Source organism: Salvelinus namaycush, chromosome 32 (genome assembly GCF_016432855.1).
Source record: "Salvelinus namaycush isolate Seneca chromosome 32, SaNama_1.0, whole genome shotgun sequence".
In the NCBI taxonomy this organism is placed as follows: Eukaryota; Metazoa; Chordata; class Actinopteri; order Salmoniformes; family Salmonidae; genus Salvelinus; species Salvelinus namaycush.
Window position 1 is genome coordinate 10,744,440 of NC_052338.1, and position 142,697 is coordinate 10,887,136.

A 142,697-nucleotide genomic window follows, 5' to 3' on the forward strand; every position below is an offset into this window, starting at 1 on the left:
AAAGTAACATATACTCATTTGAGTGGCAGAGATTTACATGTACTATGTTACATCTAGTCTTTGAGGCCAGGCTGCAACTTTGGAGGCACGATATAAACCTGGTGGTCATATATGGATAGGCTCATAGTAGGGGTGCTGCAGAAACCTGTCTTCATCATAAGGGAGGTTTCTGAGTCAAAGGTGGAAAAGGTGATTAGCTCACTAAAGAACTCTAAAGCCAAAGATGTGTTTGGGATGGACTCTACCTTTCTTAAAAACTACAAAGAGTCACTCATTGGCCCCATTACTAAGGTCACCAACACATCTATTGGTCTCGGGGTGTTTCCAAGGGTATGGAAGTCGGCCATAATAACGGCCATCTTTAAATCAGGCGACCCTGCTGACGTGAGTAACTACAGGCCCATTAGTATACTACCTGTGGTGTCAAAGGTTGTTGAAAAGTGTGTAGCAGAACAACTGATTGCCCACCTCAACAACAGCCCCTTCACATTACATTCCATGCAGTTTGGCTTCAGAGCGAAACACTCCACAGAAACGGCCAACTGCTTTCTTCTGGAAAATGTGAAGTCCAAGATGGACAAAGGGGGCGTTGTTGGGGCTGTGTTTCTGGACCTAAGGAAGGCTTTTGATACTGTTAACCATGAGATTCTCATCACAAAATTGTCCAAGTTCAACTTTTCCCCCGATGCCTTGAGATGGATGAAATCATACCTTGAAGGCAGAACTCAGTGTGTCAGAGTGAGCAATGAGCTGTCGCCCACTCTTAGCTATGATGTGGGCGTGCCCCAAGGGTCAATACTGGGGCCCCTCCTGTTCAGCCTGTACATTAATGATCTGCCTTCTGTCTGTACTGGGTCTGAAGTTCAAATGTATGCAGATGATACAGTGATATATGTGCATGCAAAGAGCAAACAACAAGCTGCACAAGAACTCACTACTGTAATGGTCCAGGTTACAAAGTGGCTCAGTGACTCGTGTTTGCATCTCAATGTGAAAAAAACTGTTTGCATGTTCTTCACAAAGAGGGCAACAGATGCTACTGAGCCAGATGTCTATGTGTCAGGGGAGAAGCTCCAGGTGGTATCTGATTTTAAGTACCTTGGCATCATACTTGATTCCAACCTCTCTTTTAAAAAGCATGTGAAAAAGGTAATTCAAATAACCAAATTCAACCTAGCTAATTTCCGATTTATACGAAATTGTTTGACTACAGAGGTAGCAAAACTGTACTTCAAATCTATGATACTCCCCCACTTAACATACTGCTTGACTAGTTGGGCCCAAGCTTGCTGTACAACAGTAAGACCTATTCAGTCTGTCTACAAACAGGCTCTCAAAGTGCTTGATAGGAAGCCCAATAGCCATCATCACTGTCACATCCTCAGAAAGCATGAGCTCCTGAGTTGGGAAAATCTTGTGCAATACACCGATGCATGTCTTGTATTCAAGATCCTAAATGGCTTGGCTCCCCCTCCACTCAGTATTTTTGTTAAACAGAAAACCCAAACATATGGCAGCAGATCCACAAGGTCTGCCATGAGAGGTGACTGTGTAGTTCCCCTAAGGAAAAGCACCTTTAGTAAATCCGCTTTTTCTGTGAGAGCTTCCCATGTCTGGAATACACTGCCATCAGACACACATAACTGCACCACATATCACACTTTCACAAAATGCTTGAAGACATGGCTAAAGGTCAATCAGATTTGTGAACATGGTCCCTAGCTGTGTGTTGCCGCTTTCCATGTCTGTTGTCTGTATGGTGAGGTGTGGAAACACTTTGTTGCTTTTATGAATTTTGTCTTGCTGCTTTTTGTTCTATGTTGCTCTGTCTGTATGCTACGTCTTGCTTGTCCTATGTTGCTATGTCTTGTTCTATGTTGCTATTGTCTATATTGTAATTGTTTTTAATAACCTGCCCAGGGACTGCGGTTGAAAATTAGCCGGCTGGCTAAAACCGGCACTTTTACTGAAACGTTGATTAATGTGCACTGTCCCTGTAAAAATAAACTCAAACTCAAACCCCTGAAATATCGTAATAAAAAAAAATAATACACTCCTGTTCGAAAGTTTGGAGTCACTTAGAAATGTCCTTGTTTTTGAAAGAACATTTTAAAAATGTGTCTATTAAAATGACATCAAATTGATCAGAAATACAGTGTAGACATTGTTAATGTTGTAAACGACTATTGTAGCTGGAAATACCAGATTTTTTATGTAATATCTACATAGGCAAACAGAGGCCCATTATCAGCAACCATCACTCCTGTGTTCCAATGGCACGTTGTGTTAGCTATTTCAAGTTGATCATTTTAAAAAGGCTAATTGATCATTAGAAAACCCTTTTGCAATTATGTTAGCACAGCTGAAAACTGTTGTTCTGATTAAATAAGCAATAAAACTGTCCTTCTTTAGACTAGTTGAGTATCTGGAGCATCAGCATTTGTGGGTTTGATTACAGGCTCAAAATAGCCAGAAACAAATAACTTTCTTGTGAAACTCGTCAGTCTATTCTTGTTCTGAGAAATGAAGGCTATTCCATGCGAGAAATTGCCAAGAAACTGATGATCTCGTACAACGCTGTGTACTACTCCCTTCACAGAACAGCGCAAATTGGCTCTAACCAGAATAGAAAGAGGAGTGGGAGGCCCCGGTGCACAACTGAGCAAGAGGACAAGTACATTAGAGTGTCTAGTTTGAGAAACAGACGCTTCACAAGTCCTCAACTGGCAGCTTCATTAAATAGTACCAGCAAAACACCAGTCTCAACGTCAACAGTGAAGACTCCGGGATGATGGCATTCTATGCAGAGTTTCTCTGTCCAGTGTCTGTGTTCTTTTGCCCACCTTAATCTTTTCTTTTATTGGCCAGTCTGAGATATGTATTTTTCTTTGTAACTCTGCCTAGAAGGCCAGCATCCCGGAGTCGCTTCTTCATTGTTGACGTTGAGACTGGTGTTTTGCAGGTACTATTTAATGAAGCTGTCAGCTCTGGATAAGAGCGTCTACTAAAATGGAAAATAAATTAATAGACCATTTTAGTTTTCACATACAAATAAGTTGCATTGGCAAAGTATTTTTTTAAACTGAAAAACATACAGTACCAGTCAAAAGTTTGCACACACCTACTCATTCAAGGGTTTTTCTTTATTTTTACTATTTTCTACATTGTAGAATAATAGTGAAGACATCAACACTAAGAAATAACACATATGGAATCATGTAGTAACTAAAAAGTGTTAAACATATCAAAATATATGTCACATTTTAGATTATTCAAAGTAGCCACCCCTTTGCCTTGATGACAGCTTTGCACACTCTTGGCATTCTCTCAACCAGCTTCACCTGGAATGCTTTTCCAACAGTCTTGAAGGAGTTCCCAAATATGTTGGACACTTGTTGGCTGCTTTTCCTTCACTCTGCAGTCCAACTCATCCCAAACCATCTAAATTGGGTTGAGGTTGGGTGATTGTGGAGGCCAGGTCATCTGATGCAGCACTCCATCACTCTCCTTCTTGGTCAAATAGCCCTTACACAGCCTGGAGGTGTTGGGTCATTGTCCTGTTGAAAAACAAATGATAGTCGCACTAGGTGCAAACCAGATGGGATGGCATATTGCTGCAGAATGCTTGTGGTAGCCATCATGGTTAAGTGTGCCTTGAATTCTAAATAAATCACCAACAGTATCACCAGCAAAGCACCCCCACACGATCACACCTCCTCCTCCATGTTTCACGGTGGTAACTACACATGCAGATATCATCCGTTCAACTACTTTGCGTCTCACAAAGACATGGCGGTTGGAACCAAAAATCCGAAAATTGGACAGATTCCCACCAGTCTAATGTCCATTGCTCGTGTTTCTTGACCCAAGCAAGTCTCTTTGTATTATTGGTGTCCTTCAGTATTGGTTTCTTCACAGCCATTTGACCATGAAGGCATGATACACACAGTTTCCTCTGAACAGTTGATATTGAGATGTGTCTGTTCCTCGAACTCTGTGAAGCATTTATTCGGGCTGCAATTTCTGAGGCTGGTAACTCTAATTAACTTATCCTCTGCAGCATAGGTAACTCTGGGTCCTTGATTCCTGTAACAGACCTCATGAGAGCCAGTTTCGTCATGGCACTTGATGGTTTTTGAGACTGCACTTGAAGAAACTTTCAAAGTTATTGAAATTTTCCGGATTGACTGACCTTCATGTCTTAAATTAATGATGGACTGTCATTTTTCTTTGCTTATTTGAGCTGTTCTTGCCATAATATAGACTTGGTATTTTACCAAATAAGGCTATCTTCTGTATACCACCCTGAACTTGTCACAACACAACTGATTGGCTTAAGAAGGAAAGAAATTCCACAAATGAACTTTTAACAAGGCACACCTGTTAATTGAAATGCATTCCAGGTGATTACCTCATGAAGCTGGTTGAGAGAATGCCATGAGTGTGCAAAGCTGTCATCATGGCAAAGGGTGGCTACTTTGAAAAATTCCAGATGAAGCTGGTAGAGAGAATGTCAAGAGTGTTCAAAGCTGTCATCAAGGCAAAGGTTGGCAACTTTGAAGAATCTAAAATGTAAAATATATTTTAATTTGTTTAACACTTTTTTGGTTACTACATGATTCCATATGTTTTATTTCATAGTTGTAATGTCTTTACTATTATTCTACAATGTAGAAAATAGTATAAATAAAGAAAAACCCTTGAATGAGTAGGTGCGTCCAAACTTTTGACTGGTACTGTATATGAAGTATTTTTATATTCCTTAAGTATTATCAGATTAAGTGTTTTGTACATATAATTATCAGACTTAAGTTACAAATGCTGGTAAACATTCAAATACATTAAGTTAAAAAATCATAAAAAGTAGTCCACTGTGCCTGCTGTTCTGACTTGCATCCCTCCCCCCACCCTGAAAAATCACAGCACCCCCAAACTACATCCCACGACTATGGATCGGCTCGTAAAGTTTCACCCTGGTGGTTGAATTCCTTGGAGTGGTGGGAATGTTTAATATCATTGACCGAGATACCCATCTCACCCAATCCGTGCAAAACACGGTCTGAGGAGACCAAGGTGATGACGTTCGAGCGAAATGGGAGCAGCACCGGGCTGGTTCTATATAAATAGAGAAAGTTTCCAAGCAACAACAGAAGCAAGTGCAGCACCTATGAGCAGAAGAGTGAGGACCTGAACTGCAAAATAGAGAGGGAGAGAATATTACCAAAGTCACGGATAGTTGCCAAGAGAACTTTGCTGAAGTACGACTTGTTTCTCATCCTCTCAGTTCAAGCGGAAGATTTTCAGCACCATGGACAGCATCAGGGTCCGCGCAGTCTTCTACCTGGGCGTCTGTCTGTCTGTCTTCAGTGTTGATTGCCAGGAGCAGATGTCACCCGATAACAGACTCTCTTCACAAGAGGAACAATTTCAACTGGGATATGTCACCAGAAATTTGGTGTGTCAAATTTACTCATTTAGTTATTTTTCTGTCCTTTTTGAGGATTTTAGGATAAAACTGTTTGTTTCGACTCAAACCAATCCAGAACTTGTTCAAGCATTTATTTATGTTGTACCATCAACTGATGTGTAACTATTCTGTGATGGAGATTGAGGATAGTCTACTTTTAACTGATGTGTTCAAATTAGCTATGTAAGATATATATTATGTACATTATACATTTGCGCCCATTCTTGCCCAATGTCAAGTAGCCGATTATATCGTTCCGCCTTCAAGCTAATGTCGAGAAATAGATGCCATGCAATATTTATTTGGGTTGATAGTGAAGATGGTTCTAAATATCTTTATTGGTGACTTTTTTCAGGCTGATGCGCTCGAGGGGCTTCTGGAAGGCGGGCAGCAAGACAACATGATAGGTCTATCAGTGGAGAAGAGGGCAAGTCTCATTCCACGGGTAAGTCAAGAATAACCTAAGTTCTTTTACATCTACCTTACATATCTCAGTTCCAAAACGCACCTAACGCAAAACTGAATGAGCGCAAAAGGTTGTACGAGAGTCATATATTTGGAGAGCCAGCAGAGCCTACGGTGCTGTCGGGAGTTGTCTGTTACATTGAAGGTGCTTTCATTTGGGAACAGAAATGTGCAAGTAGGACCTAACGAATTTTGCTAACACTCTCTCTCCTCTCATATTTACAGTGTGATGTTGGAGAGCGGTGCGCTATGAAGCACGGGCCGCGCATCGGAAGGCTTTGTGACTGTCTGCGAGGCACCGCTTGCAACACATTCTTCCTGCGTTGTTACTGACCCGGGCCACAGACCTATCCCCTCAGGCGCACAACATTTCCCGAGACCCAGGCTTGTGATACGCCCATGCACCTATACCGTTACCAATGTAAATGTCAGTCTGCATGTATGACTGTCTTGAATTCCTTTGTCTTCTGTAAGTATAAACAAATGTATTTATTTTCGTTTAATAAAACATCTTCATAAAGCTCCATGTATCCTCTTGCATTGTAGACTAGCCCTTTTTGATGTGTCATTCAATCAAAAGTTCACTTCTTATTTCCTATTGCATTTGTAGCCCTACAGCTGCAATTAAATCAGTTTATTTAGGTTATACTCCAAATGTGTTGCTTATAATGACATTGAAATTCGAAAATGAGATGAAGTTGCACACATCAGAAATGCTATATCTAAAAATGACGTTTTCATTAAAACACGTTGTCTGAATTTTTCTCACATTTTAGTTCATTGATAAAAGAGCAAGGTGATAAACTTTACGTTTGGAAGTAATTTTACATTAATGCAATAGGCCTTAATCTTGCCGAGTGATCCAGTCACTGCTCTTGCTGCAGATGTCCTCGCTCCATAATGACTATGCATACGACTAATTGTGCTGCCGTCATTAAGACTTTCCAACCAAATATGAATCAATCTCTCAAGATTTGAGTTGACCTGGATGGACAAGTGGTGATCTTTAATAACAGACGGATTTGGAGCCTGACTCCGTAAATGGTTAAGGAGGCGGGTGTACATAAAACAAAATCTATCACGCACTTTTCTATCACATCTTAGATCACCCTGTCTGACCTTTTCGCTGAGATCATACGAAGAATGCGTGCGATATTAAGATGAGATATGGCTTTTTTTAAATACAGATTTCAGATATTAAAGGACCAGGGCAGTCAAAAGCGTGATTGACCTGTATTTTATATATATTTCAACACTATAAGGTTGGAATAATACTGTGGCATTTTTAAGATTACGATAATGCCCTTTTAGTCTAAGAGCTGTTTGAAAAGACTACCTGTTTTGGGTTCACCAGGTGGTAAATTAGTGGACAGATCAATAAGAAACAGAATCCTAAATCTCTCCGCCAATGACAGCTAGTTTTCCCCTCCACACTCAGACCACTCCCACACAGTCCTAGCAAAATTCTTGCTCTTTGCTAAGCTATTTTTGTTTCTCTTTGGCCATTTTAATTGAAAACAATCACAGAAACCAGGTTTCCATCCAACCTTTTTATGCGAGTAAAGTACTGTGCCTTCAGAAAGTATTCATACCCTTTGACTTATTCAACATGTTGTTTTACAGCCTTCAAAATTTGATTACATTGATTTATTTCCTCAACCATCTACACACAATACCCCATAATGACAAAATTAAAACATGTTTTTAGACATTGTTGCAAATGTATTGAAAATGAAATACAGAAACATCTAATTTACATCAAGTACCAGTATAAAGTTTGCACACACCTACCCATTCAAGGATTGTTCTTTATTTGTACTATTTTCTACATCGTAGAATAATAGTGAAGACATCAAAACTATGAAATAACACACATGGAATCATGTAGTAACCAAAAAAAGTGCTAAATATATTTTATATTTGAGATTCTTCAAAGAAGCCACCCTTTGTCTTGATGATAGCCCTGTGCTATGACACTCCAAATTGGAGCTCAGGTGCATCCAATTTCCTTTGATCATCCTTGAGATGTCACTACAACTTTATTAGAGTTCTCCTGTGGCCAATTCAATTGTTTGGACATGATTTAGAAAGAAACACACTGGTCGATATAAGGTCCCACAGTTGACAGTGCATGTCAGAGCAGAAACTATACCATAAAGTCCAAGGAACTGTCCATAGAGCTCTGAGATAGAGTTGTGATGAGGCATACTGTATATTTGGGGGAGGCTATAAAAGTGTTGAAAGTTTCCAAGAGCATTTAAAAAATGGAAATACCCAGAATCTGGTCAGGGAGGTGACCAAGAACCCAATGACCACTCTGGCAGAACTTCAGTTCTTAGCTGAGATGGGAGAACCTGCCAGAAGGACAACAGTCTCTACAGCACTTCACCAATCTGGGCTTTATGGGAGAGTGGCCAAATGGAAACCACACATGAGAAAAAGGCACTTGACAGCAGCTTGCAAAAAGGCATGAGAAAGACTTAGAACATAAGGCAAAAGATTCTGTGCTCTGATGAAAAAATATATATTTTTGGCCTGTATGCAAAGCGCTACACCAGGCATAACTCATCACCGGTATAACATCCCTACAATGAAGCATGGTGGTGGCAGCATCATGCTACGGGGATGCTTTTAAGCGGCAGAATGAATGGAGCCAAATACAGGCAAATCCTTGATGAGAACCTGCTTCAGAGTGCAAACGACTTTAGACTGGGGTGAAGATTTACATTTGAACAGGACGATGATCCCAAGCATAGAGCCAAAGCAACACTGGAATGGCTTCAGAACAAGAACGTGGAAATCCTTAAGTGGTCCAGCCAAAGCCACGACTTGAATCCCATCAAATAAATCTGTGGAAAGACTTGAAGATTGCTGTTCACCGCCATCTAACTTAACAGAGCTTGAGAAAATCCCCAATTCCAGATGTGCAAAGCTGATACAGACATACACAAGACAACTCAAAGCTGATACAGACATACCCAAGATGACTCAAAGCTGTAATCACCACCAAAGGTGTCACGCACTGACCATAGATTGCTTTGTATGTGTCTATGTTTTGTTTGGTCAGGGTGTGATGTGGGTGGGCATTCTATGTTGTATGTCTAGGTTGTCTGTTTCTATGTGTTTGGCCTAGTATGGTTCTCAATCAAAGGCAGGTGTCAGTCGTTGTCTCTGATTGGGAGCCTTATTTAGGTAGCCTGTTTTTCTTTGTGTTTTGTCGGTGGTTATTTTCTGTGTCTGTGTTTCACCATACGGAACTGTCTCGGTCGTTTGTCAGTTTATTGTTTTTGTTCATTGTTCTAGTATTCTTATTAAAATGGATACTTACCACGCTGTGTATTGGTCCTCCTCTTCTCATTCCAACGAAAGCCGTTACAAAAGGTGTTTCTACAAAGTATTGACTTAGGGGTGTGAATACTTATGTAAATAAGATATTTCAGTATTTCATTTTCAAGAAATCTGCAAAACTTTCTAAAAACATGTTTTCACTTTGTCTTTATGGAGTATTGTGTGTAGGTTGGTGAGAAAAACATTTTTCATTCAGGCTGAAACACAACAAAATGTGGAATAAGTTAAGGGGTATGACTACTTTCTGAAGGCTTGTCTGATAAACAAATGTATGACAGGTCTGACAGAAAAATCTAATTTGTCTGTAAACTTTCCAATTGTAGACAAAACAAAATATGCTAGACAAGGTAAAATCTTTTTGTGTCTGTAAAATGTATAATGCGAGAAATAGCAGTGGAAACACCTTTATGCGCAAATATTGATATAATAAATCAAAACTAATTTTATTAGTCACATACACATAGTTAGCAGATGTTAATGCAAGTGTAGCGAAATGCTTGTGCTTCTAGTTCCGACATTGCAGTAATATCTAACAAGTAGTCTAACAATTCCCCAACAACTACCTAATACATACAAATCTAAAGGGCTAAAATGAGAATATGTACATGTAAGTATATGGATGAGCAATGGCCGAGCGGCATAGGCAAGGTGCAATAGATGGTATAAAATACAGTATATACTGTACATGTGATATGAGTAATGTAAGATATGTAACCTTTATTAAAGTGGCATTATTTAAAGTGACATTGTATAAAGTGACTAGTGATCAATTTATTAAAGTGGCCAGTGATTGGGTCTCAATGTAGGCAGCAGCCTCTCTGAGTTAGTGATTGGTGTTTAGCAGTCTGATGACCTTGAGATAGAAGCTGTTTTTCAGTCTCTCGGTCCCAGCTTTGATGCACCTGTACTGACCTCCTCTTCTGGATGGTAGTGGTGTGAATAGGCAGTGGCTCGGGTGATTGATGTCCTTGATCTTTTTGGCCTTCCTGTGACATCGGGTGTTGTAGGTGTCATGGGGGGCAGGTAGTTTGCCCCCGGTGATGTGTTGTGCAGACCGCACCACCCATTGGAGAGCCTTGCGATTGAGGGCGGTGCAGTTGCCGTACCAGGCTGTGATACAGCCCGGCAGTATGCTCTCGATTGTGCATCTGTAAAAGTCTGTCAGGGTTTTCAGTGACAAGCCAAATTTCTTCAGCCTCCTGATGTTGAAGAGGCGCTCTTGCACCTTCTTCATCACGCTGTCTGTGTGGGTGGACCATTTCAGTTTCTCTGTGATGTGTACGCCGAGGAACTTAAAACTTTCCACCTTCTCCACTGCTGTCCCTTCGATGTGGATAGATGGGTGCTCCCTCTGCTGTTTCCTGAAGTCCACGATCATCTCCTTTGTTTTGTTGACGTTGAGTGAGGGGTTGTTTTCCTGACACCACACTCCGAGTGCCCTCACCTCCTCCCTGTAGGCTGTCTCGTCGTTGTTGGTAATCAAGCCCACTACTGTTGTGTCGTCTGCAAACTTGATGATTGAGTTGGAGGCGTGCATGGCCACACAGTCGTGGGTGAACAGGGAATACAGGAGGGGGCTGAGCACGCACCCTTGTGGGGCCCCAGTGTTGAGGGTCAGCGAAGTGGAGATGTTGTTTCCTACCTTCACCACCTGGGCGCAGCCCGTCAGAAAGTCCAGGACCCAGTTGCACAGGGCGGGGTTGAGACCCAGGGTCTTCAGCTTGATGATGAGCTTGGAGGGTACTATGGTGTTGAATGCTGAGCTGTAGTCAATGAACAGCATTCTTACATAGGTATTCCTCTTGTCCAGATGGAACAGGGCAGTGTGCATTGTGATGGCGTCTGTGGACCTGTTTGGGCGGTATGCAATCTGAAGTGGGTCTAGGGTGGCCGGTAAGGTGGAGGTGATATTATCCTTGACTAGTCTCTCAAAGCACTTCATGATGACAGATGTGAGTGCAACGGGGCGGTAGTCATTTAGTTCAGTTATCTTTGCCTTCATGGGTACAGGAACAATGGTAGCCATCTTGAAGCATGTGGGGACAACAGACTGAGATAAGGAATGATTGAATATGTCTGTAAACACACCAGCCAGCTGGTCTGAGCATGCGCTGAGGACGCGGCTAGGGAGGCAGTCTGGGCCAGCAGCCTTGTGAGGGTTAACACGTTTAAACGTTTTACTCACGTCAGCCACGGAGAAGGAGGGGGGAGCGCAGTCCTTGTTAGCAGGCCGCGATGGTGGCACTGTATTATCCTCAAAGCGGGCAAAGAAGGTGTTTAGTTTGTCTGGAAGCGTAATGTCGGTGTCTGTTATGTGGCTGGATTTCTTTTTGTAGTCCGTGATTTCCTGTAGACCCTGCCACATACGTCTCGTGTCTGAGCCGTTGAATTGCGACTCCACCTTGTCCCTGTACTGGCATTTTGCTTGTTTTATTAACTTGCGGAGGGAATAACTACCCTGTTTATATTCAGACATATTCCCAGACCTCTTTCCATGGTTAAATGCGGTGAATCGAGCTTTCAGTTTTGCGCGAATGCCGCCATCCATTTACGGTTTCTGGTTAGGGTAGGTTTTAATAGTCACAGTGGGTACAACATCTCCAATTAAATTCTTTATAAAGGCACTCACCGAGTCAGCACATTGGTCGATGTTGTTCTCAGAGGCTGACCGGAACATATTCCAGTCCGTGTGATCAAAACAATCTTGAAGCTGGCTTCCGATTGGTCGGACCAGAGTTGAATGGTTCTCGTCACTGGTACATTCTGTTTGAGTTTCTGCCTATAAGACGGAAGGAGCAAGATGGCATCGTGGTCAGATTTGCAAAAGGGAGGGCGGGGGAGGGCCTTGCATGCATCAGGGAAGTTAGAGTAGCAGTGGTCGAGGGTATTGCGCATGCATGTAGCCCAATCAATATGCTGGTCGAATTTACGTAGCCTTGTTCTCAAATTTGCATTGTTAAAATCTCCAGTTACAATAAATGCAGCCTCAGGATGTATGGTTTCCAGTTTGCATATAGTCCAGTGAAGTTCCTTGATGGCCGTCTTGGTGTCTGCTTGAGGGGGAATGTACCCAGCTGCGACTATAACTGGCGAGAATTCTCTTGGTAGGTAAAATGGCCGGCATTTGATTGTAAGGAATTCTAGATCGGGTGAGCAGAAGGATTTGAGTTCCTGTATGTTGTTATGATTACACAATGAGTCGTTAATCATGAAGCATACACCCCCGCCCTTCCTCTTCCCAGAGAGGTGTTTATCTCTGTCGGCGCGATGCATGGAGAAGCCCGGTGGCTGGACCGATTCCGACAACATATCCCGAGAGCCATGTTTCCGTGAAACAGAGAATGTTAAAATCTCTGATGTCTCTCTGGAAGGCAACCCTTGCTCGAATTTCGTCTACCTTGTTGTCAAGAGACTGGACATTGGCTAGTAGTATACTCGGAGCGGTGGGCGATGTGCACGTCGACGGAGCATGGCCAGGTGGCCGCTTTAACTGCCTCTTCTGTTCTTATATCCAATAGTTCTTCCTGGTTGTATATAATAAGACTTAAGATTTCCTGGGGTAACAATGTTAGAAATAATACATAAAAAAAACCAAATACTGCATAGTTTCCTAATATTCCGAAGTGAGGCGACCATCTCTGTCAGCGCCATCTAACTGTAAATATCTAAGTAAACTTGGAGGAGTCTCTCGATGATATGGTGTGTGGTCCCTCCCACTATGACTCGGAAAAGCATACCGTTTTTTAGGCTACAAATTGAACAAATGATAATGAACTTCACAGTTTGATGAAAGTGCAAGGTGATGAGCTTGATGCTCCTTTCCAATAAATATCGAGGGTCTTATTCTGGTGACATAATGATTGATGCTTGTTTGACAAATTATAAGACCCTCAATATTTAATCTCATTATGTAATAGGTTATACCCGCATTGTATCTGCAAGCTGTTGGCTAGAGCGCACATGTCGAGACCAGAGTGGGCACATTCACTATATAATGCCACATTTTTTGGTGCTAAAACCATCAGTAGAGTTGACAATGCAATGGGAATTTAACTGCAACATATCTTCATGTACACTCTGTCATAAAGCTTTTATCCGCAACAAGTCAATTTGATGGAAACACATGCGGTGGAAAAATGCACATATTGTTTTATGCAGATGTTTTAAACATTCGCAAGAATATTGAATCGGTAGCCAATTGGAGGGAAACCTGGCTAATAAGGTTGTAACCCAGATTTTTTTTGGTATTGAGACAAAAACGGCTGCATTGGACCTTTAAGACAATTATCAGACACGTACATGAAGGCGCTGTAGATTAACTAAAGGAAATTGTGTGATAGGCTAATAGACACTGTTTGCTCCATCTTGCGGATATAGTCTACACGGTGGTTGGTTAATTTGACCTAAACGCCAAGGCCTACAGCTTGTGTCAACCTGTCAAAGTGTAATTTGCAACGGACGTCATGTGATCATTAAACCCGTTTAGAAAAGGAAAGATTACCGTGCATCTAGGAGGAGAGTGTTTGCGCACACTGGGCAGTGTGCTTGTTAAAGAGGCTCGGCTATAGCGTCTGCTATTGACGTCGAGACAAAATATTGTTTGTGGACATCGGAGTCAAACGACCCATTAGTTGACCTGAAATGCGCTCAGCACCTTGGAGAGCTCTCGCGCGTAGTGAATCACTCGGCCGCGTGGTGCGTACAGATCAGAAGCGCCACTGTCTGACAATTTAGTGGAAATCACGCTATGACGAATTTCACGGTGCTGTTTCTGCTGATGTGTTGTGTTCTATGTGTGCACTTTCTGTCTGTCGGAGTAGAGGCAAGATTACCGGACGTTCCGTCGTTGGAAACACGAGACTCACGCAAGCATAAACAGGTGAGTTTGGTTAGATATCCTGGCTATGATTTAAACAGCATAGTCATTTAATATAAGGCTAACTTTATTATATGAATCAATTCAGTCTAGTGAACATAATTGTTTAATGGTACTATGGACTATGATGATTAGGGCTTTGGTCTCGGCCCCAATATAGCCAAGTCATTTTCACTCTTCTATTCTAGTTGGGTGTCCCTGTCCATGATAGGGGACAGCTTCAGAGGGAAATATCTTCCTCCGTTTTGAGAAACAAGTTCAACCGCCTTCCTGGAGTATGTCAACGTCTACGCAGAAGGAGAATCACAGTTCTGGTACATTCTTGGCTAACTAACCTCCTTTTTTATGCTTCCTAGAGCTGCTTTTCTGTTGAGCTGATTTGTCAAAAATGCAGTTGGACAACTTATTTTTAGTAGTTGGCCCTGTTCCTAATTTTAGTATTTTATAAACCATGGGCCCAATCAAAACCCAGTTAGGATTACCAGCTTTGATTGAGTAGGGCCCCAAGTTACTCTAGTTAGCCTTCAGTTTGATTGTGGTACCAGTGCGACATCTAGTGGCTCCTTGGAAACCCCCACCAACTTCACGGTGCCCTTGTTTGGCATCGGTGCAATCTAGCACATACAAATCACCAATGGAATCAATTTTGTCATGTACTTTTCTTTCAGTGCAATTCCAACGTGGGCAAGTACTGTTCGGTCAAAGAAGGAGCTCAACATGGCCACATTTGCCGCTGTCCAAGAGCATCAAAGTGTAAATACTTCTTTCTGAGGAGTCTGTAGAGCTCAATCTAGATTGCCTTTGTCTGTTGTGCTGTTTGTCTCCCGTCAAACTGTTTTGACTACTAAATAAATGCATATTTTCAAGAGAAAAATATAATGAACACTTTCCCAGTACGTCACAAATTGTGTCTTTTGATACAAATACAGTAGTCCAAGTTGACTCTGGGAATCTTCTTTTTCATATTTTATGTTCAACTTGTATCTTACATCCCTGAAAAGTTTGCCTATTTAAGGTAACACTTACCACGCATCATTACACGTCATAACCATGTCATAACAGCCTGTCATAATAGGGTCGTAACACTGTCATAACACTGTTGTGACATATATTGCATTACTTTATGACTGGTTATGACACCAACATAAGTGTCAAATCCCACAAAAAAACCTAACACGGTAGTTACTTTATGGCTGGTTATGACACCTACATAAATTTCAAAACATACCATTACACCATAGCCTACTTGTCAACAGTATGTTTGTTATAACATTTTCTGAAATTTACCATATTAAATAATCATTGTAATTGCGCACACATTGATGTCAGACATGCACCTACCCCAATGCTCTGTTGCTGATGCTGGGATGAATGCAGGAGCAGATATCAGCAGGACAAGACACTTTTTTTGACTGATGATTGACATAAGGGCATGCACGTGAGAGGCCCATCTGGCTTACAGTGGTGTTAAGAATTTAAAAGTATTTTTACTTAAGTACCACCATGTAAGGTGTTTTTGTTTTTGGGGGGGGGGGGGATCTGGAAATTACTAGCTCTACTTTTACTCCACTACATTCCTAAAGAAAATATGTACTTTTTACTGCCATACATTTTACCTGACACCAAAAAGTAGTCATTACATTTTGAATACTCAGGCAGGAGAGACTTATGGTCCAATTCACACACCTATCAATATAACACAGCCTCTGATCTGGCGGACTCACGAAACACAAATACTACATTCGTAAATGGTCCGAGTGTTGAAATGTGCCTATCCGTCCGTAAAGGGAAAAAAAGGGAGGGGGAAAAACTGTGCCGTTCGCTTATGATGAGGAATCTGATGTATAGCATTTACTTTTAGTCAAGTATTTTCTTAGTCCAAGTAAAGTCACACAGGATGGTCAGAATGTTTCATGACAGTGTCATAAAGTTTATTATCTGCAAGTTATTTCAAATGGGGAAAAAACATGACTAAAGAATTCATTACAACAAGAGTTAAGAAACAAACTTTCAAACGAAAGAAATTCTGGGCGGGGTTAAGAAAAACATTTGCATAAATGTGGGTTGACACTTGTGTCATAACCAGCCATGCAATATGTCGCAACAGGCGTAAATGTATACGTCATGACCATATAACAGATTATATCAACTGTTATGACAGTGTCATGTCGCTGGGTGTCAAGTGTTACCCTATTTAATTACAACAAAAACCCAGATTAAGTGTTTTCCGATTCTCCATTTATTCTTGCAGAATTCAACTCTTTGAGAGTTGCTGAGGCTGGAAAACACGTCACATAATTCCTAAAAATACATTATCTACAGTTGAAATGTAAAACCATGATAAAAATCATAAAAATACTGGCAATCACTGAGCTCAGAGCCCAAGTTACTAGGAGCCTACTAGAGGAGTCAAAAAAAGTGAATCTCCATCAGTTTTTAAATGAATGAACACAGAAAGAAATATGTGCAGTGTGTCATTTGTGTGTATTGGATAACACTATACTCTATCAAAAAGTAGTCAAATGTCAGTGTCTGCGTTTAGAACCATGCCTGGAATCTCCAAACACACAATATTTTCACCTTTCACACCTAGTGATTATAGACTTTTGGCAGAACACCAATACTGAACCTTGGAAATATGAATCCCACGGAGGTGAAAAACAGCACTGCAGCATGAAACTCATACAACAGTACACTGCAACACTCATCCCACTATAAGACAGATTCTAGATCCACTTGAGTCACAGACCTAGTTATTAGGCCATGTTTCCAAGTCAGACAGGGCATTTGACACTAGATGAGATTATTGGTTCTCTCAGAGAACAGAAACATGTGCCAGAAACATCTCTGGCATTTGTCAGACAATTTTGTATAATCAACACAGGTTTCAATCCACTTTTTAAACCCCCCCCCCCCCAAACACAAAAAAATGTCAAAGAAATGCATGTGGCTTGAACTAATCCACCAGTTGTCTGCTACTTAGAATGCAGTCAGTTCCCGTTCATTACTTTGTCTAGATCAAAGTACTGCAAGTTTCCTGCGAGCCATTCCCTTTAGGGATATTCATTCCATTGACAAAACGCCAGACACTGTTCATCATTTGTGCTTTGGCGGGTTAAAGTTTCACTGTCAATCTTGAATTTATAAGCTTGTTACTGTCAGGCCTAATTACTTCAACAAACCCCCCCCCGAAAAAGGGAAACCGTTTTCCAGTAAGTCTGGCCCATTGGACATTACGTTCTCCAGACCCCCATGCTGTTGAAATGAAGCGGCTGTGGTAATTCTTAACAGTTTGAAATGTTGAGATGAGCCACCATGGTGAGTTCCACTAGTCTCTTCACTCTGTTGTACTGTGCTAGATGGACTCGATCTGCCTGCGGACTTTCTCAGAGGCAAGCCGGTCCAGCGAACGTTGCCTAGCAGCCACTATGAGTGCGAACAGTATGGTGAGGCCCAACATGGCTCCTTCAAACTTCCAGAAAAGGTGTTCCTCCATCAGGGTAGAGCGGCAGCTACGAGCAGAAGGGAAACAAGCGTATACATGATGGAAAGCTTGACAGAATCGTTTTTATCATATCAAATCTTTATTCAACCTTAAAAATCAGTCTGTGCAGTAGTCTAACATTTGAGTTTGTCTCCTGTAATCTGTTATGAAAAAGCACGTCATAGTGTTTTCTCAAGATCAGTTAACTATTTAGTCTGATTAATGACATCCAATTCACACAAGATGTGGGTACAACCTGTGAAATCAAGAGACAGCTCGGCATCACCAGATCACAATGAACAGTCAATAGAAGCTGACTCACCTCTTGTACTCGTCTTTATTAGACTTGGTGCAGTTGATCCTCTCCACGTATCCCGTCTGAATACATGCTGCCCACGACTTCTAGAGGGAGGACAGGATGGTTAAGGGCGCCTAGTCTACAAACTGTCAAAAATGATGTATCAGACACAGAAAACAATGTTTTCATGACAGTAATGTGTTGGTGGAAATGGTGGAAGGGAATTCAATGGGTGTACACTGGATATACAAGCCCAACAGAAAAGTTGGAGAGAGGGTTTGTGTTTTAGCTTGGAAGTGTCCTAAACCAGGTTACAATACTGTGTTTCTCTTTCACTGGGCTAGCTTAAACCTGCCTACTTTAAATCAGATAAGAGTATCCCAGTATTCTCTATAGCTTACAGTTAAAAGGGCTTGTTGCAGCTTGAAGTCCACTGTCATAAGCAAACACTTGGACTGTGAGGTAGCATAAAACACGACTACATTAATGGCATACATTGAATATACTGCATTCATCTTTAAAGGAAAGATATTCACATCTCCCAATAATAAACTGTATATTAACCAGAGAACTATTGGTGGAAGAAAGGAAACTTAAGGAGAAGTGTGGGGAGGGAGATGGACAAAGAGAGATCTCACCGACTGGAAAGTGTTGCACCGGGAACATTCCACTGCAACCACAAACTCCTCCATTTGCCAACAGGGGGTGGTTACCGGCCTGGCCACTAAAACACAGGCGAAACACAATGCCTTGAATCAGTATCTGAAAAAGACTGGGAATAGTTTTGACAAAAATAATGCTGAATGACATGACCAGTGACACACTTTTGTTTATACCCCTGACACGAGTGAAGTAAACTGGAGCTTCCATCAGCCCCACACACAAACATGTGCTTCTCTGTGAAATGTGTTGCTAACTTGCTATACGAACGATGTATGAGCAGTCACTGACATTTGTGTTTGCAGCACCACATCAATCCTGTACTCAAGTTCTCCAACTCATTCTTATCAAATACTGATAAAAAGTATAGCACCTGTGGTCTTCTCCTCACTCAGCAGAGTTGCACCAAACACTCTGAAAGAGACGGTAATGAGGGTTAAGCTCTGAAGCAATGCCGAGCATAAAGCATTATCAGCAAGTAGGATGCCACCAGTACACTCACCTGAGAGACACCAAAACCCAGAAGAGTGCATGCAAGGCCAGGATTCTGGGCCTCAAACACGACATGGGGATCCTGCAATCGCTCTCCATCCTCCCCATGCAGGTGCGTGTGGTGTGCGCCACAATCACAACCAAGGCCTGAAGCTTGACATAGTGGAATTATTCTCTATGGTCCAAAATGGCTGAAACCTGTTACACAATCAAACCAGTACCATAATAAGAGACTGAAACATTAGGCAATGGGTAATGCCCATGTTCAACAGCCAAACATAAATTTAGCCCATTTATAATTAGCAACCACTAAGATACTGTTTAACAGAGGTCAAAGAAGCTTATCTAGATGCCATTGTTAATCGCATTAACGTTACATATCCAATTGAAGCATGATGGTTTAAGTTCAACTGTGTTTTCCTCCCTAGCCTAGAGCTGGACATCATACGCTGTCTTCCAGTCATTTAAACTACTCCCCCCGACAGATACGCCGTAGGTTGACTGTGGACACCTACCTATGTGGGCAGGGTCTGCTGACTAGCTAAATATCTGTAACCGACTTCATGATGAAAACACTTGTCCAGACATTTCTCTCTGTCCACTCATCAGTGAATGAGACAACGCGGCAAGCCTTCCACCAGTCAACTGGACTTCAACCTTTATCTCATCTTTCCATTAGTAATATTAGGTCATTGCTGCCTAAACATATTAACAAAGCAGACAATGCGGGTCGCTTTTAGGGAGTGTAGTTGCTAACTAGCTAACGAACAGCTGGCAACAGTTCTAAATCAAAGTTATGGAACTTAACTAGCTAACGTTAACTGTTAGCTAGTTAAAGGTAACTTAAGTAATAGGTTAGTTTGATATCGTGCCACTAATCATTTGATAATAGCTACTATAGCAAGTAAAGTAGCACTATTATAACTTGGTTTAGGCACTAACAAGCAAGTTAGCTACATGACATACAAAGCAACATGATTAACAGCCGGCTATTTTGTTCCCAGTAGAGACGCTAGTCTCGTTAGCCTAGCGGGGGTTAAGGTTTACTAGCTAACGTTAACATAGCGAGAAGATGGCTAACGTTAGTAGCATAACTTAGTCACCAGAATCCATTCTGATTAGCATGCTGAAAGAATTGACCATACAAATGTAATGTTAGATATTATTCGTTGAAAAGCAAACCTTAACAGATGTCTCACAAAGACTTAGTGTGATTTTGTTGTTTTCGTTCAGTCCCTGAATAGCCGTTTAGTGGAGAAGTGCACATCCATTTTGAGTCATGTTGGAAGCGCTAATGAATACGTAACGGTACGTCATCAAATGCGTTGCATACTGGTTGCACCAGTGTCATTAGTGACAGCTCCCTCTAGCGCTTGTCTAGAACGCAAACTCTGGCAGACTTGTGACTTGTAAACAATCCTATGTGTTCAGGTTAAATACCGTGTGTCTAGGTCTGCTGATAGTGAAAGAACTGGAAACCAATTTAAATGCCAAATGATGTTGCTCTGAGTCTGGATAACTGAAATGACCAGGGGCCGGTCCGCCCAGGTCCACCATGCCCTATTTTGTCTATATTCTACCTGGCTCTGAGAATAGTGCATTGAACTGCTCACAATATACCGATAACACTGCAGCACTCCACCCCCTCCAATGAAAATCCTTATAATTAAAAAAATCGTAGCTCACTGGTCCCAGGTCCTCCCTATTGCCATATTTTTTTTCTCATATCATGTTGACCTACTACTTTATTTCACTTTTGTTCAAAAGTATATTTTGTGCTTATGTAGAATATGGTTCGTTAGTATCTAACCTGATATTTGTTAATGTCAGATCAAATCTATGCCTACTTAATTTCCAGTTGACTGTAGCCAATGCATGTCCCCAATACCTGATATATAGGTGGGTACAGGAGGGTATTGTGTCCCCAATACTGTTATTACAATATAGATACTGGTAGACCATGGCTGTGTCTATTCATAAACAATGGTAGATACACACTTCTATCATATATTATGATCAACACCATCATCCCGGCAACACTAGACCCACTCCAATTCGCATACCGCCCCAACAGATCCAAAGATGACGCAATCTCAATCGCACTCCACACTACCCTTTCCCAACTGGACAAAAGGAACACCTACAGTGACAAGAAAAAGTATGTTTACCCTTTGGAATTACCTGGATTTCTGCATAAACGGGTCATACAATTTTATCTGATCTACATCTAGGTCACAACAATAGACAAACACAGTCTGCTTAAACTAATAACACAAAAACAATTATACGTTTGGATGTCTTCATTGAACCCACCGTGTAAACATTCACAGTGCAGGGTGGGAAAAGTATGTGAACCCTTGGATTTAATAACTGGTTGACCCTCCTTTGGCAGCAATAACCTCAACCAAACGTTTTCTGTAGTTGCGGATCAGACCTGCACAACAGTCAGGAGACATTTTGCACCATTCCTCTTTACAAAACTGTTTCAGTTCAGCAATATTCTTGAGATGTCTGGTGTGAACTGCTCTCTTGAGGTCATGCCACAGCATCTCAATCGGGTTGAGGTCAGGACTCTGACTGGGCCACTCCAGAAGGCGTATTTTCTTCTTTTGAAGACATTCTGTTGTTGATTTACTTCTGTGTTTTGGGTCGTTGTCCTGTTGCATCACCCAACTTCTGTTGAGCTTCAATTGGCAGACAGATCGCCTTACATTGTCATGCAAAATGTCTTGATAAACTTGGGAATTTTTCAGTCAATGATAGCAAGCTGTCCAGGCAATGAGACAGCAAAGCAGCCCCAAACCATGACGCTCCCGCCACCATACTTTACAGTTGGGATGAGGTTTTGATGTTGGTGTGCTGTGCCTTTTTTTCTCCACACATAGTGTTGTGTGTTCCTTCTAAACAACTCAACTGTAGTTTAATCTGTCCACAGAATATTTTGCCAGTAGCGCTGTGGAACATCCAGGTGCACTTTTGCAAACTTCAGATGTGCAGCAATGTTTTTTTTGGACAGCAGTGGCTTCTTCCGTAGTGTCCTCCCATGAACACCATTCTTGTTTAGTGTTTTACGTATCGTAGACTTGTCAACAGGGATGTTAGCATGTTCCAGAGATTTCTGTAAGTCTTTAGCTGACACTGTAGGATTCTTCTTAACCTCATTGAGCATTCTGCGCTGTGCTCTTGCAGTCATCTTTGCAGGACGGCAACTCCTAGGGAGAGTAGCAACAGTGCTGAACTTTCTCCATTTCTAGACCATTTGTCTTACCATGGACTGATGAACATCAAGGCTTTTAGAGATACTTTTGTAACCCGTTCCAGCTTTATGCAAGTCAACAATTCTTAATCTTAGTTCTTGTGAGATCTCTTTTGTTTGAGGCATGTTTCACATCAGGCAATGCTTCTTGTGAATAGCAAGCTCAAATTTTGTGAGTATTTTTTATAGGGCAAGGCAGTTCTAACCAACATCTCCAATCTCATCTCATTGATTGGACTCCAGGTTAGCTGACTCCAATTAGCTTTTGAGAAGTTATTAGCCTAGGGGTTCACATACTTTTTCCAACCTACACTGTGAAAGTTTAAATGATTTATTCAATATAGATAAGAAAAATGTAATAATTTGTGTGTTATTAGTTTAAGCTGTGGCACACCAGGGGGTTGGGTCAAAACGTTTACACAGATCGGACACAGACAGAGTATGATTAGCTCAGTTTCAAAGATGTTTATTAAAATAGTAGTCCAAAAGAAAAGAATAGGTCTCCCCCAAGAGACCTTCTCAGGATACCGTCTTCTGGGTGCCGGGTCTTGCTGTATCCTGTGGGGATCAACTAACTCACTCACTCTCTCTCTCTCTCTCTCTCTCTCTCTCTCTCTCTCTCTCTCTCTCTCTCTCTCTCTCTCTCTCTCTCTCTCTCTCTCTCTCTCTCTCTCTCTCTCTCTCTCTCTCTCTCTCTCTCTCTCTCTCTCTCTCTCTCTCTCTCTCTCTCTCTCTCTCTCTCTCTCTCTCTCTCTCTCTCTCTCTCTCTCTCTCTCTCTCTCTCTCTCTCTCTCTCTCTCTCTCTCTCTCTCTCTCTCTCTCTCTCTCTCTCTCTCTCTCTCTCTCTCTCTCTCTCTCTCTCTCTCTCTCTCTCTCGTTCCCAACTATACAGGAGTCCTTTCCTCCCCCAGTCTCTCCCATGTGTGCTGCCCTTCTGGCAGCTTTATGGGACTTGTACAGCTGGTGAGCAATCAGCCCTTGATTACTCACCAGCCCCAATTAGTCCTGGCCGGGGAGCCCGTCGAGACCTGTCACATCCAGCAGATGTGTCTCCCCCTGGTGGCTGACCTGAGGTACGCCACAAAGCACACTATGTTTGTCTATTGTTGTGACTCAGAAATCCAGGTAATTCCAAAGGGTTCACATACTTTTTCTTGCCACTGTATGTGAGAATGCTGTTCATTGACTACAGTTCAGCATTCAACACCATAGCACCCACAAAGCTCATCACTAATCTAAGGACCCTGGGATTAAACACCTCCCTCTGCAACTGGATCCTGGACTTCCTGACGGGCCGCCCCCAGGTGGTAAGGGTAGACAACAACACATCTGCCACGCTGATCCTCAACACGGGGGCCCCTCAGGGCTGTGTGGTTAGTCCCCTCCTGTACTCCCTGTTCACCCACGACTGTGTGGCCAAGCATGACTCCAACACCATCATTAAGTTTGCTGACGACACAACGGTGGTAGGCCTGATCACCGACAATGATGAGGGAGGAAGTCAGAGACCTCGCTGTGTGGCGCCTGGACAACAACATCTCCCTCAATGTGAGCAAGACAAAGGAGCTGATCGTGGACTACAGGAAAGGGAGGGCCGAACACGCCCCCATTCACATCGACAGGGCTGTAGTGGAGGGGGTCAAGAGTTTCAAGTTCCTTGGTGTCCACATCACCAACAAACTATAATGGTCCAAACACACAAAGACAGCCGTGAAGAGGGCATGACAACGCCTTTACCCCCTCAGAAGACTAAAAAGATTCAGCATGGGTCCTCAGATCCTCAAACAGTTCTACAGCTGCACAATCGAGAGCATCCTGACCGGTTGCATCACCGCCAGGTATGGCAACTGCTCGGCATCCAACCGTAAGGCGCTACAGAGGGTAATGCGTACAGCCCAGTACATCGCTGGGGCCTAGCTTCCTGTCATCCAGGACCAGTATACTAGGCAGCGTCAGAGGAAGGCCCAAAAAATTGTCAAAGACTACAGTCACCCAAGTCATGGACTGTTCTCTCTGCTACCGCACGGCAAGCGGAACCAGAGCGCCAAAAGGCTCCTTAACAGCTTCTACCCTCAAGCCATAAGACTGCTACTTTATTTACTATACATATTCACTTTACCCCCACCTACATGTACAAATTACCTCGACTAACTTGAACCCCCGCACATTGACTCGGTACCGGTACCCTCTGTATATAGCCTCGTTATTGTTATTTTATTGTGGTACTTTTTTATTAAATTTGTACTTTAGTTTATGTAGTAAATAATTTCTTGACTCTATTTTCTTAAAACTGAATTGTTGGTTAAGGGCTTGTAAGTGAGCATTTCACTAAGGTCTACACCTGGTGTACTCGGCACATGTGGCAAATACAATTAGATTTTATTTTATTTGTTCTATGGTGAGCTTTATACAGTACCAGTAAAAAGTTTGGACACACCTACTCATTCAAGGGTTTTTCTTTATTTGTACTATTTTCTACATTGTAGAATAAAAGTGAAGACATCAAAACTATGAAATAACACATATGGAACCATATAGTAACCAAAAAACTGTTAAACATATCAAAATAGCTTTTAGATTTCAGATTCTTCAAAGTAGCCATGCTTTGCCTTGATGACAGCTTTGCACACTCTTGGCATTCTCTCAACAAGCTTCACCTGGAATGCTTTTCCAACAGTCTTGAAGGAGTTCCCACATACGCTGAGCAGTTGTTGGCTGCTTTTCCTTCACTCTGCGGTCCAACTCACCACAAACCATCTCAATTGGGTTGAGGTCGGGTGATTGTGGAGGCCAGGTCATCTGATGCAGCACTCCATCACTCTCCTTCTTGGTCAAATAGCCCTTACACAGCCTGGAGGTGTGTTGGGTCATTTTCTTATTGAAAAACAAATGATAGTCGCACTAGGTGCAAACCTGCAAATGAATGACCAACAGTGTAACGAGCAAAGCACCCCCACACCATCACACCTCCTCCTCCATGCATCATGGTGGGAACCACACATGCAGAGATCATCCGTTCAACTACTTTGCGTCTCAAAAAGACACAGTGGTTGGAACCAAAAATCTGAAATTTGGACTCCAGACCAAAGGACAGATTTCAACCAGTCTAATGCCCATTGCTCGTGTTTCTTGACCCAAGCAAGTTTCTTTGTATTATTGGTGTCCTTCAGTATTGGTTTCCTTACAGCAATTTGACCATGAAGGCCTGATTCACATAGTTTCCTCTGAACAGTTGATGTTGAGATGTGTCTGTTACTTGATCTCTGTGAAGCATTTATTTGGTCTGCAATCTGAGGCTGGTAACTCTAATGCATTTATCCTCTGCAGCAGAGCTAACTGGGTCTTCCTTTTCTGTGGCGGTCCTCATGAGAACCAGTTTCATCATAGCACTTGATGGTTTTTGCGACTGCACTTGAAGAAACTTTCAAGTCCTTGACATTTTCCAGATCGACTGACCTTCATGTCTTAAAGTAATGATGGACTGCCATTTCTCTTTGCTTATTTGAGCTGTTCTAGCCATAATATGGACTTGGTCTTTTACCAAATAGGGCTATCTTCTGTATACCACCCCTACCTTTTCTGATAGTCTCAAACGCATTAAGAAGGAAAGAAATTCCACAAATGAACTTTTAACAAGGCACACCTGTTAATTGAAATGCATTCCAGGTGATTACCTCATGAAGCTGGTTGAGATAATGGCAAGAGTGTGCAAAGCTGTCATCAAGGCAAAGGGTGGCTACTTTGAAGAATCTAAATCTAAAATATATTTGATTTAATAATTTTTGGATTACTACATGATTCCGTATGTGTTATTTCATAGTTTTGATGTATTTACTATTATTCTACAATGTAGAAAATAGTACAAATAAAGAAAAACCCTTGAATGAGTAGGTGTGTCCAAACTTTTGACTGGTATATAAGCCTTTAATACATTAGCCATAGTTAATTTGTTTTAGAAATGTCAATCTGTGAGGAACTGCAAACAGGCACTATAAAAATGGGCTCCCGAGTGGCACAGCGGTCAAAGGCAATGCATCTCAGTGCTAGAGGCATCACTACAGACCCTGGTTCGATTCCAGGCTGAATCACAACCGGCCGTGATTGGAAGTCTCATAGGGTGGCGCACAATTGGCTGTCGTCCGGATTTGGCAGGTGTAGGCTGTCATTGTAAATAACAATTTGTTCTTAACTGACTTGCCTAGTTAAATAAATGTTACTTAAAATAAAATAAAAATGTAATTACAAAGTCGTCACAATGTAATGGGACCCAACACTCAAAACTACATATCCCACATTCACCAAGTTGTTTTTGTCTGTGATGAAAAAAAGGAAGCATGGGCTTGTAGTTTAATTTTGTTATTTACACTTGTCCCTCTTCGATTAAACAACAACATATCCCACAATGCCTTTCGAAACGACGTGCATAAAGTGGTCCGTCACGGGTTGCAACTTGTTATCTCCAGGGGCTTGTGTCCAGTTAACTGTACACTAGTTGTGGTCAGTTATGTTTCTTGCAGGCACAGGAAATGGGTGCTGCGGGGCTGGCCAGAGGTCAGGATCTAGTAATGGGTCCTGCAATCCGCGAAAGTTTAGCGAGAAGATAGCACTCCTCACCCAGCGACAAGCTGAGGACACCGCCGCCTTCCAGGAGGTTATGATGGACATCACTTCCACCAGGGTGAGTCAAGAGGACAGGCCTACGAACTTCGTGTTGATAAAACAGGAGACGCCATAAAGCTGTCAAAAATATTCAAACGTCAGTGATGTTGACCACCCGACAGTCAGAGCACTTTGTTTTCACTTTTCAGAGGCGCAATAACTTCCAGGCCATATCAAGCATCGCGTTCAATTTTGCACTATAGAGACTTTCACTGCAAACACACCGGTTGACAAATCTGTTTAATCCAAAGTGTCGATATAATTTAACTTCAAAACACTCTTACTGTAATATAACCTTTAAACATGATATGTGCGTTATATTGATTTATACAACATTTATGCTTATAACACCTGTTGATTTGCCATAGAGATGCATGGAGTGCAGGCTGCCCACAACCTGCAAGGCTAGAATTACAAATTGCACTCTTTGGGTAGAATGCGTAATGTGCAGTGGTGTAAAGTACTTAAGAAATACTTGCAAGTACTACTTAAGTCGTTTTTTGGGGTATCTGTACTTTACTATTTATATTTTTTACAACTTTTACTTCACTACATTCCTAAAGAAAATGATGTACTTTTTACTCCATACATTTTCCCTGACACCCAAAAGTAGTTGTTACATTTTGAATGCTTAGCAGGACAGAAACATTGTCTAATTCCCACACTTAAAAAGAGAACATCCTGGTCATCCCTGCTGCCTCTGATCTGACGGACTCACTAAATACATGCTTCGTGTGTAAATGATGTGTAAGTATAGGAGAGTGCCATTGGCTATCTGTTAACAAAAAAAATGCAAGAACACGATGAGGTCAGGTTTGCTTAATATAAGGAATTTGAAATGATTTATACTTGTACTTTTACTTTTGATACTTAAGTATATTTAAAACCAAATACTTTTAGATTTTTACTCAAGTAGTATTTTACTGGGTGACTTTCACTTTTACTTGAGTCATTTTCTATTAAAGTATCTTTACTTTTACTCAAGAATGACAATTGGGTACTTTTTCCACCACTGGTAATGTGAATATGTTAACACTTATGGGCTATGCCCCCACGTTGCTATTTATGGGGGGTGTCTATTAGGCTAGGGGTTGCCCTGATTTGTTATTGTGCCCATAGGAAATATAAATACTATTCTATTTTTATGTGAGTGTCGTGTCCCACTACGCAGTTGGAGTGCTACAACCTCACAGTGCAGTGAGTGTATTAAGTAGTGAAAAATATGATACTTTATGTTATCGTTTTGGAATCTAATTGCCTTCTGTGTATTTGACTCCAGCTTTTTGCCAGGGGTGTAGGGCTGTCCCTGACGGGGGAAAAAAAGAGTTATTGTATTAGGCCTAAGTAAGTTATGGTATTAAGACTTAACAGGATGTGCTATTTGGCCTACAGCTCGAGAACACCAATATGCTGGTTAACTTTGCTATTATGCACATAGCAACATGGTTGAGGAAAACAGCGCAGTGATGTTTCAGAACTGCAGACAGTGACCACTATACAACGTGGGAGAAAGCGCATTTGTTATAAACTAATATTTGTATTAGTGTTGCACCATTCTTCTTGTATAACCATATACAATTACAGTAGCATGTCTTATTGATGGACTGTCATCCCCATGGCCTCCACAATGGATTAGTCCACTCAGACAGGCGCAAATCAAACAGGTGTCTTGTACACCATGCAATTATAATCATTTTTGTTGTTGTTACTGCTCGACTAAAGAAGTCTCAATCGACCAACAGCCTATCGACCAAACAATCGACCAGTCGACTAAATGGGGTCAGCCCTACAGGGGTGTAATAAATATGTTTGAAACGTGATAGACATACAGTATGTGTAAAGTGCACAAGTTTGAGTTTCCCTATTCTGCATTATAGAGCGCACCGTCCTTCTTATAGCTCGACTACATTGCATCTCAATCTTCAATGTTGTGAACACAATGCAGTATCCTATTGATTAAGTCTCTGGTGTCGCGTGAAATGAGGTGCAGCCCCATGCTCTGGCTTGAACCTGAGGAGCCAAGACCTCATGGAACCTGTTTTATGGTAGCTCTTTGACCTCTTACATAGCCCACACTTCTCATATCATTAATACCTGAATTCAAAGGCTCTCAAGTCATGTTACCGAACCACCATGCAACACTTTCCTTAAAATACACTGGCTGTAGGAGATGGTACCCAGCTATACTCATGGTTTATTACACATGGGCTTTTAAAGTATGCAGGGGTCTTTCTCCTGCAGTATCTGATTCCCATGTTCATGCCAAGGGTTGGCAGTCAGAGGGTATTCTTTCCGAGATCGAGCCGACAGTCGCCTTGACTCACTCTTATAGTGTCACTATATACGGAATATACTTTGTCTGAGTTTTACATTCACCAATAATTCCATTATACAAGTGAGACTATTATAGAACTGACTGTAAATGCCATTTTGTTTTTTCTGATAATCAACTAAATGAAACTAGTTGTTGTCTTTGTTCACTCCTTCTTTATCCCCCCACTCTTTCCGCGTCTCAGATTCAGGTCCAGAGAGCGCGCCAGGTTAGAAGCCTGGGCACCTATTATGGAGGCTCCCTTCCCAATGTCAACCAGATTGGGAGAAGCACTTCAGATGTACAGGTTAGATGTCTTACTTACATTTGACTTATAACTACATTAGCTACTACTTATAACTACATTTATATTTATACGCCTAATTACATACAGGCTATAGCAATGGTTATATGATGCAGGCTACTGAAAGTCAAATGAACTGTTTATCTGTCTGACTCTGTTAGGGTCAGCTCCCCTGTAGTCCAGACAATGGCTGCCCCACAAGACTTCACCCAATGGCAGAGTGGGCACAAGGAGAGGGGCGGCTCAGTTTTCCGGTCAGGCCAAACAGGAGACATGTATCCTTTATGCTCAGTCAAAGGGCAGCCAGTGATGGGTCCCTTAAAGTGAAGTGAGGTCACTGCTAGTGTAACGTCTGTATTGCTTAGTGGCTCCCATGCCTTAAAGTTAGTCGCACTAGGTGCAAACCTGCAAATGAATGGGGGGGGCTAAAGCACAAACAGATGCTTTTAGGGAAAGGGTTTCTAATGGTAAATGCTAACGTTAGCCATTTGCAACTGTAGTAGAGTAAGCACACAAAAATGACGGTTTTCCTCCATGCTCCCCAGATATCTGAAGTGCATGGAGGATGATCATAACAGTGAATGTAAAGCAATAGTTCACCACAATATTGCAATAATGTGTTGAGATATAGCTTTACATCCACAGTAGCCTTCTTCCTATTGTCTGTATGGCAAGATGACCAAACAACTATTGTTTGTAAAAGCGTGCAGGGTCAAATGCCACACTACTGTCTAAGGTTAAAGGCCCAGTGCAGTCAAAAAAGTAATTTCCCCGTATACTGCATTCGGTAAGTATTCAGACCCCTTCACTTTTCCCACATTTTGTTATGTTATTGCCACTCCTATTTGCTACATCTTCAATTTAAGCCTACTAGAGACCGTGTGCCCTCAGGCCTGGAGGGAAGCTAAAGCCATTCCGCTATCCATGAATAATAGAGCCCCCTTTACTGGCTCAAATAGCCCACCAATCAGCCTGTTACCAACCCTTAGTACACTTCTGGAAAACATGGTGTTTGACCAGATACAATGCTATTTTACAGTAAACAAATTGACAACAGAATTTCAGCATGCTTATAGGGAAGGACACTCATCAAGCACATCACTTACACAAATGACTGATGATTGGCTGAGAGAAATTGATGATACAATGATTGTGGGGGCTGTCCTGTTAGAATTCAATACAGCTTTTGACATTATTGATCATAGTCTGCTGCTGGAAAAATGTATGTGTTATGGCTTTACACCCCCTGCTATAATGTGGATAAAGAGTTACTTGTCTAACAGAACACAGAGGGTGTTCTTTAATGGAAGCCTATCAAATATAATCCAGTTAGAATCAGGAATTCCCCAGGGTAACTGTTTAGGCCCCTTGCTTTTTTCAATTTTACTAACGACATGCCACTGACTTTGAGTAAAGCCAGAGTTTCTATGTATGCAGATGACTCAACACTACACACGTCAGCTACTACAGCGACTGAAATGACTGCAACACTCAACATAGAGCTGCAGTTAGTTTCAGAGTGGGTGGCAAGGAATAAGTTAGCCCTAAATATTTTTTAAACTAAAAGCATTGTATTTGGAACAAAACACTCACTAAACCCTAAACCTTAACTAAATCTTGTAATAAATAATGGAAATTGAGCAAGTTTTGATGACTAATATGCTTGGAGTAACATTAGATTGTAAACTGTCATGGTCAAAACATATTGATGCAGTAGTAGCTAAGATGGGGAGAATTCTGTCTATAATAAAGCGATGCTCTGCCTTCTTAACAACACTATCAGCAAGGCAGGTCCTACAGGCCCTAGTTTTGTCGCACCTGGACTACTGTTCAGTCGTGTGGTCAGGTGCCACAAAGAAGAACTTTGGAAAATTGCAATTGGCTCAGAACAGGGCAGCACGGCTGGCCCTTGGATGTACACAGAGAGCTATTATTAATAATATGCATGTCAATCTCTCCTGGCTGAAAGTGGAGGAGAGATTGACTTCATCACTACTTTTATTTATGAGAGGTATTGACATGTTGAATGCACCGAGCTGTCTGTCTAAACTACTGGCACACAGCTCGGACACCCATGCATACCCCACAAGACATGCCACAAGAGGTCTCTTCACAGTCCCCAAGTCCAGAACAGACTATGGGAGGTACACAGTACTACATAGTCATGACTACATGGAACTCTATTCCACATCAAGTAACTAACACAAGCAGTAAAATTAGATTAAAAAATAATAAAAAAAACGTATTAAAAAAAACAACCTTATGGAACAGCGGGGACTGTGAAGCAACACAAACATTGGCACACACACACACACACACACACACACACACACACACACACACACACATGGATGTAGTACTGTAGATATGTGGTAGTGGTGGAGTAGGGGCCTGAAGGCACACAGTGTATTGTGAAATCTGTGAATGTATTGTAATGTTTTAAAATTGTATAAACTGCCTTAATTTTGCTGGACCCCAGGAAGAGTAGCTGCTGCTTTGGCATCAGCTAATGGGGATCCATAATAAATATAAATACAGCCTTGTTCTAAAATTGATTAAATATTTTTATTTTTAATAAACACAGTTGACAGTGAGAGGATGTTTCTTTTTTTGCTGAGTTTATATATATATACGTCCTCTCACTGTCAATTGCATTTATTTTCAGCTAATTTAACATGTGTAAATATTTGTATGAACATAACAAGATTCAACAACTGAGACATAAACTGAACAAGTTCCACAGACATGTGACTAACAGAAATGGAATCATGTGGAATAAAGGGGGGGTCAAAATCAAAAGTACCAGTCAGTATCTGGTGTGGACACCAGCTGCATTAAGTACTGCAGTGCATCTCCTCCTCATGGACTGCACCAGATTTGCCAGTTCTTGCTGTGAGATGTTACCCCACTCTTCCACCAAGGCACCTGCAAGTTCTCTGACATTTCTGGGGGGAATGGCCCTAGCCCTCCGATCCAACAGGTCCCAGACGTGCTCAATTGGATTGAGATCCGGGCTCTTCGCCGGCCATGGCAGAACACTGTCATTCCTGTCTTGCAGGAAATCACACAGAGAACGAGCAGTATGGCTGGTGGCATTGTCATGCTGGAGGGTCATGTCAGGATGAGCCTGCAGGAAGGGTACCACATGAGGGAGGAGGATGTCTCCCCTGTAACGCATAGCGTTGAGATTGCCTGCAATGACAACAAGCTCAGTCCGATGATGCTGTGACACACCGCCCCAGACCATGACGGACCCTCCACCTCCAAATGGATCCCGCTCCAGAGTACAGGCCTCGGTGTAACGCTCATTCCTTCGACAATAAACGCGAATCCAACCATCACCCCTGGTGAGACAAAACCGCGACTCGTCAGTGAAGAGCATTTTTTACCAGTCCTGTCTGGTCCAGCGACGGTGGGTTTGTGCCCATAGATGACGTTGTTACCGGTGATGTCTGATGAGGACCTGCCTTACAACAGGCCTACAAACCCTCAGTCCAGCCTCTCTCAGCCTATTGCGGACAGTCTGAGCACTGATGGAGGGATTGTGCATTCCTGGTATAACTCGGGCAGTTGTTGTTGCCATCATGTACCTGCCCCGCAGGTGTGATGTTCGGATGTACCGATCCTGTGCAGGTGTTGTTACACGTGGTCTGCACGTCCTGTCTCCCTGTAGCGCTGTCTTAGGCGTCTCATAGTACGGACATTGTAATTTATTGCCCTGGCATCTGCAGTCCTCATGCCTCCTTCCAGCATGCTTAAGGCATGTTCACGCAGATGAGCAGGGACCCTGGGCAGCTTTCTTTTGGTGTTTTTCAGAGTCAGTAGAAAGGACTCTTTAGTGTCCTAAGTGTTCATAACTGTGACCTTAATTGCCTACCATCTGTAAGCTGTTAGTGTCTTAATGACCGTTCCACAGGTGCATGTTCATTAATTGTTTATGGTTCATTGAACAAGCATGGGAAACAGTGTTTAAACCCTTTACAATGAAGATCTGTGAAGTTATTTGGATTTTTACGAATGATCTTTGAAAGACAGGGTTCTGAAAAAGGGGCGTTTCTTTTTTTGCTGAATTTATAAATTGAAATTATACAGTGAAATAAATGATGATGTTAGTGTAAGAGTTTGAAAAGACATGCTGATATTTCAGGCAGTTTTAGTGGGATGGAGTTTTGGCTGCCTGGTGACATCACCAAGCAGTAAATTAGTTAATTAACCAATAAGAAAGAGTGTTCCAAACCTCTCTGCCAATAACAGCTAGTTTTCAGGTTTCCCCTCACCACTCAAACCATTCCTAAACAGTCCTATTAGAATTCTTGCTTTAGAAATTTCTGTTTGCTAAGAAGCTATTTTTGTTACTTTCTGACCATTTTAATTGAAAACAATCTTAGTAAGGTACTTAATTATTACCCAGAAATTATTTGATATTGAGATAAAAATGGCTGCATTGGACCTTTTTAATTTTTTCACTTTTTAAAATTAAACCTTTATTTAACTAGGCAAGTCAGTTAAAAACAAATTCTTATTTACAATGACGGCCTACCCCGGGCCAAACCCGGACGATGCTGGGCCAATTGTGCGCCACCCTATGGGACTTCCAATCACGGCCGGATGTGATTCAGCCTGGATTCGAACCAGGGACTGTAGTGATGCAGTGCCTTAGACCACTGCGCCACTTGGGAGCCCTTTAACTATTGATCCACTTAAGTAGCAGATAAAGGGGATTAATCATGTACACACTGCACAGTGAAGAAATGCCCCGTCAACTTTGTGTACCATTGTTTGCCAACAGTCGGACTATGCCTAGGTTTTCCAAGGGCACTCTGTATAGCCTTAACACTCCCTCACAGATTGACAACTCTCCTTACCGCTCAGTTCACCCGTCTCCACAACTTGAACCCAGCTGGAGAAGGTAAGGGTCGGCGCAATCCAAAATGATACATTTTGTAAACTTAATAATAAACATCCTAATACATATTTTGACTGATTCTGTCACCCAAAAAGGAACTGGTCTATCAGCTCTCCAGTGGACAAAAGCCACTTGATGCACCCTCCCTTAACAGCACTTAATAGGTGAGTAATGTACCCATCGTGTTTCTCTAATGTTCTTCTACACTCTTGCTTTCCCCTCTGAAATGTGTGCTCTCCTCCCCAGAACTAACTCAGACTCGGCCCTGCACACCAGTGTGAGGAACACCCACGCAGGGGACCAGCAGGCTTTAATCTCACAGAACAGGCACAATGGTAAGTCCACAATGCCAGTTGTATTGATTTAGTCATTGTATTGTGTTCAGTGTTTCAGTATTATTCCTTAGGTAATTCTTGCAAATGCCTCTCGAAAGTGAGTTTTCTTTCCTATATCATGTATTAATCTATTCGATTTTTGCACCTGATGGTTTCCTCTCTGTCACCTCAGGTTTTCCATATCCAGTGCCTCCAATTGAGGAGAATGTCCTTGAAGAGGGAAAACCATTAAGGAATACCAAAAAGGTATTATTTCTTGCCAATGTAACCATCCACAATGCTTCATATTTCCTATACAAATGGGTTCAGTATTGCACAATGTGCTCTAGTGGATGGATGACTATTTTTCTCATTGATGTATCCTTGCTAATTGTTTGTCTCATCTTAGCTTCCTGCACTTCCCACTGGAGTCAAATCGCATAACGTCCCTGGTATAAAGTATGTTCTGCTTTTCCAAATGAATATTGTCTAGAAGAACGGCAAACCCTGTGCCCTGACTGAACCACCTCCCTTTCTCCTATCCTTCTCTCTTGTGGTTTCTCCAGCTTCCTGTCCTCGCCAGATCAGCAGTTCAGGGCTCTCAATGTCCCTTCCGCTCTCAATGCAAGTGGCTCCTTGCCCGACCTCTCCAGCCTGCACCTCCCCTCCCCACAGCCAGTAGGCGTGGACTCACACAAACCCACTACCTGCAGCACTGGCCACCTACCTGGAACTCCTGCTCACCTTGAAGCCAGGGATGATGAATTTCCAGTGCCAGGTGTGTTTGTCTGTGTGCTAAGTTCTTAGTGTATGTTGGTGTCGGTTTAGGTAGGTTCATATGGTGATGGTGTCCATTTCTTTCCTTGTGTTCTCAGGTTTGTCGTTGTCTCTCCAAGGCTCGTACAGTAACCCATTGCTCCAGTCCTCCCACAGCAACCCCAATATTCAATCCTCTCTCCGCAGCCACTCCCTTTCCAGCTCTCTAAACTCCACCTCCTTGAACTTGTCACTCAGCAACTCTTCCCTGCAGTCATCCCCTAGCAACCGATCCCTACAGTCCTTCCTCAGCAGCTCTTCCCTAAGCGGCCTATCCCTGCAATCCGCAACTAGCCACTGTAGCTACAGCAGTGGGATTGGCGGATCTCGCTCTTGCTCCTCCTCTTCCCTATCCTGCTCCCCACGTCCAACTAGCCAGACGCAGGTGCCTTCGTTAAGAAGGCGGACTCCCCTCAGCCCACTGGTCGTTCCCACTGGTGGAGAGTCTCGCTGGCTCCAATCTAAACAGTTTTCACCTGTTGGGTCTCCAAAGTTATCTTCTATAACTCAGGTATATCAAACAAACTGGAATTGAAGTGATGTCGTTGTTTTCGTTAATAAGATGATTTCATAGAACTCTATATTAAGAAATTGTTTGATGTATTGCTCTTATTTCAATTCCAAGGGAGTTCTCCTGAACACCAACCAATTAACAAAGGAGTCAAGGCCACCAGGGTATCCTCACTGCCAACCTCATCCCGAGGGTACTCCAGCAGCTCAGCAGCATTCTCTGACAGAGGGGCAGCAGCAAACCAGCCAGGAACCGAAAAAAACACCACCACACCAAGAGAAATCCAGACAACAACAACAAGACCAACAACACCCACAGCTACAGCTCCCACAGACACACAATCTCCAACAACTGCAATATCACCATCGACAACAGTACCAACACCCAAATCAACTATATCAATGCCAGATCCAGCATGTCCAGACAGAAAGTCAGGACCTGGACATAAAACAGCAATCTCAAAGCGGGTCAAACCATTGTGAGAACCCACAGCAACAACACCTACATCAATCACAAGAGGAACAGCATCAAAGACAACAGCAAAAACAACAGAAACAAGTGTACCAAAACCTTCCACAGCACCAGCTAGAGAAGCAAAGGCAACAATACCAGCTGCAACACCCACACCAGCAGTACCCACATCAGCAACATTATCAACAACAAGCGTACCAAAGACAACCTCAGCAAAACCGAGCACTTCGACAAGATGAGCTGCTACAGCAGCAACATCAGCTCCAGCAGGTTCAACTCTACCAACAGCAGCAGCAGAAAAATGGCAACCAGCAGCAGCAGCAACAGCAGCATGTGCAACATCAGTGGAATCTCCAGTGTGCATACCCGCCAGCTCAGAGCCTTGACTTGAATGGGCAGAACATGTCAAACCCACAAAAAGTACCAACGATGCAGATGACTCGTAAGCATCAGACCCAAGCCCAGGGAAGGAGCTGGGCACATCAGAAGGTGCAAGGTCAGAAGGACCAGATTGAGTCGACCAAAATCTTCTCACAGATGAACTCCTTAATGGATAACAATCCAGGCCTTTACAATGTGAGAATATCCCCATCTGTTGCATATTGTGTATGTCTATTTTCACTAGTGTCAGTGTGTACAGTTTAGGATATGTTTAGGGACAGTTTAGGCTTTGCTTAGGGACAGTTTCAGTTATGTTTAGGATGAATAAGAGGCCATTTGATGTTTGGTCTGTCAGAAAGATATGGTAATGTAGGGCTGCGCGATATAGGCAGAAAAATCTGATTTAATTTTTTTTTATTTTTTTATCCTGCGATTTGACATGCGTTTATAGATCAACACTTGGGTGAACTGTTGGAATAGAATGTAGAAGCAAAGTGGAAAGCAGCATCGTTCTTGTTTGGAACAATCGGTTGACTGCATTTGACCTAACAGAACCGCATGCAAATTTACAGATGTAGGATCTTAATTTGATCACCCTGTTGCAGGAGATTTTAAACTTGTAGTGTATTTGAGGTTTAAAAAGGCTTCTGAATTTAGTAATTTCCAATTTGAAATTTCAGACTTGATTTTCCCTTACGAAGAATGTATCAACCCCTATAGAAATGTCCATTAATTATAATTCACATTTCCTGTTGCTGCAGGATTATTTTCCTGCTGTAGCAAACTGGCTCAAATGAAGATCCTACATCTGTATAGTGAATCTAAGAGAGAAGAGGAACTGTGCTGCTTGAGTGACAGGGGGTGGGTTTCTTGTGTGTGGGAAGCAGCCGTAAGAGGAAAAAAACGAGTAAACTATTAAACGGATGTTACACGCCACTGAGATGCGTTTCAAAATATTGTAATGCGATATGGATATTGCACATGTCAATATTTCAATGTGAATTCGATCAATTGTGCAGCCCTATTAAATGGTACTCACTCCCTTTCTGCTCTCTCAGGACACTTTCATACTGAATCATTTACAGCAGGAGTCCTACATGGGCCTACACCTCACACCACGCCAGACTCAGGCACTCTCCCAGCAGGTAGTCTAAGACCTAAAACTGTAAATAATCTAACAGTATTGAAAGGACAACTCTATTTTACCTGTTGATTCACTCACTGTGCATAGTTTCAATCTAATTCTCTAATCTTGTCTGGTTGTCCACACCTCTGCCCAGCTGGGACAGCTCAGTAAGGAGCCTCTCTGGGGAGATTCTGGGCCTCAGTCTGTGGATGGGAAAGATGAAGGGGTTTACTGTGGGAACCAGGGTCCTCAGATGTCCGTCCACTGCCAGAACCAAACCAGTGCGGACTGTCATAACATCCTTATGACAGGTAGGGCCCACTCTCTCCCCCCTCTTGCACTTTTTTAATTGCTTGCAGCAGTTAGAGATAGTTTTTGGGGAAGTATTACCTTATTTTCGACTTACAATTGTCTGGATGAAACGACAGCGACCTGTGTAAGTCCATTTGTTGGTTATTCAATACCAACTAATGGACTTAAACTGTCTGGATGAAACTACACCCTAAGTAAATAATAACCCCTGAAATGTTAGACCTGGTAATTGAAACAAACATTTGTTGCGCCACAATTGTAACCATTTTAAAGCAAATCTTGTCTATATATATATAAAAAGGGCAAAGATTCAATCCGATGGCGGCTTTTAAAAGCTATTTCTGGTGGAGCTGTCATGTGCAGCTTTTACTGTGAATGGGATATCTGAACGGGAGCATTGACTTTAAAAGTCACAATGCCTATAACCCGCAATCGGATTGAATACCAGCCTCACTCTTTCGCTCTTATCCACTTTGTCTTTGTTTCCCACTTAACAGACAAAGCAGCCTATGAGGATTTCTCTGGTGTTCTGCCCATGCTGGGATTTGATGTAGACTCCTTCACCCTGCATAACCCCCTTCAGATCGATCCCCTAGACCTGGAGGAGCTTAACATGCTGGCAGATGGAGACATGGTCGAGGACACTGTGAAAGGACACTGCTCTAACCTACTTAGGTGACCGGGGTAGTTGGATGTATCCAGGAACACTACTTTCAACTAAGATGGCTGTCTTGGTATCGTCTGATGGCAGCAATGTCAGTTGTAGTTGGCTGTAGTTTATCTATCTGTCCCGGGATCTCTCACTGCTGGACATAATTTGATTGGACATTAATGTTATCTTACAGCATCCTCATGTGATTGGCCAGGTCATGGGATTTAACAAGCATGTAACTATACATCGACTGCCTCACATGAGACTAGTTAGCTGACTGCACTTTTTCTTAGTTGTCATTTAATGCTTGCCTGCAATGGAAAAATGCACCCCAAGAGCTGGCATCCCCTGCACCTTAGTTTAAATGTAGTTGAATAATGAGATCAGATTTGTAAAACATTTATATTTGTATTGATATGGATTTTTGTAATACAATGATGTACATTCTAATATGAATGGTGTGTCTTTTCACCCTCTAGTAGCGATGAAAAGTAAAAAAACAAATCTTAAACTATATTGTGGCCAAGAAACCAGTTATTTACATGTCGTTGTTGCTTTTTTAAACATCTTATGACATTTCTGTACCATTGTTTTAAAAGAAAAATAAATGAGCAGGAAATAACTTTCCAGTACATTTCTTTAAGAAAAAGACAATTATGGACAGACCATTACATTACTATTGAAAGGGAGCGTTTCCTCAAAATACAAATTAATATGACCTGTGTATTAGATGCTTGCATAATAATATTTCAGGTACTGGTGTTTTTGCATTAAATGTAGCCCTAAAATTAAGGTAACACATTGTTGCATAATAGACAAATACAGGTAAATACTCAAGGCCATTTGTACTGTGAACCTGAATATGAAGCTTGTTTTAAATTAATTCCAAAGGAGAACTATAACAATCAACACGGCCCTAAAGTAGTAACATTAATTACAATATTATAAAACATTTTGTAATCCCATACCGATTTCTAACTTCATTGACATTAAATCAAACCCAAAACATTTTACAATTATCACATTTCAGTTCACTTTGGGTAGCACATGGACCCAAACTAGGCTTCTCCTTACCCCAACCAATAACATCCAAGGGGTTTGGAAAGAAAGCAACAAACCTTGTTTCTTTAAGGTTCTTCTCTTGAGATTTATTTTCCTTTCACTGCTCCAGGTATAGGTCTCCTTCAGGCGCAGATCTTGGATTATTTAAGTTTGACCAATTCCTAAATCATTACAGTACAAACCGACCTCAGATCAGTGTTACGAGAAAAAAAGGCCCTACTCCCTTTTAACTCTTCTTCTGTCAACAGATATATGCTTGGACCCATGTCAGGTCAGTATATCTAGATAGGCAGTGCCAAACATGACAACTTCAGTTCAACATGTCATCATGTACTAATGTTTGTTGAGCAACAATAAGATAATATACTGTTTTACACAGAACTGGAGGGACAGTGTACGCCATTTGAGTTTTACAATGAAAAAAAACCCATCCTTAACTACAGTAACTAGCCTTTTCACAATTTGCTGTATAAATATGTTCTCACATGGAATGTTAGGTTTGAGATGAGAACCTTTGGCCTTCCCAAGCACAACTAAATGCACTCATTCATTGGCTTTCTCTTCCACAAGATGATTCAGCCCATTCCTAAATTATGGAAGTGGTTAAAAATGTGTTTCTGTCAAAGCCTTATTGGCCGGTTGTGCCAACAATGGGTGGCCATATTAGACAGTCATGCGCAAGTGGTGGATTCCACATGTGTATCAGTGCACCTCATATTTAAAAAAATAAATAAACGATTGACACCTGCCAGACACCAGGGCCCAGTTTTTCAAAAGTTGTCTATCTGTATTTCGCCTATCGGATAGGATTAAATGCATAGAAATAGAATTAATAGAACAGTTGTCCCCATTCGAGTCAATGATTCATCCATTCTATTTCTATGCATTTAATCCTATCCGATAGCCTAAATCCAGATAACTTTCGAAAAAAATGGGCCCAGAGGTGTCTGCTTATTGGCAAGAAAATGGTTAAAGCAGGACTTAATGTATACATATCCTGGCTTGGTCTCAGTTGATTGGCTCATAGACCTGTGGTTGGGGCTTGTTCTTGCGGACACACACACACACCCCGCCAAGCAGGATGATCAGCATGGGAGTGCCCAGCCCCACCGCCATGATGACCAGAACCAGGGGAGAGAACGAGTCCACAGGAGGAGAGCCCAGCCCCACCAACACAGTCCTGAAGTATGAAAAGCAAGAGAAGGATATTATCAGTGCTGACAATTTCATTATCATTCTAGGTAGTTGGTGAAGGTGTGAGATATCAACCTCAGAAGCTTGATAGTTGGTTAATGGAGGGGCTATAAACTGCAATTTAGTGTATAATTCAGTTCAAGTTGCTAAAATGCAACCTATTATAGTTAGGATGAACCAATAGGATGTAAACTGCTACCTACCAGCTGAGGTAGTTGGTAGTGTTGTAGAATGGGTCTCCAGTGATACTGAAGGTCATGTTGAGACCGGTGGTCTGGTGCTCCCCTCCAAAATAAGCCAGCACCAGGCCGGAGGGGGGAAGCTGGGCTACGGGGACAGGGGTTGAGTGGCGGCAAGGAGTGGCATCTTCAAAGAGAGGCGATGGCCTGCGGTAGGCCACGGGCTTCCATTGGGCGTAGCCAAGAACAGGGGAGGTGGAGTTGACTGGAGAGGACACCCACTGAGATACCTAAAAGAGAGGAAAGACAAGGCCACTGTAGCATCTGAAAGCTTGAGTGACAGTCTACAGAGAAACGAAGGTAAAGAACAATAAATTAACCATAAATTATCAACCACAAAAATGTGTTGAACTATAAAAATCGAAATACTGTTATTCAATAACATTTACTCCAGTATAACCACAGATGGAACAAAGAGACAGATATTTCACCGGATGTATAAATGTGAAGCATCTGCTTGGCATTTCCACTCACTACCAAATATGGTAGTGAGAGGATGCCCAGTGGACGGCAGGGGGAGAAGATGGATTTTGGCCGACATTATGCACATTTTCTCATCGATTAAACATTTGATCTCAATACAGTTTTCTGTTCCTAAAACTAGAATCTGTAATGAATAGTGGACTAAGTTTTGTAGACTTTACCCTTTGCTAAAGTCTTTACAAATCGCCTTGTTTAGAAGGAGTACAAAGGCGAATTGAGTTATTGCACATGCGCACTTCACAGAGTAGGCGTTCCCTAACGGAAATATGCAGATGTATACTTGAACGGGCCAATACGATCTCGCTAGCTCGTGCTTGGCTCTGCCCACCTCATTGCTTGTTCTACCCACATTTGTTCCCCGTTGGAAACGACAGGCTGTGGTCTTTCTTGGTTAAGTTATACAAATCTTTGGTACAACTACATGTCTATAACACGCAGAGACATCACCTTGAATATGGAGGGTGTGTATTCGTCATCTATTGACTGGAGCACATCCACTCTGCTCATGGCCTGGGTGCTGCCAACAACCTGTAGCTCTAGGGAGAAGCGGGAGCGATTGGACCTCGGGACCACGCCGTCCAGCACCACCCTCAGCTGGGAGGAGTTTGCGTTGTGGAGGAGGCTGGGCCAGCCTTGGTCCCGCCCCTCAACATCAAAGGCTGAGAACTAGGGAAGGAAGATAGTAGTTGAATACAGGCTAGCTAACATGTAATAAAATAAATCATATTGCACTGATCATTAATACTCACTTCACTTCAGTAACCAAGTTTAAGTGATAAAATCAAAGTTTGCCGAACATTTTCAGACCTTTAAAGTGGTCTAATGTAGAGATGAGTCCATGTCCCACTTTATCTGTTGAGTGGATCCAGGCATAGGTCTGAATCTAGTGAAGATAGGCAATGTCTAATTTCATCACACAGGCTTTAGATGATGCAGTTCCACCTACCTTCAGACAGAGCGAACCGTTGCTGAAGCTCTCGCTGGCGCCTCTTCCACAGAGCAGGGCGGTGTAGGCCATGGGGTCAAGTGTCTTGTTCAGGTCATCCCAGGTGAAGTTCTGCAGCTCGTAGGGCTGGAAGAAGCTGGAGGGGGGTAGGTGCTCAGGGACGGCTGTGTCGTTGACATCGTCGTACTCCCACAGCTGACGAGAGACAAATGACGAGTTGGTTTGTTGAGTGCGTTACCTATGGCTTTGCCCAGTCTGAAAACAAACCCTTGTTAATAGCCAGGTGTTAGTTAGAGCTATTACCATATTGCTAACAACCATCCAAACATTTAAGATCTACAAGAAATGTCTAGAGCTTGAATTCTGGACCTGGAATTTTCAATAACCTGGATTATGGATCAAAACCTAGCATCTGGCTCATCTTTATGACTTATGCATTTGGATGAGATACCTGTATCAGTCACTCAGAATATCACCTCAACAGATACTTATGAACAAGATGACAATCAATTTATGACTCACCCTGGTAAAGACGAGTGCGTTGCTGTACAGAACACTGCTCTCCGGAGTCAATTTCAGGCTGCCTGTGGTATTTTGTACCAAGAAGGCAGGCCAGTCTACCTTCACCTTGGATGAAGTGGAGTTTGTGTGCACCAGTAGTAATGCTGGCGCCCCCTGGCTACAGAGGAGGTAGTGCAGTGTGTCGTTCTTGCCCAGCGCCCGCACATGGAGCAAGCCAACACCAGGGGGTAGCGGCGTCAGCGAGGAGTTTAGACCAGGGTTAAGCTCCAGGGATAACTGGGAAGAGAGACAGAGACGGTACGTTTGATCATTTTCCCATAGCGACACAGAATGAGATTCGTACAAGCAAACTGAAATTGTAAGCAGAGGTAATTCATAAATCATTAACAGATTTGCACAGCGTCCTGCTCAGGCCAACAACCCTCAAAAATATTGTCTGGTGACTGGTCCTGACATGGTCAGAGTCCTACTGAGTACTGACCTATGCAAGGAAGTCTAATGAGATAGTTCATAATCAACACTTAATCCATACATTTGTGGAATCAATTATATTTTATTCATATTTGATATGGAGGGATTGCCAAAACAGAAAAGGGTTTAGATATGTTTCAGCACTATTTGATCTAGCTATCTCAGCATCTTCAGTAGCTCTTGGGTACCGGTAAGGCTCTTTAAATCAAATGTTATTTGTCACATGCGCCGAATACAAAAGGTGTGGACCTTAGCATGAAATGCTGACTTATAAGCCCTTATTTACTAAATAAAATAGAGTTAAAAAATAATAATAAAAGAGCAACAATAAAATAATGAAACGAGGTTATAAACAGGGGTACCGGTTAGTCGAGGTAATATGTACTGTACAAGTAGGTAGGGGTAAAGTGACTAATAATAAACAGTGAGTAAAAATTGTTTTAAAAAATAATAATGAAAATAGTCCAGGTAGCCATTTGATTAGCGTTCAGCAGATTTATGGCTGGGGGTAGCTGTTAAGAAGCCTTTTGGACCTAGACTGCCATAACAGATTGTGTTTTAATTACCCACCGCTATCAATCACAACAACAAAACACCCAAATACTTAGACGTAACTATTTCCCTAGTTTAAAAATCACACCCACAAGGGATTGTGTACTCTTGTCGCTACGGTATGCATGGATGGCTGGGATGCAACAATGGGTAAATTATGATGGCTAGTTTCATAGATTTTTGATCATCATTCCAATATGTCTCGCGCTACAAAATACAAAGTGTATATCCAAAATGCTCGAAATCACCAACTAGCTAAAATATGATAACGTGCTATCTAGCAGTATATCGGGTCAAAATACAGAAAACTGGATCCAAACATAAGTTAGTTAGCTACAGCTGACGCTATCCCTGAGAAGTTCGTTAGCTACCTTTATAGAACTGTATTACTGTACAACATAAATATAAACAATTTACTATCAAACTCACATTTCGTCGGTAGTTCTCACCATTGCCGATAAAACTAGAAGAACATCGAACAGTTAAAAGCACAAATAAAACATAAAAGTGGATTGTGTACATAATATCCACCGCCATCTTTCTTTTTCGGGGAGGAATCACGTGCCTAGTTCCTTATTTGATCAGCTGATTGGTCTTCAGCTGACTCGCCAGTATCGATTTCAGGATGCAGCAAATGTAATGCCACCTTAGCAATTAATGAAACAACATATTTCATCATAGGCTACATCATTAACACAAATGGTGAGAGAATCATAATCACATCTACACACATGGGCGTCATCAAAGTGAATGAAACAAATATAGGCCTATGGTCATGTTTCCAATTTTATTGAGGTTGATACAATCACAGGCAACAGCACCAGGCAAAGGGGTAATGGAGGAAAAAGTTCTGGTGGAGTAACAGGATTCAGAACCATAGTCACCAGGCCAATTTAACAACCCCAACAATTTTTTGGGAGAGAGAAAGCATTCTCATTCATTGAAATGCAGTAATGTGTTATGATCCAATCCATATAATACAGAACTTAAACATTTAAAAAGGATCTTCAGAAGTGGACATTGCACACTCTAAATCATTTACAAGGTCTACTATTTTTTTTTGTAGTTCATTCAAATGACTTATAGGTCACTTGATTTGGTCACCATCCATTGGCAACCGTTCTTCAACTAAAGTCACACAAAGGAGTTTTACCATACAGAGTAATACCTACAGAATGACTAGCTGAGGTAAACCTTGGTCCCAGGAGAACATATTCAGTCATCTTACTTACTGCCATAAATACTGCGCAAACACACACCGTACACACACTGACCAAAGCTAACTGGGGTGCCTTAATACCCAATCCAGTGCATTCATATGTAATACATGCAGCAACCCTATCTCAGTCTGCTTAGAGTGTCCATAACAAATCTCATATCTGAGTTAGTGGTTTATAGAACAGTGTTGTCACAGCTCAGATTGCCTATTCCTCCATTACCCTCTTCCTCCTCCTTGTTCCTGATCCTTGTCTTCTCCTCTACTCAGCACCCTGTCCTCCTCCTGTCTGCTCGTCTCCCTTCTTCTTGTGTCCGGAGACAATGTCGTCGATCCGCAGCAACAAGATGGCCGTCTGGAGAAAGGAGAAGGAGTTCAATGGAGTAGTGCTGCACATCCAAACATGTACCTAATGAACACTTATGTAGCGTCTCTTAACATTGTATTAAGCAGGCGGTCGCAAGTCTCACCTCTACTGCGGTCTTGTAGGTCTGAGCCTTGACGGCCAGCGGTTCCCAGATGCCCAGGACGGTCATGTCAGCCAGGGTGCCAGTCTCTCCGTTCACCCCCCACGATACACTGTCCTCCTGGGTGTGCTTGGCCTGTAGAGGTATGTAGCAGTGAAAAGGCCACTAAAATGTACAGTAATTCCTCTAACTCCCTTTCACCAACGCTCTCTCCTTGAGCGTTCTCTTACACAACACACACCCACTCTCCCATCGGGTCTTACTCCAAGATGGTATGAGGTTCTACCTTTGACTCTCTCTCCGTCGCTCTCTTACCCTGAGGGAGGTGAGCACACGGATGGTGGAGGCGCCACAGTTCTGGATGAGGGTGCGGGGGATGACTTCCAGGGCCTGGGCAAGGGCGCGGTAGGGCCATTGCTCCACACCAGTGAGGGCCTTGGATCGCTCCATCAGCTGCTGAGACACGGCCATCTCGGTGGCGCCGCCGCCAGGCAGCAGGCTGGGCTCCAGCAGAACGTTGCGGGTCACCTGCATGGCATCCTGCAGATTACGCTCCACCTCCTGGGAGAGAAGGGAAAATGGTGGAGAGAGATTTCAGAACAAAAGTAAAACCTCAGTCAGTCATCTTTACTCTGATAACTTACAATAAAAAAATACATGTTCTAGGAGGGGAGTAGAGACTCATCTCATTAACATTATTTTTCACCATTATCCCTCTCTTTTAGTGATTGTTGTACAATAAAAAGCGCATATTATTTGAACATTTTTATTTTCTCAGTTTCTCACCGCCAGGATTTCCTTGCTGGCTCCTCTCAGCAGGATGGTGCAGGCTTTGGGGTCTTTGCACTCTGTGACGAAGGTGAAGTACTCGTCTCCAATCTTCTTGATCTCAAACAGGCCCGCCCCCAGGCCCACGTCCTCCTCGCGCAGCTCATCCGTACGGCTGGCAATACGTGCGCCACACGCTCTGAGGGGTAACAGGGAAAGAGGATGGTTGGTTTAGTTAGAGCAGTGGTTGTAAAGAGCATACATCCCAATACGCAATTAAAGTGACCGGCCATTTGCTAGCTATGTACTGTACATAGTAACAAAACGCAGTGAAGACAAGCAAAACAGAACAGAGAAAAGCGTCTCCAATAACAATGAAATGTCAACAAAAAAAAATTTGCTTTCATAGTGTATTGGACTTACCTGGCGATCCTGTTGTTGTCTGTCTTTCTGACACGGCGAATAGCCGTGATGTTAGCCTTCATCAGGTAGTGCTGAGCCAAGTCTGAAGAGAGAGGCAAAATATAGTCAAGGTAAAAATGTCAGTTGCATCAGACATGTGCCTTACCAAGAGCATTGCATTTTGAAGCAGTGTGTGTGTGTAGTACCTGAGATGCCCTTCTCTGTGAAGATGAGGTCAGGCTTGAGGCGGATGATGTCTTCACAGATCTGCTGGATGTACTCCTCCTCCATCTGCAGGATGCGGGCAAAGTCCTCCTCACGAGTGATCTCAATATCAGTCTGTAGAGCAATACACATGGTTAAAAAAAACGTATATACACAGAACAAAAATAGAAAAAGCAACATGCAACAATTTCAAAGTTACAGTTCATATAAGTAAATCAGTCAATTGAAATAAATAATTCGGCCCTAATCTATGGATTTCACAAGACTGAAAATACAGATGTTGGTCAGATACCTTTAAAAAAAAGGTAGGGGTGTGGATCAGAAAACCAGGCAGTAGCTGGTTTGACCACCATTTGCCTCACGCCATCTCGTTCCCAGAGTTAATCAGGCTGTTGATAATGGCTATGTGAAGTTGCTGGATATTGGCAGGAACTGGAACACGCTGTTGTACACGTAGATCCAGAGCATCCAAAACTTGCTCAATGGGTGACATGTCTGGTGAGTATTTAGGCCATGGAAGAACTGGGACATTTTCAGCTTCCAGGAATTGTGTACAGATACTTGCAAACTGGGGCCGTGCATTATCATGCTGAAACATGAGGTGATGGCGGCGGTTGAATGGCACGCCAATGGGCCTCAGGATGTCGTCACAGTATCTCTGTGCATGTCCATTAATTGTTTATGGTTCATTGAACAAGCATGGGAAACAGTGTTTTGCTGAGTTCATAAAAACTCAGCAAAAAAAAGTCCCTTTTTCAGGATCCTGTCTTTCAAAGATAATTCGTAAAAATCCAAATAACTTCACAGATCTTCATTGTAAAGGGTTTGAACACTGTTTCCCATGCTTGTTCAATGAACCATAAACAATGAATGAACATGCACCTGTGGAACGGTCGTTAAGACACTAACAGCTTACAGACGGTAGGCAATTAAGGTCACAGTTATGAAAACTTAGGACACTAAAGAGGCCTTTCTACTGACTCTGAAAAACACCAAAAGAAAGATGCCCAGGGTCCCTGCTCATCTCCGTGAACGTTCCTTAGGAATGCTGCAAGGAGGCATGAGGACTGCATATGTGGCCAGGGCAATAAATTGCAATGTCCGTACTGTGAGACGCCTCAGACAGCGCTACAGGGAGACAGGATGGACAGCTAATCGTCCTCGCAGTGGCAGACCACATGTACCAACACCTGCACAGGATCAATACATCCGAACATCACACCTGCGGGACAGGTACAGGATGGCAAAACCAACTGCCCGAGTTACACTAGGAACGCACAATCCCTCCATCAGTGCTCAGACTGTCCGCAATAGGCTGAGAGAGGCTGGACTGAGGGCTTGTAGGCCTGTTGTGAGGACTTGCCTTACCAGACATCACCGGTAACAACGTCACCTATGGGCACAAACCCACCGTCGCTGGACCAGACAGCACTGGCAAAAAGTGCTCTTCACTGACGAGTCGCGGTTTTGTCTCACCAGGGGTGATGGTCGGATTCGCGTTTATCGTCGAAGGAATGAGCGTTGCACGAGGCCTGTACTCTGGAGCGGGATCGATTTGGAGGTGGAGGGTCCGTCATGGTCTGGGGCGGTGTGTCACAGCATCATCGGACTGAGCTTGTCGTCATTGCAGGCAATCTCAACGCTGTACGTTACAGGGGAGACATCCTTCTCCCTCATGTGGTACCCTTCCTGCAGGCTCATCCTGACATGACCCTCCGGCATGACAATGCCACCAGCCATACTGCTCGTTCTGCACGTTATTTCCTGCAAGACAGGAATGACAGTGTTCTGCCATGGCCAGCGAAGAGCCCGGATCTCTTGAGCACATCTGGGACCTGTTGGATCGGAGGGTGAGGGCTAGGGCCATTCCCCCCAGAAATGTCAGAGAACTTGCAGGTGCCTTGGTGGAAGAGTGGGGTAACATCTCACAGCAAGAACTGGCAAATCTGGTGCAGTCCATGAGGAGGAGATGCACTGCAGTACTTAATGCACCTGGTGGCCACGCCAGATACTGACTGTTACTTTTGATTTTGACCCCCCCTTTATTCCACATGATTCCATTTCTGTTAGTCACATGTCTGTGGAACTTGTTCAGTTTATGTCTCAGTTGTTGAATCTTGTTATGTTCATACAAATATTTACATATGTTAAGTTCGCTGAAAATAAACGCAGTTGACAGTGAGAGGACATTTCTTTTTTCGCTGAGTTTATTTTACTGATAGTCACAGTAGTCCAAACTGCTACATGTAGTGTTCATTTTACACGTTCAGCTTCAGGAAGAAAGCAAAATAAAAGATATGTGCCATATATGGTACTGTATTTGATGAGGTATTTTAGACAGAGATATAGATAGACAGAGATCAGCATAAGGCACCAAGCAAAGATAGTGTTCCATGAAACAACACTCTAACTTGTTTTATGGGAGTTCGAGTGTCATTAGTTCAAGTTTAAATTCAAGTTCAATTTGAACTGGCACACGTTGGTGTGATACAGTTGAAGTCGGAAGTTTACATACACATTATTCCATTTACGTTAGTCACATGTCTGTGGAACTTGTTCAGTTTATGAATCTTATGTTCATACAAATATTTACACATGTAAGTTTGCTGAAAATAAATGCAGTTGACAGTGAGAGGATGTTTCTTTTTTGCTGAGTACGTACATACATACAGTTGAAGTCAGAAGTTTACATACACTTAGGTTGGAGTCATTAAAACTTGTTTTTCAACCACTACACAAATTTCTTGTTAACAAACTAGTTTTGGCATGTCGGTTAGGACATCTACTTTGTGCATGACACAATAATTTTTTCCAACAATTGTTTACAGACAGATTATTTCACTGTATCACAATTCTAGTGGGTCAGAAGTTTACATACACTAAGTTGACTGTGCCTTTAAACAGCTTGGAAAATTCCCGAAAATTATGTCATGGCTTTAGAAGCTTCTGATCGGCTAATTGACATCATTTGAGTCAATTGGAGGTGTACCTGTGGATGTATTTCAAGGCCTACCTTCAAACTCAGTGCCTATTTGCTTGACATCATGGGAAAAACAAAAGAAATCAGCCAAGACCTCAGAAAAAAGACCTCCACAAGTCTGGTTCATCCTTGGGAGCAATTTCCAAACGCCTGAAGGTACCACGTTCATCTGTACAAACAATAGTACGCAAGTATAAACACCATGGGACCACGCAGCCATCATACCACTCAGGAAGGAGACGCGTTATGTCTCCTAGAGATGAATGTACTTTGGTGCGAAAAGTGTAAATCAATCCCAGAACAACAGCAAAGGACCTTGTGAAGATGCTGGAGGAAACAGGTACAAAAGTATCTATATCCACATAACCGGAAAGGCCGCTCAGCAAGGAAGAAGCCACTGCTCCAAAACCGCCATAAAAAAGCCAGACAAAGATCGCACTTTTTGGAGAAATGTCCTCTGGTCTGATGAAACAAAAATATAACTGTTTGGCCATAATGACCATCGTTATGTTAAGAGGAAAAAGGGGGAGGCTTGCATGCCGAAGAACACCATGAAGCCGTGAAGCACGGGGGTGGCATCATCATGTTGTGGGGGTGCTTTGCTGCAGGAGGGACTGGTGCACTTCACAAAATTGATGGTATCATGAGGCAGGAAAATTATGTGGATATATTGAAGCAACATTTCAAGACATCAGTCAGGAAGTTAAAGCTTGGTCGCAAATGGCTCGACTGGTGTAGGTTCTCTCCATCTGTTGGTGTGCAACACTTGCATAACAAGTTAGCTATATTTTCAGCACCAGCCACTGTTCACCTCCTATTGATTGTGCTGCGGTTGCCGCCAGTTGTTTTTTAAATGTAACCTTTATTTAACTAGGCAAGTCAGTTAAGAACAAATTCTTATTAACAATCACGGCCTACCCCGGTCAAACCCGGATGACGCTGGGCCAATTGTGCGCCGCCCTATGGCACTCCCAATCACGATCGGATGTGATAGAGCCTGTATTTCGAACCAGGAGCTGTAGTAATGCCTCTTGCACTGTAACGGTGGTCCTCCTCCTCTTCAACCGAAAAGGAGGAGTATTGAGGGAACCAAGGCGCAGCGTAGTGAAATGACATATTTATTGAACACGACGGACAAAACAAACTAAACTTGTATAAACAAACAAAACAAATAAACGATGCAGACAGACCTGAACGACGAACTTACATATAACGTGAAGAACGCAATGAACAGGAACAGACTACATAAAACGAACAAACCGCAAACAGTCCCGTATGGTGCAAACATATACACAGACACAGGAGACAATCACCCACAACGAACACTGTGAAAACACCTACCTAAATATGACTCTTAATTAGAGGAACGCCAAACACCTGCCTCTAATTAAGAGCCATACCAGGCAACCCATAAACCAACATAGAAACAGAAAACATAGAATGCCCACCCAAACTCACGTCCTGACCAACTAACACATATAACAAACTAACAGAAATAGGTCAGGAACGTGACATGCACTGAGATGCAGTGCCTTAGACCATCTAGTTGTCCTCGGTCTAGTTGTCCTCGGGTCCTTTCTGGACGGTTCTCTACATAAACAAATATAATTTGTATGTGTGTCTGGTAGATGGCACCCTCTCACTTTGTGTAACTAACTGTGTCATACATTCCTGGCCCTCTCTTCTCTCCTTCTTGTGTGTGTGTGTGTGTGTGTGTGTGTGTGTGTGTGTGTGTGTGTGTGTGTGTGTGTGTGTGTGTGTGTGTGTGTTGTGAGAGCAAAATTTCAAGATTATGTTATAATACTGTTATTGCATCAAATGGTTGTTTTATGCAACAGAATAGTTAAAAAAATAAAAATTAGAACACTCATCTGTGTGTATGTGGACTGAAAGTGGGCCTCTGGGAGATTCAACACTGACAGAAGATTTACGATGTCTTTGAGTGATAAGCCTAACAAGACCGCATTCCATAGCATGAGTTAATGTTTCTGTACTGGGGTACCAGGGGGAGATGGCTCCAGTATGGAGTTGGAGACCCTGGTCTCTATACAATGAGAACAGTCTTCATAGCAGATACTGTCTGCTGTGAATTATAAGTATCGTTCACACGAATCTTAACCTTGTGACTAATCCCATACATCTGTTGTTTGTCATGTAGACTGAAGGGGGTATCTTTGCTATAAAAGGCCATGGTAACTTTTGTTGTTGGGCTCTCAACGAATCACCTACGGGAGGTTCATTGACAAGCTCCATTACTGCAGTAATTAATTAAAGTTAACTTGTTTTGAAGAAATGTAAGTCTCTCCTTTTGATTACAATAATTCCACGACAGTGTGTCCATTTCTACCATACCTGGCTTTCCCCCTTCTTGTACTCCAGGGAGCAGTCCAACAGGATAATGCGGGGATCCTTGATCATTCTGCGCATGCGCGGGTGGGTCACGTCCTTGTTTACCATCACACCTTTCAGCACGCACGAGTCCTCGATGATCCCACCGGGAACCTGAACAAACACACACAAACACAGGTGATAAAGCAGACGTTGAAGCTGATGCTGATCTGATGCAGAACTTGGACTGTATGACATTAACAGACACTTTGACCCTTACCTTTTCTACTTTGGCATACTTCTTGATGTCGATCTCCTTGCGTCCGTTCTCCTCCATCTCCACAGTTTTGACGGCGTCCAGTGCGATGCTGCAGGCCATGTCAGACCAGCGGCTCAGTGCCTTGGTGTTGATTGCAGAGTGGATGATCTTCAGCATCATCTTCCTGTCGCTCACGTCCACTGGGGTGCTGGGGGGAGGAGGGGATGGAGGAGAGTGTTGTTAAACAACTGATGAGTGTGAAAGCAGTTGTCATCGAAAACATGCAGCTACCAGAAAAAGTACTTGGGCCAATACTCTAGACTGATGAGTGTAAATCAAGTACCAATGCCAATCCCAGATTTTCATAACAAGTGAAATTATGCACAGATGTCAAATTAGAATTCAGCTCTTAAAGAGCCACTGAACACGCTGATTGCCATGTGTGTTTTTCTGTTACTCATTAGATAAACAAGATTTCAGTCTGGGAGACGTTTGGTTTATGATGTTTGTCCCCCATGATACACTTTAGACGAAGAAGCCCATTTCACTTCCTCAAAATCCCCAGAATTAATTTATGACAACACAATTTCTTACAGATTTATTGAGTTTTTGCTGAAGAGGTTATAGTTTCGCAATTTTACATCTAACTAAAAGGTGTTTGGTGCCGTATTTCTCCAGTAAAAAAAATGCGCGTTGTTTTGTGTAAATGAAGTCGGGCTGCTGGGCAGGTCTGTCTCACTGTCTATGCTACTGGATAGAGAGCAATCACCGCAGCTGTTCACCCCATGTTAGTGGGCAAATGGACATCGTCAAATCCAAACCCAACCTTCATTTACCTTTTGTGACGCACCACGCACGCACGGCTGTTCCAAACTCCATTTTAAACGACACAAACTTCGACTAAGGTTATCCTGTTTACACTTCATAGTCAATTTTGACACTAGAATAACCGTTTGACTCATATAGATGCCACGTAGGCCGTTTTCAAAGGGATCTGTTGCTTTTTAAAGGCAGTTGCTCTTTAACGATTAAAAGGTTGTGTGTGTGGTTGAGTGGTAGAGGCTGGAATAGTACCTGATTTCTTTGAGAAGGTTGAGCATATCATCCAGAGCTTGTCTGTAGGCGCTGATGACAACTGTCGGGTGCATCTGTTGCTCCAGGAACTGCTCTGACACGGACAGCATCTCACCCGCTAGAGATGCATAAAATTTATGATGTTTCCCATGTTGAGACACAGGGGTAATAAGAGTAAAAAATAGGCTGGATTGGACTACTACAATGAGAATAGACCTGATGGTGCAGTCTATTCACAGTATTGGGCATGTGGTGACTCACCCAGGATGATGACAGAGGTGGTGCCGTCTCCCACCTCCTCGTCCTGAGTGCGACTTATCTCAATCATGGACTTGGCAGCCGGGTGCTGGACCTGGATCTGCGTAGGTCGAAGCAGAGATGGAAGGAGTGACGTATGCTTTGCACCGGGGCACTGAACATTAATATTTTCTGTATGGAAGTAGATGTATGGGAATCATAGCAAGTGGGCCCTTCTCACCTCTCTCAGGATAGCGTTACCATCATTGGTCATCACAATCCCACCCATGGGGTCCAACAGCATCTACCAACACAAAGTATGTTATGGTTCCGGATTCAAGTGCTACCATAAAAGTATATTCCAGACATAATAGGAAACCTATAGCTCACCTTCATCATGGCCCTTGGTCCCAGGCATGTTCTGATGACGTCTGCGATCGTCTATAACACACGAAAAAAAAGTTATCAATACAGCGCCAACAGGCAATTCATCATGGTGATCCTACATTCCTCATAAATAGAGCTACAGTTGTAGCTATGACAATAACAGTAGCGCAATATTTATTACATAAGGAAATATTTCAACAAAGCAGACCTAACTCTTTGGTCCTTTAAAAACTTGCTGTATGTAAAATATTGTGTGCTATAACTTGATTTATTTTCTAATGTGACTCTGGATGTCAACATAATGATAATTGTTTCCAACATTAGGGCCGCTTTGTGTTTTGTTTCCTTGTTACGATACTAAAGAGTATTGCAATATTGGCATCGTCTCTGCCCTAGTACTGGGCCCCATAGACATAGATTAAACATACAATTATGTTGAAATAACATAGCTAGAAACCAAGTTAATTCTTAAAAGTTTAAGCCATTGGGGGGTTTCTAAGATGACATGCGCAATTGTTTTAAGATGGTCATACTATGGATCATTTAGTTATTTGATTTTGAACTTTAAGACCCCTTTAGGTATCAAAAAATGATTTGATAAAATATTGAATTTGGCCTTTACTACTATAGGCCAGAGAAACATTCATAAATGGCAAAAAAAGACAGTCAAAAAATAAATAATAAGAAACAAGGCTTTGAAGTGTTTATCCTATATCTAGGAGATAAGAAAGCTCAGGAAATAAATAAAATATATATACACAGTACCAGTCAAAAGTTGGGACACACCTACTCATTCAAGGGGTTTTCTTTATTTTTACTATTTTCTAAATTGTATAATAATAGTGAAGACATCAAAACTAAGAAACAACACATATATAATCATGTAGTAACTAAAAAAGTGTTAAATCAAAATATATTCTTCAGAGTAGCCACCCTTTGCCTTGATTACAGCTTTGCACACTGGTGGCACTCAACCAGCTTCATGCCTGCAATGCTTTTCCAACAGTCTTGAAGGAGTTCCCACATATGCTGAGCACTTGATGGCTGCTTTTCCTTCACTCTGCGGTCCAACTCATCCCAAACCATCTCAATTGGGTTGAGGGATTGTGGAGGACATGTCATCTGATGCAGCACTCCATCACTCTCCTTCTTGGTCAAATAGCCCTTACACAGCCTGGAGGTGTGTTGGGTCATTGTTCTGTTGAAAAACAAATGATATGATAGTCCCACTAAGTGCAAACCAGATGGGATGAAGTATCACTGCAGAATTCTGTGGTAGCCATGCTGGTTAAGTGTGCCTTGAATTCTAAATAAATCACTGACAATGTCACCAACAAGCACCCCCACGCTTTACGGTGGGAACCACACATGGGGAGATCATCCGTTCACCTACTCTGCATCTCACAAAGATACGGCGGTTTGAACCAAAAATCTCAAATTTGGACTCATCAGACCAAAGGACAGATTTTCACCGGTCTAATGTCCACTGCTCGTGTTTCTTGGCCCAAGCAAGTTTCTTCTTCTTATTGGTGTCCTTTAGTAGTGGTTTCTTTGCAGAAATTCAACCATGAAGGCTTGCTTCACACAGTCTCCTCTGAACAGTTGATGTTGAGATGTGTCTGTTACTTGAACTCTGAAGCATTTATTTGGTCTGCAATCTGAGTTGCAGTTAATTGACCATTTCTGAGGCTGGTAACTAACAAACTTATCCTCTGCAGCAGAGGTAACTCTGGGTCTTCCTTTCCTGTGGCGGTCCTCACGAGAGCCAGTTTCATCATAGCACTTAATGGTTTTTGCGACTGCACTTCAAGAAACTTTCAAAGTTATTGAAATTTTCCAGATTGACTGACCTTCATGTCTTAAAGTAATGATGGACTGTCGTTTCTCTTTTCTTATTTGAGCTGTTCTAGCCATAATATGGAATTGGTATTTTACCAAATAGGACTATCTAATGCATACCACCCCTTCCTTGTCACAACACAACTGACTGGCTCAAACGCATTAAGGAAAGACATTTCACAAATTAACTTTTAATAAGGCACACCAGTTAATTTAAATGCATTCCAGGTGACTACCTCATGAAGCTTCCAAAGGTGGGGGAGTGGCAATCTTTACCAAGGATCACCTTCAGTGCTCGGTTGTCTCTACCAAGTCTGTCCCTAAACAATTTGATTTGCTGGTTTTAAGCATTACTTTCAAATAGCTCTTTGATGATTGTTGCTGGGTGCTATCGTCCTCCATCAGCACCAGCATGTACCCTACCTGCCCTAAGCTCTCTCCTGGCCCCTTACACTAACATGCTGATCAGACTGGATACGTCGCGTGCGCGAGCGCCGCAAAATAAATTTAGAAATCCATGTTATTCAATTATTGCGTGCTCCAACGAGCATCTGCGACACCAAGGGCTAAAATAGAAGTAATTCCTATTTCTGACGCAAATCGCGCTGAAAGTCCTGCCTCTCCCATCTCCTCATTGGTTTATAGAAGCAGGTACCCACGTGCCATCTCCTCATTGGTTATTCCCATGTGGGTGATTGAAAGACGAACTTTGTTGCCGGTTGTCGTGGTAATACAATGAAAGTTTAGATGCGATCACCATATAAATTCAAAGATGAAAAAGCCTGGAAGGAGGAGAGATGACTAGAAACGATTCGGTTGGCCGTTTTATGTGTGGATTAATTGTCGGAGTAGAGGTCCTTGTGCATTTCAGGTAAAATAACAACTCAATGTTTATATCCCAGGACAAATTAGCTAGCAACAGCAAGCTAGCTAAATAGGACAAATTAACGTTAGCTAGCAAGTGCAAGCTAACTATCTAAATTGCCATACATGCTTTTCGACCTGTCCCCAAATGAATGTCATTGGTTCAGAGTTTGTTTTGAAATTTGAACCTGCGTGTCGTGATTGCGTTTGGTGTGGGGGGGCAAAATACATTTATGCACGATAGCGCACGCGCGCAGCCGGTTTGGGTTCCATGTTAGTCTGAATTTGTCCTGCTAGGTGACCTAAACTGGGACATGCTTAAACCACCTGACCAAGTCCTAAAGCAATGGGACTACCTACATCTTTCTCAGATTATCACCAATCCCACAAGGTATGACTCCAAACACCCAGAAAAGGCTACTCTCATCGATGCTATCCTCACAAATAATCCTGTTAGGTATCAGTCTGGTGTTTTCTGTAATGACCTTAGTGATCACTGTTTAATGCTGATGATGTGGTTGTTACTGACAAGAAGCACATGGCTGCTCTTTAAAATCACCACTTCATTAAGTCAAGATTCCTATTTGACTCAGTCATGCCTCCTTGCCCGTCCAACATTTCCTCTTCTCCCACCCCTTCTAATGCAACTATCCCCGATGCTCCTCCCTCTTTCCCCCCTGCCCCGCTACAAAGTCTCTCCCTGCAGGCAGTCACTGAGTCCGAGGTGCTAAAGGAGCTCCTTAAACTTGACCTCAAAAAAACCATCTGGGTCAGATGGTTTAGACCCTTTCTTCTTTAAGGTTGCTGCCCCTATTGTCGCCAAGCCCGTCTCTCCTTTCTGGGGAGGTTCCCATTGCCTGGAAGGCAGCCACAGTTCGTCCTTTATTTAAAGGGGGAGATCAAGCTCATCCTAACTGTTATAGGCCTATTTCTATTTGCCCTGTTTATCAAAAGTGTTGGAAAAACGTGTCAATATTCAACTGACTGGCTTTCTTGATGTCTATGGTATTCTCTCGTGTATGCAATCTGGTTTCCGCTCAGGTTATGGATGTGTCACTGCATCCTTAAAAGGTCCTCAATGATGTCACCATTGCCCTTCATTCTAAGCAATATTGTGCTGCTATTTTTATTGACTTGGCCAAAGCTTTTGATACGGTAGACCATTCCATTCTTGTGAGCCGGCTAAGGAGTATTGGTATCTCTGAGAGGTCTTTGGCCTGGTTTGTTAACTACCTCTTTCAAAGAGTGCAGTGTATAATGTCAGAAAATCTGCTGTCTCAGCCACTGCCTGTCACCAAGGGAGTACCCCAAGGCTCAATCATAGGCCCCACGCGCTTCTCAATTTATATCAACAACATAGCTCAGGCAGTAGGAAGCTCCCTCATCCATTTATATTAAGATTATAGTCTTATACTCAGCTGGTTCCTCCCCGGATATTGTGCTAAATACTCTACAACAAAGCTTTCTTAGTGTCCAACAAGCTTTCTCTACCCTTAACCCTGTTCTGAACACCTCCAAAACAAAGGTCATGTGGTTCGGTAAGAAGAATGCCCCTCTTCCCACAGGTGTTATTACTACCTCTGAGGGTTTAGAGCTTGAGGTAGTCACCTCATACAAGTATTTGGGAGGATGGCTAGATGGTGCACTGTCCTTCTCTCAGCACATATCAAAGCTGCAAACTAAAGTTAAATCTAGACTTGGTTTCCTCTATCGTAAATCGCTCCTCTTTCACCCCAGCTGCCAAACTAACCCTGATTCAGATGACCATCCTACCCACGCTAGGTTACGGAGACATAATTTATAGATTGGCAGGTAAGGGTGCTCTCGAGCGGCTAGACGTTCTCTACCATTCGGCCATCAGATTTGCCACCAATACTTCTTATAGGACACATCACTGCACTCTATACTCCTCTGTAAACTGGTCATCTTGGTACACCTGTTGCAAGACCCACTTGTTGATGCTTATTTATAAAACCCTGTTAGGCCTCACTCCCTCCTATCGGAGATATCTACTGCAGCCCTCATCCTCCACATACAACACCCACTCTGCCAGTCACATTCTGTTAAAGGTCCACAAAGCACACACATCCCTGGGTCGCTCCTCTTTTCAGTTCACTGCAGCTAGCGACTGGAACGAGTTGCAACAAACACTCAAACTGGACAGTTTTATCTCAATCTCTTAATTCAAAGACTCAATCATGGACCCTCTTACTGACAGTTATGGCTGCTTTGTGCTGTTGACTGTGCCCAATAATGTTTGTACCATGTTTTGTGCTGCTACCATGTTGTGTTGCTACCATGTTGTTGTTATGTTGTGTTGCTACCATGTTGTTGTTATGTTGTGTTGCTGCCTTGCTATGTTGTTGTCTCAGGTCTCTCTTTATGTAGTCTCTCTTGTTCTGATGTGTGTTTTGTCCTATATTTATATTGTTTTTTTAATCCCAGGCCCCCGTCCCCGCAAGAGGCCTTTTTCCTTTTGGTAGGCCGTCATTGTAAATAAGAATTTGTTCTTAACTGACTTGACTAGTTAAATAAAGTTTAAATAAAACATTTATTAAAAAAGCTGGTTGAGAGAATGCCAAGAGTGTGCAAAGCTGTCAAGGCAAAGGGTGGCTACTTTGAAGAAACTCAATATAAAACATATTTTGTTGTTTTAACACTTTTTTGGTTACTACATAATGATTTCATATGTGTTATTTCATTGTTTTGATTTCTTCACTATTATTCTACAATGTATAAAATAGTATATATATTTTTTTAAACCCTGGAATGAGTAGGTGTGTCTAAACTTTTGACTGGTACTGTAAATATTCCACACACACGCTGGGACAGTTGAGGGATGCGATAGATCCCAAGCTAATACAACCACTCCCATCAAAAAATATTTTAAAAGCAATGAGGCTGATGCAACAGATCAGAACATTTAGCTTAACATTTTAACTATTAGGCTATTTCTTCACATTATAGGCGCAGCAATACGCACACGGCAGTAGGCTATAAGTGCGAATGTTCCAAAATGCAATCAATTAGTGGGAAAAAGTGACTGAAAATACAATTATGCATGTAACGTTTAATTATAAAACTTGCATTTTTATGGTGAACATCATCTTCCCCAAACGTGAAACTCGCCATGTATGTATGCCAGTTAGGCGGATTAATGTGCTTAATTTTAAGAAGTTATTTGGACACTTAAGTTGTGATACATTCTGTACCTTATGAAAACATATAGGCCATACTGCACACGCTGGGCACAAGGTACAGTACATCATTAACAAGTGATAGGCTAATATTGTCACCCATCAGACTATTCTTAATTTATTGTGGTTTTTACGTATACAAAAAAATGTGTGAAATTAGTTTTGATATAGAATGGACCATTATCGTGCACCTGTCTCAGAACAGGGGCATGTTAAATAAACATTTTAATATAGTAATCTATGCACTTAAATAGCGAATGGAGGACGCTTTTCCCGTGGTTCATTTTCATGACAGCCAGGTAGGCTATACTCCTGTTGTAAAGCAAAGCAATGAGCTTATTATTAGGAAAGTTGATAAATATATATAGTAGGCCTAGCGTATAGAAAGCTGATTGGATCCTCTTTCTAATAGAGGCCGTCAAAACTACATAAAACTCAAATAATTGCATAGCCTATGGAAATGTTACGCAACATGCTCTCGTGAAGTGTGATTTGATTTTCTAAAACACTTGCATTGATGTCATAGTGATTAGAGGGAGTACCAGGCAGTTAGCAAGTTTGGTAGGCTACTAATGACCATCAGCAGCATCAGAGCTTGGAGAAGCCTGACTAAACGGTCATGTGGAATTTGACTGCAGTAATACCGTCATCATTACAGCCCTAAGTGGAAGACACCAAATAATGATACCTCACCTTGGCTGCACTGATATTTCCTGTCTGAACCTTCCGCCCAGACTCCCTCTTCATATTCTGGCCTGTAGTGGAACATGGAAACCAAGTTAAAAGTCTGTATGTTGTGTAAAATTGTACTGCAAAAACACAGCAATTAGTCTAGTTAACTGTGGGATCCAACCAGTCTACGTCTGTTCTGCACCTTTTGATTTCTATGTACAAATTAAGATCCCACATCTGTAGGTAGCTAGCTAGCTACCTGCCTACAGTACGCCATACAGTAGCTAGCTAGGCGTATCATGTGTGGATTAGGGATGTGTCATATTTTGGAAGGCTGATCTTTTATACTGTACAGTTAACGTTACTAAATTACATACATAACTACATCACCCAAGCCAGCTTCATTCATCTGACATGTTAGCTACGGACATCAGTGGAAGCTTCAACGACTAGGTTAAAATGCCATTGATTTGAGTCAATCTTTCTTTGAGCTTCACTAATATGTTGCCGAACAGATGGGCTCCCCTCCCATATGTTTAGCCTCATTTGGTCAACCGCTAACTAGCTAAGGTTCCTGTATGTTGTAACTAGTTAGCTATTGTAATATGTAACAGTAACGTTACTGCAAAATGTATTCTTGAGAATGGACATTTGAGTTGAGTAACGTTACTTAGCTATCTAACTAGTTAACGGTTGTGTAAATTGCACTATAGCCAGCCAGAGGTCTGTTGTAACATTATCTTACGTTACAGCCAATAAAGTCATACAAAGAGCCAGTTCACTAACGTTAGCTAGTTAACACTAGTGTCAGCTGTCGGCAAGGAAGCAGAAGCACATGCTTCGTTGCTGGCTAGAAACTGACACTAACTATGTAACGTTAGCCTGTATTGGCCCCTTGTCGGGATATTACAAACGACAGAAACATCAAAATGAGTAAAATTTCCACAGAAATCTACGTTAAGATGTAACATTTTTCGTTGCTTATAGGTTTTCTATTTACTTACTCAGCACGAGAACCTGTTGGCCCATCATTTTTGACAGCGTGTGGGACAACGGTCTGGAACTTTCTGGGCAGCCGGAGAGTAAAAAGCTCCACATCGGGGGCTGATTACTCCCAGTATCTTAACCAATAAACTTGGAGGAAAAAATGATGTACTGTGAATTCCACCAATTAGGGAGACGGGATAAACGTAAAAGGATTCAATGGGAGGTGAGTATGTACAGGGCATGATTGTGAGACACACCCTGTACATTCATTGACATGTACAAAACCAATCAAGTAAATATACAGTAATCCAACATTGGCTAGACCCTTTCTGAAATTCAAGGACACCCGACAAGGGCCGATAAGACTCAAACAGTCTGACTATTAGCCAGAAGAAAGTCAAAGACACATCGAAGTCGGTAATTTTATTAAATGGTGTCAGCATCTTTTAAGAGAGAAAACGCCAAAGACAAACATTTCTTAGCGGATCAAAAATAAACTGTAAGGATAATGGGTCCTCTGAGTGCCAAACTCTTGCAACAAATACAATGTACATCAATAAATCAAAAGGCTCTGTCAAAAAAGAGACAATTCAGATTGCAAATATGTTCACACATTATGTACAGTACAAAGTATGTTAATTACTGTATTGCCTATACTATATAATAAATACACACACACATCTGGCCTTCATAGTCAAACCCAAACATTGTACATGCCTTTCAGAAGTTACTTGCTCTAAAAAAAATCCTGGGAAAATGGCATATGACAGAAACATAAATAAAAACTGGAATATTCAAAAACATAAAGTGCAAACATTTGTTTTCAAGAAGACCATGGTGCCTACTTGTCATTTTTGCCACTAATCTGAATATTGCCTTTACAGTGTTTCCAAAATGGTTCATTTGATATTTGCATGGACAAAAAAAAGGAGAATGGGTGGGGATGTTTTGGGTTTTGTATGCAGTCAGTAGGCAGACAGATAGGTGGTGAGCAGTTGGTTGGTTGTTGGTGCTGTCTGGAATGACACCAACTCTGTAGCTCAAGTACACATAAAAAGACAAGTGGGTACCTTTTGGAACTAGTTCATATGAAGCTATTTCAGACTATTTTACACAAGCAAGGTTAGCTGACCAACTCCTTGCTCCTGCTTTGTGAAATGCCAATGCAAAAGAGTGCTCAATAATAGCTGCCAATCTAGGGGTGTTGATGGGTTATCATTGGTGGAATGGATGGTATGGCTTATAGTGGTGAAGAAGACCTATAGTTCTGAGATACAGGTGGTAAGTCAAGACCTAGAAACAAATAGGTGTTATTACAGTGTCACTATACAGCATCCATTCATCTCATGGTATTTGATGCATGACAAACCTGCACCAAACTGCTCCTTGGTGAGTTGATGCCGTTGATGTCCATTTTGATTTTGTCCTTTAATGAAAGTAAATTGGGAAGGTTTGTGTCTTATGCCAAGACAATCAGCCTCATCTACCTTCCAGGTCACTTGACATTAGATGTTGGCAGTCCTCAATCTTTGTTCTCTTCCTCTGTAGAAATTTTATTTCTCCTCCTGAACAATTACAAGAGGCTCTGTTCCTGGAGAGTCAATTGTGTGACTTTCAAAACTATTGTTTCAAGGAACGAAATTATTGTGGGTAGATTTAGGTTTTGAGTGTAATTTCATCAGAAATAAAGAATCTTAGCAGAAGTTGTGAGTATCCACAACCGTAATTCCAGGGGTCTCAAGCTACATTTTCCATAATACACCCCTGCCATCGCCTTACTTCTGTTCACAGGTCTTCTCTAACTCCGCTGACAACAGGAACGTGCGAGGCTTCTCTCTTCAAGTACTTGATGAAGTCCTTCACTTCATGGGCTCCCTGGAATTACAGAGGAAAACATTGTAAGCTCCCTTTGTAACCAAACATAAAATCTTTCATACGTCAATACATGCAGTTTCCCCTAGGATTTTTTTCAGCAGTGGTGGCAAAGGTAGCAGGAGAAGTAGTTTCGCAAGCCATTGCTTCTAGTCATTGCGCTAACGCTAGTTAGCAACTTCCTTCAAACTGCACGCAGAGACATAAAAATTGTACCCATGAGTTAATTTGCCTCTGGGTAAGTAGAAAAAGTCAATCTGACACTATCCCTTAAAAGCACATCTTGGCAGAAATATATACACTACATGACCAAAAGTATGTGGACCCCTGCTTGTTGAACATCTCATTCCAAAATCGTCGGCATTAATACGGAATTGGTCCCCCTTTGTTGCTATAACAGCCTCCACTATTATGAGAAGTCTTTCTACTAGATGTTGGAACATTGCTGCAGTGACTTGCTTCTATTCAGCTACAAGAGCGTTAGTGAAGTCGGGCACTAATGTTTGGCAATTAGGCCTGGCTCACAGTCGGTGTTCCAATTCATCCCAAAGGTGTTAGTTAGATGGGGTAGTGAGTGCTGAAACCGAGGACAGATGATTTTTACACACTACGCGCTTCAGCACTCGGCTGTCCCGTTCTGAGAGCTTGTGTGGCCTACCACTTTGCGGCTGAGCTGTTGTTTCTCCTAGACGTTTCCACTTCACAACAAAAGCACTTACAGTTGATCGGGGCAACTCTAGCAGGGCAGAAATTTAACGAACTGACTTGTTGGAAAGGTGGCATCACATGACGGTGCTCGTTGAAAGTCACTGAGTAAGGCCATTCTACTGCCAATGTTTGTCTATGGAGATTGCATGTCTGTGGCTGAAATAGTCAAATCCACTAATTTGAAAGGGTGTCCACATACTTTTGTATATAATCTCTCTATAAATTGTTTTAATCATATTTTTTGGAGTGGCAGGTTGCCACTGCTAACTGAATATAGGGGAAACACTGGTATATGACTAGTTTGTGTCTGCTTGTGTAAAATGGTAATAACAGTGTAAGGACACTTCACCTCATATCGCTTGGGCTGGTCCTTCTTGCCTGCCTGAGCAAAGTAGATGGTGGGAAACCTACAGAACAATAAAAGCGAGAGAAACACAATGAATGAATGACCAGAAACATGGGGAAAATAAATGGAAAGATAAGTGAGTCCTGATAGAAGGGAAAGGACAACCAGGTGATGAAATGTGGCGTCTCACCCTTGCACATCAAAGCCTTGTGGAACATCATTGGCTGTGGCGTCCATCTTGGCAATTACAATATTAGAGTCAGAGTAGAGCTGAGAAGAAAACAGGAGAATCAACCAATGACTAGGGTTACATGCACACAATAATGTGGCTAGTCCGATTAATATAATAGTTTGATTGAAACCTTTACATGCTTTGCGGGAAGAACGATTTCCCTAATAATCCTTTTTACATGGACACATCTAAAATCAGGCCCCCTGATCGGATTTTGAAAAACGCACAAAATCTGCAATCCAAATAAACTTTCTACCACAGTGACCATGTGATTTTTGGGAAGTATATTTGATTCTGAGTTCGGATATATAAAGTTTGCATGTGAAAACTTTTTCTAAGACACAGAAATTCGGTTGTTCCAAACTCACTTCTCTCACGCTGAAGAGGGAGGCTTGCGCTACCGGTGCTGGCACATGTGCAGATCAAATACACCGCTGGAACGCCGCCGATTAAGGTGTTTAGATGTCCTAATAATACGAAAGATTGTTCCGAAAACCAGGTGTTTTAATCGGCGTATGCTTACTTCGATTTTGACCGTACGCCGATTAAGATAAGCAGAGTAAGGTGTTTACATGACTTTTGCATGATCTGCCTACTGCCAGAATCAGTTTAATATTGAATTACTACTGTGCATATAAACATACTCGGTGAGAACAAAGGGCTTAACTTGGCTTTAGCTCTTTTCCTTAATTTATTGACATATTACAATTTTCAATGGCACACAATTGTTCTGAGGAAAGCCATAATCGTGAACGGTGGCAGTAAATAAATAAAAAATATTTTGTTCCAGAATTGAACAGTTTTAAATGTGGCATTGGTGAATCTGTATGAGTGCGTGTGTAGTCTTGCTCACCTGTTCTGCCAACTCCTTGTACTTGGGCTCCAGGCTCTTACAGTGACCACACCAGGGGGCATAGAACTCAATCAGCACGTCCTTCTCCGGGTCATTCACAATCTCCTCAAATGACTCCGCTACCACTACCTGCGAGAGGGCGCACACAAACCCAGAGAAAATAAGTCAAATCAAACTATTTGTCACATGCGCCGAATACAACAGGTGTCGACCTTACCGTGAAATGCTTATTTACAGTTGAAGTCGGAAGTTTACATACGCTTAGGTTGGAGTCATTAAAACTCGTTTTTCAACAACTCCACAAATTTCTGGTTAACAAACTATTGTTTTGGCAAGTTGGTTAGGACATCTACTTTGTGCATGACACAAGTAACTTTTCCAACAATTGTTTACAGACAGATTATTTCACTTATCATTCCCTGTATCACAATTCCAGTGGGTCAGAAGTTTACATACACTAAGTTGACTGTGCCTTTAAACAGCTTGGAAAATTCCAGAAAATGATGTCATGACTTAGAAGCTTCTGATAGGCTAATTGATGTCATTTGAGTCAATTGGAGGTGTACCTGTGGATGTATTTCAAGGCCTACCTTCAAACTCAGTGCCTCTTTACTTGACATCATGGGAAAATCAAAAGAAATCAGCCAAGACCTTAGAAAAAAATTTGGAGACCTCCACAAGTCTGGTTCATCCTTGGGAGCAATTTCCAAACGCCTGAAGGTACCACGTTCATCTGTACAGACAATAGTACACAAGCATAAACACCATGGGACCACGCAGCCGTCATACCACTCAGGAAGGAGACGCGTTCGGTCTCCTAGAGATGAACGTACTTTGGTGCGAAAAGTGCAAATCAATTATAGAACAACAGCAAAGGACCTTGTGAAGATGCTGGAGGAACCAGGTGCAAAAGTATCTATATCCACATAAAATGAAAGGCCGCTCAGCAAGGAAGAAGCCACTGCTCCAAAACCACCATAAAAAAGCCAGACTACGGTTTGCAACTGCACATGGGGACAAAGATCATACTTTTTGGAGAAATGTCCTCTGGTCTGATGAAACAAAAATAGAACTGTTTGGCCATAATGGCCATCCTTATGTTTGGCTGAAAAACACCATCCCAACCGTGAAGCACGGGAGTGGCAGCATCATGTTGTGGGGGTGCTTTGCTGCAGGAGGGCCCGGTGCACTTCACAAAATAGATGGCATCATGAGGCGGGAAAATTATGTGGATATATTGAAGCAACATCTCAAGACATCAGTCAGGAAGTTAAAGTTTGGTCGCAAATGGGTCTTCCAAATGGACAATGACCCCAAGCATACTTGCAAAGTTGTGGCAAAATGGCTAAAGGACAACAAAGTCAAGGTATTGCAGTGGCCATCACAAAGCCCTGACCTCAATCCCATAGAACATTTGTGGGCAGAACTGAAAAAGCGCGTGCGAGCCAGGAGGCCTACAAACCTGACTCAGTTACACCAGCTCTGTCAGGAGGAATGGGCCAAAATTCACCCAACTTATTGTGGAAAGCTTGTGGAAGGCTACCCGAAACGTTTGACCCAAGTTAAACAATTTAAAGGCAATGCTACCAAATACTAATTGAGTGTATGTAAACTTCTGACCCACTGGGAATGTGATGAAAGAAATAAAAGCTGAAATAAATCATTCTCTACTATTATTGTCACACCCTGACCTTAGAGATCCTTTTAATTCTCTATTTGGTTAGGTCAGGGTGTGACTAGGGTGGGCAATCTATGTTTTCTATTTCTTTGTTGGCGGGTATGGTTCCCAATCAGAGGCAGCTGTCTATCGTTGTCTCTGATTGGGGATCATACTTAGGCAGCCTTTTTCCACCTGTAGTTTGTGGGATCTTGTTTTTGGTACCGTGCTGTTTAGCCCTACTAGACGTTACGTTTTGTATTTGTTGTTTTTTCTGTGTTCATTTAATAAATTAAAATGTCCAGATAAAGACTATTTCCTCATTGTCATTCAGAACCCTTCAGACAGAGGATCACCTCCACCATCTCTTTGCTGTATTAGTTTACCACGCTGCACCTTGGTCCGATCCTTCCATCGACGAACGTAACAATTATTCTGACATTTCATATTCTTAAAATAAAGTGGTGATCCTAACTGACCTAAGACAGGGAATTTTTACTATGATTAAATGTCAGGAATTGTGAAAAACTGAGTTTAAATGTATTTGGCTAAGATGTATGTAAACTTCCGACTTCAGCTGTACATGTGTGAATTGGCATGAGAATGACCAAAATCAGAAACACAAATGTACTGTGATTGAGTATTGAATAATAACATAGAAATGCACACACACACAGACAAACATACCTTGACGGGGCCTTTGTTTTTCTCAGGGATGGGCTCCGACTTGATGTAACGTTTTAGTCGTCCAGCAAAGTAATCCTCCAGGAATCTTTCCAGGGACTTCCCATCTCGCCTGTTAAATAGGTTCAACAACATAACTATTCTATCCAACCCACAGCACCCTCTTCGATAAGGGTTAATGTTAGATGATGGTTCGAGTTTGGGTAAGGATGAGAGACTGTCTGTGGATAGGGGTCTGAAATTGCTGTAACTCACGACCATGTTCTCATGGTTAAAATTAGGGTCGTAGGGTTATATGTGGTAAAGCTCAGAAGTTAGGACTTAGTTGAGGTTCTATGTCTGTAACTCACGTGAACTCCTCCCTCATGGTGTACTTGAATCCCTGTCGTGTTCTGATGGTTACGAAGGGCAGATCTCCTCCGTCCGACGCACCCAGACCAAACTCCTCCTCCAGCTCATCCACAAAGTCCCTGCGATTGGCCACGGCAAAACTCAGGCCCTGGGACGCAAACTGAGAACCCACCTTCATCACCCTGAAGAGAGAGAATGAAAGACATTAAACAATAATAATGGCAAGTGACTTAATATACCACCTTGTATACAATATTTGGGGCTCAGATATTACATGTATTGTTTGAAGGATAAAATCTAAATCAAAATAAATAATCTAAGCGAATATACATACATAATGTTAAGTTCATGTTTTAAGTATCCTTATATTTCTATCATTTCTACACCTGCGCAGGAGTCTCACTGGAGATGGACCTGGCCTGAGTGTGATGGCAACTGTGTACTGTGGTAATACGGTGAAGTAAACGTTGTTAAACTGGAACCTAGTCGTTGTGTCATTTTGAGTTAGCACATAAGAGATACAATACCAGTTAAAAGTTTGGACACACCTACTCAAGGGTTTTTCTTTATTTGCAAAAACCATCAAGTGCTATGATGAAAATGGCTCTCATGAGGACCGCCACAGGAAATAATACAGTCCCTTCGGAAAGTATTCAGACCCCTACACTTTTTCCACATTTTGTTACGTTGCAGCCGTATTCAAATTTTTTATTTTATTTTTTTATCCTCAGCAATCTACACGCCACACCCCATAATGACAAAGTGAAAACAGGTTTGGTAGAAATGTTTTCAAATGTATTAAAAATAAAAAACAGAAATACCTTATTTACATAAGTATTCAGACCCTGTGCTATGAGACACGAAATTGAGCGCAGGTGCATCCTGTTTCCATTGATCATCCTTTAGAAGTTTCTACAACTTGATCAGAGTCCACCTGTGGTAAATTCAATTGATTGGACATAATTAGGAAAGGCACACACCAGTCTATATAAGGTTCCACAGTTGACAGAGCAAAAACCAAGGAATGAGGTCGAAGGAATTGTCCGTAGAACTCCGAGACAGGATTGTGTCGAGGCACAGATCCAGGGAAGGGTACCAAAACATTTCTGCAACATTGAAGGTCCCCAAGAACACAGTGGCCTCCATCATTCTTAAATGGAAGAAGTTTGGAACCACAAAGACTTTTCCTAGAACTTTCTGCCCAGCCAAACTAAGGAATCGGGGGAGAAGGGCCTTGGTCAGGGAGGTGACTAAGAACCCAATGGTCACTGACAGAGCTCCAGAGTTCTTCTGTGGAGAAGAAGAACCTTCCAGAAGGACAACTATCTCTGCAGCACTCCACCAATCAGGCCTTTATGGTAGAGTGGCCAGACGGAAGCCACTCCTCAGTAAAAGGCACATGACAGCCCGCTTGGTCTTTGCCAAAAGGCACCTAAAGACTCTCAGACCATGAGAAACAAGACTCTCTGGTCTGATTGCCAAGCATCACGTCTGGAGGAAACCAGGCACCATCCCTACGGTGAAGAATGGGTAGCAGCATCATGCTGTGGGGATGTTTTTCAGTGGCAGGGAATGGGAGACTAGTCAGGATCGAGGCAAAGATGAACGGTGCAAAATACAAAGAGATCTGCTCCAGATCGCTCAAGATCTCAGACTGGGGCGAAGGTTCACCTTCCAACAGCACAACGATCCTAAGCATACAGCGAAGACAACGCAGGAGTGGCATCGGGACAAGTCCTTGATTTGCCCAGCCAGAACCCGGACTTGAACCCGATCGGACATCTCTGGAGTGACCTGAAAATAGCTGTCCAGAAACACTCCCCATCCAACCTGAGCTTGAGAGAATCTACAGAGAAGAATGGGAGAAACTCCCCAAATACAGGTGTGCCAAGCTTGTAGCGTCATATCCAAGAAGACTCAAGGCTGTAATCACTGCCAAAGGTGCTAAAACAAAGTACTGAGTAAAGGGTCTGAATACTTATGTAAATGGAATATTTGCATTTTTTAATAAATGAGCAAAACATTTCTAAAACCCATTTTTGCTTTATCGTTATGGGGTATTGTGTGTAGATTGATGAGGGTAAAAAAATATTTAATACATTTTAGAATAAGGCTGTAACCTAACAAAATGTGGAAAAAGTCAAGGGGTCTGAACACTTTCCGAAGCGAATATACTTACATATCTACATTACTACTTGGTCACATTTTATAAGTTGTCCAACAACCATGTACAGTAATATTTCAATATTATTCCAGAAAAAAAACGTGTAGCATAATTGTAACTAATACAATAACAACATGTACCTAATAGGATTTCAGTAACAAATGAAAAACAGAACTGAAATAAAAGACAATGTTTATTTTAATTGTGGGTTATCTAATTTGAGTGTTTTAAAGCAGTGGTTCTCAACAGGTTTTGCCTCAAAACCCAAATTGAACCAGGTTGTCAGAACCCAATATTCACATTGCAATTTTTTTTTACGGAATGCAATCTGTAAAGCATATTTTTTTTGTAGCTATATTGACAGTAAATGTTGTAATTATATGACAATATTCCCACCTTTTCATTGTCAATAATTCCATTCAACATATTCTTGATGAAGAATATCGGTAAACTCACTGGTTTGAGACCGACCGCAAAATCAACCAAATCCGCTAAATAGCACTGCTAGTAGCTCTATATTTTAAAAAACATTTTTTATTTTATTTTTTACTTCGACACCCGTGACCCATCAATTGAGAATCACTGGTTTAAAGTGTTGTGGTACCAACCTGTTCCTCCAATAGTTGGAGCCTTTGGGGTTCTGCAGGTAGTCCAAATCATAGTATGCAGTCAACAAGTCCTGCCCCTTCAGCTTATCTCTGTTCTCATTGGTCAGATGGGGGCACATTCCGAAACTGACCAAAAACAGTAAAAAGGGAGACCAATAACGTTAGACAGTCAAGTAGAGGTTAAGAGCGTTCGGCCAGTAACCGAAAGGTCGCTGGTTCGAATCCTCAAGCCGATTAGGTGAAAAATCTGTCAATGTGCCCTTGAGCAAGGCAATTAACCCTAATTGCTCCTGTAAGTCGCTCTGGAGAAGAGCGTCAGCTAAATGACTAACCTGTAAAAAAAAAAATATATGAAAAGACGAATAGGGATATGATAGGGAGAAAGTGTTAGAGATGCAGAAAAAAGAGACATTAAAGTAACACAGACATTCGAGTAGATGAAGAGTAGACAGATGGGAGTAGTAGTCTTACATGTTGTCTCTGATGAAGCGCCGCAGTGTGTGGGTGGTGATCGTCTCAGTGAAGCGCAGCACGCTCTCCTCAAACTTACTGCTCAGTCTTGGGGGTCTGAACAGCAGAACACGCCTGGAGAGACACGGGGAAAAGAATGTAGTCGTTTGGTCACACCATAGCAGTGTTTCTCAATCCATTCCTGGGCGTACACAATTTTTCTATAGCCCAGCACTAAGAAACCTGATTGAACTCTACAGGGTTATCTTGATCACGCTCACCTCTTCCCATTCTCTCCCTATCCCTCCCTCTACCCCTACCCCATCCTCCCTCTCTCTGGCTCTCACTCAGTGTCCACCCCGTGTTTGAGGCCCAGGGTCATGTCGATGGTGTGGGCGAAGCGGAAGTGCTCCCTCATGACGCTGGCCGCCTTCAGAAACTCTGCCAGCTGACCACTGTTAGGCCCAGAAAAGAATCCTGAGGGGAGAGAGAAGTATGGAGAGAAAGTACATTAGCCCTCTCCAACACATCTAGTGTGTTGGCTTCCACCATGTTGTATTCACCTCTCACAAGCTTTTCAGAGCAGTGGACATGAAATAATTTATAACCAATGTGAAACGTACAGATTCAGGGAGCCAATTAAAGGGGCAGTGCAGGGGGCTCCTGAGTGGCGCAGCGGTCTAAGGCACTGCATCGCAGTGCTAGAGGCGTCACTAGAGACCCTGGTTCAATCCAGGGCTGTATCACAACCCTGGAGTCCCATAGGGCGGCGCATAATTGGACCAGCTTCGTCCGGGTTAGGGAAGGGTTTGGCCACGGGGGGCTTTACTCGGCTCATCGCGCTCTAGCGACTACTTGTGGCAGGCAGTGGACATGACTCGACCTTCGCCTCCCGAGCCGATTGGGGAGTTGCAGCCATGGGAGAAAAAGGTGCAGTAAAAAACGTGATTTTCCTGTTTTATAAACACATTTCCACACTGAGTTAGATTATTATTATCCACACTATTATATACATGGCAGCCAATTCTAACCCGGGTTATGCGGACATAAATGGAATGGAATTCCCTTTTTATGCACTTTTCTCTCTTATGCGTATTCTGAACTTGAACTTAAGCATGAGAATAGCATGCTATTCACCTGCTATTTGTTCGGGGTGGAGATCTAAGTAATGAAGGTGTGGTGGAGGAGTGTACAGATACACCGTATTCTGACCTTGACTTTATTCCCTCATAATTCCACCACCGTTACACACGAGGAAACCATGAATAAGGTTGAGCAAATTTACCTGTTCTACATTCATTTTCCCCCGATAGAAATAACAGCATTCTCCATGCACTGTAATTTCTAAATGGATAAGAGCTATAGATAAGAGCTGTTAAGGTTGAGCAAATTTACCTGTTCTACATTCATTTTCCCCCGATAGAAATAACAGCATTCTCCATGCACTGTAATTTCTAAATGGATAAGAGCTATAGATAAGAGCTGTGTAAATTAGTAATCCATTTGGAGAAGGAGATTGTAAATACACGTTTTAGATTATTTTTCCTTATGATCCCTAGAGATGAATAAAAAACCAGTGCTATGGAAGCATATGACTAGTTTCATTTGACAATTTGTATCATGTTAAATATCAGCCACTGTCGGCAGCCACCGTCAGTAATAAACACATACATTTAGAACTGTCACTTTCGTGTTTGTTTTCTTCAATGTGTAGCTTACAATTTGCATCATCTCATTCCGTTCTGTTTCCCTTTCTTTCACATCTGTGTAGTTGTTCCTGAGGGTCGCTAGCATTAGTGGATCATATTAGGCTAACGTTGAGCAGTAATTTGGGACATGTAGCCTATTTAAATCCTTATGGAACTCAGACCACACACAGCAGGTTAAACCTGGAGCACGGTTCACGACGAACTGGACCATTGTCATACAGTCCCATTAGTAAGGGTAGATTTATAGGACTATTGTTCAACCCGTATTGTATACTTTTTTCCACCTTCCAATATCTCATGGGTTGACAATTTTCAGGATGAATCGAATCAAAAAAATTATTCATCAATATATTTTGTGCGCAAAGGCTCTCCAAACCCGTTTCTTTTTTATGATTCATACATACTTTCCTAACCCTAAAATATTCCTAAATAAATAGACAACATCGGTTCCCAAACTAAGGGTCGCGGCCCAATGTGGGGTCTCCTGATATGAAAATTAGGTTGCAGGACAATTTTTTAAAATCCAAAGATTTTTTTCAATAATGTTTTTGTATGTGACATCGGCTTTGCATCTCAAAATCATTGTAATGTGGTTAACCTTAAAAATCTCCCGAGTGGCGCAGTGGTCTAAGGCTGTGCCAGCTGTGCCACTAGAGATCCTGGTTCGAGTCCAGGCTCTGTTGCAGCCGGCTGTGACCGGGAGACCCATGGGGCGACGTCCGGGTTAAGGGAGGGTTTGGCCGGCAGGGTCGTTCCTGTCCCATCGCGCACTTGCGACTCCTGTGGCGGGCCGGGCGCAATGCACACTGACACTGTCGCCAGGTGTATGGTGTTTCATTCAACACATTGGTGTGGCTGGCTTACGGGTTAAGCGGGCATTGCGTCAAGAAGCAGTGCGGCTTGGCTGGGTTGTGTTTCGGAGGAAGAACAGCTCTCGACCTTCGCCTCTCCCAAGTCTGTACGGGAGTTGCAGCGATGGGACAAGACTAACTACCAATTGGATACCATGAAATTGGGCAGATAAAGGGGTAAAAACGTATTTAAAAAAAAATACAAGCTAATGACAATTATTCAAATCTAAAAGATAAAATTCAGTGTGAGCACCCTTTGATCATTGGAAAAGGTTGAACTTGAATCACTCTCACAATGAATGACTAGGCCTGCTACGCTATGAAACCACACACTTGCAGAGACTTTGATATTACCGGCAGCAATTGATATGGTGAAAACAATGTATGGGGAGGCAGAGGCACAGAAACGCACATCAATACCTTTGTCAGATAAATTCTTTGTTTATGCTCTGACTGAACGACTCAAATTCCCCAGCATGTGCTCTCCAAATGGCCGTTAACTGTGAAGGCCAAGATGCACATGCATGACTTTTGTTCGCTATACAAGTGGGGGATGCTATTCACGAGGATATATTGTTGTCTCACGATTCCCGAGCATAAAACAACATAGGGGATGTTCAGTGTGCTGCCTGGCTATATTGACAAAAAAACTGACTCCATATGGGATCAAATGGTGGGCTTTTTCAGAGATGGGGCTCCATCTATCACAGGACGGCGGGCAGGCCTCTGCACTCTAGTTATGAATGTGTCTCTGTCATATGGAGGCATTTTATGATACACTGAAAGCAACTGGCGGCAAAGGAGCTTAGCACTGAACTCGATACGGTATACCGCAGCAGGTAACTTCAAATGTAAACTACATCAAAACACATCCACTGTGCGCACGCCTGTTCGCAAAACTATGTGGAGATATGGGATCAGAGCATGATGATGTTCTATCACACACCGAGGCTTGGTGGTTATCGAGGTAGAGTGTTGGAAAGATTTTTCACATTGAGAGAGGAACTATTGTCATTCAGAATGAACTTGGTTGACTTTCTGAAGAATAGAAAATATCAGAAAACAGCATCAGTAAGTGTCCCACACGAGTGTCCCACACAATCCGTTTGACTGTGATCCTGGCTCAGTTGACATGTCAGTAAGTGAAATCGAACAGCTGATCAAGCTGTCATGTGACCGAATGTATTCACGGGTCACTAGAGGAGTTTTGGTTCCTGATTCAAAGGGAATACCCTGCCGTCTCCCTCTGAGCATTAATGCCGCGTTAAAATCAACTGGGAACTTGGAACTCTGAAATCAACGAAACACTTTGGGCTTATTTTGGACGGATTTTATCGAGTGTGAAACCTCTCGCTTCGCCTCTTCCTCTCTGTAAACACACACACACAGCCCCTTCCCCAGCCACTCACACCAACAAAGTAGAGAGATCACTTCTTCCTTTCTGAAAAGCGGTTTCAACTCGATATTTGCATTTGAGTTTTGGTCCAACAGAATCAGTCATATGGACACTAAAACACATTGAGACATTACTGTAATAGAGGAGAAGTCAACTTCTCTAACGATACCCTTTTTAGGACTCAACTACTCAAATTGCACACAGAGCAGACATGACTAAAAACAGGCGTATCAATGAACATTGATTCTGGAAAATTAATGCTCAAATATTGCAGCACCATGTACCTCTAGCAGCATTTTTGCCAAAGACTGTTATACTAGCTGTCTAGTCTGTGTTTTATAATTGTGCAATAAGCATAAAACACAATTATATAAGGAATTGGCAACTCGTTCTTATTCTATAAGGTAGACCACTTGATTTCAACATCTGAAAAATGTGGACAGGCTAACATACTGTTCAAACAGTTGGAGAAGGGTGTGTTTAGAACAATTCAACTGTTCTGCCTTGTTAGCTAGCAAATAGATCCAAGTTGGCTAAATTTGAAATATAAAGATTAGCTGGCTACTCACCAGCATGTGGGCTTGTGCTTGAGAGATTGTTTATAATGCCTGCTACAAGAAGTTAGTCATTAATAGTGAATGTGAATTATTCATGGTTTTAGTTACATTTGTAACAAAAATTGTATTTTCATAGACAGACTTGAAAGCCAGATGAGTGATTGCTCAAAAGCAGGTTAAACTATTTTGATAAAATAATCAAATTATTGTGGCATATATTCAGACTAATTTCATACGCCCTGAATTCATTACATTATTGCAGAGTGTTTAAAATGCAGTGTATTTTACCTTTAAAAATTGTACAAAGCTTATTGCATTGTTGGTTAAGGGCTTGTAAGTAAGCATTTCACTGTAAGGTCTACCTCCACCTGTTGTATTCGGCGCATGTGACAAATAACACTTGATCAGATGAGATTTTTTTTTTTAATGGAGATATTTATCATGACTCGCTCATAAGTTTGAAAAAAATCGAGATAGGATTATTAGGCCATATTGCCCAGCTCTAATGCATATACACTGAGTATATAAAACATTAAGAACACCTGCTCTTTCCATTAAAAACTGACCAGTTGAATCCAGATAACGATCCTCTTCTAGAAGACTACTTACCCACTACACTGGCGTCAAAGTGGTTGACAAAGGCCTCGAGATCTGCTTCCCTGCGCAGGGTAACAGAGTTGGGTCCAGCCTGCTTCTTCATGAAGTGGACAATGCCATCTGTGTGTATGTAGACAAATTCATTAGTAGGCCTACATAATTTGTGTACTCTAACAACATTCAAACCACACACCTGCGGAGCGTGGCCCGTCATAGGACGAGGCGTCTTCTCCGTTTCTGAAGATCTTGAGCGTGGGGTACCCTGTGACCCCAAAACGCCCACATGTGTCTGGGCTCGCTGTGCAGTCCACCTGAGGGGTGAGAGAGAGATGATAGGGAAGGAGGGAGGTAGAGAGAGAAAGCGGGAATGCAAGAGGAGAGAGAGGGATAGAAATATATGATAGAAAGCAAAATGGGGGAGAAAATGGGGGAGAAATATAATGAAATGGAGATGCTAGAGGCAATATAAAGTAGGGCTGAGCAATATCGATTAATTCTAATTTATGTTTTTGCACGATTTTCCAAATGCCTGTATTGCAAGAATCAATTTATTTAAAAAAAAAAATCTGAGTGTTTATGTCCGCTTGTTCTCATGTTGTATTTTTGGTCTCGTCTCCTTCGCCCCTCTGTACTGTGTGAACCTTCCCATTTACACCAGAGATCAGTATATAATGACAAGATGCATGTCTCCGCCCTAACAATGGGAGTAGTTGTCCCAAAGACGGGAAGGTGTGTAACAGTGATAACACCAAGTAAAACTGAAATGATAACTTAACCCACAAAATATAAATATCCATTAACAAACTTCTTATAGCTTAGGTCCAAAATAAGCCCATGAAAACGCATTGGCCTTATTTTGGACATATTTTATCGAGAGTGAAACCTATCGCTTCGCCTCTTCCTCTATGGTTTACACACACACACCAAGCCCCTCCCCCTGCCTCTCACGCCAACAAAGTTGAGAGATCACATCTTCTTCTATGTCAAGCGCTTTCAACTCGCTATTTGCATTTGAGTTTTGGTCCAACAGAATGGGTCATATGGACACTAAAACACATTGAGACGTTACTGTAATAGAGAAGTCAACTTCTCTAACGATACCCTTTTTATGTCTCAACACTCAAATTGCACACAGAGCAGACATTACTAAAACGAGTGTATCAATGAACATTGATTCTGGAAAATGAATGCTCAGTTTGTTGTGCGCGACAATGGGGGTACCCACGTACCGCTAGCAGCATTTTTGCCAAGGACTGTTATACTAGCTGTCTAGTCTGTGTTTTATAAATGTTTCATAGCATAACACACAATTATATAAGGAATTGACAACTCGTTCTCAATCTGAGAAATAAGATAGGCCACTTGATTTCAACATCTGAACAAAGTGGACAGGCTAACATGCATTTCAACAGTTGGAGGCAGACAGAAGGGTGTTCAACCTTGTTAGCTAGCAAATAGATCCAAGTTGGCTAGACTTGAAATCTAAAGATTAGCTGGCTAGTCACTAGCACGTGGACTTGAGAGATTGTTGATGAGACCTGTGTGAATTTTCTGAAGTCTAATGCCTGCTACAAGAAGTTAGTCATTAAAAGTGTTAGGTTCTAAATAAACAGAGTAAAACACTCACGGAGGCTTAGTAAATCTTAAACCAAGTTTATTCACCCACTGGGTCATACAGCTGCATAAGACAAAGAACATATTCACAGAAGCACTGGTATTTAACCCTTTCTCCTATGCTGAGCCCCTCCTTACACATCTGAACAGACAATGCACATCAATACACCTCTGTTGCTATCCAAAAGATTAGTGATATATGTTCTTCCTCACTTCATCTAACCTGACCTCTGCCCAAATTCCTCACTCCTCCCCCAACTCACAGCTGTCATGTTGACCTGTACCAGACTCTCTCTTCTCCTCCCATAAGATCACTTATGGCTAACAATAACATATCCTGACAGAATGTAAATGTTATACATTCCCCTCTCTCCCTCAGTGACATGAATAAGTCAGAACCCACAAGTCAGAACCCATCAGTAGTGAACGTGCATTATGCATGGTTCTAGTTAAACTTGTAACCAAAAAATAGCATTTTCATAGACTTGAAAGCCAGATCAGTGATTAAAAAAACAGGGAAAAAACTATTTTGATAGACTAATTAAATGATTAGTGGGTATTATGGCTGTGTAAGGCTTATAATTAGCCTAGGTATAACTTCACAATTCATTTGATTATTGCTGACTTTCTGAATGCACTCTTGATTTTACGCTGCTTTTCAAAAAGTATTCAGACCCCTTGACCTTTTCCACATTTTGTTATGTTACAGCCTTATTCTAAAATTGATTAAATAAAAAAAACTTAATCTACACACAATACCCCATAATGACAAAGCAAAAACAGGTTGGTAGAAATACCTTATTTAGATAAGTATTCAGACCCTTTGCTATGAGACATGAAATTGAGTGCATCCTGTTTCCATTGATTATCCATGACATGTTTCTACAACTTGATTGGAGTCCACCTGTGGTAAATTCAATTGATTGGACATGATTTGGAAAGGCACACACCTGTCTATATTAGGTCCCACAGTTGACAGTGCATCTCAGAGCAAAAACCAAGCCAGTCGAAGTCGAAGGAATTGTCTGTAGAGCTCCGAGACAGGATTGTGTCGAGGCACAGATCTGGGGAAGGGTACCAAAACATTTCTGCAGCATTGAAGGTCCCCAAGAACACAGTGGCCTCCATCATTCTTAAATGGAAGAAGTTAGGAACCACCAAGACTGGAACCACCAAGAACACGATGGGCACTTTGAAAGAGCTCTAGAGTTCCTCAGTGGAGATGGGAGAACCTTCCAGAAGGACAACCATCTCTGCAGCAATCCACCAATTAGGCCTTTATGGTAGAGTGGCCAGACGGAAGCCACTCAGTAAAATACACATGACAGCCTGCTTGGAATTTTCCAAAAGGCCCAAAAACTCTCAGACCATAAGAAACAAGATTCTCTGGTCTGATGAAACCAAGATGGAACTCTTTGGCCTGAATGCCAAGCGTCACGTCTGGAGGAAACCTGGCACCATCCCTACGGTGAAGCATGGTGGTGGCAGCATCATGCTGTAGGGATGTTTTTCAGCGGTAGGGACTGGGAGACTAGTCAGGATCAAGGAAAAGATGAACAGAGCAAAGTACAGAGAGATCTTTGATGAAAACCTGCTCCAGAGCACTCAGGACCTCAGACTGGGGCGAAGGTTCACCTTCCAACAGGACAACGACCCTAAGCACACAGCCAAGACAATGCAGGAGTGTCTTTGAGTGGCCCAGCCAGAGCCCAGACTTGAACCCTATCGGACATCTCTGGAGAGACCTGAAAATAGCTGTGCAGCAATGCATCCCATCCAACCTGACAGTGTTTGAGAGGATCTGCAGCGAAGAATGGGAGAAACTCCCCAAATACAGGTGTGCCAAGTTTGTAGCGCCATACCAAAGATGACTTAATGCTGTAATCGCTGCCAAAAGTGCTTCAACAAAGTACTGAGTAAAGGGTCTGAACAAAGGGTAAAGGGTTATGTAAAATGTGATATCCATTTTTTTATTTTTTTTATATTTTACAAATTAGCTAACATTTCTAAAAAACAGTTTTTGCTTTGTCATTATGGGGTATTGTGTGTAGATTGATGATGGAAAAAAACAATAGAATTTTAGAATAAGGCTGTAATGTAACAAAAATGTGGAGAAAATAAAAAAAAAGACACTGTATATCATGAATTGCCCATAAGTTTGAAAAAAAAGTGTTGATGTGATTTTCAGGCCATATCACCCAACCCTAACATAAAGTACATTAGCCGTTTCACCTCATATTGTCACGGATCCCCCCCGTACTGTTGCTGATTCCATGCACCGGTTCCGGAGGTCTACTGTACGTCACCGGCCTCTAGGCGTCACTGAACTGTCTCATTACGCACACCTAGCTCCATTTCCCCTGGTTAGTAATTGTATAATTGTGCCCTTTGTTCACCATTGTCTTGGTCAGTTATTGTTCCCATGTCCGTTGGTCTTGTGAGTACTATTGGACATTTTCCAGTACATATGTGCCATTACACATTTCGTAGTAGTCAGCAGGATAAGTGTACTCTAAATGTGTGTCTAGGTCATTAGGCACCATTAGACATGCAACTGTCTGGGGAGTGGGCATGTCTGTTTATTTTTGTACCATTGCTATGGCTCTAATGTTTCTATGCCCTAATATGAAACCAAACTAAAAGCTGTGCAAGGCAAAAAGATAATGGTGGCTAAATGCCAGAGGGGATGAATCATTAACATAAAGAGGAGTTACTATGTGTGTGGCGTAAGGATGAAACCTGTATAAAAAGTGTGTGCCAAGGCTGGAAAGGGAGTTACTTCATGAACAAGCTCGGCTTATATTACTTTGTAATAAAGTCTAATTGAACACACAGGCTCCGGTATTTGAGAAATATTATTGACTGAATATTTCCACGACAGTACATGTGCTTTGTTGTTTCGGCTTTCATGCCGCGTGTATTACGTGTCTTGTTATTACAGGTCTCATCCCATGTATTTATTAGAGATTTAACCTCGCTCTTTTTTTGGGGTTACATCCCTGTGTTTTGTATATGTGTTTGTTTTGGGCTTCGTCCCCGTGCCTTTTCATGGCATGTTGTATTGTTGGGTGGAGTATTAAAACCCCCTATTACGTATTCCTGTGCCTGTCTCCAATCATTTATACAACGTGATACATATCCCCTGGGTTATGGACAATTCCACAGTGATGCTGAGACTCAGATTTTTTACTTGAAAATGTATGCCAAACAAAAAACAATTATTTGCGAAGTTAAACCATACAACTCTATGCACAAGGTACACTTAACAATTTCCACAGAAAATTTTACAAAAACACTTTATTTTTCACCCCAAATTCGTGGTATCCAATTGTTACAGTCTTGTCTCATCGCTGCAACTCCCATACGGACTAGGGAGAGGCGAAGGTCGAGAGCCATGCTTCCTCCGAAACACAACCCAACCAAGCTGCACTGCTTCTTGACACAATGCCCATCCAACCCGGAAGCCAGCCGCACCAATGTGTTGGAGGAAACACCGTACACCTGGCGACAGAGTCAGCGTTCACTGCGCCCGGCCCGCCACAGGAGTCGCTAGTGCGCGATGAGACAAGATTATCCCTGCAGGCCAAACCCTCCCTAACCCGGACGACGCTGGGCCAATTGTGCGCCGCCCCATGGGCCTCCCGGTTGCGGCCGGCTGCGAACGAGCCTGGGCTCGAACCCAGAATCTCTAGTGGATCAGCTAGGACTGCGATGCAGTGCCTTAGACCACTGCGCCACTCGGGAGCCCCTACAAAACACTTGAAGAACAGGTCAGATGCAAATTTGGTAACAGAATGACGGTTTTTGCTGTCATTCTGTTAACAAAGTTTACACTATGCCGGTGCAGTGAGAGTGGGCCATGCAGGGCATGCAACTACCAATTAACATTGTGTAACCCTGGATGACGGCAAGAGTTCAAACACCTGGTCATTTTGTTATGCATTCATAAGTACCTTAGCAAGTGGAACTGTCCCCTTCAGTCGAGTGGCTGCGGTCTCAAAATCTGGGGCTAGTTTCTTACAATGTCCACACCTGAAGAGCAAATAAACATACAGCAGATTAGGGTAGATATAACGCAAGGAACAGAATCAAGGAACAGGCAACGCAATTGATAACATAGTTGTGTGGGTAGAAATGTGTTATACCTGTAAAAGGCAAATTGGGGTTTAAAAGAAATCATACTGACCAAGGTAAGCCAATTTTGAAGAATAATATCAATAGCTCAGCCTCAAATACAGTGACGTGTATTCATGGATGCCAAGGGAAGCCAGGCTTCCCCCCACAAAATGTACCAAGAAAAATGTTTAAAAACTTTAAATCATTTATCTATCGTCTCTCTGTGTTTCATAATTTTCCTTCAATTTGCAAGAGGCTGAATGTATCTCAGAGGAGAAAGCATCCGAGCGATTGAAACAGCACCACTCTGTCTCTCTATGTGTAGGCCATCTGATTATGTCTGGTCCAAACGAGTATGACATTGTTGCCGCCTGTAGCATTAAAGGCAAGGGAAGTGTTAGAGGTTCACCTAGGGGTCATGATTGGGGTTGTACCAAATGTTTGATGTATTATAATAATTGATTATGCTTATGTTGTATTAATAGAAGGGGAGGGGTTATAAGACCCCGCCCTCCTTACATTTATAGGGTCCTAGACTACAGATTAACAATATATATTCATTATAGAGGTTTAGTATTGTTCCACAGTTGTTTTCTGGTCTTTGCCTTTTATAAAGAGACCCCTCTGAGAAATGTGTGACTGTGAAGACAGAAGGGGAGTGTAAGAGATTAATCAGACATTCCACTATAAATCAACTTGGACATTTACTGCTAAGCTTTTAGATAGCTACATAAATAAAGAGTTTTAGTGTTGAGTAGGCATGGTTTTGGTCTCATGAGAAAAAGATAATGACGTAGGCAGTGACATCACTAGGGCTGGACTTCGGGTTTAATAAAATAACATGGGACCTTTTCTTTGATGCAGAACTTACTCGGAAACCTGCGTTATGTTCCTGTTGTCAACTTCTGTCTGCAATTGCATTAATAAAGGTTTTGAATTATTTAATTAAAGATATTGTCATAATGCTAATTTCACCAATGAGCCAATGATTGACAAGGAACAAGGACAGAAGCCATAGAGCATCTGGCCTCCCTTGACAAAAAAAGTATGAAAAATTTGCCAATCAGCATTGAGCTAAACTGAGCGAGCTCAACTGTGGATGTTCCTGGCACCAAAAAAAAATAACTGCTGCATCTCGTTGTGTTGTTGTCCTCTGGTGGCTAGCTAGCCAGCTAGTTAAAATTGGCAATTTTTCTAAATTAGCCATGGATGGAGATAGGGATTTGGACTTTTGGTTTTACTTAATTCTCTGTACTGGCCAATGATTATAATGGTGATTCTGATCCAACCATTCATTCATACATTGTTGTGCCCCTGGCCTGAGAGGATGAAAGTTCAATATAGCTAGATGTAGAAGGTTAATGTTAGCTAGGGTAGCTAACGTTGCCCATGAATGGAAGTTAGGCTAGCGAGCAAGCATTTTAGACAGGTAGCCTAGTAGGAAAACAAAAAAGTGTGTACTGTATGACAGAGTGATCACGTTTAGCCAACATGAAAAAGGAGGATGGCATTAGCAGATCTCTACAAATCGAACGCACACACACATAAATCAGAACCATGGACAGCCACATCACATTTAGCTAATGTTGAATAGAGACTAAATAGTTTTTGGTATCTTTTAGATGAAACTGTATTAGACTAAGCAGAGATGATTTGTTGACGTTGAAATGTGGGGGCAGCTCCTGTTTTCTTTGCGACTTGCGGTAACTGTGTGGTTCTAAATCAATAACGTTAGTTGTTTGGTGGTCCGAAAATGTCGGAAACATTAACTTGCTTGACGATGCTGTAGGTGTAACGGCAGTCTAGCTCTTCCTCCTCCTCGGACAAGGAGAGGAGAGAAGGATCGGAGGACCAATGTGCAGCGTGGTAATTTTCCATGAATTTAATAAACACAAAGACAAGATACTGACAAACTAATACAAAACAACAAACGACCGTGAAGCTACAAACGAAAGTGCAATACACAAGCTACTAACGTTAGACATAGACACGATACAAAATAACAAACTAACTAACCGTCACAGTCCTGTGTGGCACAAACACTGACACAGGAAACAGACACCCACAATCCCCAACACAAAACAAGCCACCTATATATGATTCTCAATCAGGGACAACGATTGACAGCTGTCTCTGATTGAGAACCATATTAGGCTGAACACAGAAACAGACGAACTAGACACACAACATAGAATTCCCACCCAGCTCACGTCCTGACCAACACTAAACAAGCAAAACACATAAGAACTCTGGTCAGGACGTTACAGTAGGCCATATAACTGTATGATACTCTACATGCAATGTGCTTTGCGAACTTCACTGGACAGAGGTTGCTATCCGGTTTGTGATAAAACAAAGGTGTGGTTGAATTTATTCTGCCACTGTGTCTTCTTGTCTCGGAATTAACAAGGTTTATTGAGCAAACAACGCAATTGTCACACCAGGTTGTAATTTGGGGGTGGGGGCTTGACTTCCCAGTGATTTTACCCACCCACGGCCACTGCTCAAATACTGTTTGCAAATATGGCCACCTGCTAGCTAGTTGCCTTCAGTTTGGCAGATGATTGCCGATACTGAGAATATAACTACTATAGCTAGCTAACATTAGCTGATGGCTGACTACCAGAACATATCTTGGACAGTTGCCTAGCCGATAACAGTCACTATACTTACATATTTGCCTAAAATGACATTACATGTGTAGAAATTACAATGGATGGACATAAAATAATGTTTCATTTGTATTTTCTCTCACCATGGAGCGTAGAATTTCACTAGCATGGTCTCGTGCTCCGCTGCCAGGTAATCGAAATCTGCGTCCCCTAACTCGAGCACATCACCCCGTGCGACTACCGCTCCAGAAAATATGAGAACCGATAACAATAAAGGAGGGATGAGCGACAAAAAGGAAGCCATATTTCTAAATACTTCAAGTGAACAAAATATTCAAATGAAATACAGAAACATAAAACGGCACCTATGCTGTAAAGAAGACCCTCACTGTCACCTGCCGGCTCCTCTCCCGAAAAACTCGATAGAGTAGACAATTGAGAGGTGGGATATCAACAGAATTTGCCGGAAACTGACCTTGTCATTGGTCGAGGAGGACATACGTTGATGCGATGTAAGTAGTACATTGGTCTACATCGACCTCAATCATTGTACATCCCTAGCCTACCATACAGGACAGTAGCTAATCATCATGGCATTTGCTTTCTTCAGAGAGGTGTCCGGGGTATAATCCCAGATCATTTTGGGGAGAAATACTACACTTGTGACTTTTGAGGGGGGATACCGATCTCAAAATAGATGGTATATGACATGGCCATGGAAATATCACGTTCAAATATCAAACAAAGAATTATTTCATTATAAAATATAGAAAAAAAATTATAGGAAAATCTATTCTGAAAAATGTGGTTAATAACATTGCACATGTTAGGCTTACACAAGCATATGCACATCCTACATTCCAAACATACAGCTTTTGATTACATGTTATGAATATGACTAGGCCAGTTTCCCCAGACTCAAATTAAACCTAGTCTGGAGTGAAGAGACAGGTGAAACAGGAGACAAAGGGCTGTGAGACATGGGTTTAACTCTGGACACATGAAAGGAAGGATGTATACAAAGGGTCTGGGGCAACAGAAAACGAACAGCAGAGGGGCTAGTGATTTTGGAGATGGGAAACAGGGGGAGAGTTTGCGGGATCCCGCCCGGAGGGGCAGATCCCGGGTGGACAGCCATACCTTCTGCCCGAGACAATACCTGGAGGTGGTCTTAAGGAGGGCAGACTGGGCTATCCTCCAGGTACGACGACAGCGGCGGACAAACATCTGGGCAGAAGGTATGTCGACCTCTTCCTGCTTAGGGAGCTGCTGGCTCCAGGTGGTGGGGTTGGCGGAGACCAGGCAGCACAGAGTAGTCTCCAGATCCTGGTTGGCTCGCGCCGACTGGCCGTTAGACTGGGGATGGAATCCGGAGGACAGGCTGGCCGACGATCCAATGAGGGTGCAGAACACATTCCAGAACCGAGACAAGAACTGAGGGCCCCGATCAGAGACCATGTCGACCGGGAGTCCATGGATCCGGAAGACGTGATGCACCATGAGCTGGGCCGTCTCCTTGGCAGAGTAGTTTGGGGAGAGGAATGAAGTGGACGGCCTTGGAAAACCGATCCACCACAGTCAGGATGGCGGTGTTGCCATCAGATGGGAGAAGACCCGTGACAAAGTCCAGGGAGATGTGGGACCAGGGACGGTGAGGGACAGGCAGAGGTTGGAGACCAGCCGGAGCTTGTCGAGAAGTCTCGTTTTGTGCGCACACCGTGCAAGAGTCGACGAATGTGGAGACGTCAGGGACCATGGTGGGCTGCCAAAAGCGTTGACGCACAAAAGTCAGGGTCCGGCAGGAGCCCGGGTGGCAGGCCAGTATGGAGGACCGTGAAGTGGACCGCGTCAGGCACGAACATCCGGTTACCTGGACCGCCCCCCCCCCCGGTGTTCGGCTGGGAACGCTGAACCTCCCAGACCGGTTTCCCTATACCCCAGCTGAATGCCGTCGCCAGGCACGAGGTGGGAAGGATGGTATCGGGCACCAGGGTAATAGCCGTGGGGCTACGACAGCGAGAGTGCATCCGGCTTGACATTCTTGGATCCCGGCCGATATGAGAGGGAGAAGTTGAACTGTGTGAACAGCAAGGCCCATCTAGCTTGCCTGGAGTTGAGGCGTTTGGCGGTGTGGAGATACTCCAGATTTTTGTGGTGGGTCCATACGATGAACGGGTGTTCCGCCCTTCCAATCAGTGCCTCCATTCCTCCAACGCCATCATCACTGTGAGAAGCTGACGATTTCCCACATCGTAGTATTTCTCCGTGGCGTTGAGGCGATGGGAGAAGAAGGCGCAGGGATGTAGCTTCAGGTCCAGGGCAGAATGCTGGGACAGGACCGCCCCCACTCCTACATCAGACGCATCATCCTCCACCACGAACTGAGGGAGCGATCAGGATGAACCAGGATGGGAGCAGTGGTGAAGCGGTGTTTGAGGTCCTGGAACACCCGGTCAGCAGCAGGGGAGCATGTGAACGGAACCTTGGGAGAGGTGAATGCTGACAAGGGGGGAAGCCAGTGTGCTGTAACCCCGGATGAAGTGGCGATAGTAGTTGGCGAACCCCAGGAAATGTTGCAGCTGCACCCTGGACGAAGGCTGGGGCCAATCTACCACCGCTCTCACTTTCCCGGGATCCATCTGAACACTCTCAACGGAGATGATGTACCCCAGAAAGGGGACGGTGGAGCGATGGCACTCGCACTTCTCTGCCTTAACAAACAGCTAGTTCTCCAGGAGGCGTTGAAGAACCTGTCGGACGTGGAGCACATGTTCTTGGGGGGAGCGGGAGAAGATGAGGATGTCCTCAATGTAAATGAAGAAGAACCGGTTCAACATGTCGCGGAGAACATAATTTACCAGAGCCTGGAACACAGCAGGGGCGTTGGTGAGGCCAAATGGCATGACCAAATACTCGTAGTGGCCGCGTTGAAGGCGGTCTTCCACTCATCACCTCCAGCATCCGCACCAGGTGGTAGGCGTTCCGTAGATCCAGCTTGGAAAACACGGTGGCCCCCTGGAGCGGCTCAAAGGTCGAGGAGATGAGTGGTAGCGGTTCTTCGTGGTTATGCCATTGAGTCCCCGGTAGTTGATGCACGGGCGCAATGCCTTGTCCTTCTCCACAAAGAAGAATCCTGCGCCAGCAGGAGAGGACGAAGGACGTATAAATCCTGCAGCTAGGCAGTCCCCAATGTAGGTGTCCATAGCCTTGGTCTCCGGTCCCGACAGCGAGTACAGTCGTCCCCGGGGCGGAGTGGTGCTAGGGAGAAGGTCAATCCCACAGTCATATAGTCGGTGCGGCGGAAACGAAGTGGCCTAGGCCTTGTTGAACACCTCCCAAAGGTCCTGGTATTCCGCGGGAATGGCAATGAGGACCCGGGCACCTTCCGAGCCCCCAGGATGACATCCTGGGGCAGGTTTCGCTGACTTCAGACACTGGCCGTGGCAGAATGGACCAGTAGACCAGTTGATGAGGGGATTGTGTTGAATCCCAAAACCACGGGAATCTGAGGAGACTTGATGAGCAGGAATTGAAAAGTCTCGCTGTGATTCCCTGACACCCGTAGATTGATGGAGTGGTAATATGAGTGACCAAGCCTATAGAGCGCTCGCCCAGCGCTCTAACATCCATGGGAGTGGAGAGGGGCTGAGTGGGGATGTTCAGCTCGGAAGCCAGAGTTAATGAGGACCCGGAGAGATTTAGACTGGTTTCCCCACAGTAGAATGGCATGAAAAGGGGTGGGAGCAAGGGAAGCATGAAAGTTCTCCATATGGCCCACCAGAGTACTCGCTCCTACCAGTGAGCCTGGTCTTTTTAAAAGGACAAGAGGACACAGAATTACCAAGAGTCCCACAATACAGACAACTCCTCATGTTGATCCTGTATTGCCGTTCCGCTGGCGACAGCCCAGCTCTACCTAGTTGCATATGCTCGGGAAGCGGTGACCCAGTCTTCGGCGACTCTCGGGAAGGTCGGTAAGCCTTGGGTTCTCTCGGCAACGGGATCGTCGGGGACTTCCGGGATGACTCGGAAGCAAAGTGAAATCCCTGGACGTACAAGCAAAGTCAAATTTCCTCTCCCTCCGTCGTTCCCGTAGTCGCCCATTGATGCGGATAGTCAAAGCGATGAGGGAATCGAGAGTCGTAGGTAACTCCCGAGCTGCAAACTCGACCGTGACCACCTCTGAGACGCTGTGCGGGAACATATCGAACAGTGCTTCCTGGTTCCAAGCACTCTCCGATGGCAACGTGCGGAAATCAACCGCATAGTCTGCCACGCTGCGGGAGTCCTGTCGAAGCTGGATTAGCTTCTGGGCAGCTTCTCTCCCGGAGAACGGGACACAAAAAACCTTTCCAGACTAATGCATATGGCCGGCTGTTGTTCCCATACAGCAGTAGCCCAGGTGAGAGCCCTCCCGGACATCAGCGTGATGAGATGGATCACTCCAAGATAGTCTGAGGGGAAGGAGGAGGGCACACTGAGCTAGAAACGCCCAACAGGTGCTCGGCTCTCCATTGAAGCGTTCCGGGAAGGGGGGGTAAGCAGGGCTCGCGAGAAGGTGTAGTAACCAATGAGATGGCGCTGCTAGCAGCTGGGTTACTGAGGGGTTACCACTGTGGTAGGCTGCCTCCCAAACAACCCACGGAATTGCTCCAGCAAAATGTCCAATGCCCGGACAAACAGAGAACACAGGTATAAATAAATACACAGGGGATAATGGGGAAGATGGGCGACACCTGGAAGAGGTGGAGACAATCAAAAAGACAGGTGAAACTGATCAGGGTGTGACATTATCTTAATTTGTCATCCAAACTGGTTGCATTTCAGATGCAGTCTGGCTATTAGGTAATTTTCCATAACAAGGAACTGTATGTACCCGAGCTCCCCTCTATATTTTAAAACGAAACTTCAGATTCCTGTTATGAGGCGTAGAGGCAGAGGAACAGACAGATGCAGCAGTGTTGGAGAAAACATCTGAAAAGTTTGTCTGAGGTTTGTGCTCTTTATACATATTATTTCATCTTCAGTAAGTTTTTAGAAAACTGTTATACGCTTTAAAGGAATTCATATAGGACATATCAGGGTATTACTCTATAGCAGGGCTCTCCAACCCTGTTCCTGGAGAGCTACCCTCCTGTAGGTTTTCGCTCCAACCCCAGTTGTAACTGACCTGATTCAGTTTATCAACCAGCTAATTATTAAAATCAGGTGTGCTAGATTAGGGTTGGAGCGAAAATCTACAGGACAGTAGCTCTCCAGGAATAGAGTTGGAGAGCCCTGCACTATAGCATATCGAATGCAGTGACATGAAAAACACTGCTTTTATTGATTTTCAGAGTGATGATCTAATTGTATGCATATACAAAATTGTTTCACCACAGTAATTTATAAAAAATATAACAATACATTTTGTAATGAAAATAGTTTTTTTCCCAATAGAGACACCTTTTCTGTGAAATGTCTGCTTGCCAATTCACAGTAACCAGTCAAACAGGTTCATGTGTGTTGTGTGTGTTCACCAGGCTAACCCATCCTGAACTCCTAAATATAGTCACTGTCTCTGGGGGTGAGAGCCGGGGGACAACACAATGAATCTTACTCAAGTCATCAGCTCTAAGATATTAATTGCTAGGTGGGTCGTTCTTGAATTGCGGTGGCATTTGTGTCACTCGCAACCATAAAAAAAACTAAAATTACAAATAGTTACACCTCATACATGTTTTTTTTATTTTATATTGTACGTGTCTTCTTTGGGAAGACACATTTCAGTTGAATACATTCAGCTGTACAACTGACTAGGTATCCCCCTTTCCCTTTATCAGCGATAAAACATCATGCAAGGTCTTTATACTGCTAAACTTTATTTTATAAGCAAATTGGCTTGTCCCAGTAGTGATGAGTTATCTTTGAACAAGCTTACATTCTATATCTGTGTAGAGAAACAAAGTAATCTTGTGAGATCAGGATGGTTCATACAAAGCTAGTGATGAGTAGAGTTGTAGTGACATGTTTTGGGGATTAAGAGATCTATTATTTTGAATGCTAGAAAGTAAACAAAATTATTTCATGTATTGCATAGATCAATAAAAACAAAGGTTATTAAAATATATATTTTTTTACAAATATGTTTCCCTTAGTTTTATGTCATTAGTGTTACCACCGTAAAAATCACCAATTACTAAAGATATACAAGGACTTTGAGCATTCCCTCCAATGACAAACTGATATCAGGGGAGGACTCTATATTATTAAAATTATATAATTATTAGTAATTGTAGGCAGGCTTCTTTCAAACAGTTTTACACACCTTGTTGATTGATGAGTGGGGACTTCCTCCTAGGATGTAAATATCACACCCATTTTCTTGAGTGGCTGGGGCATGTTGTATGTAAACATCACACCCACTGTTCTGATTACAGTATCGTGGATGTGAGGGGTCCTAATTTCTGTGTGCAGACATGTTGTGAAAGGTTTTGGTGGGGTGATCAAGGGGTTATTGTACTGGGGCCTATGGTGACATGGTGGGGGTTTATGTGATTGGTTAGTATTTTCTGAAGTATCTGTTCTATATCTGAGAGATACAGTAAGAAAGATCAGGAAATTGTTTTAAGTTTTTTTTTAAACGCTTTGGTACTATTTTCACAAGTATGTGGTAAAATTTCACAACTCTTAGTACCAAACTCAATACAGATCATCAAAAAGGCCGTTTTTTTCAAAACGTTAAGCACATTTTCAATTGACTAATTACACACAAAATCTGTTACTTTTTCACCAAACCTAATCAGTGTTTCATCTAGAAATACCTTTCATATAAAGTCATTCTCTTTCACAATGCAATGCTCACAATACGTATTCATATGATTATCTCCTAATTTGTTTAAATACATTTGACCATCACTTAATCCAACTGCTTTTAATGGTTAATTACTTAACCGTTTGGTAAACCTATAGATTTGAAACTAGTTTGTCTACTATATGGATATTGAGAACTACATAAATAAAATGTGTTTGTAAAGTATAAACATCTAAGTTATAGGTATGATACATGATAACGGTTATTGCTAATTGATTTCACATAGTGGTCACCACAATTGGTCACCATATAAAAGGGTGTGTGTGAACACTTGCAATTTCTTTCAACATGGAGCAGGATAGACAGCAAGGGAGAGGAATAAATCAAAGAGCTCGTGGACAAGGGACCGTCAGAGAGGTGGGCATGGGCCCCATCAGAGGTTAGAGGTGGGCATGGGCCCCATCAAAGAGGTCAAAGAGATGGGCATAGGCCACGTCAGAGGTAGGCATGGGCCCAGTCAAAGAGGTGGGCATCAGAGAGAGGGAGGCAGACGGCAGGGAACTGTTGTGTCTAAAGAAGCCTAATGAAGTCCGCGCCATCATTGTTGACCATGTGCCGAGTGCTGTAGCGCGTAAAAAAATGTCCGTCCTTGTTTGCAACACTCAGTACTGAGTTCCAAACTGCCTCTGGAAGCAACATCAGCACAATAACTTTTCGTCGGGAGCTTCATGAACTGGGTTTCCATGGCCGAGCAGCCGCACGCAAGCCTAAGATCACCATGCGCAATGCCAAGCATCGGCTGAAGTGGCGTAAAGCTCGCCGCCATTGTACTCTGGATCAGTGGAAACGCGTTCTCTGGGTGATGAATCCTGCTTCAACTTCTGGCAGTCCGACTGACGAATCTGAGTTTGGCGGATGCCAGGAGAACACTACCTGCCGAATGCATAGTGGCAACTTTAAAGTTTGATGGAGGAGTAATGGTCTGGGGCTGTTTTTCATGGGGCTGTTTTTCATGGATGTAGCTAGGCCCCTTAGTTCCAGTGAAGGGAAATCTTAATGCTACAGCATACAGTTTGAGGAAGGCCCTTCCCTGTTTCAGCATGACATTGCGGCCATGCACAAAGCGAGGTGCATACAGAAATGGTTTGTTTAGGTCTGTGTGGAAGAACTTGATGGTCCTGCACAGAGCCCTGACCTCAACCCAATCAAACACCTTTGGGATGAATTGGAACGCCTACTGCAAGCCAGGCCTAATCGCCCAACATGAGTGCCCGACTTCACTAATGCTGTTGTGGCTAAATGCAGGCAAAGTCCCCGCAGAAATGTTCCAACATCTAGTGGAAAGCCTTCCCAGAAGAGTGGAGGCTGTTATGGGGGAACCAACTCCATATTAATACCCATGATTTTGGAATGACATGTTCAATGAGCAGGTGTCAACATAGTTTTGGTCATGTACTGTAGTGTATACTTCCATACATTTTTTTCAACTGATACCAGGGAACCTTCAGACGAGTCTTGTGAGGCCTGTGAGCATCCTAGAGCAAAACAACCGACACATACATGTTATGATTGCTGTTTTCCTAAACTCTAGTTCTACATAATGTAACTGAAAATGTATAGATGTTCTTACATTAAAATGGTTATAGTACCTCCTACCAAAATAAACCATTTGTTTAAATAAGAATAAATACTGTATACCGCTGCATAGCTCATAATGATAACAACATCTGACACCTAAACAGACAAAAACTAGTAACGGGCCTTGTTGCAGACATTGTTACAACTTCATTAAAGCCTTTAAAATGAGTTCATGAAACCATCTAACCATGGATGAATCTATACATATTGATTACAGAAGACAAGTGCCACACATTGATTAACTATGCACATTGTAAAAAAACTAAACATTTGTTCCATTACGTGGTATTAGGAATGGTGTTGTTCATATAGATTTTGTTGGATTTGTTGAATGTAAATAGGATAGGTCTACATTTTAAATGATACACCCCTGTTGTAGTTTGTGATGCATGAGTGGTGGGGTCTGAAGATGTTGGTGATGTAGCTAGCTATTACAGCTGTAGTTTGTGAAAGTGAAGTGGTGTGTATATGAACTGTTTTGGACTTACCCCATTCTACTTTAGTATTAGATGAATATGCTTTTAAACAACTCTGATAACATGTCTACAACTCCCAAGTATTATTTAACAAGCACATTAACGCGATAGACAAGTACAGTATCTAAACCAATTCTCAATACTCACCCGAGTGTGATTCTAAAAAAAGAGTAAACTTTTGACATGTACTTTACTTTTGCTACTTTCATATAGTATTATTCCGTGTCAGTGTATGCAGCATTAGATACTGTGGTGATGTGTTGTATTGCTTACATTTTCCACATGCGAATAGTCCTTAATTGGCCTATATGGATAGGGCTAAACTGAAATGTTTCTTATATAAGAAATAGCTGAATTGTGACCATGCTTATGCATTCACTATCATAGCAGTGCCGTTGAACAAGAGCATGCACACTTGTTATTTTGTTTGGAATTTAACTCTGCATCCCCAACCATTACACAATTATAGTTTTTTTACACAATCCAAAAACGTCCCAAAATAAATTGCAATCTGGGTCAGGTGGGCATCATTTGAAAGCTTGTTCCATTGCCAACATAACTAGGTAAGTTATAAAATACGATCTTACAGTGTTAGGCTTTCACAAGGCAATTCTGACCAAACCGTTTAATTTTGGTGGGCAAAGAAAGGAGTCATGAGCACATTCAGGTGTTTGTTCTGCAGCAAATGTTCTTCACAATAGACAAACATGCCCTTCTGTAACTGTACATAAAACATAGTATTCAAAAACATTAACACTGTATATGAAATTAGTTTTATGATATGGAAATGTGAAGTGCACTTTTGTTTGGCTTGCTTGTATGACATCAAAGCGGTATTTATTAGAATCCTCAACGTCTCATCTTTCAAAATGCATTCTGTCCTCTTAATTTACAGCATTTCCCTCTTTCAGACAAGGAGTTGGAGCCACACCAATGCTCAGCCCTAGCCTATGTGCTGCTGATGTCAGAGGAGAGGATGGATGAGTTTGACCTGAAGAGTTACAATACCTCAGCAGCCGGTCAACAGCGGCTGATACCTGTCCTGAAGAACGTCAGGAGTGCCAGGCGAGTACTGCTGCAAGGGATGAAGACATTGTATTGCCTTAAATCGTGCTCCAACGATTCAAATTCATAGCCATTAATGTACTCCTATCACCCATGTGTTTAGTCTGGACATTTACATTTACATTTAAGTCATTTAGCAGACGCTCTTATCCAGAGCGACTTACAAATTTACCTTTTTTTATATTTAACTAGGCAAGTCAGTTAAGAACAAATTCTTATTTTTTCAATGACGGCCTAGGAACAGTGGGTTAACTGCCTGTTCAGGGGCAGAACGACAGATTTGTACCTTGTCAGCTCGGGGATTTGAACTTGCAACCTTTCGGTTACTAGTCCAACGCTCTAACCACTAGGCTACCCTGCCGCCCCATGGACAAATGTCATCTTAATGAGGAGTGCTGTGAAACTCTGGGCTCAGCTCTCCAGTCACCCGACTCAGACCTGCGAGAGCTGGACCTCAGCTACAACGACATGGGAGACCCAGGAATTCTGTGTCTTGATGCTGGACTGATGAGTCCACACTGCAAACTGGAGAAACTGGCGTGAGTCATTTATAATACACAGCCATAAGAATTTAGTTGTTGCCAATAAAAAAGACCAATGGTATTAAACATGGTGCTACTGCCTCTACACTATGGTGGTGTGAAATATTTAATATATTGTACACTATTCATGACATCATGATTAACCATGTGGAAGGTGTGATTTATTTTTTCTAGCAATGTGTAGAAAATTGACAAGTACAGTTTTAACATCCTGTAACAAAGTTTATATTGATATATAAACCTCTTAATTTCTTAAGACTTGCTGGCTGCAAGCTCACAGATAAATAATTTGAAGTTGTGGCCTTTGCTTTAATGTCTGGGCACTCAAACTTGAGAGAGGTGGATTTGAGCTACAATGTGGGTGATTCAGGAATACTGCTGATCTGTGATGGACTGGTCCGCCCTCACTGCAAACACTAAGGTAAGTGGCGATGTCTGGACCAGATTGACTGAATATGTACCAGTCATTTTCAGTGGGGAATAAAACATAACATGAAAAGCTAAATCAAGTTTGGGAATAATTATTGCTTTATTCTACCAAACAGGCTTGCTGGCTGTAATATATCCAGAGAATCTTGTGAGACTCTGGCCTCAGCTCTCCCGTTGGCAGATCCACGGCTAACAAAGCCTCTGCTACAATAACGTTGGGAGGTCAGAGATTAAGAAGTCGTGTGCTGCTGGACAGAGCTGTGCACTTTGGGAACTAGACTTCCCACGATTTGGAAGAATCTGGAGCATGGTTCCTCAATGGACTTCTGGGCCAACAATGTAGACTAGAGAAACTAGCGTGAGTGGAGATGTTTGCTTATCATCATCCTGACTTCATATTTTTGGATTTTGCGACCACACTTCTCTGACTAGCGGTGATCGTAATGTATTTTGTTTGCTTTGAAACGTGTAAATAAATTATCTTCCTAATAGATTTTCTGGCTGTAATCTGACACATGAATCCCTAGAAACTCTGGCCTCAGCTCTCCAGTCACCATCTAATTGAGCTGGACCTCAGCTACAACAACCTGGGTGACTGAGATTCAATTGTGGGAAATGGCCTGAGAAGTCCACATTGCAAACTTGCCAACCTAGGGTAAGTGCCGTTACAGTTTATTCAACAATTCCAGTAGTAATATTGCCATTTGTGGAGTTTATCATGGGTGAACTCATATGGGTTTATAGTATGGGTTAACTTGCAGTACCAATACATGTTTTGAATAAATATGCAACATCTCACTAACATTTATGCAAGGGTACCATTACACTAAATAAACTAATTACTACAGATTGGCTGGCTGTTACCTTTCATATGGATGTTGTGAAACTCTGGTATCAGCATTCATGCCTCAAAACACATGCCTGAGAGAGCTGGACATCAGCTACAACAACCTTGGGGACTGGAGTGTACCTGCTCTGTGCTGGACTGACCAGTCCACTCTGTCATATAGAGATACTGCAGTGAGTATTGTTGTGTGTACCATACAGACAAGGCAAAATGTTCAATGAAGGCACAAAAATCCATGTAGAAACATTTTTGTAGTGTCAATTTTATAACAAGTAATTGTTGCCTCAGCTTGCAATGCCTCACTTTATAGCATTTCTGGGCCTGTGCAGGTTTGATATAACCTTTATATTCTACCTCATCTCTTTCTCTTCATCTGAGGGAGTGTAATATGACAGGTGTGTGCTGTTCAGATTTGGCCACAGTTTTGTGTTCATCCAACTCAAAGCTGAAAGAATTGGAACTACGAGACAACAACCTGCAAAACTCAGGAGTTGCACTTCTCTCTGCTCTGCTCAGAGACATACATTGTGAAGTACAGAGATTGGGGTAAAAGCAGGTTTGCAGTGTAGAATTTTAGTAATGATAGATACTGATTAAGCAAAATGGCAGGGTGAAACTGTACTGCATTATTCATTTTTTTTTATTTTTTAAATGTACCCCAATTTTGTGATGCTGCAACTCCCGTATGGGTCGATAGCCATGCGCCCTCCGAAACACGACCCTGCCAAGCCACACTGCTTCTTAACCCGGAAGCCAGCTGCACCAATGTGTCGGTGGAAATACCGTACAGCTGGCGACCGAAGTCAGCGTGCATGCACCCAGCCCGCCACAAGGAGTCGCTAGAGCACAATGGGACAAGGACAACCCTGCCGGCCAAACTTTCCCCTCACCCAGAACTCCCCTAACCCGCAAATTGTGCATTTAAAACTCCCTGGATTTACAAAAGAAAATTCATTGATCCCCCCCCCCCCCCTCTTGATGGATTTGCTCTGTAATAAAAAATAAAAATAAGTTCAGAATGCAAAGTTGCGCCCTTCTCTTTTGTTTAATCCGCTTTCTGAGAATCTGACAGTTCTCTAAAGGGAAATGTTTTTCCAAGACATATCAGATGCTAGGAAGGGGACAAGTTCTTGATTTTGTCTCTTTGCAGGTTGTCTGGCTGTAGAATCACAGAGGAAGGCTGTATTTATCTGGCTTCGGCTCTGAGATCCAACCCTTCACACCTGAAAGAGCTGGACCTGAGTTACAAATCACCCAGGCGACTCAGGAGTGAAGCAGCTCTCTGCTGTACTGGAAGATCCATACAGTATGCTGAAGAAACTCAGGTAAACTCAAAAGAACGAGCAAAACCTTGATACTGAAGAAAATCTTTTTACCATCTCAGGGTTTCTGAGCTTCTGTACCAAACTATATTGACTGAATCTGAATCACTAAATCACTGACTGGGCCTTCGATTTTCTCCACCGAGTGGATCATGGTGGGGAATGCAGGGACAAAGCAGGGCTGAGAAAATGTAAGTCTGTGCTAGATAGGAATTACAATAAAATGTGGGCTACAAGTAGTCAAACAAAACATTTTACACATGTTAACATTAACGTGAGAGAATTTGAACACTCTTGTATAAAGTCATTAAACTGGTTCAGTTGTGTTCCGTTTACCCAAACACAAAGCCTGACACTAGCCATTTTTCTTATTGCCCTCAAACTTGTCTGTAGATGCCTGTCTGCTCAGTCTGGACCCAAACACAGTGCACCCACATCTGTCACGCTCAAAGGGGAACCGAGAGGTGACGCGAAACGTAAAGAACCTGCAACCTCTTGATCGCCTAGTTAGATTTCAGCACTGTCGCCAAGTTCTGGGCAAAGAGTATCTGACTTCACGCTGTTACTGGGAAATAGAGTGGAGCAGGACGAACATTGACGTCGGAGCCACATATAAAAAGAATCAACAGGAAAGGCGAGGGCTCGGAAAGCATGATCGGGATGAATAACAAGTCCTTTAGCTTGGTCTGTCATCGTGAAGGCAATCACTTCTCTCACAATGGGAGGAGCATTAAAATAGCCACTCCACTTCCTCCCTCAAAAAGATTTGGGGTGTGTCTGGACTGGCCGGCTGGCACTCTAGCCTTCTACAGTGTCGCCAGTGACACAGCGACCCATCTGCATACATTCCAAACCACGTTTACAGAGCCCCTCCATCCCGCGTTTAGAGTTTACATGGGCTCAAAGCTGACACTGTCAGTTAGACTAGAGAGTCAATCAGCATATATTCAGTGCATACAGAGTAGTATATTATATATGAGATGTGATAGTAAAATGTGTCTCCTGTAGTCCATCTGCTGCATTGGATTGTACCAATTGTGTATATGGTAGTTTAAGTTACTGCTGACCTCAATCTTTTGGATATTGTTAGGTTCTAGTCCTCAGAGTAAACTCACACACTATGAAAGCTTAAACCAAGTTAATTCTTCCCAGAGGATCAAGACAGCTGCATTAGACAACGACATTTCACACAAGCACTGATATTTAACCCTTTCTCATAGGCGGAGTCTCCTCCTACACATCTGAACAGCCAACGCATCTCTGTTGCTAGACAGAACCTTAGTGATAACTGTTCTTCCGCACTTCATCTGATCTGACCTCTACCCCAAAGTGCTCACTCCCCAAATCAAGGCTGTCATGGTGATTGATACCAGACTGTGTCTCTTCTCATAGGATCCCTGATGGCTAACAATAACAGATCCTGACAATGTAAATGTTATACATTACCCTCTCTCCCTCAGTGACATGAATAAGTACATTTCATTCTCAGAACCCAATAATACAGATAATAAAACTATTGTATAGTATATGAATGTTAATGAAGCATATTTTTCAGTCAGTTCTGGAAACTACAACTTTTAACTTAGTTTAAAATAGTCAAAACACTGCTCTTGAACCATTCATAATAAGGCCTACTTAATGGTTGGTGTCATAGTACAGCAATAAAAAGTTCACTGAATGCAAATAACAGTCTGGTTGTCCATTATATAAAACAATTATGTACACTTTATTCAAACAGTCATACTAGCAACCAGCAAAGCATCTAACTCTCCAGTATCAGTCAATCCACGTCATAATGAAAACACTACAGTTGGCAACCAATTGTCCATTTTTATCCCTTTTTTACATTTCAGCAAACTTAAATTCAACATGATTGTGCTATTGTCTACACTGATTCTTACGGTGCAATGTGTTTCTCTTAATTTTGATTTGGAAGGCCCTCAGGAGCTCATCCAATATTACTTGTAGCCGGACACAGCTCTAAGAACTCTTGTACATCTTATGCGCTTTTCTCCTTCATACATTCAAGAGGGATTCTATTTCACATTTTAGCACCTCATAACACTAGGAACCTCATGGCCTGACCATATTAACACATTTGGAACATTTGTACTTAGTCTATGCATACTAGCACAGAAACGAGTCCTGGGCGTGTCTTAATAGCCCCTGCACCATCAACAGGAGACTTACCCATATTTCTGCACCTTCAGTAGTGTTGAGTCAGAGAGGAAGCACAGTCAAGTCCCAACCAAGTTTAGAGATTGGTCAAGCGCTCCTCCTTTTCTGTGGCTTAGACTGCAGTCTTGTCAATCCAGCTGACTAAGTGTTATTACGGTACTGTTCCACTGGTGTTGGGTCCTGCTCAGTCCGGGTCTGGCGCTCTGCTGCTGGTTGGCTCTGTGTCACTGGCCTCCTCGTCGGAGTACACCCGCTCGGTGGAGGAGAGGAAAAGGCGCATGAGATCCTGGAAACGGGCACAAACCTAGAGGGAACACATTTAGGAGAGTTACGGTAAAGGAATAAAAAAATATATACACTGCTCAAAAAAATAAAGGGAACACTTAAACAACACAACACAATGTAACTCCAAGTCAATCACACTTCTATGAAATCAAACTGTCCACTTAGGAAGCAACACTGATTGACAATACATTTCACATGCTGTTGTGCAAATGGAATAGACAACAGGTGGAAATTATAGGCAATTAGCAAGACACCCCCAATAAAGGAGTGGTTCTGCAGGTGGTGACCACAGACCACTTCTCAGTTCCTATGCTTCCTGGCTGATGTTTTGGTCACTTTTGAATGCTGGCGGTGCTTTCACTCTAGTGGTAGCATGAGACGGAGTCTACAACCCACACAAGTGGCTCAGGTAGTGCAGCTCATCCAGGATGGCACATCAATGCGAGCTGTGGCAAGAAGGTTTGCTGTGTCTGTCAACGTAGTGTCCAGAGCATGGAGGCGCTACCAGGAGACAGGCCAGTACATCAGGAGACGTGGATGAGGCCGTAGGAGGGCAACAACCCAGCAGCAGGACCGCTACCTCCGCCTTTGTGCAAGGAGGAGCAGGAGGAGCACTGCCAGAGCCCTGCAAAATGACCTCCAGCAGGCCACAAATGTGCATGTGTCTGCTCAAACGGTCAGAAACAGACTCCATGAGGGTGGTATGAGAGCCCGACGTCCACAGGTGGGGGTTGTGCTTACAGCCCAACACCGTGCAGGACGTTTGGCATTTGCCAGAGAACACTAAGATTGGCAAATTCGCCACTGGCGCCCTGTGCTCTTCACAGATGAAAGCAGGTTCACACTGAGCACATGTGACAGACGTGACAGAGTCTGGAGACGCCGTGGAGAACGTTCTGCTGCCTGCAACATTCTCCAGCATGACCGGTTTGGCGGTGGGTCAGTCATGGTGTGGGGTGGCATTTCTTTGGGGGGCCGCACAGCCCTCCATATGCTCGCCAGAGGTAGCCTGACTGCCATTAGGTACCAGGATGAGATCCTCAGACCCCTTGTGAGACCATATGCTGGTGCGGTTGGCCCTGGGTTCCTCCTAATGCAAGACAATGCTAGACCTCATGTGGCTGGAGTGTGTCAGCAGTTCCTGCAAGAGGAAGGCATTGATGCTATGGACTGGCCCGCCCGTTCCCCAGACCTGAATCCAATTGAGCACATCTGGGACATCATGTCTCGCTCCATCCACCAACGCCACGTTGCACCACAGACTGTCCAGGAGTTGGCGGATGCTTTAGTCCAGGTCTGGGAGGAGATCCCTCAGGAGACCATCCGCCACCTCATCAGGAACATGCCCAGGCGTTGTAGGGAGGTCATACAGGCACGTGGAGGCCACACACACTACTGAGCCTCATTTTGACTTGTTTTAAGGACATTACATCAAAGTTGGATCAGCCTGTAGTGTGGTTTTCCACTTTAATTTTGTGTGACTCCAAATCCAGACCTCCATGGGTTGATAAATTTGATTTCCATTGATCATTTTTGTGTGATTTTGTTGTCAGCACATTCAACTATGTAAAGAAAAAAGTATTTAATAAGAATATTTCATTCATTCAGATCTAGGATGTGTTATTTTAGTGTTCCCTTTATTTTTTTGAGCAGTGTATATATTTTTTTAAAGAGTTAGATCTTCCAACATGACGAGGTAATGTTTCGTAGACGGAGGTGGTGCCATAACTAAGTGGAAAAGGACCCATGTCTGATCTATTACTCTGTTGCAGCCGCTCTATAAAAAGACGCTATGCTTCTCTCTCACCTCATTGGCTGTCTTGTTGCCAAGTTGGGCGGAGACGGCTTCAAAGGTTATTTTATTTGCCCCCTTCTGCTGACAAGCGGTCAAGATGGCACGGTCCGCCTCCCTGTTACAAACAACGAAAACAAAGCAATCATGGGCCTGGAGAAATGTAACCACTCAAATTCATTGACAAAGGTATGGATGCAAGAACTGACAATCCATGAGAACATAGTAGTTGTAATGTTTTGAGGCTATACCGTGTTTGTTTACATTTACTTTGTTTACAAACATTGGCGTAAACAAGCTTCTATTTTGGGTTCTGAGGATGGATGACAGTTGAACTAAGCTCATGTGCCATTTCTCTTGTTATAGTCTTCAAGAATCAAATGGGTACATATGAATTTATAAGTCAAAAAATGGATGTAGCAACTGCAACTTTAAATGAGCATACACCAGAAGGACAGTGGCTCTAACCTGGTCCAGAGGATGACTTTCTCTCCACTGGGTGTAAGTGAGATGTTTTTGGCACAGACTGAAGGCTCAGGGTGGGTGTAGCGATCCCCTTCTTTCTCCTTTACTTGTGTGGCTTTAGTGCCTTGGCATCTCTTAGGTTTATTTGCTGCTGATGACTTCTGGGAAGTGGAGTTTGTGTTGGTCACATCACCACGGCCTCTGTTCTCAGTCTGACACTGCAACGAGGGCCGTAAGTGGAGCTCGTTGAAAAACACCCAGAATTCCCCCTGCAGGTGGGTGTGACCTCGGAGAAGGTTGGCTATCTGGGCCTTCACCTGAAAGATAAGAGACATTTAATGTTCTAATCTACCATCTCTCGAAACTGAAAAATAAATGGACCCTCCTCCACAACGATATTTCACTCCCTTCTGCTTTGCTAGATTTGATAATTATGTTATACTGCTGTTTTCCACGACAGTTAGAACAGTCTGCTCATATGAGTGTGAAATCAATGTAGCACTCCCTAGCACACCTCCTTGATGCCAGCAGGACTGAGAGTAGGGCCTCCTTGAAGGACGCTCACTATCTTGCGGTAGTGGGAGGAGTTTTCCCCAAAGCTCAGCTCCAGTTGTCGCAGGAAGTGCCGGCTACGCTCAAACGCCTGCTGCTCTGACAGCTACGGCAGGGGGAGGAGGAAAAGGAAAATTAACACTGACCACTGTTACACACAAAAAACAGCTAGTTTTGATGTAATCACAGCCAAACACAGGTAATGGACGAGTTTCAAAGTGTATATTTTCAAAGTGTATAGGAGGCCAAGCCAGCACATACCAGTCCACACTCCTGGGCTTGTTCGGGATGGAGGAAGGCAGCAAAGTCTCGGAGCAGCTCCGGCCACTTGTTCAGAACAGGTTTTAGCCTCATGAAGAGTTCCACAGAGGTATGCTCATCTCCGTCCTGCTCAAACTCATAGAGTACCTCCAGAAACTCCTCCACGCGCCCCGGCACCTCCTGCAGGGCATGACACACCTGGTCAGAGAGCAGGAGAGAGTTATATAGTAGGATATGCAGAGAGTTATATTTGCAGTAGGATTAAGGATTTCTTACATCCTCTTAGGTGGTTAAATTCCGTATATAGGGGATTTGGGGCGGTTCTGGACCGGTTCCAACTGACATTTTGGTATACAAAGCGCTCTGAATGTCGTAGGGTCCCGTTCCTTATAGTGCCAGAAACCCCCATCTGTCTACTCTGTGCTGCCACTCTCTCAGCGGAGCGGACTTGAAGTGTCAGGTTTCAGACCCCACATTTGCATAGGGAGTGACACGTCACATCTTCGGGCCTATCCAGACAAAGAATTGATTTGCTCTTCCTCTGAGTGACTGATATTCTCAGCTGGATGTAGAACTTGCATACATGTACTAACTAATTTCATAGAATTGAAACAAGACCGCGTTCTCTTGGTCACAGGAGGACAAAATGACTGTTTAAAGCCGAAGTTGTAATGAATCTGCACACATTCGAACGGCGTCTCTGCGCCACTCAGTGGACGTTTGGGAGAAATGTATCTGTCGTCAGTTATATGAAATTGTGACAATATTGTCCTGTCACTAAGTATGGTCATATTTATTTGACTGTTATAAAAAAAGGCTAAATCTTATAGCAAGTTGTTTCTAATTTGCTATTAAATTTAGAAAGCATGTTAGTCATTTCAAGCCCTATTGCCTCACTTTTGTTGAATAGGGGGGTAAATCATGATTTTTTCATAATATTTGAGCATGGGTCCTCAAAGTGACTACACCTCAGCAATTTATAAAACATGTACCAGAAAGGAGTTCCAGACCTTTCTAACACCACACAACAACAGTTATTGTTTATGACCAACTCGTGAAAATAATCAAGTTTGGGTATGTCTATTTAGGCAGAAATCTAAATGATGTTGATGAGGGGGTGGCTATAACTGAATAGCGCCACAACGTATTGCATGGTGATGCACTGCATCCAATCGCAAGCTGCCTTATTTCGATGTAGTTTCGGAATGAATGCCACCCAGTACAATTCAACTCGTTTTTTGGGCATTAGAGGGCTGTTCATCAGACAGAAAATGTAGCCCAAAGCCTTTGCAGCCTTTTAAGCACCTTGGGTGCGAGAAATGTGCTTTATAAATAAAATGAATCATCATCATTATTTACCCTGTTGAGATAATTCTGAGCGAAGGCTATTTCCTTCTTCTCCCTCAGGGGGTCGCTGTCGAGTAGGTCGTCATGGTCGTAGACGATCGGTGGGCTTTTGGATATCCCCTTGCTGCCGACTACTCCAGTGTGATGCTGCTCATGCCTTGAGCTAGGAGGGTTGAGGCTACTACTATGGCATTCTGGGAAGGACAAATCAAATCCAGCAGGTGTGGTTAGATGGGAGAGGAGGACTCCCTAATTCCAAATAGACCCCTAGGACTTTGTAGAAATCTGAAAGGATTTAATAGCATTGACATATTTCATGAACCTATGTGCAGTGTTTCCCCTTTATGCATTTAGCAGCGGAGCACCGCCGCTGCCAAATCGTGGCCGCCACTGCAAGAAATGTAATAAAGTTTTATTTATAATGTAGATATATAGATGTATGCCCCTGGAAGACCCAAATCAGCCACCCCGCATAGGAAGACCCCACCCTTGCTAAATCTGCCACTGCTACTGAAAAAAATAAAACGAGGGAAAAAAAGAACTGTGTCCATCCATGTTGTGGCGTTTAAAGATAGGTGGGAAGCTAACCTGAGGGTGTGCCTGATCGTTCACCCTCTTCCAAGTCCTCTGACCTCCCCCCTGACGCCAGCCATGACAGTTTCTCCATCGTCTCCTACAAGGAAAGACACAAACCCAAACTAAGAGACGTGTGACATGTAAATAACTTGGTAAATAAAATGTATTCATATGTTCATGTAATATCAACGTGTCGCATGACCTCACTCACCTGCAGCTCTGGCACGGACAACGTGGACTCCTCGGAAGCTGGTGACATCACTTCCTCTACCTCCTGATCTCTGTCTCCCCTTCCCTCTTCACCCTCCCACCCTCCATCCCCCATATCTGACGGCCCGGGCGATAGGGTCAGCGTTATCTCCTGCCCCGCCTCTGACTCCTCAGCGGGGTCATCGGAGTCAACGCTCCCCGGGGGGCTGGCAGAGGACTCCGACAGGGCCAGGAGGGGCATATCAAAATCACCTCCATCCTCATCCACCCCATCTTCCTCCATTACAACTGTGAGATAGTCGTATGGGGTCAGAGCCTGGTCCAGGGCAGGTGGTTCCGTAGAAGCTAAAGGCTGGGGCTTCCCCTCACTCTTCAGGCTGCTTTTAGGTTTCTTTGTCACCCGCCGCCGGCTTGTCCTGGAGGAGTTTTTCTTGAATTGTTCGATAGGAGTCGTAGTAGAGACCGAGGTTTGGGTTTCGGTAACAGTGGAGGCTGTTCCACTACTCATGTGGGGCAAAAAAAGGAGGTTTGCTCCACTGTTGGGGGCCACAGTATTCAGGTTTGTTTGGGGAGGGTTCTTGTTGTTGGGTGGAGGAGCTGGCAGCAACCTGGGCAGCCTGCGGAGGTTGGCGAACGTGCTGAACTTCCGAGCAACCAGGTCTTTGGCCAATGGAGCGAAATGTGACAACCGGGAGGCCAACACCCTGGCGGAAGGGGCAGGACAAAGGACAGCTGCGGGCACTGGGGCAGGCAAATTGAGGATGACGTGCAGGGGCTTCTGGGAAGGTTTGGGTTGAGGCTTGAGGGGACGTTTCAGATGAGGCTTGGTGGGATGCTGAAGAGAAGGAGGTTTGGATGTTGCAGGCTGGATGGGCCGCAGTTTGTGGTGGGCCATGCACTGCTGAATCACAGCACCTGTCTGGGAATTATTTTCAGAGCATGTAGTTCCACTTCCCAGACTCTGGGTGGCGTTGTGCGATACAGCCAGGGACAGCGAGAGGTCACAGGGTGGTGGACGGTGCCAGCGCCTGAAGCCACAGCGCTGGAATGAAAGGCTGTCGGGGAGTTGGGTCGGGTAGCGAGTCCCGGGAGGGAAGCTGTAGTCCAAAGTTCTGGAGGAACTGAAGAGAAGAGTGACGAGTGGGGCTTTCTTTGATTGACATGCCGACATGGCTTCTGTATCCGGCGAGATGTTGATTTCTCTGATTGCCTCGTAGATATAAGGCAAACTTCTCTGTAGGAACAGAACAGTTACTTAAATCAATATGAACTATTTAGCTGGTTCCTGAAACATCATCCTTTTTTTTTTTATCTTCACTGAAATAAAGAAACTTCCAGTCCAAAACAACCTTTATTGTTAGAATATCTGACAATAACAAGCATAAGCAATATGGTGGACTCTCTCCTAGGACAAATGGAAGGCTAGGTGGCCAACAATATACAGTGGAATTACGTGGATTTCTGCATAAATTGGTCATAACATTTGATCTGATCTTCATCTAAGTCACAACAATAGACAAACACAGTCTGCTTAAGAGGTTAAACTAATAACACTCAAATTATTGTATTTTTCTTGCCTATATTGAATACATAATTTAAACATTCACAGTGTAGGTCGGAAAAAGTATGTGAAGCCCTAGGTGAACCCCAAAGAGACGAGATTGGAGATGTTGATTAGAACTGCCCTGCCCTATTAAAAAAAAAATATAATAATAATAATAAAAAAAACTCAAATTTGAATTTGCTATTCACAAAAAGCATTGCCTGATGTGAACCATGCCTAAAAAAAAAGAGATCTCAGAAGACCTAAGCTTAGGAATTGTTGACTTGCATAAAGCTGGAAAGGGTTACAAATGTATCTCTAAAAGCCTTGATGTTCATGAGTCCATCAGCACTGTTACTACTCTCCCTAGGAGTGGCCGTCCTGCAAAGATGACTGCAAGAGCACAGCTCAGAATGCTCAATGAGGCTAAGAAGAATCCTAGAGTGTCAGCTAAAGACTTACAGAAATCTCTGGAACATGCTAACATCTCTATTGACAAGTCTACGATACGTAAAACACTAAACAAGAATGGTGTTCATGGGAGGACACCACGGAAGAAGCCACTGCTGTCCAAAAAAAACATTGCTGCACATCTGAAGTTTGCAAAAGTGCACCTGGATGTTCCACAGCGCTACTGGCAAAATATTCTGTGGACAGATTAAACTACAGTTGAGTTGTTTGGAAGGAACACACAACACTATGTGTGGAGAAAAAAAGGCACAGCACACCAACATCAAAACCTCATCCCAACTGTAAAGTATGGTGGAGGGAGCATCATGGTTTGGGACTGCTTTGCTGCCTCATTGCCTGGACAGCTTGCTATCATCGACTGAAAAATGAATTCCCAAGTTTATCAAGATATTTTGCATGACAATGTAAGGCGATCTGTCTGCCAATTGAAGCTCAACAGAAGTTGGGTGATGCAACAGGACAACGACCCAAAACACAGAAGTAAATCAACAACAGAATGGCTTCAACAGAAGAAAATACGCCTTCTGGAGTGGCCCAGTCAGAGTCCTGACCTCAACCCGATTGAGATGCTGTGGCATGACCTCAAGAGAGCAGTTCACACCAGACATCCCAAGAATATTGCTGAACTGAAACAGTTTTGTAAAGAGGAATGGTCCAAAATTCCTCCTGACCGTTGTGCAGGTCTGATCCGCAACTAAAGAAAACATTTGGTTGAGGTTATTGCTGCCAAAGGATGTTCAACAAGTTATTAAATCCAAGGGTTCACATACTTTTCCCACCCTGCACTGTGAATGTTTACACGGTGTGTTCAATAAAGACATGAAAACGTATAATTGTGTGTTATTAGTTTAAGCAGACAGTGTTTGTCTATTGTTGTGACTTAGATGAGATCACATTTTATGACCAATTTATGCAGAAATCCAGGTAATTCCAAAGGGTTCACATACTTTTTCTTGCCACTGTAGTTACTAACTATCCTAGGTGTTGATTTGTGATTGGGATCAGGCAGTAGTATTCTAAATGTAGCTGGTACCCTCAGCCATCCGGGCATGGCTCTCTCCTCTCTCTCCACTGAAGGACGCAGGTCACCCGGCTTCACTCGCTCACAGGCCACCGGCATGGGAAGGATCACTTTCTGGAGCTGGTAGGCCTTTTATTTAAAAAATAATAATAATAATAATTGTTAAAAAAACGACGTGGGGAGAGGCGCTTTTTGAGGTCCATTCGTTCATATTGTTTATGGTCAATGCTAATGTTAGTTGAGTATTAGTTCATGTTAGTGGATATGTGGACAAATCTAGAGTGTGGATCACTCCCTCTCCTGGACTAAAGAACAGGTCCAGGTTAAGGAAACAACTAGGAACTGGAAATTTAGAACATTTGTGTGAACTATCCCAAACTATAAACAGTCGCCCTAACACATTTACTTTAGTAATAGTGCATATAATTTGTATATCCGGGTCCTACCTTGATGACGTTGTTGGGATGGGTGTGTTTACACTTCTCCATAATGTGGTCACGGAGCTGAGAGACCCTCTTGGCGCGGAGCAGGTAGTGACACAGCAGCTCCTTGGGCTGGAGGGTCTCCCCCAGGTTTCTCAGGCCCAGGACGATCAGGCTGGGAAAACAAGATGGCAGAGCGTAAAGGACTCAGCCTACGGACTTAGTTTCCTTTGTCAGCGAGTTATTAACATATAAAAAAAAGCATGCAGAAATCAAATTCATTTTAGATTCCAAGTTTACGTACTACGGAAACAAAATGTGTTTAGGACAAGGTGTGCATTTAAAAGAGCATACACAGTACACTGAATAAAAATATAACCGCAACATTTAAAAGTGTTGCATGAGCTGAAATAAAATATCACAGAAAAAGCAAATTTCTCAAAAATGTTGTGCACAAATTTGTTTACATCCCTGTTATTGAACATTTCTCCTTTGCCAAGATAATCTATCCAGTGGACAGGTGTGGCATATTAAGAAGCTGATTAAACAGCATGATCATTACACAGGTGCACCTTGTGCTGGGGGCAATAAAAAGGCCACTAAAATGTGCATTGTCGTCACACAAGACAATGCCACAGATGTCTGAAGTTGAGGGAGGGTGCAATTGGCTTGCTGACTGCAGAAATGTCTACCAGGGCTGTTGCCAGAAAATGTCATGTTCATTTCTCTACCATACGCCGCCTCCCAACGTCATTTTAGAGAATTTGGCAGCATGTTCAAACGGCCTCACAACCGCAGACCACGTGTATGGAGTCGGGTGGACGAGCGGTTTGCTGATGTCAACCTTATGAACAGAGTACCCCATGGTGGCGGTGGGGTTATGGTATGGGCAGGCATAAGTTACTAACAACAAACTGCATTTTCTTAATGGAAATTTGAATGCCCATTGGCGTGCCATTTATCCGCTGCCATGATCTCATGTTTCATCATGATAATGCACAGCCCCATGTCGCAAGGGTCTGTAGACAATTCCTGGAAGCTGAAAATGTCCCAGTTCTTCCATAGCCTGCATACTGACCAGACATGTCACCCATTGAGCATGTTTGTGATGCTCTGGATCGACGTGTACGACAACATGTTCCAGTTCCCGACCAATATCCAGCAACTTCACACAGCCATTGAAGAGGAGTGGGACAACATTCCACAGGCCACAATCAACAGCCTGATTAACTCTATGTGAAGGAGATGTGTAACGCTGCATGAGGCAAATGGTGGTCACACCAGATACTGACTGGTTTTCTGAACCATGCCCCTACCTTTTTTTGAAGGTATCTGTGACCAACAGATGCATATCACCCAGTCATGTGAAATCCATAGATTATAGCCTAATGCATTTATTTACATTGACTGATTTACTTATATTAAGAGTAACTCAGTCAAATCTTTGAAATTGTTGCATGTTGCGTTCATATTTTCGTTCAGTATAATATGGGTATTCTATGAGGAATCAGATACAATATGGGCATTAAAAGGAGGTTATAACGTTTGGGCATTATATTGGAATTCTAAGAGGTCCTTCTTACCAGTCCTCTCCTGCGGTGAACATGCTGACTGAGCGGGCGGAGTGCAGGGCTGGGTCCAGGCTGACATGGGGCAGTAGCTCAGGGTACAGGAACACCGGCCGTGTGGCAAACAGCCATGCCAGCTGGGGTGGCATCGACGGGTGCTTCCGGACTGGCAAAGTGGTAACACACAACAAACCAGTTAGAGTGAGAGAGATGAATTAAACATGAATTAGGCCTACATCCTGAATGAGTTCAAACATTTTCAACTGAGGCGGGTACGTTGTAATTCAATTTAGTAAATTAGAAGTCGTCTTTACCTCATCGATTTGACTATCATCATGGCTCTCATGCATGCACACGCTTACCTCTCCTGCATGTTCGTGGCTCGTTAGGGGCTTCCTGGTAAGGGATTGGGGACAGTCTGAGCTCCTCCAGTAGTGACAGTGCACCCTGTAGGTTACAGGCTCTGAACACACTGGTGAAGCCTGTCTCCACTGGGCCCTGGGTCAACTCCCCACGCTGGGTCAACTCCCCACGCTGGGCAAACATCTGTAACTCCATCTGTGAGTGATGGAGAGAGTGATGGAGAGTTGGAGTGAGAGACAGATATGGTGGGAGTACCAAAGAGAGAACGAGAGTATGTTTAGAAGTCGGTGCAGCTAAAGGCACTAGTGAAATTGGGTTTGTCAGTATGATTCTCTCTCCCACCAGGAACTGCTTGGTGGTGGCAGCTTCGCTCTGCAGTGCAGCCACCGGGCTGGTTAACATATGGACCTGGGTCAGGAGCTGGACGTGCTGCAGACGGAGAAAAATACAGTAATTACCGACCGAAAGACAAACACAGGTTATCTTCATTGTGGATCCTTGACCAGGATCTCACTACCTAGGTTTTGATTTAGATGTTTGTTTTGACCAGGTTTGGCTCATCAAGATAAAAGCTCAATTACAAAATAGAGCACAAAGCAGGGTTTGTGTCAACTCCAATTTCATTTGAAATTCCTATTCAATTCTTGAATTCACTCATGGAGAATTTGCATTGAATTCAATTTTGGGTTAGAATTGAATATGTAAAATAATTTCATCTTTGGAATTGAACAATTGTACATTTCCCAGATAATGGAATTAATGCACGTAGTATAAGAAATGTAGTGCAGTATTTGTTTTTAATTAGTTAAACATGCATTCCTATATTTCCAGCTAGGCTGTCTGAACAGTGACATGATCAGCCTGAAAGCCTGAGGGAATTTTATTTGAATTTGTGGAATTGTTGGGGATAATATTGAATTGGAAATAGAATTCTTAGAATTTACCCAGCATTGGAATTGAATTCTGTGAATTCAAAGACTGACCTGGAATTTGAATTGAATGAATTTACAGGGAGAGGGAATTGAATTACAATTTGTGGAATTATCCCCAACCCTGACACAAAGCGAAGGACCCCACACCTGCTGGACTTGCTGCTGCAGCTGGAGTCTCTGGTGGTGGGAGAGGGTGGGGGTGAATGGAGGCGGGGGCTCCCGGGGCTTGGTGATGAGGGCCCTGGGGACCAACAGACCCTGGCTCTCCAGCAGGGCCCGACGACGCCGGATGGCGTCCAGCTGCTCCTTCACCGTACGGTAGCGCCCTGCCGTCACCTCCGCCATGGGGTCCTCCAACCTAGGGATCAAAGGTCAAACTGGGTCAGCTATACATAGGTCAAATCAGAGGAGGTTGAAAGTTGTCACTGTGTGGGTGAGTAGACGGTATAAAGGTTGTGATTAGAGGTTGAAATCAATATACAGAATTCAGTTTTGCAACTGAACTGACAGAATGTTATTCACTATTTATTCCTCGTGTCACCATTTCTATTTTTGTACCTTTATCTCTGCATTGTTGAAAAAGGACCCGTAAGTAAGCATTTCACTGTTCGTCTACACACCTGTTGTTTACAAAGCATGTGACAATTAAAACTGTATTTGATAAATGGAATGATTTACTTGGGAAGATGACAGTGTAACAAACAACATCAGAACAGTGTGTATAGGAAGTGGATACACCTACGGGATATCTGGCGGGGTGTTGAATGTGGGTGTCCCCAGGGCAGGTGCCTCTTCCTCCCTCTCCTCCTCTTCCTCGTGTCCCTCCCCATCTTGCTCCTGAGTAGTCAGCTCATCCTGGAACTGGAGCACACACACACACAGAGACAGAGAGACAGAGAAATAAACAATACATAGACAACCACACAACATATCAAACACAGAGGGGTGAAGAAAGGACACATAGAAGGGGTGTTTGGAGGGAAAGAGAGAGGGGAGACAAAAGAAACAGACAAACACAACACAGATCCTCTCTTACTGTCTCAAACAACTCCTCCATCAACTGGTTCACCTCCTTTTCTGTGGGAGGGGGACAAAATGAAAAATGGGAGATGAGAGTCAATGCCTGACATAGTCACAGCCTAGATAACTTGACTCCATCTCATCACCATGGTAACTCACTGGTGATGCGGACGGCTCGGTCATTACGGTAATCCTCCACGTCGGGTTCGTCGCTCTCCGCCAGGAAGTTATACTCCGGGTCGTCATCATCATCATCGCCTTCCTCTAAAAAATAAAAAAAAGTCAAAAAGAAGAAGAGAGAACATCGAGAAAGAGGATCAGAGTGAGAGTAAGTGAGAAGAAGCAACTCAATATTAGGAAGGTGTCCTTAATGTTTTGTACACTCAGTCTAGATCAGGGATGGACAACTCCAGTCCTCAGGGGTCTGGTTGGCATCACTTTTCCCTCAGCCCTATATCTAACACAACTAATTGCATTGTAAACTAAAGACCAGGGATAGTTGATTATTGGAGTCAGGTGTGCTAGCTGGGGCAAAACTATGTCACCAATCAGGCCCAGGAGGACTGTTGCCCATCCCTGATATAGGTAGAATAGAATTGTCCTACTGCTTACACCTATCCAGTCCTTTCACATCTACACTAGCGGCCGAGGGTAGTTGCTAGGCGTGGATTTGGAATTGAGCAGCACACACACACGCACCACCCCCTCACCATCGTTGTACATGTCAGAGGTCATGATGCCCTGCAGCCAGTGGGTCCACTCTGGGTCCTCGGGGGCGGAGTCACACCCGTACATGTCGGGCGTGATGTCAGGGGCACAGAGCTCTGCCTCCAGCTGTCCCATGGGGACGTCCCGGAGGGGCCTCTTGGAGCGGGTACGACACGCCATCAGACCGTCCGCCAGGGGTGGCTGTGAGAGTGGTAGGGAGACAGCGGGGATGAAGGAAGAGGAATAGGGGGAACAGACATAAAAGACAATGTGGAAAGAGGGAGGAGGAAAGGTAGACCTGGAGGTTAGCATTGCAAAGTCATGTAAATCTCCAAGTATGTCTTTGGACAGGTAGTTCAGGTAGCACCTCCGGTTTCACGTTTCAAAATGTTTTCCCTGTTTCAAGCCTACTGAACAGGACAAGGAAAGCAGAAATCTCTATTGCATTCCATTCTAAATCTATGAGCACTGCATTGATGGGTTGTGTCTAGCAGGAGCCATTATCTGGTGTGGGTGGTGGACGATTCCACACCAGGATAGGTCAAAAATATTTCAGATTGTTCTGGCAATTCTCACATAGAAACTTCACTGGGAGGAAAGATGTTTGACATTCTTTTTTACCTTGGAATCAATTTATTTTTGAAAATCATGAGAAAGTGGCCATTTTAAGCACTTTTTAGACCTATGTATGATGACACCAAGATGTCTGTATCATGTATGGTTCACGCATCATAGGGTCCCTATGATGCGTGAACCATACATGATACAGACATCTTGGTGTCATCATACTCCTTATAGTGTGCTCTAAAATATGGAGTGTGTGTATATTCTGAAATACTATTTGGAACAAATATTTTTGTTGAATAATGTTCAAAAGTACCTTTTTGATTTTGCTTATTTTTAGACATACTGTTTGTAACAATATACTCCTCTAACATGTAATATTTCCAGAGTGGGCTATCTGGTACTTTCGAAGGGCTGAACTATTTTATACATAGAATTGACATAGGTCATTAACCAATTACAGCCCACTGCACATTCAGCAAATCACCAGTAGAGGGAGTTCTCTTTGAATCCATTTTCCCAATCACTGTGTTGGTGGTGCTCATAAAATTAAATCAGAACTTCAAAATTATGCTAGCACAAGCCCGCTCTGGAAATTTGATGTACTTGTAGAGTATATTGTTCCAAAGAATATGTTTTAAAATGAACAGAATCAAAATGGGTACTTTTGAGATATTAATATTCAAATGTATGTGAAAAATTGTGTTTCAGAATGTAGACATAGTCCATATTGTAGAGCACACAACAAGGAGTATAATGACACCGATGTCGTCTGTATCATGTACGGTTCACAGATTATAGGGTCTTACACAAAGTATGTCCAGTATAGGCCTAAAAACAGCCACTTTAATCATGATTTTATTTTAAATGGTTTGTGATACAAATGTTGTTGTTTTTTTAAAACATGTCAAACATTCTTCCTCCCAATAAAGTTTCTATATGAGAATTGCCAGAACAATCTGAGATACGGCCCTGGTACCTGGTAGGGCTCGAGGCAGACTGGGCCGATGGCCAGCTCCTCCTCCACGGCATGGAGCTTCTCCAGGAAGCTGAATTCTGGAGGGGCCCGGGTGGTATAGAATCCCTGTGGGCCAGAGGAGGAGGAGGGCTGGGGGGGAGGTGGAGGGCCCATGGGGACAACCTCCACTTTCAGGTGTCTGGACCTGCTGTGATTGACCTGGGAGGAAATTAGTTTCATGAGATATCAACATTGAAATGTATCTCACAAGAATATAACAATAAAAATATAATAGTTTGCTATTTACAAAAGGCAATATTGTGTATAATATTAATTTTTACATAAAAAATAAAATTATGTTTTTACATATACGTTATTGCTTGAGGTAAAAATACAAATATTTAAAATTGTATTGAAGTGTGTCACCTGCATGGGGCTGCAGCTCCTGTCGTCATCCCACTCTGTGTGTATTTTCCTGTGGAAGCCTCCTCTGGTTCCCCTTGGAGACGAGGCCGTGCTCTCCATGTCACTTTCCTGAAATGTCTACAACACACACAAAGTCCAATATAGTCATTTCAATATATAGAGATGCAGAGAAATGTTATATTTATTTAAAGTATTGCCATATCCAATCATAATGTATCTATGACCACTTACAATCATTTACTGTTGCCATTCTAAAGTTGATAAAGCTGAACTACTTTGTTTTGCTTCTTTAACCACACAACTCTGTAAGCATGATGAACGCCTGCCAATGTATGCAACAACAACAAAACATGTTCAGTGCACAAGCTAACACAAAGCCCAATCCTATCTTACATCTTCCGCTGTCTCGTCCTCCTCCTCTTCGTCGGGGCAGTACTCTTCATCAGAGGAGTCTTCCTCCGCTAATTGAATGTCCACAAACTGTTGTGCCTGAAAACAGAGAAAAAAAAGAAACAGACAAGCACTTCAGCCCTTTCTAGTTGGGAGCCATACTTTCCAGTCAGGTAATGAGTGTTTGATACTACTTCCATAGCAGTATAATGGTGGTACCTTCTCTTTATTGACCTTTTTGATGGGGGAGATGTTCCAAGTGGGAATGACCTGAAATATCACAAAGATTGAATTACAAGACTCAATAGCAAAACATGACAAATCTAAAAATGTATGCTAAAAAACACACACACTAAAAGGCAGTGAACTCACCACTCCTTTTTCTACCACCTCCTTGAATTTGGAACGTGTCATCTTGGGCTCCTAAGAGGTAGATGAGAAAGATGTTGAATGAAAGTGCACACAGAGACTTGAACGTGTCAATTCTCAACTGGAAAAGTCTTCATTATGACATGGATATGCAATGGTTGACACTCACAAAGACAGGCACGGCCTCCGTCTCATTGATGGCAGCTTTCATCATGGCCACCACATGCTCATTGGTGATCACTTCCTGTGGTTCAAAAGGTAAAAAAGGTTTCAAACCAGGCTTACAATCAGCCTGTCTGTATTTGTCTGTCAGTCTATGTGTACTATATGTGAGGTTGTAGGCAAATAGCTATTGTAGGAAATTGACGCGTCCACAGTCCACACTAGCTGTATAAGAAACATTGGCTAGGTTGCAGCTATTGGCCCCCCTCTGCACTCACGTGAATGATGTTGCGGACATTGGCGGTGGTCAGGTTATGTTGTCTGGACTTATTCTCCAGCTCACGGTCCAGCTCCCTGTCAATCTCCACCTCAGGACCGTCTCCTTCCTGCTGTCTTTCTCCCACCCCTCTGTCCGCAGCTCTCTTCTTCCTCTTTACCCCTACCTTCTTCCTGCTGCCCTTGTGTCCCCCGCCATGCCTTTCATCTGACAGAAAGAGAGAGTCAATCAGTCTTCAACTCCTACAGTATGCTTTACTCACGCCCCCTACCTGGGGCGGCAGGTAGCCTAGTGGTTAGAGCGTTGGGCCAGTAACCGAAAGGTTGGTGGATCGAATCCCCGAGCTGTCGTTCTGCCCCTGAACAAGGCAGTTAACCCACTGTTCCTAGGCCGTCATTGTAAATAAGAATTTGTTCTTAACTGACTTGCCTAGTTAAATAAAGGTAAAAAATAAAAGGAAAATAGTTAGCTGAGGGGTCATTTTGTACACTGTTCCTAACCTTGTTCATGTTGTATACAAGATGTGAGTACCGTTTCAGGATCAGTTGCTAAGGGTGGCCAGTTAATAGATATAGGTTTTCCTCACCCATAGTGATGACCAGGTCAGTGTCTGTATCCTCTTCTGTCTGAGGGGGGCACTGTGCAGGGCTGCACTGGACAGCCTCCTCTTCATTCGCTACCTGACCTGGAGATCCTGCAAAGACAAGAGCCTCACTTATTTACCTATATATCAATTGCTTAGGCAGGACACACAAAACAGATAAAACGTATCATGAAACCTAAGTGTGAAGTGAGATCCCCTTTCCTTTGTCCCCTTCTCCTTTTCCTCTACTTACCCTCAGCAACAAGAAGGTCCACGCTGGGAACCTGGCCAAGCAGGCTTTGACTCTTGAACCTGGGAGACCGTCTCCATGGCGACGATGTCCCATGGACCTCCAGGCCTCTCTCCTCCTTGGAAGTGGTGACAATGCCACTGGCCTCTGTTGTGAGTGGTGATGGTGCATTGTGGGATGCTGGTGGTCTTATAGACTGTGGTTTCTCTGTCCTAATAGATTTGTCAGGGCCACCTTTGAGAGAGCTGGAGTTGCGTTTGCGGTCCAGATTCATCATGTAGTACCACCTGTGAGATTAATTGAGAACAAGCATGATAAGAGTTTATGGTTGGGCATGTATTACTAGTCTAAAGTGTCTTCCTATCCTTGTGTCTTCTGGGCCCTTTGATTGGCACTGGTCTGACAATATGTGGGGGAAGCCATATGGCAGAATAGAATATCCTTGCTAGTCAGTATAAGATAATTCGATTTTACCTGTCCAGTTGTCAGCTCAGATTGGATGAGGGAGAGGAATGAGATGCACACTATGTTTTGTACACATTTGGGCACTACTCCTACTAATATTAGCTAACACTCAAAGCTAAAATGTCAATACTTATCTACTCAGCTCCTTTTGTAAAGCACTTACGTTAACTATCAGACCTCGCTATGTAACATAGCTAGCTAGAGGTAGTATGTATGAAGACGTTTGCATATCGTTAGCTTTAGTTGAAAGATGTTACTGAGTGAGTGGTGTTGGCCATGGCATCGTCAGTGGCATCAATCGTCGTCTCGCTTGTTGTTGTGGTGTGACGGCTAGCAAGCTAAGCTAGCTAGCTAAGTAGCTAACAAACTACCTTCGCTAATAGCCTGGCAATCATTCTAAACAGGACAACACGTCAACAAACTAATTTTCCACATAGCGAATAATATGTTGAAATTAATTGGTGAATATGAATTTACAAAACAAAACATTATCTTACCCGCCACAACACTGCTAGCTCCATCAGCGGTAAACGATGAAACCGGTAACAAACGTTCTGTTTCCTTCCTTCCTTCCTTCCTTGTTCTTCTTCGTCGTCGTCGATAAGGTTTAACGGTGGTTGGCGTCCAATAAATGTTGCATTACCGCCACCTACTAGACTGCCCTTATATTTTGCTTGAAAAATAAATAATTAAACAAATACCCTACCATTTAACACTACACTCATAAAAAATAAATAATAATAACTTTAATTAATAACCCCACTATGTAAATATATTTAGTCCCATCTCAGACCAGTAACTCTTCTGATGTCAAGTCTCGCACACTCAAATACCTCTCTGCAGCTGCCACCACAATCTCAATTTTCTGCGACTTACGTTCCATCCCTGCAGTACAGTTGATAATCATTGCTATAAATGCTAAAAATCCAATCTTACATATATCACTTGTTGGCCTATCTCTCTGTACTGGTACAGATCTACTATTCACACCACTCCTCACAGGATCCTTCCCCTTGACCCAACTCAACCTGCCTCTCTCACACGGGACATTTCTGATCCTCAGGCCCATGGGCACCCTTACAATTAACACATACCACTACTTTCCCCAATGCCACACATTCCTTTGTCTCATGCCCTTCTGCGCACAACATTATGTGTCCAGGTGTAACACAATAATTTTCTTCTTCTTCTTCTTCTTCTTCTTCTTCTTCTTCTTCTTCTATGATATCATGGCGGTCCGCAAACAATCGTTTAAGTGCATGCCGCCACCTACTGTGCTGGAATGTACGATCGATCATGACCTGTCCAATTCTGTACTTCCATGAAAATAAAATATAAATAAATCCCTACTTACTTCTTCCCCTCACCAACCCCATTAACCTTTATCTATATCATACTGAAACACTCCACCCATAGGATTGTTCAGCATGTCAACAACAGCAACATCTGTTACCCCCAATATCTCTTTTGCTGTCTCCACAATAACCTTCAACCTGGCATTTCTGCTTTCCACAACCCGAGTCGTATTGATAACTTTACCAATAAAAGCTATGAAGTCAACTTTATTTATTATCAAAGTCTCATTTGACACCGCATATTCATAACAAGATTTCTGAACGGGCCTCGAAACCACGCCAGGACCATCAGAAGCACCAACCCCGACAGTAGTCCACCTAGTATAGGAGCAGTCATGGAAGCTTCATCAGTCTGACAGTAGGTCCACCTAGTACAGCAGCAGTCATGGAAGCTTCATCAGTCTGACAGTAGGTCCACATAGTACAGGAGCAGTCATGGAAGCTTCATCAGTCTGACAGTAGGTCCACATAGTACAGGAGCAGTCATGGAAGCTTCATCAGTCTGACTTAGGTCCACCTAGTACAGGAGCAGTCATGGAAGCTTCATCAGTCTGACAGTAGGTCCACCTAGTACAGCAGCAGTCATGGAAGCTTCATCAGTCTGACAGTAGGTCCACCTAGTACAGGAGCAGCCATGGAAGCTCCATCATTCCACATTGTAGTTCCACAAGTCTGTCTTACAGCCTCTGCATACGATTCATCATGACTAATTCTATATCTCTGAGCCTCTCTAGCTGCTCTCTGCACCTGGCATCCACCAAATACTGCACCACGCCCCACCCCCCCACAATTACAACACTTATCCTTCACATTGCTCCCACATTCACCATAATCATGTTCCTGACCACACTTGGCACATATTTTCCTTCATTTACATTGAACAGCTACATGTACCATTCTTTGGCATTTATAACACTGCAATGGGGATGGGGACCAATTCTCTGACATTGAAACTAAGGAATCCTATCTGTACTTTCCCAGGCATAACCTTCTCAAACCTCAACAGCACTGATAGGCTTCCACTTCTTCGATTGTCTTTCCTACTGATCAACCTTTTGGTCTCAATCACTCTTCCTCCCTTCACACATTCTTTAATATCATCTGTGGAAATAGATATTGGGACCCCAGTGATGACTCCCCTCAATCTAGCATAAAGACCAGGGACATGGCTTTTAATCTTCTTCCCATTAAGCTTTACCATTTTCACAATCTTCTATTGCTAAGCCTGGCTACCACAAAATATGAACAATATATCATTTCCAAGGAACCCAGCTAATTTGACTTCACCTCTTTCTCTATGGCATTAGTTATTCAGATAGGGTGTAAAGGCCCTGTGGTCTCATCATTTGTATTGTGTTATTGACTGTACGTTTGTTTATCCCATGTGTAACTCTGTGTTGTTTGTGTCGCACTGCTTTGCTTTATCTTGGCCAGGTCGCAGTTGTAAATGAGAACTTGTTCTCAACTGGCCTACCTGGTTAAATAAAGGTGAAATTAAAAAAAAAAAAAAAAAAAATGCTATCACCACTTTCCACTCCAACACATCATTACTCTTGCTTCCTACCTTGGACCTCTTTATGCATTCTTTAGAAGATGCTCCACTGCTTTCTGTATCATGATCTCTCTTCTTCCTGTCTTTCTACTACCGACCATTCCGATCCTTGACCCTCACGGGTGTAACTCTTCATCTTCTTCTTCTTCTTCTTCTTCATTAGAGTTTAACAGCAGTTGGCATTCAATATGTTGCATTAAAGCCCCCAACTGAACTATAGTATAAATGGGGAAACGGGAAATATAAAATACAACTATAACTTTAATTACGCTACCAACTAACCCTACACTCATTAAAACCCACCCCCTTATTCCACTACTTTAACCCCATCTGATCATACCCCAGGCTAAAGACCTGAGAGGACGAGACACTACCACTCTACGCACCCTGTAACTTTTGAAGTTAAATCTCGTACCCCCAAGTAGTTCTCTGCAGATGACACCACAGCATCTATTTCTGTGACTTACATTCCATCTCTGTGGTACAGTTGATAACCATTGCTATGAACGCTAAGAAGCCAACCTTACTGAAACATACAGTGCCTTCGGAAAGTATTCAGATCCCTTGACTTTTTCCACATTTTGTTACGTTACATCCTTTTTCTAAAATGGATTAAATATAAATAAATCCTCAGCAATCTACACACAATTCCCCATAATGACAAAGCCAAAACAGTTTTTTGAAATTTTAGCAAATTTATTCAATATAAAAACAGAAATTCCTTATTTACACAAGTATTCAGGCACTTTGCTATAAGACTCGAAATTTAGCTCAGGTGCATCCTGTATTCATTGATCATCCTTGAGATGTTTCTACAACTTGATTGGAGTCCACCTGTGGTAAATTCAATTGATTGGACATGATTTGGAAAGGCACCCACCTGTCTATATAAGGTCCCACAGTTGACAGTGCACATCCAGAGCACTCAGGACCTCCAACCGGGGTGAAGGTTTACCTTCCAACAGGACAATGACCCTAAGCACAGCCAAAACAACACAGGATTGGCTTCGAGACAAGTCTCTGAATGTCCTTGAGTGGCCCGGACTTGAACCCAATCGAACATCTCTGGAGAGACCTGAAAATAGCAGTGCAGCGACGCTCCCTATTCAACTTGACAAAGCTTGAGAGGATCTGCAGAGAAGAATGCGAGAAACTCCCAAAATACAGGTGTGCCAAGCTTGTAGCGTCATATCCAAGAAGACTCAATGCTGTAATCGCTGCCAAAAGGTACTTCAACAAAGTACTGAGTAAAGGGTCTGAATACTTATGCAAATGTGATTTCAGTTTTGTATTTTTTATAAATTAGTAAAAATTTTAAACCTGCTTTTGCTTTGTCATTCTAGGGTATTGTGTGTAGATTGAGGAAAAACAAAACAATGTATTTTTGAGCCCCTAAAATAGGGGGGCTATGTATAAAAATGGTTGTAATTCCTACACGGTTCACACAATAATTGACAAAACCCTGAAATTAAAGATGAAAGTCTACACTTAAAGCACATCTTGATTGTTTCCTTTCAAATCCATTGTGGTGGCGTACAGAGACAAAATCATGCAGATTGTATCACTGTCCAAATACTTATGGACCTGACTGTATGACCTGTAACTCAGTAAAATCTTTGAAATTGTTGTATGTTGCATTTATATTTTTTAAAGTGTAGATCTGTGCCAGAACAGCGGGATAGGCAAGTTAGGGATATACAGTGCCTTCGGAAAGTATTCAGCCCCCTGGACTTTTTCCACATTTTGATACGTTACAGCCTTATTCTAAAATGTATTAAATTGTTTTGTTTTTCCTCATCAATCTACACATCAATCTTCTGTCATCCCCCACAGTTGTGTTCTGTGGTCTTCCGGGCCTTTGGTGTTCTTGCACTCACCAGTGTATTCTTTCTTTTTCAGCCTAATGATGGCGTGCTTCACTGGCAGTGACAGCTCTTTGGACTTCAACTCTAGACCTTTTATCTGCTTACTTGCAAATGAACTAATGAGGGAATGAGGGATGAGGGAATAATAATAATAACACACACCTGGCCATGGAACAGCTGAGCAGCCAATTGTCCAATTACTTTTGGTCCCTTAAAAAGGGGGGGACCACATATAAAAGTGCTGTAATTCCCACACTGTTGACCCAATTTGGATGTAAATACCCTCAATATTCATATTCAGTTTCAACTCCAATATGCTGTGATAGACAGCTAAATTAATAATAATAACTTGGTCAATGTCCAAATATTTATGGACCTGACTGTACGTATAAGTAAATCAGTCAATTTAAATAAATACATTAGGAATACAGATATGCATCTGTTGATCACAGATACCTTAAAAAAAGGTAGGGGTGTGGATCAGAAAAACTGTCTGTATCTGCTGTGACCACCATTTGCCTCATGCAGCACGATATCTCCTTCGCATATGTCCCACTCTTCAATGTCTGTGCAAAGTTGCTGGATATTGGCGGGAACTGGAACACACTGTCGTACACGTCGATCCAGAGCATCCTAAACATGCTCAATGGGTGACATCTCTGGTGAGTATGCAGGCCATGGAAGAACTTGGAAAATTTCAGCATCCAGGAGTTGTGTACAGATCCTTGCGACATGGAGCCGTGCATAACCATGCTGAAACATGGTGTGATGGCGGTTGATGAATGGCGCAACAATGATCTCGGCACGGTATCTCTGTGTATTCAAATTGCCATCGATAAAATGCAATTGTGTTTGTTGTCCGTAGCTTAGGCGTGCCCATACCATAACCTCACCACCACCATGGGGCACTTTGTTCACAACGTTGACGTCAGCAAATTGCTCGCCCACACAACACCATACACGTGGTCTGCCATCTGCCTGGTACAGTTGAAACCAGGATTCATCTGTGAAGAGCACACTTCTCCAGTGTGCCAGTGGCCATCGAAGGTGAGCATTTGCCCAATTAAGTCAGTTATGACGCCTTATGAGGACTGACAAGCATGCAGATGAGCTACCCTGAGACGGGTTCTGTCAGTTTGTGCAGAAATTCTTTGGTTGTGAAAATCCACAGTTTCATCAGCTGTCCGGCTGGCTGGTCTCAGATGATCCCGCAGGTGAAGAAGACGGATGTGGAGGTCCTGGGCTGGCGTGGTTACACGGGGTCTGCGACTGTGAGGCCGGTTGGACGTATTGACAAATTTTCTAGAAGAACATTCAATTCTCTGGCAACAGCTCTGGTGGACATTCCTGCAGTCAGCATGCCAATTGCATGCTCCCTCAAAACTTGAGACATCTGTGGCATTGTGTTGTGTGACAAAACTGCACATTTTAGAGTGGCCTTTTATTATCCCCAGCACAAGGTGATCATGCTGTTTAATCAGCTTCTTGATATGCCACACCTGTCAGGTGGATATATTATCTTGGCAAATGAGAAATGCTCAGTAACAGGTATGTAAACAAATTTGTGCACAACATTTGAGAGAAACAAGATTTTTGTGCATTTGGAACATTTCTGGGATCTTTTATTTCAGCTCATGACACATGGGACCAAAACTTTACATGTTGCGTTTATAAACTCAGCAAAAAAAGAAACGTCCCTTTTTCAGGACCCTGCCTTTCAAAGATAATTCGTAAAAATCCAAATAACGTCACAGATCTTCATTGTAAAGGATTTAAACACTGTTTCCCATGCTTGTTCAATGAACCATAAACAATTGATGAACATGCACCTGTGGAACGGTCATTAAGACACTAACAGCTTAAAAACGGTAGGCAATTAAGGTCACAGTTATGAAAACTACAGGGAGACAGGAAGGACCTCTGATCGTTCTCACAGTGGCAGACCACATGTAACAACACCTGCACAGGATCAGTACATCCAAACATCACACCTGCGGGACAAGTACAGGATGGCAACAACAACTGCCCGAGTTACACCAGGAACGCACAATCCCTCCATCAGTGCTCAGACTGTCCGCAATAGGCTGAGAGAGGCTGGACTGAGGGCTTGTAGGCCTGTTGTAAGGCAGGTCCTCACCAGACATCACCAGCAACAACGTCGTCTATGGGCACAAACCCACCGTCGCTGGACCAGACAGGACTGGTAAAAAGTGCTCTTCACTGACGAGTCGCGGTTTTGTCTCACCATGGGTGATGGTCGGATTCGCGTTTATCGTCGAAAGAATGAGCGTTACACCGAGGCCTGTAAAATGGAGCGGGATCGATTTAGAGGTGGAGGGTCCGTCATAGTCTAGGGCGGTGTGTCACAGCATCATCGGACTGAGCTTGTTGTCATTGCAGGCAATCTCAACGCTGTGCGTTACAGGGAAGACATCCTCCTCCCTCATGTGGTACCCTTCCTGCAGCCTCATCCTGACATGACCCTCCAGCATGATAATGCCACCAGCCATACTGCTCGTTCTGTGCGTGATTTCCTGCAAGACAAGAATGTCAGTGTTCTGCCATGGCCAGCGAAGAGCCCGGATCTCAATCCCATTGAGCACGTCCGGGACCTGTTGGAGCGGAGGGTGAGGGCTAGGGCCATTCCCCACAGAAATGTCTGGGAACTTGCAGGTGCCTTGGTGGAAGAGTGGGGTAACATCTCACAGCAAGAACTGGCAAATCTGGTGCAGTCCATGAGGAGGAGATGCACTGCAGTACTTAATGCAGCTGGTGGCCACACCAGATACTGACTGTTACTTTTGATTTTGACCCCCCCTTTATTCCACATTTATTCCATTTCTGTAAGTCACATGTCTCTGGAACTTGCTCAGTTTATGTCTCAGTTGTTGAATCTTGTTATGTTCATACAAATATTTACACATGTTAATTAAGTTTGCTGAAAATAAACGCAGCTGACAGTGAGAGGACATTTCTTTTTTTGCTGAGTTTATTTTACTGGTAGTCACAGTAGTCCAAACTGCTACATGTAGTGTTCATTTTACACGTTCAGCTTCAGGAAGAAAGCAAAATAAAAGATATGTGCCATATATGGTACTGTATTTGATGAGGTATTTTAGACAGAGATATAGATAGACAGAGATCAGCATAAGGCACCAAGCAAATATAGTGTTCCATGAAACAACACTCTAACTTGTTTTATGGGAGTTCGAGTGTCATTAATTCAAGTTTAAATTCAAGTTCAATTTGAACTGGCACACGTTGGTGTGATACAGTTGAAGTCGGAAGTTTACATACACATTATTCCATTTATGTTAGTCACATGTCTGTGGAACTTGTTCAGTTTATGAATCTTATGTTCATACAAATATTTACACATGTAAGTTTGCTGAAAATAAATGCAGTTGACAGTGAGAGGATGTTTCTTTTTTTGCTGAGTACGTACATACATACAGTTGAAGTCGGAAGTTTACATACACTTGTGGGTGGTTGGGGCTAAACAGTGTGGTTGTTGGGGCTAAACAGTGTGGTAGTTGGGGCTAAACAGTGTGGTAGTTGGGGCTAAACAGTGTGGTAGTTGGGGCTAAACAGTGTGGTTGTTGGGGCTAAACAGTGTGGTAGTTGGGGGTATCACTATCACTGCTGATGAGAGATTCCCTTTCTGGTAGGTGGAACGCTGAACTATTCTCCCCACGTTGCCATGGCCACGCACCCCAACACACCCGGGTCATTGTCGCAGCTACCGCAGCCACAGTCATAGCTACCAGGGCCCCCAGGACCAACGCCCCTAGCAACCAGGGCCACGCCTCCATCATCAGTTCCAGGTAAGGACTGAGAACCTCCGATATCCTTTGGTCTGGAGGGGAGGGGAGAGGAGAGGAGGAGTCCTTTACAATCCTTCAGGCATTCACGATTAAAGCATGCCTATTACCAACAACACACACGGTACGTACCTGAGTCGAGCATGTACGAGTATTCGTACCCCAGGTCTTTGCTGGAGGTGAAGTATTCTATGTTCCTGTGTAGAGGTATGAAGGGCACCATGTGGTACTGCCTGTTGTGACCGATGGGAGCATTGAACTCTGGGTATTGGGTCTGCTCTGGAGCATGTCTCCTCAACCACTGCTCATAGATACTAGAGAGAGAGAGAGACAATTAGATCCAACCAAATCATGAGAAAACAAAAAGATAATTACTTGACACATTGGAAAGAATGAACAAAAACACTGAGCAAACTCGAACGCTATTTGGTCCTAAACAGAGTACACAGTGGCAGAATACCTGACCACTGTGACTGACCCAAATTGAAGGAAAACTTTGACTATGTACAGACTCAGTGAGCATAGCCTTGCTATTGAGAAAGGCCGCCTTAGCCTGTCTTCTATTGAGCCAGGTCTGCCTATATGCACACTGCCCACAAAATGAGGTGGAAACTGAGCTGCACTTCCTAACCTCCTGTCAAATGCATGACCATATTAGACAAATATTTCCCTCAGATTACACAGATCCACAAAGAACTTGAAAACAAACCCAATTTTGATAAACTCCCATATCTACTGGGTGAAATACCACAGTGTGCCATCACAGCAGCAAGATTTGTGAGCTGTTGCCAGAAGAAAAGGGCAAACAGTGAAGAACAAACACCATTCTAAATACAACCCATATTTATGTTTATTTATTTTCCCTTTTGTACTTTAACTATTTACACATCGTTACAACACTGTATATAGACATAATAAGACATTTGTTAAGTTAAAGTTAACAAACAGATTACCGACCATTTCGAATCTCACCGTACCTTCTCCACTATGCAATCTGGTTTCAGAGCTGGTCATGGGTTGACCTCAGCCACGCTCAAAGTCCTAAACGATATCATAACCGCCATCGATAAGAGACATTACTGTGCAGCCGTATTCATCGACCTGGCTAAGGCTTTCGACTCTGTCAATCACAACATTCTTATTGGCAGACTCAACAGCCTTGGTTTCTCAAATGATTGCCTCGCTTGGTTCACCAACTACTTCTCCAATAGAGTTCAGTGTGCCAAATCGGAGGGCCTGTTGTCTGGACCTCTGGCAGTCTCTACAGGGTGCCACAGGGTTCAATTCTCGGGCCGACTCTCTTCTCTGTATACATCAATGATGTCGCTCACCACTACGCAGACGACACATTCTGTATACCTCTGGCCCTTCGTTGGACACTGTGTTAACTAACCTCCAGATGAGCTTCAATGCCATACAACTCTCCTTCCGTGGCCTCCAACTGCTCTTAAATGCAAGTAAAACTAAATGCATGCTCTTCAACCGATCGCTGCCCACACCTGCCCGCCCGTCCAGCATCACTACTCTAGACGGTTCTGACTTAGAATATGTGGACAACTACAAATACCTAGGTGTCTGGTTAGACTGTAAACTCTCCTTCCAGACCCACATTAAACATCTCCAATCCAAAATTAAATCTAGAATTGGCTTCCTATTTCACAACAAAGCATCCTTCACTCATGCTGCCAAACATACCCTCGTAAAACTGACTATCCTACCGATCCTCGACTTCAGCGATGTCATTTACAAAATAGCCTCCAACACTCTACTCAACAAATTGGATGCAGTATATCACAGTGCCATCCATTTTGTCACCAAAGCCCCATATACTACCCACCACTGTGACCTGTATGCTCTCGTTGGCTGGCCCTCGCTTCATACTCGTCGCCAAACCCACTGGCTCCAGGTCATCTACAAGTCTCTGCTAGGTAAAGCCCCGCCTTATCTCAGCTCACTGGTCACCATAGCAGCACCCACTCGTAGCACGCGCTCCAGCAGGTATATCTCACTGGTCACCCCCAAAGTCAGTTCTTCCTTTGGCCGCCTCTCCTTCCAGTTCTCTGCTGCCAATGACTGGAACGAACTGCAAAAATCTCTGGAGCTGGAGACTCTTACCTCCCTCATTAGCTTTAAGAACCAGCTGTCAGAACAGCTCACAGATCACTGCACCTGTACATAGCTCATCTGTAAATAGCCCATCCAATCTACCTCATCCCCATACTGTATTTATTTATTTATCTTGCTCCTTTGCACCCCAGTATCTCAACTTGCACATTCATCCTCTGTACATCCTACCGTTCCAGTGTTTAATTGCTATATTGTAATTACTTTGCCACCATGGCCTATTTATTGCCTTACCTCTCTTATCCTACCTCATTTGCACATGCTGTATATAGATTTTCCTACTCTATTATTGATTGTATGTTTGTTTATTCCATGTGTAACTCTGTGTTGTTGTATGTGTCGAACTGCTTTGCTTTATCTTGGCCAGGTCGCAGTTGCAAATGAGAACTTGTTCTCAACTAGCCTACCTGGTTAAATAAAGATTAAATAAAAAAATAAAAACATTTGAAATGTCTTTATTCTTTTGGAACTTCTGTGAGTGTTATGTTTACTGTTAATTTTTATTGTTTATTTCACTTTTGTTTATTATCTACTTCACTTGCTTTGGCATTGTTAATATATGTTTCCCATGCCAATAAAGCACTTGAATTGAGAGAGAGGGTGTGTGTAGGGGGAGAGAAAGAAAGAGAGAGAGAAACAGGGTGTGGGTGGGTGGGTGTGTGCGTGCGTGCGTGCATGTGTGCGTGTGTGTTTGTGTGTGTTTGTATGTGTGTGCTCACCTGTCTACGTAGGCGTGGTGCAGTAAGAAAATAGGGTCATTAGCTGACCCCTGAACTGAAGACATGGAGCCATTCATGAAGATGTGAAGAGAGGCGTGCATCCCCATCACCCTACTGTTACCCAGGCCTGTCTGAGGGTTCCCAAAACCTATAGGTGAGGGGTCAAAGGTTAGAGGTCACCCCCCTAAACCACACTGTTACCCAGGCCTGTTACAGAGCTGCCAAAACCTAGAGTTCAGGGATTAAAGGTCATCCCCATCACCAAACTGTTACCCAGGCCTGACAGGGCTGCGGAAACATAGAGTTCAGGGGTTAGAGGTCATCCCCATCACCACACTGTTACCCAGGCCTGTCACAGAGCTGCCGGAACCTAGAGGTCAGGGGTCAGAGATAAGTGGTTAGATGTCATCCCCATCACCACACTCTTACCCAGGCCTGTCACAGAGCTGCCGACACCTAGAGGTTAGGGGTCAGAGGTCAGGGGTCAGAATACAACACAAGAGTTAGGGTTAGAACAACGCTCTCTAGAGTGTTCTAGAACTACTGACTTTCTAGAGGTCTAGAACTAATAACACACACACAACCCTACTTACCTTCCATTGTGTTTCTGAAGCTGAAGTTAGCGGAGCGGTCCATGGCGCCCGTGTCGTAGTCACGGAGACTGACCGTGAACTCCACCTCTGCTGCCGTTGGCAACCGCGGAACCAAGTTATGGTTGTGGTTGCCAGGGTTACGCAGCAACGGCCCCTCGTCGCTACCGTCACACAGCACCCCCCTCACGCTGTAGTCTACCGCACGCGAACACATCACCTACACCACACACAATATTGATCAGGACAACTGCATACCATATGATTGTGTTAGCCTGCTGAGCTAAAGCCTAAGCTTAAGCATTAAAGTAACTGTCCAGTGAAAATCTCACTTTTAAAAGTTCATATTCTCTTAACTCCTACCCAATTAAAGTTGTTGACTCATCCTATTCTCGCATCTGTGGCCAAAGCATAAATTGGAGAAAAACACAAAAACCCCACCTCAAACTTGTATCTCAAACAGATCTTTAAAAAAATGCTTGCTATTTCCTCATTGCGGATGACATTATCCTCCAGAGGAGGATGAGCTGGCCAATCAGGGTCTACTTGCATGAATATTTTTTATGACCGGTATACGCCCACATTATTCTGTTGTTGGGGTACGTACGCCCACACCATTCCAACACAGAAAAGCTTATTGTTAACATACTTAATTAGCAGTTTTTGGAAGGAAAACAATTTCCCTCAGATCTATAAACTGGTTGATTCAAGCCCTGAATGCTGATTGGCTGATAGCCGTGGTATATCAGACCATATACCACGGGTATGACAAAACATTTATTTTTACTGTTCTAATTAAGTTGGTAACCAGTTTATAATAGCAATAAGGCACCTCAGGGGTTAACGGTATATGGCCAATATATCACGGCTAAGGGCGTTGCGTCGTGCATAGGAACAGCCCTTAGGCCTTATTGCTTAATTATAGGTCATGCAGTACCAGTCATAAGTTTGGACACACCTACTCATTCCAGACTTTTTCTTTATTTTTACTATTTTCTGCATTGTAGAAAATAGTAAAGACATCAAAACTATGAAATAACACATATGGAATAATGTAGTAAACAGAAAAGTGACACTCTTGGCATTCTCTCAACCAGCATCATGAGGTAGTCACCTTGAATGCATTTCAATTAACAGGTGTGGCTTGTTAAAAGTTAATTTGTGGAATTTCTTTCCTTCTCAATGTGTTTGAGCCAATCAGTTGTGTTGTGACAAGGTAGGGGTGGTATACAGAAGATAGCCCTATTTGGTAAAAGACCAAGTCTATATTATGGCAAGAACAGCTCAAATAAGCAAAGAGAAACGACAGTCCATCATTACTGTAAGACATTTAGAACCTGGAAAGTTTCTTCAAGTGCAGTCACAAAATCCATCAAGCGCTATGATGAAACTGGCTCTCATGAGGACCGTACAGGAAAGGAAGACCTAAGTTCATTAGCGTTAACTGCACATCAGGAATTGCAGCCCAAATAAATGCTTCACAGAGTTCAAGTAACAGACACATCTCAACATCAACTGTTCAGAGGAGACTGTGTGAATCAGGCCTTCATTGTTGAATTTCTGCAAAGAAACTACTACACTACTAAAGAACACCGATAATAAGAAGAGACTTGATTGATCCAAGAAACACGAGCACTGGAAATTAGACCGGTGGAAATATGTCCTTTGGTCTGATGAGTCCAAATTTGAGATTTTTGGTTCAAACCTTCATGTCTTTGTGAGACGCAGAGTAGGTGAACGGATGATCTCCGCATGTGTGGTTCCCACCATGAAGCATGGAGGAGGAGGTGTGATGGTGTGGGGGTGCTTTGCTGGTGACACAGTCAGTGATTTATTTAGAATTCAAGGCACATTTAACCAGCATGTCTACCACAGCATTCTGCAGCAATACGCAATCCCATCTGGTTTGCGCTTAGTGGGACTATCATTTATTTTTCAACAGGATAATGACCCAACACACCTCCAGGCTGTGTAAGGGCTATTTGACCAAGAAGGAGAGTGATGGAGTGCTGCATCAGATGACCTGGCCTCCACAATCACCCGACCTCAACCCAATTGAGATGGTTTGGGATGAGTTGGACCGCAGAGTGAAGGAAAAGCAGCCAACAAGTGCTCAGCATATGTGGGAACTCCTTCAAGACTGTTGGAAAAGCATTCCAGGTGAAGCTGGTTGAGAGAATGTCAAGCGTGTGCAAAGCTGTCATTTAGGCAAAAGATGTCTACTTTGAAGAATATAAAATATAAAATATATTTTGATTTGTTTTGGTTACTACATGATTCCATATGTGTTATTTCATTGTTGTGATGTCTTCACTATTATTTTACAATGTAGAAAATAGTAAAAATAAAGAAAAACCCTTGAATGAGTAGGTGTGCCCAAACTTTTGACCGGTACTGTATTTCATAAAAATCTGGAAACACTGGACAGTTTCTGTCACGACTTCCGCCGAAGTTGGTCCCTCTCCTCTCTTCGGGCGACGTTCGGCGGTCGAAGTCACCGACTTTCTAGCCATCGCTGATCCTCTTTTAATTTTCCTTTGGTTTTGTCTTGTCTTGTATCACACCTGGTTCCAATCCCATCAATTACATGTTGTGTATTTAACCCTCTGTTCCCCCTCATGTCCTTGTCGGTGATTGTTTGTTTGTAAGCTATGTGCTAGTTATGTTCTGGTGTGCGATGGGTTTTGTACCCACGTGTATTATTTTGTATATTTTGGTTTTCTGAGTTTTTGAGCACTTATTAAACTGCTTTGTTTTATACCAAGTTCGATCTCCTGCGCCTGACTTCCCTGCCACCAGCACGCACCCCCTTAGTTTCCTTAACTTGGGGAGCGAGCACAATTCAGATCTCAGGCACAGAACCACCTCCAAACCACACACACACACACACACACACACAGTCTTGTACAACTAACCTTGCGGGGACACAAAATTCAGTCCCATTCAAAATCCTATTTTCCATAACCCCTAACCCTAACATTAACTATAACCCTAACCCTAAACTTAAACCCAAAACCTAACCTTTACCCTAACCCGAAACCTAAGCCTAGCTCCTAACCCTAAACCTAATTTTAACCCAAACACTAATTCTAACCTTAAACCTAAACCCCTTAGAAATAGCATTTGACCTTGTGGGAACTAACAAAATGTCCCCAGTTGGTCAAACTTTGTTCATTCTGGTCCTCACAAGTATAGTTAAACACGTTCACACACACACACACACGCACACGCACACGCACACACACACACACACACACACACACACACACACACACACACACACAGTATAAAAACTATATAAGGCTCACTTCAACATGAGTTAGAGACAGCAGTAGTGATGGAGATACTGTATGTAGAAGGTAATCCATCAGATAATGATGCTCTATGACCCTGCATGGTTTATTTGTACTGAAACAGCAGAATTATTCCTGGTTGAAGCATCTTCTCTTCCTCTCAGTCTAAAGCACAACTTTCTTTCCCCTATATAATATTGTGTAATATAATCAAACCACATATATAATGGGGTTCCTCTCCTCTCCCAGTCACCTACAGCCTCCCACCACAGTCTGTGGAGAGAGAGAGAGAGAGAGAGAGAGAGTGTGTGTGTGTGTGTGTGTGTGTGTGTGTGTGTGTGTGTGTGTGTGTGTGTGTGTGTGTGTGTGTGTGTGTGTGTGTGTGTGTGTGTGTGTGTGTGTGTGTGTGTGTGTATGTGTGTGTGTGTGTGTGTGTGTTAATCACAGAACATGGCCTCTGGCAGAGACATGAGGTACTCAGACAGTCTCCTGATAACCACCCTCCTCTCCCCCTCCTCTCCTCTCCCCACCCTCTTCTCCTCTCCTTCCATCTCCTCTCCCCAGTTTTCTCCTCTCTTTTCCTCATCTCCTCTCGTCTCTTTTCTTCTCCTCCTCTCCTCTGCGATCCTCTCCTCTCCTCTCCCCGTTCCTCTCCTCTTTTCTCCTCCAGTCCTCTCTTCTCCTCTACACAGTCCTCTCCTGTCCTGTCCTCCTCTCCTCTACACAGTCCTCTCCTGTCCTGTCCTCCTCTCCTCTCCCCAGTCCTCTCCTGTCCTGTCCTCCTCTCCTCTCCCCAGTCCTCTCCTGTCCTCCACATCTCCTCCCTCCTATCTAGGCTACAGGGGAGCTCAACAAGGATAGTATATCATCACAGTATTCAAGTCATCACAGGAAAAGTAATAAAGAAGAGTTGAATTATTAAAATGTCTATTCACGTTTTGTGAGTTGAGAAGCATGTACCGTCTGGTTGATTACATCTCTATAGTGTAAGGGGGACTCTTCTCCTCCTCTCCTCTCCAGGCCTCCCGTACCATCAATGAAAATACAACACTGTGGAGACTATTGTGAACTTCTAAGAATAATGCCAAGGTGACAGTGAGAGTGAGAGGAAGGGAGGAGAAAATAGGTAGGCAGGAAAGGTGAAGAGAAAAGAGAGAGGAAGAGGATGGAAGAGACAAGAAGAGGATGAAAGGTGTCTCACCCTCCAAGAAGAGAACACTGAAGCAGGGCTGATGAGGTTGGGGTCTCGGGGGCTCCGGGCGCCCATCAGGTCGTCGGTGCAGACGTCACAGCCCTGCGCGTCCCGCCAGTCCCAGTACGGGATGGAGAATTCAAAGTCCCCGGTCAGCTTCCGAATATCACGCTCCCAGTGCAGCAGGTACGCACGGTGCCACGGCAGAAAGGCGGGAGCCCAGTGGGCGAAGTCCACATCTGTCCAGACATTCCCCGGTCCACCGAGAAGAGCATTCCTCGAGACATAGTAGTGCATCCACACAAACACGTCATAGGTCGAGACGTCAGAGAACAGTGGGGTGCTCCCGTTATTCATCTCCCGGTAGGTCCCGGTAGCTATGACGTAATCCTGGCTCACTGTGTGCTTGGCCAGGTTGAGGTATGAGATAAGTTTCCGCCTTTCCGCCGCCGAAAGGTGAAACACGTTCCGCCTCACGGACTCTCTCCTCTCCCCGCACTTAGTACCAAACAGCCCGAACTGGCACTCTCCGCAGTTGAACCCCATGTAGTTGGAGGCGCACTGGCAGGTCCGGTTATAAAACACCAGAGGCCACCTCTCTCTGTCGTCCAAGCCGGAGAACGGGTAATTCAGCCCGTTGGGTAGATCCGATACCTCCACGTCCCGGCAGAACCCCCTGCCAGAGCTGGCCCCGCAAGCCGAGCCATCCCCATCCCAAACCGGGCAGCACTCCTTGGAGAGCAGGGCCTCCGTGGTGGCGCAGAGACGGGGAAACTGCTGCTGGGATAACCGCACACACTGGAGGAAAAACACACCGTGGAGGAGCAAGAGCCGCATCGCAACACTTCACCACACACACCAACACAAACACAGCTGTCCAGGCCTGTCTTGTCCTGTCACACACACACACACACCAGCCCGGTGACGTGCCTAGAGTCATTGAGAGAGGAGTTGGTAAGTAGAAGTGAGATAAGACGAAACCCATGTAGCTACTCCAGTCAGATCAGAGTCACTCAGATACGACTCGACTTCTCCTCCCTCCCCCGCACTCCCCCCTCTCTGGACCGGTGGTCACATACCTCATGACCCCGGGGGTGAGCTTGTTTCATGGGCGGGTGGTTCCCTGAACACACACACACACACACCAAGGGTCTTTCTCACACATTCTGACGGACTAACCAACGGATATAATTTACACTGCAGGTTTCAGGGAAGGTCTTTAAGGGTTAAATACATGTAGAAAAAAAGCATATCCATGTATTTCTTTGTATCACTAAAGCACTAGCCTACGGGATTCAATTGAAATGTGACTTTATAGAAAGGATGACATTTTGGTTCAAGTTTCTGTCTGATACATCACTTCAAGTTTCATAACCACAGAGTTATGTTGTCTTTATTAAAGTGTTTTCACGTTTCTCCATTATAATTCGGCCCGGTGTTGGGTTTGGTATTTCCCTGCGTAAGGGTTGAGCAACCAGGCCAGGAACTGGCATAGCATAGAAGAAAGCATTACAGCCAGGCGTCTAGCCTATGTCATAGACTGTGAATTCTAGAAAATATTAGCCTATATTTTTGTTTATTAAGTCTTTGTTTGATTAGGTTTTTGTTTCAAATGTTTTGTTTATTTTAAAAATCGACTATAACCCAGATTTTCCCACTTTGCCATCAGACAAAATAGTCTCAGTTCAGAAAGCAAACTGTTATCTGTCACGTATGCTCTTTCTCCGGCGCTCTAAGTCGCCATGCTCCCGCGCCTCAGTTGGATCGACAGGTTACCGCGCCTTTTTAGCAGAGGTGACCGGTCCGCTCCTGATCCCCGGGATCGTCATCTTGGTCGGCGTCACGTCGGGGAGGGGATACTGTCACGTGTGCTCCCTCTCCGGCCTCTAGGTCACCAGGCTGCTCGTTATGGCGCACACATGTCACCATCATTACGCGCATCAGCGCATTATGACACTCACCTGGAATCCATCACCTCCTTGATTACCTGCTCTATATATGTCACTCCCTTTGGTTCCGTCCCCAGGCGTCATTGTTTTTATTCCTGTGTCTTGTCTGTGCGTTGTTCAGGTTTTGGCTCATGTTACGTTTATTTATTAAAACGCGCACTCCCTGAACATGCTTCCCGAATCTCAGCGCACACGTTACATTATCCCAGAGAGTAATAGGAGGAAAATCATCTGGACAAGCATATTCAATTATGATTCATGATGGTGAATAAATCAGAAATCAAATGTCTCCACACAACATCACAATTGAGTTCCTTATTATTAGTTTCATTCAGAAACTTTGTGTGAAAAAAAACCATCTCTTGCAATAGCTTTGAATAATAAGAAGAGACTTGATTGGTCCAAGAAACACTAGCAATGAACGGTTGACATATGTCCTTTGGTCTGATGAGTCCAAATTGGAGATTTTTGGTTCCAATCGCAGTGTCTTTGTGAGACGCAGAGTAGGTGAACTGATGATCTCCGCATGTGTGATTCCCAACGTGAACCATGGAGGAGGAGGTGTGGGGGTGCTTTGCTGGTGACACAGTCTGTGATTTATTTAGAATTCAAGGCACACTTAACCAGCATGGCTACCACAGCATTCTGTGGAAATAAGCAATCCCATCTGGTTTGCACTTAGTGGGACTATCATATATTTTTCCACAGGACAATGACCCAATACACCTCCAGGCTGTGTAAGGGCTATTTGACCAAGAAAGAGAGTGATGGAGTGCTGCATCAGATGACCTGGCCTCCACAATCACCCGACCTCGACCCAATTGAGATGGTTTGGGATGAGTTGGACTGCAGAGTGAAGCAAAAGCAGCCAACAAGTGCTCAGCATATGTGGGAACTCCTTCAAGACTGTTGGAAAAGCATTCCAGGTGAAGCTGGTTGAGAGAATGTCAAGCGTGTGCAAAGCTGTCATCTAGGCAAAAGGTGACTACTTTGAAGAATATAAAATATAAAATATATTTTGATTTGTTTAACAATGTTTTGGTTACTACATGATTCCTTATGTGTAATTTCATAGTTGTGATGTCTTCACCATTATTTTACAATGTAGAAAATAGTAAAATAAAGAAATACCACTTGAATGAGTAGGTGTGTCCAAACTTTTGACCGGTACTGTATTTCATAGAAATCTGGAAACACTGGAAAGTTTCTTTAACTTGGCGAGCGAACACAATTCAGATCTCAGGCACAGAACCACCTCCAAACCATACACACACATACCAGTCTTTAAATCCCAGCAGTCTTTAAAATGACATTCAGGAGCAAAAGGTTTACAAAAGTTGTTTTTAATTCATTAAAAAAAATATGAATTGGAATTTAATATTGGAATGGAATATAACTAATAACATTAAATAACATTTGAATATAACATTGAATATAACATATAACAATAACTTAACTAATTAATTCAGTGTAACATTGATGTGGCTACTCCATTATGCTCTGCTATTGCTCAATTGTAATATGTACATAGGTTACAAATAAAGCATGTTACTACTTTACTCAAACATTTTACAAAAATATTCTCTCTGAACAAGTGGATTATTTATCTTAGGGCTTCCCTACTTGTACACTGCTCAAAAAAATAAAGGGAACACTTAAACAACACAATGTAACTCCAAGTCAATCACACTTCTATGAAATCAAACTGTCCACTTAGGAAGCCACACTGATTGACAATACATTTCACATGCTGTTGTGCAAATGGAATAGACAACAGGTGGAAATTATAGGCAATTAGCAAGACACCCCTAATAAAGGAGTGGTTCTGCAGGTGGTGACCACAGACCACTTCTCAGTTCCTATGCTTCCTGGCTGATGTTTTGGTCACTTTTGAATGCTGGCGGTGCTTTCACTCTAGTGGTAGCATGAGACGGAGTCTACAACCCACACAAGTGGCTCAGGTAGTGCAGCTCATCCAGGATGGCACATCAATGCGAGCTGTGGCAAGAAGGTTTGCTGTGTCTGTCAACGTAGTGTCCAGAGCATGGAGGCGCTACCAGGAGACAGGCCAGTACATCAGGAGACGTGGAGGAGGCCGTAGGAGGGCAACAAACCAGCAGCAGGACCGCTACCTCCGCCTTTGTGCAAGGAGGATCAGGAGGAGCACTGCCAGAGCCCTGCAAAATGACCTCCAGCAGGCCACAAATGTGCATGTGTCTGCTCAAACGGTCAGAAACAGACTCCATGAGGGTGGTATGAGGGCCCGACGTCCACAGGTGGGGGTTGTGCTTACAGCCCAACACCGTGCAGGACGTTTGGCATTTGCCAGAGAACACCAAGATTGGCAAATTCGCCACTGGCGCCCTGTGCTCTTCACAGATGAAAGCAGGTTCACACTGAGCACATGTGACAGACGTGACAGAGTCTGGAGACGCCGTGGAGAACGTTCTGCTGCCTGCAACATCCTCCAGCATGACCGGTTTGGCGTTGGGTCAGTCATGGTGTGGGGTGGCATTTCTTTGGGGGGCCGCACAGCCCTCCATATGCTCGCCAGAGGTAGCCTGACTGCCATTAGGTACCGAGATGAGATCCTCAGACCCCTTGTGAGACCATATGCTGGTGCGGTTGGCCCTGGGTTCCTCCTAATGTAAGACAATGCTAGACCTCATGTGGCTGGAGTGTTACCCCAGGGGGCTAGTTACCCCTACGACCCTACCTCTCTACGCCTGGGAAGTGCATCACAGGACCATCACGCTGCTGGGCAGAGAGAAAGAGAGAGTCATTCGCTCTATACAACACTAAATGCCTTTATTGTCCAAACCCTGTCTAATGAACGATGGTATAGGCTATATATATACATCAAATCCTGCACTCAGTAAAATGTGAAGATGAACATTGATAACGGTTGAGATCAGGGGCGTCATCAGTGGTGGAAAAAGAACCCAATTGTCGTACTTGAGTCAAAGTAAAGATACCTAATTAATAGAAAGTTACTCAAGTAAAAGTGAAAGTCACCCACTAAAATACTACTTGAGTAAAAGTCTAAAAGTATTTGTTTCTAAATATAGTTACGTATCAAAGTAAATGTAATTGCTGAAATATATTTAATTATCAAAAGTAAAAGTATAAATCATTTCAAAATCCTTATATTAAGCAAAGCAGACAGCACCATTTTCTTGTTTTAAAAATGTATGGATAGCCAGGGGTACACCAACACTCAGACATAATTTACAAACGATGGATTTGTATTTAGTGAGTCCGCCAGATCAGAAGCAGTACGGATGACTATGTGTTCTCTTGATAAGTGCGTGAATTGGACCAGTTTCCTGTTCTGCTACATTATTTTGTTTAGGAATGTAGTGAAGTAAAAGTAAAAGTTGTCAAAAAGATAAATAGTAAAGTGAAGGACAGATACCCCAAAAAATACTTAAGTATTACTTTCAAGTATTTTTACTTAAGTACTTTACACCCCTGGACGTCATGCACCCCAAAAAGCTGTATGTGCTGCTGGAGGGTGGTCCTCAGTCCAGAAGTTGGAGAATTTAGCATTTTTCAAACACCAGAAACAGCTTATTCCTGCAATCTAGAGGCACACTCATTATTATTAATTCTATTAACAAAATATGTCTATTTTTCTGCATATCTAAGCATACCTCTTGAGATGTCTGTATCCTCCTGACTGGTGTTTCTTTTTTAAATTAAATAAAAATGTATTCTCTGCATCTCTGCTAAAATCTGGGTAAAATATTTAAAGGAATGCCAGTCTTATTCAATACATTTAGTTATTGCTTGCTTTTCTAAAGTCTACCAACCTTGCCAGCAGGCATGCCAGTTAAAAGATAGTTAGACAAGCTAGCTACTCTAACTTGATTGATAATGTGAAATTCCTTCTTGGTAGCTAGTTATGGGGTTGCGAGATTGGGAACATGTCCAGGCTAGCTAAAGCCAACTTCAAAATTGCTAGGTGGCTAGTAGTAGGCCTTTTACAATTATTATTATTTTATTTAAATAGTCAAATATATTTTTTTAACAGGACAAATCTGAGGGGAGACGTGCCCCTGCCTCCTATGTGTATGATGCCTCTGTTTGGGTTGACAGAAGGGACATCTAAAACTCAGCAACTCTCATGGTCTCATCCTGAGATGAAAGCCTTTTTATAGATGGCAATGGATGAAATAGACACCTTCTGTGATGCACACCTTCTATTTGACTCCCAGAGAAATTACTAGCCTTTTTAACAATTAAAAAAACAGTTTTTTATTTATTTAGGCCTATTGGACATTTTTCACAATGAAATCTCTTGAGATGCACCCTCATTTTCAAGTGTCCAAATGAATGAGATAAAACAATACTTAGTAGGCCTAACAAGATTAATATGTCAAATATTGTCTAACAATAAAAACAATGAAATAATCATTAAAAACAAACACTTTATAGAACAATGTTTGCTTAACAAGTACCACTTCCCCCTGATTCAGCTCATACCGAGACTCGAACTCAGGGCTTCTGCCTTGCAAACACACGTGACTGCCCTCCTGAAGCATTCCAACCTGTCCTATTAAAAAAGCCCTTCTTTAATTGCGCAACGGGCGACACTTCAGGCTGAGGAGTGAGGTTCACAGATCCCTATATGCTGCACTAATACAAGTCTTCAAGATCTAGCAAGGTTACTCATCAAAAGAGCGTGTTTTGGTGATCCATGCTTATGTGATGAGAACCTAGTTTGAGACCTGAAGACTTGTTGGTTTTTGACGTGTTCGTTTGTGTTAAACAGCAACGGTAGTCATTATAAGGTTAACATGTGTCTGACTGGGTTAAGACTGTGTTAGCCTGTAGAGCTAAAACCTAGTCATTGGTCCTGGGACTTGGATGGGTCTCTTCAAGGAGGGGGCAAAGGGAGGTGAAGTGTAACACAGGGGGTTCGGTGACCACGCTTGTGTGAGAAGTAACTTATCTGAGACCTGAAAAGTCGCATTGTCTGGCGCACGGGAGCCCTGGGTTAGAACCCCATCAGTCAAACTAACACGTCTTCAGGTCTCAGGCAAGGTTGCTCATCATGTGCATGGATCACCAAACCACCTGTGTTGCATTCTCATTAAATGGGGTTCAC

At 43.0% G+C, this 142,697-nt stretch overlaps 9 protein-coding genes across 12 annotated transcripts; 3 read left to right on the plus strand and 6 right to left on the minus strand.

Annotated features, from left to right (window-relative positions):
* Nucleotides 1-5,172: 5,172 nt before the first annotated feature.
* LOC120026961 (cocaine- and amphetamine-regulated transcript protein-like) lies at nt 5,173-6,455 on the plus strand. The gene is made up of 3 exons (XM_038971755.1): nt 5,173-5,455; nt 5,823-5,912; nt 6,158-6,455. The coding sequence occupies exons 1-3, from the start codon at nt 5,309-5,311 to the stop codon at nt 6,263-6,265; spliced, it is 345 nt and encodes a 114-aa protein (XP_038827683.1). The 5' UTR covers nt 5,173-5,308; the 3' UTR covers nt 6,266-6,455.
* A 7,572-nt stretch (nt 6,456-14,027) lies between these two features.
* On the plus strand, nt 14,028-14,938 carry si:ch211-191i18.4 (uncharacterized protein LOC799350 homolog). Its single transcript, XM_038971531.1, has 3 exons — nt 14,028-14,159; nt 14,345-14,470; nt 14,825-14,938. The coding sequence occupies exons 1-3, from the start codon at nt 14,028-14,030 to the stop codon at nt 14,936-14,938; spliced, it is 372 nt and encodes a 123-aa protein (XP_038827459.1).
* Nucleotides 14,939-16,063: 1,125 nt separating this feature from the next.
* LOC120026728 (protein JTB-like) lies at nt 16,064-20,380 on the minus strand. Of its 2 annotated transcripts, none has more exons than XM_038971440.1 (6): nt 20,273-20,380; nt 19,101-19,288; nt 18,972-19,012; nt 18,577-18,662; nt 17,963-18,039; nt 16,064-17,668 (listed from the first exon to the last, which is right to left on the minus strand). In XM_038971440.1, the coding sequence occupies exons 2-6, from the start codon at nt 19,196-19,198 to the stop codon at nt 17,512-17,514; spliced, it is 459 nt and encodes a 152-aa protein (XP_038827368.1). In that variant the 5' UTR covers nt 19,199-19,288; nt 20,273-20,380; the 3' UTR covers nt 16,064-17,511. The 2 variants fall into 2 exon arrangements, with proteins under 2 accessions (XP_038827368.1, XP_038827367.1); XM_038971439.1 differs by having other exon boundaries at nt 17,963-18,042.
* A 6,415-nt stretch (nt 20,381-26,795) lies between these two features.
* crtc2 (CREB regulated transcription coactivator 2) lies at nt 26,796-39,731 on the plus strand. Its single transcript, XM_038971435.1, has 14 exons — nt 26,796-27,024; nt 29,522-29,623; nt 29,782-29,895; nt 34,468-34,529; nt 34,622-34,690; nt 34,773-34,861; nt 35,034-35,107; nt 35,250-35,299; nt 35,407-35,618; nt 35,716-36,167; nt 36,282-37,214; nt 38,078-38,164; nt 38,300-38,456; nt 38,955-39,731. The coding sequence occupies exons 1-14, from the start codon at nt 26,851-26,853 to the stop codon at nt 39,134-39,136; spliced, it is 2,757 nt and encodes a 918-aa protein (XP_038827363.1). The 5' UTR covers nt 26,796-26,850; the 3' UTR covers nt 39,137-39,731.
* Nucleotides 39,498-45,255, minus strand: LOC120026727 (glycosylated lysosomal membrane protein). Its single transcript, XM_038971438.1, has 6 exons — nt 45,008-45,255; nt 43,556-43,831; nt 43,034-43,228; nt 42,535-42,753; nt 41,569-41,834; nt 39,498-41,351 (listed from the first exon to the last, which is right to left on the minus strand). The coding sequence occupies exons 1-6, from the start codon at nt 45,113-45,115 to the stop codon at nt 41,180-41,182; spliced, it is 1,236 nt and encodes a 411-aa protein (XP_038827366.1). The 5' UTR covers nt 45,116-45,255; the 3' UTR covers nt 39,498-41,179.
* Nucleotides 45,256-45,351: 96 nt separating this feature from the next.
* Nucleotides 45,352-62,618, minus strand: LOC120026725 (T-complex protein 1 subunit gamma-like). The gene is made up of 14 exons (XM_038971436.1): nt 62,498-62,618; nt 61,515-61,576; nt 54,925-54,975; nt 54,776-54,838; nt 54,559-54,655; nt 54,298-54,415; nt 53,245-53,431; nt 52,989-53,138; nt 47,638-47,770; nt 47,453-47,534; nt 47,048-47,228; nt 46,577-46,822; nt 46,265-46,396; nt 45,352-46,149 (listed from the first exon to the last, which is right to left on the minus strand). Exons 1-14 carry the CDS (start codon nt 62,589-62,591, stop codon nt 46,057-46,059), a joined length of 1,689 nt encoding a protein of 562 aa, XP_038827364.1. The 5' UTR covers nt 62,592-62,618; the 3' UTR covers nt 45,352-46,056.
* Nucleotides 62,619-62,888: 270 nt separating this feature from the next.
* Nucleotides 62,889-86,265, minus strand: LOC120026726 (protein disulfide-isomerase A3-like). The gene is made up of 13 exons (XM_038971437.1): nt 86,001-86,265; nt 83,083-83,161; nt 77,709-77,826; nt 77,528-77,635; nt 72,753-72,882; nt 72,427-72,540; nt 71,956-72,081; nt 69,183-69,365; nt 68,836-68,944; nt 66,492-66,620; nt 65,597-65,676; nt 65,410-65,467; nt 62,889-64,355 (listed from the first exon to the last, which is right to left on the minus strand). Exons 1-13 carry the CDS (start codon nt 86,159-86,161, stop codon nt 64,266-64,268), a joined length of 1,485 nt encoding a protein of 494 aa, XP_038827365.1. The 5' UTR covers nt 86,162-86,265; the 3' UTR covers nt 62,889-64,265.
* A 14,409-nt stretch (nt 86,266-100,674) lies between these two features.
* LOC120027025 (GON-4-like protein) lies at nt 100,675-119,704 on the minus strand. Of its 3 annotated transcripts, none has more exons than XM_038971869.1 (28): nt 119,625-119,704; nt 118,666-118,949; nt 118,416-118,523; nt 117,831-118,036; nt 117,560-117,634; nt 117,394-117,444; nt 117,256-117,291; nt 117,025-117,120; nt 116,632-116,748; nt 116,227-116,424; nt 114,686-114,884; nt 114,135-114,239; nt 113,992-114,032; nt 113,698-113,816; nt 113,103-113,313; nt 112,366-112,452; nt 112,023-112,218; nt 111,676-111,826; nt 110,117-110,267; nt 109,683-109,799; nt 106,637-107,869; nt 106,438-106,522; nt 105,862-106,043; nt 104,503-104,700; nt 104,204-104,347; nt 103,693-104,006; nt 103,240-103,342; nt 100,675-101,451 (listed from the first exon to the last, which is right to left on the minus strand). In XM_038971869.1, exons 2-28 carry the CDS (start codon nt 118,937-118,939, stop codon nt 101,332-101,334), a joined length of 4,917 nt encoding a protein of 1,638 aa, XP_038827797.1. In that variant the 5' UTR covers nt 118,940-118,949; nt 119,625-119,704; the 3' UTR covers nt 100,675-101,331. The 3 variants fall into 3 exon arrangements, with proteins under 3 accessions (XP_038827797.1, XP_038827798.1, XP_038827796.1); XM_038971870.1 differs by having other exon boundaries at nt 104,503-104,682; nt 117,241-117,291; XM_038971868.1 differs by having other exon boundaries at nt 117,241-117,291.
* Nucleotides 119,705-127,504: 7,800 nt separating this feature from the next.
* LOC120027332 (tyrosinase-like) lies at nt 127,505-136,475 on the minus strand. The gene is made up of 5 exons (XM_038972251.1): nt 135,648-136,475; nt 131,157-131,373; nt 130,564-130,711; nt 127,853-128,034; nt 127,505-127,755 (listed from the first exon to the last, which is right to left on the minus strand). The coding sequence occupies exons 1-5, from the start codon at nt 136,473-136,475 to the stop codon at nt 127,505-127,507; spliced, it is 1,626 nt and encodes a 541-aa protein (XP_038828179.1).
* Nucleotides 136,476-142,697: the final 6,222 nt, after the last annotated feature.

Excerpts from the sequence above, each read along its gene's own strand:
- LOC120026961 (XM_038971755.1), top strand. The coding sequence starts at position 5,309 with ATGGACAGCATCAGGGTCCGCGCAGTCTTCTACCTGGGCGTCTGTCTG. Across the intron at positions 5,456-5,822 it reads GATATGTCACCAGAAATTTG|GCTGATGCGCTCGAGGGGCT; the intron begins GTGTGTCAAATT and ends GACTTTTTTCAG. Across the intron at positions 5,913-6,157 it reads GGGCAAGTCTCATTCCACGG|TGTGATGTTGGAGAGCGGTG; the intron begins GTAAGTCAAGAA and ends TCATATTTACAG.
- si:ch211-191i18.4 (XM_038971531.1), top strand. The coding sequence starts at position 14,028 with ATGACGAATTTCACGGTGCTGTTTCTGCTGATGTGTTGTGTTCTATGT. Across the intron at positions 14,160-14,344 it reads ACTCACGCAAGCATAAACAG|TTGGGTGTCCCTGTCCATGA; the intron begins GTGAGTTTGGTT and ends CTTCTATTCTAG. Across the intron at positions 14,471-14,824 it reads GAAGGAGAATCACAGTTCTG|TGCAATTCCAACGTGGGCAA; the intron begins GTACATTCTTGG and ends CTTTTCTTTCAG.
- LOC120026728 (XM_038971439.1), bottom strand. The coding sequence starts at position 19,198 with ATGGGGAGGATGGAGAGCGATTGCAGGATCCCCATGTCGTGTTTGAGG. Across the intron at positions 19,013-19,100 it reads TGGGTTTTGGTGTCTCTCAG|AGTGTTTGGTGCAACTCTGC; the intron begins GTGAGTGTACTG and ends CGTCTCTTTCAG. Across the intron at positions 17,669-17,962 it reads AATAAAGACGAGTACAAGAG|CTGCCGCTCTACCCTGATGG; the intron begins GTGAGTCAGCTT and ends TTCTGCTCGTAG.
- crtc2 (XM_038971435.1), top strand. The coding sequence starts at position 26,851 with ATGTTTCTTGCAGGCACAGGAAATGGGTGCTGCGGGGCTGGCCAGAGG. Across the intron at positions 35,300-35,406 it reads CATAACGTCCCTGGTATAAA|CTTCCTGTCCTCGCCAGATC; the intron begins GTATGTTCTGCT and ends TGGTTTCTCCAG. Across the intron at positions 35,619-35,715 it reads TGATGAATTTCCAGTGCCAG|GTTTGTCGTTGTCTCTCCAA; the intron begins GTGTGTTTGTCT and ends TTGTGTTCTCAG.
- LOC120026727 (XM_038971438.1), bottom strand. The coding sequence starts at position 45,115 with ATGGCGGTGGATATTATGTACACAATCCACTTTTATGTTTTATTTGTG. Across the intron at positions 43,229-43,555 it reads ACGCACTCGTCTTTACCAGG|CTGTGGGAGTACGACGATGT; the intron begins GTGAGTCATAAA and ends GTCTCTCGTCAG. Across the intron at positions 42,754-43,033 it reads ACGGTTCGCTCTGTCTGAAG|TTCTCAGCCTTTGATGTTGA; the intron begins GTAGGTGGAACT and ends TTCCTTCCCTAG.
- LOC120026725 (XM_038971436.1), bottom strand. The coding sequence starts at position 62,591 with ATGTGGAGCTTTTTACTCTCCGGCTGCCCAGAAAGTTCCAGACCGTTG. Across the intron at positions 46,823-47,047 it reads CCAGCAAGGAAATCCTGGCG|GAGGTGGAGCGTAATCTGCA; the intron begins GTGAGAAACTGA and ends CTTCTCTCCCAG. Across the intron at positions 46,150-46,264 it reads CCTACAAGACCGCAGTAGAG|ACGGCCATCTTGTTGCTGCG; the intron begins GTGAGACTTGCG and ends TCCTTTCTCCAG.
- LOC120026726 (XM_038971437.1), bottom strand. The coding sequence starts at position 86,161 with ATGGCTTCCTTTTTGTCGCTCATCCCTCCTTTATTGTTATCGGTTCTC. Across the intron at positions 83,162-86,000 it reads GTGAAATTCTACGCTCCATG|GTGTGGACATTGTAAGAAAC; the intron begins GTGAGAGAAAAT and ends TTTGCTCTTCAG. Across the intron at positions 65,677-66,491 it reads ACAAGGAGTTGGCAGAACAG|CTCTACTCTGACTCTAATAT; the intron begins GTGAGCAAGACT and ends TTTTCTTCTCAG.
- LOC120027025 (XM_038971868.1), bottom strand. The coding sequence starts at position 118,939 with ATGATGAATCTGGACCGCAAACGCAACTCCAGCTCTCTCAAAGGTGGC. Across the intron at positions 104,701-105,861 it reads CTCAGAATTATCTCAACAGG|GTGTGTCATGCCCTGCAGGA; the intron begins GTAAATAATGAT and ends CTCTCTGACCAG. Across the intron at positions 104,348-104,502 it reads AAGCCCAGGAGTGTGGACTG|CTGTCAGAGCAGCAGGCGTT; the intron begins GTATGTGCTGGC and ends CCCCTGCCGTAG.
- LOC120027332 (XM_038972251.1), bottom strand. The coding sequence starts at position 136,475 with ATGCGGCTCTTGCTCCTCCACGGTGTGTTTTTCCTCCAGTGTGTGCGG. Across the intron at positions 131,374-135,647 it reads CAGTGTTCTCTTCTTGGAGG|GTGATGTGTTCGCGTGCGGT; the intron begins GTGAGACACCTT and ends TGTGTGGTGTAG. Across the intron at positions 128,035-130,563 it reads CACCACGCCTACGTAGACAG|TATCTATGAGCAGTGGTTGA; the intron begins GTGAGCACACAC and ends CTCTCTCTCTAG.